This window comes from Phlebotomus papatasi, chromosome 2 (genome assembly GCF_024763615.1).
Source record: "Phlebotomus papatasi isolate M1 chromosome 2, Ppap_2.1, whole genome shotgun sequence".
In the NCBI taxonomy this organism is placed as follows: Eukaryota; Metazoa; Arthropoda; class Insecta; order Diptera; family Psychodidae; genus Phlebotomus; species Phlebotomus papatasi.
This window is the reverse complement of record NC_077223.1, coordinates 83,797,420-83,939,848: the sequence shown is the minus strand read 5'-3', so window position 1 is coordinate 83,939,848 and position 142,429 is coordinate 83,797,420. Positions and strand designations below refer to the sequence as shown.

Here is a 142,429-nt window from a genome sequence, read left to right as displayed (position 1 = left end):
GTTCTATCATTAGGTCTGGGACTTCCCTTATTTAATATGGTATGCGTTTGCATCGCAACCAATAAATGAATAAAGACCCTGCTGCAATAGTCGATAAGACAGACTAAATGTAGGAAGGGAAATCTTCATTTACAGCAAGATACGCAAAGCATAGGACGAGTTATCGTCCATTACCCACAGCGTCCTCAAGGGCTGCTGTCTTGGGAACAGAACTCTGCGATTGTAAATCATTCTCCTAGATCTTTCGTCCGATGCATCATAGAGAACGCAACTTACCCTGCTACATGTGTTTCGAATATAGTCTCAGTGTACTTAAGACCCTTTGACAAAGCATATTCTGGTTTATTTGAATTTGAATTGAATTAAATTTTATTTCTCATGTTCGGACGTCTTTGCAAGCCATTGTGAGGAGACCTCGACCTCTGGACAGACCTAGGACAAGGTGGCTGAATCAAATTCAGGATCTTGCCTTGGAGCGCCTTCGGATCAAACCCGAACATCTTCCTGAAGTAGCGGAGTTATGATATCATAGGTCCGCGACAATAATAGGGATAAGCGGTTGAAAATAATGACGTTTGGACATCTACCGGCGTCTTTGCATTGGTACCAGCCTCCAGGACAAATGATGACAAAGATTCCTTTTTTTTATATTGATTAATAGCGAAACAGGCGTTGACGACGACTGAATCCTTTTAGAGTGCAGCAGTGGTTCGACATCGAAGACTTGATGGTATGTGAACGACGTGATTTGATGACGGTACTGTCATCGTCTCCTTCGGGTTTCGGGTCATGATATCATAGGTCCGCGACCACAAAAGGGCTAAGCGGTTGAAAATAATGATGTTTGGACGTCTACCGGCGTCTTTGCATTGGTACCAGCCTCCAGGACAAACGATGACAAAGATTCCTTTTTGTTATAATGATTAATAGCGAAACAGGCGTTGACGACGACTGAATCCTTTTAGCGTACAGCAGTGGATCGACATTGAAGACTTGATGGTATGTGAACGACGTGATTTGATGACGATACTGATACCGTCTCCTTCGGATTTCGGGTTGAGCTTTAGATTCCGTCGTTGTGCGTCCCTTCTCGAACCATAATCTTCTCTGCCGTAGTACTGTGTCCAAATTAGGATCTTCTCGGCTGTCTTGAGCCAGTTCCCACCCTGATGATTTCAAGCTGCCTAACGAGGTAAAACACCTTCATGTTCATCTTCTTCAACTTGTTCAAAGAAGGTTCATCGATTGAGAGGACGATCGTGCGTCCCTTCTCATCAGCATCAACTTGAAGAATATTCCATCTATCACTTTCCACGTCGTTCTGCTTTCGGATCCTTGCGAGAATCGATGATGGAGAAGTTTTATCTGCAGCCGGTATCCATATCGAACATGTGGCAGTTTTTGGCACATTGTCACCATATACCGCTATGATACTGACACCCTGAACAAGTTTCTTTCTGGCAACTATTCCCATGAGCCACTGTACAGATGCCTCTTCTGTACAGTCAACCACAACCATTCCATGACGGACATCCCAGTTCCTGAATTGAATTTTGGGTCCATTTACGGGAATTTTGTCTATCTCCTCGGAAACAGCTAATTCAAGTGCATTCATCTGGTCCTTAGAGAGCAGATAGAAGGGATGATCTCTGTGAATGAGAGACACCCTGCATGTTGACAAAGGCTCACTATCCCGAACACTGACTTTTCTGTTCTCCGATGGCATAGCGTTGTTCCTCTTTCTTGGCTCCGTTTTCAACAACGGCATTTGCTTTGGCCTCGTCGCGAGAACCCGCGCTGAAGCCGCTTCATAGTTCATACCGCTGTCCAATAGACGACGCAAATATTTCCTTTGCGATGTAGTGAACTTTCTCACTCGAGGAGATTGCTCCTGTTCGTCACCCTGCAGAGAAACTATTTCTCTCTCGGTTCGTGTCATGTTCATCCTATTCATGACGGGTGCTTCGTTGGGAAGCGTCCTGCCGCTTCCCATCGGAGCAGTAATCGTTGATTGATGAGAAGGACCCGAATGAGCCGTATGGTTCTCAGACAATTGCCTTAGCATATACTCATGATGATCCATAGGAGTAAATTCCCTGGGATCCTGCGTAACCCCAGATGTAGATCCGTAACGATCATACGGATCAATTGACCGGCGCCTCTCGGGCTCTGGAGAATGCGAATGGCTGTGTCTACCATACACAGGAGGCTCAGGAGTAATACTGCGTGACTCACCGCGAGGAAATTCGTAAATTGGTTCAACGATGGCCAATTTACCATAGAAGGTGATTCTGGGATTGGCGTGTTTTGCCTCTTGGGCATCCTCAAAAGTCCTGTTGGACATAAATATTAAACTTGTTGTAAACATTTAACCGTTCGAGGTGGTGTTCTAAAGTGTAATTTGCAAAGAGGAAAATTATGGATTCTTTGGAATAGCTTGGTTCATTTTGTAAGTATGAATTGCAAAACGTAAAAAAAATCAACTCAAAGCTACAGGAAGGAAAAGAGCCTTGTAATATGGATAAAGATTGTATAACAGCTCAAATGTGTACTGAGTGTTATTTTCTGCTTTTAGAAACATGGGAAACATAGTTGTTTTTCATCGTTTCTCTTTCAGGCGTAATAAAAATTACGATTTTACTACGTTTTTGGGACTCTTATAGGTGCGTTTCTTGTTTTCCAAAAACAGTTTCTTTATTTCTTAAGTGAGATCTCGCGTTACGAGAAATATTTTCGTGTTTCTAGAAGCATTTCTGCATTTATAGAAACGTTTTGGTGTTCTTTGGGTGTTATTCTGGATTTCCATAAACGTTTTATTGTATCTGAAAACGGTATTGTTATTTTTCTAGAAATATGTTTCCGCATTTATGAAATAAAGAAAAACTTTTCCATGTTTCTTGTACTTTTTACATTTCCACAAGCATTTCCGTATTTCATGAATGCGATTCCGTGGGCCTAGAAACGTTTTTTTCACCACGAAAAAATTTCTTTCTGGGAAATAGAAATATTATAGCTTTTCTGGACATAAATGTCCACGCTCAGAAAACGTTTCCAACGTTTCTGGGGGTCAAGAATATTTTTTTGGATTTCTAGAAAATTTTTAGTATTCTTAAAAGATAGTTCAACAATTTTAGGAAGATTTCTCGTGTTTTTTCTACGCGATTTCTCGACTTCTGAAACGTTATTGATTTCTAAGCAAGGCTTTCACATTTATAAGAATATTTCCTTTTTTGTTGGATACCTTTTCGCTATTCCTGAAATAGTTCCCGGTAAATTATTTGTGCTACTACAATCTCTGTAATAAAGTTACATATTGTCAAAGAATAAGTGTGGTATGGAACCGTAAAAAATTTATGCATAATTTTTTCTTATATAAATTCTTCCTCAGGAATTACGACCATGGAATATTTTTTAAATTTTTAAATAAATGTTTATAAAAGTTTTATTGCCCCGCCTACCAATAAGTAAGACACGCCCCCTACTAAGCTGTTTTGGAAAAAAAATAATAAGAAGGGGTTTGTTGGTAGATCGGTACTGAACGACGGGTAATAAAGTCATAATAGAGGGTACCAAGAGAGTAGCACCGGTGTAGGTACTTTGCACTCTCTTCTCTCTCGTCGATATTTCGATCAAGGAAAGTTTTACGGTTAACAAATATCACAGAACCATACTGAAACCAGTCATAACGTATGGTCTGGAAACAGTACCGCTGACCCACACAGAAGAAAGCTGCTGATCTTTGAGAGACGTGTCCTACGACTAATCTACAGGTCTTTCCATGAGGAAATTACAGTAGATTCTCTCAAATTCGGGCATTTGGGACCGAAATGTCATCCGAAATAGAGAGAAATTCGGGCATCAAACTATTTGAAATACAACGATTTTTTGTTCATTTGCGCACTCATATTATGTTTAGTTACTCGTATTTATTGTGAATTACATTAAATCTTAATAATGCAAAACCACATCAAAACTACGACAAACCGTATAAAATTTGGACATATTTGCTTAATTCGATAATCATAGTCAAACTTGAAAAACGTCAACAAACTTTTTTTTTCAAATTTAACTGCTGCCCAAATTAAAAAGTAGCCCGATCTTAAAAGAGCCCGAATTAGCGAGAGTCTACTGTGTCTACAGAGGAATTCCGAACAAGGACGAACCACGAACTGGTTGTAAGACTGTTAAATGAAAAAAGAGGTCGCGAATTGGTTTTAGATGAATTACGCAACCACACTTGGTCTCACTGTGCTGTTCCTGAATAACCCTCCACTACACTACCGGTGCAGTTCTATGGTGAGGCCGACATTGTGGTCTCAATCTGGGCGAGAAGATTGAGCTAACTCGGTCACGTTTGCCATATGCCAGAGGAGAGAATGTGCAGGAAACTATATGAGCGAAACCCGTAAGGGACGAGGAGGAAGGACCGTCAATGCACGAGATGGAAAACAGAGTGGACGATGTTCTCGAAACCCTGGGGGTGCTGTGACGCTGGCTTTAGATTGTTTGGAATGGAGAGGTGTTGTGCAGGAGGCCTGTAGACTGTAGAGGAATTCTGTAACAGTTATAACAATGTCATATGACAAATTTAGAGTTTTTTATGTGGTAAATTCGGCAAGATTATTCGAAAATGTGGCTCATATTAATCATTCAGCAGAGGTGTTCAAGAACCTTCTTCTTTTGTTTTACGTTTTGGCTGTCGGTCACAATTAGGTCCATATAGCCATTTCGTTCGCTCACTTTAATTTAATTTTTTTTTTCATTTATCACTTTATTTTACTTTTTTAACGTTCACTGTTTTTTTTTTAAAATTATTATATGCTCACTTTTTGTTTATTTATTAATGAATTAAAATATGTCTTCTTTATGTCTTTTGATTTACTTTTCCATGAAGTTTTTATGCTCATTTTTTCTTTTTTTATCCCATTATATCATTTACTGGTCTCTGACTAAATGCTTTGCACTGATTCCAAGCTCCGCGTTAATCTATTTTCACCGTCATATTCCCTATTTTGTTCTGGAATGTTCTAGACCAGATGGTTCGAGAGAAGGCGCCAACATCAGTTCCAGTCTTGGTGGAAACACTTCAGGATATGTGGGCAGAGTTTCTTCAGACATTTTGGAGAAATTGATCAACAGGATGCCCCGAATTTGTGAGGCGCTTATCAAAGCTAAAGGAAAATTCTTCGAGGAAAACTGAATTTGATGATTTTATTCATGTTTATTTAAATAAAATAATGAAGTAAAAGAAATGAAATTGCAACAATAATAAGAAGAAATTTGAAAAATAATAAAAAATATATGAAAAAGTAGAATTTGGGCTGAAAATTTCAATATTCAAAGAAGAAACCCCTTTCAGAACACATCACACCGGAAACCGACCACAATCCGTACCAAAAATATTCCCTCGGTATTATTTTCAGTTTTCCTGCCTCTTAATAATATTTACTAATAGTATTTAGCTTATATTAAATGATTATTAAAAGATTAGATCAGTTTTAGAATGTGGGGCTACTTTTGCATTTTTTTCCAAAAAGCTAATTTTTGACTGATCCTCAAATTATAAATTTTGTAGCTCATGTATTTTCTCAAATCTTGTTTAAAACTATTCTTAGGTTTATATATGAAACTATTTCAGTCAATAGAACTGGATATTACAGCGTTTTCCCGGTCCAAATCACGTGTATTTAAGCTTACGAAGGGTGTATTTAATGTTTTGGTCGTTAGTGTATAGCCAGCTTCAGAATTTAAACACGAAGATTTGTCATATGACATTGTCATATAGTTGCAGAATTCCCCTGCCCTATAGGACAGATCTCTTAAAGAGGACGTAAGTGGCCACTTATGTAATACGGGCTTCAGACCTAAGACAGCCAAATGGCTTAACTGCTCTAATTTTTTATCAATCACGATGTTTTGGAAAAATTTCACTTAGAATTAGATTATTAAAGTTACCTTAGATTCTCAAAAAGCAATGTAATTGGTCGTTATTTAGGATTTTGAGACCTTCAGGAACTGGGCTAAACCTCTAGTTTAAAGACCGCTTAAGGTTGGTTGGTATAGGATTACGGAGTAAAAAATAAACCTAAATAAGTTAAATTTTTGGCTAACCTGAAGCAGACGTAGGCCACCCTATCCTCCAGGTTGGGCGAAATTCTGATGGTAACGTCCCTAAACTTCTTGTACTCCCTGTACAAGGTTTCCTTGATGAACTCCTCCGATGCCTTGGGATGCAGGTTACTCACGCAGAGCACCTTGAACGAATACCTCTCGGGCGGTATCTCCCTTGTCCTGGTGTACTCATCTCGATGGGGAGAGATGTACCGAGGCCTGGGACTCGGAGATCTTGCCATGCGACGCATTACGCGCTCAGGCGTCATTCTCTCATCCCTCTCATGCGAACCATCATCGTAGCGTCCCGTGCTGGTGCGTCTCTTTGATTGTGATGGAAAATCACGAGATGAACGAGATGCACTACGTTTCATTATAGGAATCCTCACAGTAATTCCCAGTTATTCACAAAACAATAGCTTGCTCAATTAGGTGCTCTTCTGTTTTTTTCCAGGCTTGATTCTAATGATTTTTGTCTCCTCAGTTCCTCGGGTTTTCGAATGAAATTTCCAAAGGAACAAAAATGGAAAGTGGCCAGACCTACTGCAACTTCTCAGATTTCTTGCTGATGAAAGTAGATTGACTTCCTCACAAAAATCACTGCTAGAACAATTACCTGTTTCACAAGTTCACCACTCACTGAAATGATAATTTATTCTCCGAACCCAAATAAATATTTTTTGCTTATCTTCATGGAATTTTGGCATCCAAAAAGCCTTTTTGAAAAATTTTCAGCACAGATGTTTTTTTTCTTGGAGAGAAAGGCAGTGACGTCACTGACATCTGCTACTTCTTGTACTAAAAGCATGCTGTGAGTTTTTCCCCTCGCCGGCTGTCATATTTTGGCGCGTTTTATTCATAACCTCCTCCCCGGGTGCAACATATTGAGTGCCTTTGTTGTAAAAAAATTGCAGTTTTGAGGTAATATCGAGGAGGAATCATGAAGTGTACTATCCCAGAGATATCCTGGCACAATCGTGATCCCGTTCTTAGTGTGGATATTCAGCCACAGGTTGGGAAAAAGGCAGATTTCTACAGGCTAGCATCAGGAGGAACGGATTCGCATGTTTTGGTAAGATTGTCTGGGATTTTGAGGATTTTAGGAATATTTCACTGTCCTGTGGTGTTTCCTGGTAGATTTGGCATATGCATTTGGAGGAAGATGGTCGAGTATCTTTGGAGATTGTGGCAGATCTCACTAGACATCAGAGAGCTGTGAATGCAGTGAGATGGTCACCATCGGGAAAATACCTGGCCAGTGCTGATGATGAGAGTGCGATATTCATATGGAAACAGAGGGAGGAAAATGAGACAATCAATGTACTCGGTAAGAATTTTCTAAGTGTCCCAGAAGACAAGAAAATAACAATAATCCTCTGCAGATGTTGGCAATGATCAGGATAAGGAGATTTGGTTGACTTTCAAGATCCTCAGGGGACATTTGGAGGATGTATATGATTTGGCATGGTCTCCAAATGATCTTCAGCTAATCAGTGGATCTGTGGACAATACAGCTATCGTGTGGGACGTTCAGAAGGGTAAGACCTTGTCAATTCTCAGTGATCACAAGGGATTTGTACAGGGAGTTGCATGGGATCCTGCCAACAAATATCTGGCTACCTTGAGTACAGATCGGTATTTTCGCGTCTTTGACGTCCATACGAGGAAAGTAATGAGTAGAAATGGGAAGTGTCAGCTTCCAGTGCCTCCAGAATCTCCAATGCACGGAAAAGTTGTTAGACTCTTTCACGATGATACCCTCCAGACTTTCTTCCGGAGGCTCACTTTTAGCCCCGATGGAGAGTTGATTGTGGCCCCAGCGGGTGTTAGTGAAGGCGATGAATCCCGGAAAGCCACAAATACCACTTATATCTACACCAGATATTCCCTGAAGCAGCCTGCTGTTGTCCTTCCCTCCCGGGAGCATCACACAGTCGCTGTGAAGTTCTGCCCGGTTCTATTTGAGCTCAAGTCACATGCGGAGGACCTACAACCCGTGATTCCTCTGCCCTATCGGATGGTCTTTGCCGTAGCCACGAAGAATTCCGTCTTTTTCTACGACACTCAGCAGACTCTTCCCTTTGGCATCATCTCAAACATCCACTACACAAGACTCACAGATCTAACCTGGTCCAGCGATGGCAGACTCCTTGTGGTCTCCAGCACAGATGGATTTTGCTCCCTGATAACCTTCAGTGAGGGAGAACTTGGCCAGATCTACGATGACACTCAAATCAAGGAAAAACTCATGGAGAAATGGGAACAGAGCAAAAAATCCGGAAGGCCCAAAAAAGCCAAGAAGGAAGGTCATGTTGAGAGTATTCCGACTCCAGAAATCTCCCCCAAACGCCCGGAAACTTCTCCTCCAAAGGCGACACCGGAAAAGATTCTAGATCCGGAACTTGCTGAAAAAATCATCAAAAGCGATGAGAATTTCTCACCAGAGAAAAAGGAAAAGCCCCTAACTCCAATTGCCGTCCGGAGGCATCCTCGGATTGCCACAGAAACTCCCTCACCTTCCCGGAAACAACCCAATCCCATCGCCATTAGACGCCATCCGCGATCCCAGGAGACTGCAGCTCCTGGCACTCTTGCTCCAGGAGCAGTGACTGAGGAGGCTGTGGATGCATGGCCAGTGGAAACCAAGCCCTCTGAGGAACTCTACCGGGAGCCCCGGGCTAATGATCCAACGCAGGAATGCACGGAAAATATCAATCTCGTGATTGACGATGAATCTGAGCAACCTTCTAAGGAAGACAAAGACGCAGAACCCATGGAAGTGGACCAACCAACGACTCCAAGTGCCCCCATCACCCCCAAAACTCCCCGCCGGGTCAACTTCATCACAATCTCCACGCCAAAATCCAAGAAGAAGCTCCTGTAAATGTAATTATTTCTGTCTTTTATTTTTTGCTCAAATAAAGTCTTCAGAGGATCAGTTGTTCTTCTCAAAGTACTTCTTCTTCTCCAGCGGATTTGGCACAATTGTATCTCCGCCTGGTTTCCAGCCAGCCGGGCAGACTTCCCCATGGGAATCTGTATACTGGAAGGCTTGGACCAGGCGCAGTGTTTCGTCCACTGAACGTCCTACTGGCAAGTCATTCATGGTGATTTGGCGCAAAACGCCTCGGTGGTCAATGATAAAGAGTCCCCGGAGAGTGTGACCCAAATCCTCAAGGTAGACACCGTAATCCTTGGAGATCTTGTGAGAGAGATCGCTGAGCAGAGGAATCTGAATCTTTCCCAGTCCTCCCTCCTTCCGCGGTGTATTTATCCAGGCCAGATGCGTAAAGTGGGAGTCAACACTGCATGCAATCACTTCTGTGTTGATTTTCTTGAATTCATCCACACGATCCGAAAAGGCAAGGATTTCAGTTGGGCAAACAAAAGTGCTTGAGAAAAGAGATAAGCAAAAAGCTTGTATAGTAAGTGTGATTCTTAATAAAAAACCAACAGAGAATATGAGCTGAGATTTCATTCAATTTAACGAGTACATTTAAATCCAAAATTTTGCTAATTAAATTTAATCTTTATGGCTCCGGCACACCTTTTAGATCAGGAAAATTTCATGAAGTCGAAATTCGAATCACTTTCTTTCTCACACGTTTTTCATGTCCATCTCATTCTTTCGCACTCTTCTTCTTCTATTATATATCACAACAAATTCAATTTAGCTCGATCGAATTTAAAGTGCGAAAAAATGAGATAGATATAATGCAAAACGTGTGAGAAAGAAAAGAACGTGAATTTTGATTTCATGAAATTTTCTTGAACTAAAAGTTGTGATGGAGCTATTATGGCCCCGGCACACCTTTTAGATCAGGAAAATTTCATGAACTCGAAATTCGCATGTTTTGCATATGACTATCTCGCTCTTTAGCATACCAAATTCGATTGAGCTAAATTGAATTTGGAGTGATATTTCAGAGAAGAAGAAGAGTGCGAGAGAATGAGCCTTTACACCGCCGCATTAGATTAAGATTGAACTGTCTCAAAATCGGATTTTGGGAGAATTCAGTCTCAATCTAATGCGGCAGTGTAAATGGCGTTAATGAAATCGTTATTGCTGATCTAGATTGAGACTAAATTGTCCCAAAATCCGACTTTGGGACAATTTAATCTCAATCCAATGCTACGGTGTAACTGGCCTCAATGAGATAGACATATGCAAATTTTGTGAGTAAGAAAGGGATCCGAATTTCGACTTTATGAAATTTTCCTGATCTAAAAGGTGTGCCGGAGTCATTATTAAGCTAGAATTTAATATCTTTTTGAAAAAAAATAGAATCTAAATAAAATTCAAAATCCTTGTATTGGCCCCTCTTCCTCAAAGGGACCAAAATTGTAAAAATTTACTGAGGAGAATTTTTAGGGTTCCATTTCGATTCGAATGTATTTGCAGATTATGTTTAAAATCTCACATTGCAAACTAAAACCTTCAATTAGTGCAGAAAAAATAAAATTTGAAATTCTAGTTAAATTTCATGGACTATTTGGTTATTTTATAAAAAGAAAACCGCCTAACCAAACCACGATTAATAACCTCAAAAATGTGACAGCATTCAGCAATTTATTATTTTTTAAGAATGAAATTCATGAACATATTTTCCTATAACTCTAAATAATTCTGGCTGGAATGTCATCGTTATTATTCTTGAAAATTTTTTAAAGTTGAATTACATTCTGAAATTTCTTTGGAGGTTAGATCATGCATAACCTAAAATGTCGCTATGTTTAAGATATATTGAATAAATAAATAATTAGTAAAAAAAAATAGTTTTATACTCAATAATATTCTGTTTCTAATTTTAATATACAGTAAAATACAAATCATTTAAATAAAAATAAAAATATTTTATCACCTTTCCTCAACCCCTTTCAAAGTCATAAAAAACCATTCAATTGAAGAATATTTTCTTTTAAACATAAACTTTCCGTGCTTTTTTTCAGTTGAAAGTTAATTTAAGCCATTTCCTTTAATAAAATGTCATATAGGATTCTCATAAGGTTTAAATTGTATCAGAAAAGCATTATTACGAATTATTATTTTTTAAATACAATATATCGCATTGAGCAAACTGTTTTCGGCTGAAATGGATTAAATTGCATCGACGCAATTTATTACCGCGATTATAGAAAATATATTATATTTTCTAATATGTATTTAGTTTCAGAGATTAGAATAAATTAAAGGGCAAATTTGGTATAGGGGGAGTCATCACATATGGACGTTATATACTTATGGACACCTTGCAAAAATCTTAAGTTTTTACTTAAAACAGATTTTGAAAATCAGAAAATTGTGCTTTAGGTAAGAACTTAAGATTTTTACACTCTATCCATAAGTACGCACGTCCATAAGGGATGAATCCACTCTATACACAATTTTTTCTTAAGAAATAAATAATCTTTGCTGGGGCAGAATCACATTGACAGTAAAATGGTCACCGTATTTCGTTAATTCACGCATTTTCATTGCAATTCTTACGTAAATTCGCAATTACCGTATTACCTTATCTCATACTCGGTGGCACTAGGTGAAAATAATATAAGAAAATTGAAGTAACAAAACGAAAATACGATAAACGGTGAGCAAAAAAACTGTAGAATTAATTTCTCGTATACACAGTTTTCTTGCTCACCGTTTATCGCATTTTCGTTTTATTTCTTCAATTTTCTTATAATATTTCCGCCTAGTGCCACCGAGTATGAGATAAGGTAATACGGTAATTGAGAATTTGCGTAATTGCAATAAAAATGCATTAATTAACGAAATACGCTGAGACTGACGCTACCGGTGAGCATTTTACTGTCAATGTGATTCTGCCCTTTAACGTATAAGGTTAAAAAATGTGAGAATGAGAACTACTTCTTTTCAAAGCAGAATAAATTTTATAGAAGTTTAGCTTTTAGAATCCACAACTGTTGTGCAAGCTTTCAGCAATTTGGGCATCTTGGCAAAGAGAAGGAATTATCTTAAAATGCTTAAGATAATACACTGTTCTTTAATGATTTAGAGCTTTCAGTAATTTGGCTTTTCAGCGTCAGGTCTTGGCACACGCCACCTCTTTTGGCAAAATAATTGCTTCTTGAGCGTAACTCAGGGAAAATTCCATGCGATCTGGCTACAGTGCGCCTTTAGTCACAAGAATCCAGAAAATAATTTTCCTATGCCTCGATAGAAAGTCTACTTGGCAGTGGAAGCTTATTTTACTTAATAATAGCAAAATTATTATTCATGAAAGATTTTTATATTATAATTATAGTTTTTAAAGATCACAAAAATAATCGATTTTAAATATAGAATCTATTACACTCATAGTCCCGGCATTAAGTCCTTCCGGATTATGCACCTGACGGAATTATGCACATACAATTATGCAAGTTTGCCTATACCCTTGGGGAGTCAATTTGAAAATTTAAAAACATTTTGCTATTTTTTCAGAATAAAACTTTAATTTCTTTTATTAAGGTTATTTTTGTTTTAATATTCTATCTATTTATTGAAGAACTCTTGCCAAAAAGTACTGTTTGTTAATGCAGTTCAATTAAACAGTTGAATCTTTTTGTTTAAACTACTTTTATTCCGCGCGAAATTCGTTCTACGGCCGATTTATTCAAAAGAAAGCCCCTGCGGGTATGCAAATGTTCTCGTCGCATAATTTCGAGCGTTTTTTCGACCCCGAAAATGTGCATAATGCCGGGATCTAGTGTAATTAACAAACGTTAATTTGTAATATAGGGGGCAAGCAATATCTACTCTTAAATCTAATATACTTAGGAGGTGACCTGCTTATGCAATCGACTGGTGTGGGCTCCAGACTGTCGCGAGCTCTCCGCACTATGTCCTATCACTTGTACGACTCGAGACGAACTCACGTCCGTACTCACTGAGATCGTACGATCTACTAAACTATTACAGTCGTCTCCACCATCACCAGAGGCGCTGGCCTAGAAAGGAGACATTGCGTCTCGAATATTTAGGGTTGCCTCAGCAGAGCATTTATTGCTATAAGGCGGGAAATTTAAGCTCTACATCTCGGCCGTCCTGACCTTACCAATGTCCTCATTGGAGTACTTGACTAATCCGAAGATTCAGGGTTGTCTTGAGGAAAGGTAACAGTCCTTGACTTACCGAATTCCTAACACTTTTCATGATCCTCTTAGTTAAATCTCATCTAATCCTTTCTACAAATCTAGGGAATTCTTTATTTGCTCGCTTCTTTTGTCACCAAGACAATATTTCGGATGTATGCTACCAAAAGCAATTCCGAATACATCTTCTCATAATTGTCACAAAGACTTAGGAATTAGACTATCAAAAGTCATTCCTTCTACTGCATCAGGTAATGCTGTCTTCTAGTGGTATCCTTATCAACTGCTGTTATTATTCCTCGTATAGTCAATCCATTTCTTTTTGTCGTCGTCGGAGCCGTTCTCTTCAAATTGTCACTTAGACTGACTTAGACTGTCACAAAGACTAATTTGTCACAAAGACTCAACAAATGATTTTCCATTTAAATTGTATGCAAATGATCCCATATGTATCGGCCAGGCACCCAGGAAACAAATTCCATAGCCATAAATGTAATAGTTTCCCAGTCAACTTATGACTTTATGATTCAGTCTGCCTAAATTCCAAATGAGAAACAGACATATTATTTTGTATTCCTTTAATTCGGTTCTCAATAAATTCCATAATATTTCAAATCAAATCATCTAACAAATAGATATTTCAATCTTTCTTTGACTTCAGTTTATTATCACAAGCAATCCAAATTAATTCAACATCAACTTAATCAACATGTAATCCATCAACTAAGTTTTAACAGAATAAAGAAATTCAATCCATTGATAATTCTTCTGTAACTTCATCACGTGCTGGGTCTTCACTAAGTAACCCACTGTACTCTTCTAAATCCTTCTCGGTTACCCAGCCCTTCAACTTCTCAGCTGGATAGGTTCCTTTGAACGGTTTCTGAGTAACTTGTGTGATCGGAGTATCCACAACAATGTATCTATCTGCACCTAGGACAGTTTCCACTATATATGGTCCTCTGTAGCGTGGAAGCATTTTCCGGGAACTTCCAAATGCAGCAACATTGTGTCGAACCAACACAAGGTCGCCTTCCTTGTAAACCTTTGGAGCTAGGTGCTTCTGATTGTACTTTTCAGCTTGCTTCTGTTGTTGCTGACACATCCTGTCATATGCCTTTGTCCTCAAGTCTTCTACTGGTGTGCGTACTTCTTCGTGATCCACTATGAGTGAGTTGTACAGCTGATCACCGAATGTTGTCTTTGGAGAATATCCCAACAGCATTTTCTGGGGAGACTCGCCGGTAGTTCTATTCACCATTGAGTTCAACATCCACTGCACTTTGGCTAACTTCTTGTCCCAATCACGTCCTTCATTGTCCTCGGAAAGTGTTTTGAGTGCCTCCTTGACTCCTCTAAATATTCTCTCCACAATACCATTAGCTCTGGGTGTAGCAACAGAGACTAATGCATGCTTGATACTGTTCTCATCACAATACTTCTGGAATTCTTTTGATGTAAACGCAGCTCCATTATCACTCACCAATACTTGTGGCATTCCGAAATATTGAGCCACTTCGTCGAGAATCTTGGTAGTGATTTTTGTGGTGGGTCCAGCAACTGCTCTCAAAGTCACAAATCTGGTGAATGCATCAACCACAGCAAATACATGTTCTTTTCTTCCACTGGTCCTTGGGAAGGGTCCACAGAAGTCTATGTGCACTGTATGGAAAGGGACAGGTGCTTTCTTATGCACGTAAATATGATGATGATTTTCGTCTTTCCCAATCTTATGCACCGCACATGGAATGCAAAATTGGACAAATTTTTCCACGGCTTGTCTCATTTTTGGGAACCAATATTCTCGTTGCAGATGTTCTAAAGTCCTTTTGGGTCCAGGATGTCCCATCCCATAATGACCACTCATCAACACATGGAATCGAACTGCCTTGGGTACCATGAATCTCAATCCTTTTGATGTTCGAGCATACACTCTGCCATTCACCAACTGGAATTTATTCTGCACATCTTTCTCATCCGGTTCCTTCTTTAAAGTTCCGTCAAGGATTTGTCGAATTCGGGAAATTGTAGGATCCTTGAGTTGTAAAGCCACAACCCAATCCTCCTCCATCTGGATTAACATCACTTCCTGGTGTTCTTCTTCTGGTGGATCCTCATAAGCCATTCTGCTCAGGCAATCTACATATTTCATCTGAGATTCTTTCCGGTGTTCCATTGTGAAATCGAACTCCATTATATTCAACCACCATTTGGCAACACGTGGAACTAAATGTTGTGTATCCTGGCTCTGTTGTAAAGCTTTGCAGTCAGTTACAATCTTGAAATGTTTTCCAAGAAGATAGTACCGGAATCTGAGAAGACTTTCTTTCACCGCTAGGGTTTCCCATTCGTAGCTATGGTACTTTTGCTCCAATTTTGTGGTCTTCCTGCTGAAGTATGAGACTGGTTTCAAGTGGTTGGTATTGTCAGCCTGAAGAAGTATGCCTGCAAGTCCAAATTTTGATGCATCACAGTGTAATTCATGTCTCTTGTTGGGATCGTACAAAGCCAAAACGGGCTGCTCACATAACTTGGCCTTCAGGGTTTCAAATGCTTTTGTCTGTTCTTCCGTGAGTACCACATGATCCTTTTCTTGAGCTTTCACCTCATTTAGTGGTGCAGCAATATGTGCATAATTTGGCACAAAACGCCTGAAGTACCCTGTCAATCCCAAAAATCTCTTCACTTCCTTGGAACTTGTTGGACATTGGTCAGATATGGCTTGGGTCTTGATGTTACCTGGGGACACTCCCTCTTCCGTAATCTCATGTCCCAAGTAAGAAATTTGACTCATCATGAACTGACATTTTTCAATATTGAGTGTGAGATTATACTTCCTGAGAACAGTGAACAAATCACCCAATGTCTTGAGATGTGCCTCTTCATCAGTTGTAGAGATTAGTATGTCATCCATAAAACAGGTTACATCATTTTTGTTCAGAGACTGTAGTGCATGAGCAATCACCCTCATGAAGATTGCTGGGGAATTTGCAAGACCAAAAGGCACTCGTCGATATTGATACAGACCCTCCGGTGTTACAAAAGCTGTATATTTCCGGGATTCCTCGGCAACACTGATTTGGTGGTATCCCATGTACAAGTCCAGACAACTAAAAAGTTTCTTACCCGCCAAATCATTTAGCTTTTCCTCGATGTTTGGCATCGGGAAGTGCTCCTTCCTCACTATCGCGTTAATTTTCCGGTAGTCGATACAAATCCTTATACCTCCATTCTTCTTCCGGAGAACAACCACCATTGGGCTGGCAAACTCTGAAGTTGACGGCTCAATTATCTGATACTTGAGCAGTTCCTCAATTTTCATCCGGACTTCCTCCTTGAGAGCATATGGAATTCGATAGGGACCATACTTAATAATTTTATCGCAAATAACTTGGATCTTCATTTCCTCTATTGTGGTATGCCTCAGTTCTGATGTGTCTAAGGAAAAACACTGACGATTTTCCTTGACCAGTTCCTTTAGCCTTTCCTTTATCGAGTCACTGACACCCTCTCCCACTGAAATCATATCATCAGAAATTTCAATCGGTGTTTTATTTTCATCTTCCATCTCAACTTCCACTTCCATAACATCGACATCTTTTTTGGCACTATCGGTGATTATCAGATCATTCCAGGTACGCAATGACACCACAAAGGGATCATTGAAAAAATCACGCCCAACTATCATCTCGTGATTTTGCATCTCATCCGGGACAATATGTAAAACAACCTCTCTCTCAACCCCATCTAAATTCAGCTTAACTCGGGCGCTACCTTTTGTTTTATTTTTCACTCCCCCAAAACCCGTCAAAGAAATTGTCCCTTTTTGCCATTTTATTTTCAACCGTTTAGCTACCGATTCTTGAACAATAGTACAGTCACTTCCGAAATCCACGAAGGCTTTCACCTTCTGACCCTGTACTTCAGCCTCCTTGATCAACCCCTTTTTATTTGGCAGGGTGGGGAGTTGCTCGACCACCCTTATCTGAAAATCCTTTGGCTTTTTCGGACAATTTGCGATCAAATGTCCAGGCTGCTTACAATGATAACACTTCCGGTTGTCTCGAAATTCAGTCTTTCCGGAAAACTTCTCACTTTTGACTCTATCTCTGTCCAAATTCCCATCTGGGCTCTCCTTCCTGTCCCGTTGATATCTCCCTGCATTCTCAGACACTCGTGAACCTCCACGTGAACTTGAGGAATAGGGATGGTACCTGTCTGCCTGTTTTGAACCGCGATTGTACCCTCGTGACGATCCAGCCTTGTGACGGTCACTTTTCTCATCCTTTTTCTCTGAATTACACTTCTCTTCAGTTTCCAGTAGAGCATGGAGTAGCTTGGTCAAGGAAGGATATGCCCGGTTCCTCAAGGTAGCCCTTCGGCTCTCTGGTGAGATTCCCCCAATGATGTATTCCTTCATTGTCTGGTCGTCAAGAGAAATTTTTCTTCCCAAGGCGCACATCCGGTGAAAATACGCTATTATCGTCTCATTCTTGGACTTCTGGGATTTCCTCAGCTGTTCATGGATCCCAGGGATGCTGACTTTCACAGGGAAATTGTCGATGAAATCCCTCTTAAACATTTCCCATGTCTGTAGCTGCCCCTTGGCGGCATGATACCACACTTTCGCGGTACCCCTCAGCCTCATGGAGCTGTACAGGATTGCAGCACTGTCATTCCATCCATACATCTCCTTAGCCGTACTACAATCCTCAATCCAGAGCTCGCAATCCATGCAACTGGGATCATCCGGATCGAACCTGGGGATGATGGTGGCAATTTCTTGGGGCCCAATCCTTGGAGCACCATCGTGACTTGAGCTCTGTCCCGTGGGTGACTCTCTGGGCACTGGTGGGTCAGTACATGTCCTCCCAAGACGCGGCATTCTGCGTGACAAACACACAACACAACACCTTCTACAATCGCGTCTGAACACTTTTGTACGAGAATTGGTGAATAATTTCCTTTATTTTCCACGAAAAATAGCAACTTTTTGACAATGCAATTGCCTCAGCCTGCTTTTCGTCAACGACTAATACTTTTTTCCCCCATCAGTCGTGCCACTGTTGCAATTTCGATAATTTTCGAACAAGTTTCCCCTCCTTTCCGCTAGGGGAGATCGCGTGATATTTTATGGCACAATTTGAACCAATAGGAAATTTTCTGACGCAATTTCCAATATGATGCGCAATTACCACCTTTTTCCCGAAATATCGCCTTTCCTACGGAAATTCATCCTCTATTCACGGCGAGAATCATCCCTCAAGATCAACAATATATCCCAATTAATTATTTCTTTGCTTTTGAATAAAATTTTCCCTTATTGCGCAACATTAATTGTTTTTTTCTCTTTCTAAAATTCCAATAAAACGCAATTTTCCCCAAGTTGGGTCACTTATCTGAATTCCTGTGTACGACAGGAATTTTCCTGTTGCCCCATGATGCTTAATGCTCCCCTCACTCGCACCATTCAACCTATTGCGACCAATTTCGTCATGATGGCTACTCTGCAATCCTCACAAACTCTTTCAGGGATTCAGGGGATTCTTGCCCCATCATCCCACTTCTGAAAAAGATATAGGGGGCAAGCAATATCTACTCTTAAATCTAATATACTTAGGAGGTGACCTGCTTATGCAATCGACTGGTGTGGGCTCCAGACTGTCGCGAGCTCTCCGCACTATGTCCTATCACTTGTACGACTCGAGACGAACTCACGTCCGTACTCACTGAGATCGTACGATCTACTAAACTATTACAGTCGTCTCCACCATCACCAGAGGCGCTGGCCTAGAAAGGAGACATTGCGTCTCGAATATTTAGGGTTGCCTCAGCAGAGCATTTATTGCTATAAGGCGGGAAATTTAAGCTCTACAGTAATAACTTTTACAAGTAACTTTTTTATCTTAAAAATGTTTATTCTGTTTTCTATTCTTTTTTTTTAAGTAAAAATATTTCTAATAATTTATTGTCGCTTAATATAATGATATTAGGGCTCGTTATTCTTGAGAAAGTTACGAAACAGTCTTTGAAAAAGTACTAGCCTGATCATGTTTCTGACGATTGCAATATTCTATCTAGAATCAAAGAAATACTTACAAGTCAAGTGGATAGAAGAAGAACACCACGTATTTTCCCAAAAAGTCTGAGAGAGAAAGCTGCGTGAACTCCCCATTGACCACAGCAGTGCCCTCAAAATGAGGAGCTGGCCTGGAAACTGCCAGAATAAAAACGCCCCTTTAGCTCCCAAAAATACCCGGAAGAATTTTTATCAGTTGTGTTGAACTTACTGACTGCCTTTGTTCCATGGAGATTGTGCCCAGTGAGTGGGTATCCTTGAGGGTAGACATGTCCACCGGCAAAGGAGTAGCAGGATTCCTCCTCAGCTGTCCTAATCTGTGGCAGGACACACAAAAGTGTAACAATGGTGATAAATCTCATGGAATGCATTATCCTCGATACTGGGTCTGGTGCTGAACAGCAACAAAAAAAAACTGCCAAATATTTACATAATTATACTTTCTACGAGTTGTGCTTGAGGGGAAATGCAAATGATAAGCAGCATTTTTATCAATGAATTTTGTGTTACAACTCGGCAATTACGTGTCTAGTCCATTCATCATATTTTTTTCTATCTCGTAAAAAAAACATTCATCAATCCTCGTCACACGTGAGAATGTGCACGTTTTATTTTTGGCACGAAAAGTTTGTTTTTGAGGGAAATCTGTGGTTTTCCGAGGAAAAGTCGCGTGGTCATTTGATATGCAAATTAAGAGGGAAAAACGCCACGAAGACAAAATCTTATCAATCCTGCTTATCATTTGATTTTAATGGAGATTTTTACAGGGAATACTTGCCGGTAATGTGATACACTATTCAGGGGTCAGGGAAAATTCATGCGATGTGAAGAAAAGCCGGAATAATTGCAGCAATTGCCTTGAAAAATGATTTTTTCTCACACAAAAACCGCCTGTACTAAAAACTACAATTGTCAATTTTTGTTTACCCCCCACCACTGTACAACTGACAGCATGGTTTTCGCCGTGACTTCGGCTAGAGGCGAATTTGCTGTCAGTCGCGGCATTTGTCGCCAGTCGACGTCGAGACGCGAACATTGGTGGATTGAAAAGTGTTTCAGTGCGAATTTAATTGAGTGTGGACAGTGTCTCGTACAAGATACGAGATGGATGTGTTTGGGTTTATCCTTATCTTACTTGGGATTATCACTCAGCACCATTGTGGAGCAGGTAAAGTGGATTTTTCTGTGAAAATTCCGTGAAAACTCCTTCGTGGCCAAGCCCCAACTGCCACAGACAAAAAAACCTCGAATATGGCGTTTATGTGTCACAATTTTCTCCATATTTTTGCATAAAATCCTTCCTTTTGCCCACCGTAAGCTCCCCTTGGGGCCAATGAACACCACCTTGGGGTGGAAATGTCCTGAATCAGTGAGAAAAAGTCTCCATGGGCGTGTACCAAACAAGTTGAAACAAAATACAACAGTCTCTAACCCATACCACCAACATTTTCACTGTATGCGGCAAATCATGAGTCAGTCACCGATACTCTTGTGGCCAGGGAACCTCTCAAGTCACTTGAGAAGGTGGTCAATAGCACTCATCATGAGAAACCCATCGAGACAAGTGATCTGATTTACAAGGATCCCACTCACATTCTTTCTTTGACTCTTCCACTCTAAGGAAGTTTCCTCATCCTCCTGACCCCGGTGCGCATTTGTCATCGGGAGACGCATTAAACAAGCCCCGGCAAGACATTTAAATCTTCACACGTTGTCGCCAGAGAGATGAAAAAGAAGTCACAATTTATCACAAAAGCCAAGACTCCACACTAAGCGGATTATTTATGCGCAAAGCGAAAAAAAAGGTTCAGGCATCTTTTCTTCCCGTGAGACTTCCGGAGAGGCACAAAAAGTGCCCTCATCCGAATTGCAAGGAATACCATTTGCCAAGAGAAAATGGCTTTATTAATTCATAGGGAGTTTTCAGTTGATAAAAAAAATGTGCATCATGCCACGGTTTTTGTGTTCAATGGGATGCATGGGATGGGTTTCAAAGGGTTTTACCACGGAGATAAGTGTTCTGTATCCTGCAGAAATTTTACACTGGTGTGGATATTTATAGGGCCAATCAGTGAGATAAAAATAAATCAATTTTGATAAATTGACCAACTGGCCTAGATATAGAAAAAAGGTCTCAGTTTAGTGTCCTAAAAAATAATTTTCAGAAGTAAAATACTCAACTAGCAATTAGCTGCCCTATAGAACCAATTATTTTTAAATGATCTCATAATGATCTTCTAAACAGCTGACAGCGGAATTATAGGATAGATATATAAAAGTCTCATAAGAAACGTAATACAATTCTACGAAACCCTTTTTGTAAGATAATATTTCTCAAGAAAATATGTTGTATAATATTTTACTTACAACAAGCTCAAAGTATGTGTTAATAAGAACAAAAGACTTAAGAACTATTTTCTTATAACTACTTTCAAGGTGTGCTATAAGTTCTTCTTATAGACATTTTTTCAGTACAATCCTTTTCACGTGAAAATATTAGTAGTTTTTTAATGAAAATCAAAGTAGTCCCATTTTATCGATTTCTTCAATATTTTCTAGAGACTTCTGTCATTTGATTGCAATTATTACTTCCTAATTTATAAATAAAACCAGAAAACAGGTTAATTACGCTGTGAGTTTTCTATTAGGATAGAAGAGCGCAATGAGTACAATATGGGAGAATACTAAAAAGTGCTATAAGATTCTTATATTTGCTCTGCAAAGATTCTTATAGAAGAATCTTAGACTATCAGTACACTAACACTTTTTTCCACGTGAAAAGTATGATGATTACCTCACACAAAATAAAATTAATCCACTTCCATCAATTTGAATCACTATTTTCTTATTTTTTTTGTTCTTCAGTGGCACTTGCACCTTTTTAGTTTATAAAAAAAGAAGAATACGAAGAATGTAAGGGTATTCTTTGAGAAGATGCTGTAAAACTTAGTAATTCCTATTTTTCTTGATACTGCACTCATAATCACTATATCACACCACAATTTTCCCTTAAAATATTAGCACAATACAGTAAATCTATTCTTGTATTGAATAAATTTGTGTGAAAAATTTGCAATCCAAAGGTTGCACGCAAAATGTCAACAACTTCCCCTGATTTCCCCTAAAATATGACTTGAATCTATTAAAGACTTGTAGCATGCTCATAACAGTCTTAAGAATTTACAAATAAGCGTAAAATTCAGTCGAGACGAAGTTTGGAGGCATTTCTTCATATACCGATTGGATATTAATAAATAGAAAGAAGACGCGTTAGCGGATTACTTACATTACAGGGACAAAATGGATTTTCGTGTGTTAGCGGCATAGCTACAGCGATCATTTTTGTATCTCTGCAATGGCGGTAATGGTGAACTAATAAATTCCTAAACATGATAAATTACAAAAAAAAAATTATAATTACATAAAATGAATTACATATAAACATGTATGAAAGCGAAAAAAGATTTGTGATTCTTTTAATTATTCTTATTATGGTCTTATAGCAGGTTCATATTCGTTTAGAATATTGAATTTAGAGTATTGTATAAGCATTTTCTCAGAAAATATATAGGTGTTTTATAAGATTGTCTGATATAACTCTTCAGTTTCCTTTCATAGTAATGCTTATAGAGTTATTTAAGCCTCTTAATGGTGCGCCACTTTTATATATAAAGGTCTCAACGACTATTTTAGGTAGTCTACAAGCGTTATTTAAGTAAATCATTCTTTGAGACTTTCTGATAAGCCATGATTCGGGAAATCTATAAGATTATATTGAGAAAAAATTGTTTCTTGGGTATCATCCCATTTCAGATGTTTGGTACTGTTATATTTTTTCCACTTGAAATTGGATTAGACGAATTTAAATTTGTTAGGATCTTCATAAGATGAAGAAGAAGAGTGCCAAAAAAATAGGAAGGCCATATAAAAAACGCCTGAGAAAAAAGGTATGGGAATTTTGATTTCATGAAATTGCCCTAATCTAAAAAAAAATTAGTCAGCGCGGTTGACATTACTTATCTAATGGGATTTTTATTGTACATTTTAAGAAAAATACTACTCAATCTGTTGCAGACAAAAAATGCTGTGGTTTTCCATTAATCTGTGCAAAATAAAAGCCACTGATAAGACTAAATCTTCCCATTCATAAGTAGATCTTGAAAAATTCGAAAATCTATTTGAAAAGCCAAAAAAGAGACTTTCTTAGGAAATGCGTGCAACTCGAGGTTCTTGCAAATTCGAAAGAGTGCAAATCCGATTGTCAGAAATGCACAAAAATACCTGAAAAACTTTAAAGTCGATTAGCTCGGAAAATATGAGATAGATACCTCAAACTTGACATCCATTTAGAGCCTTCTTTAGGCTTAAGATATATGCCGAGTTTCAATTAAAAATGAAGAAAATTGTAAGAGAAATGCACAAAAATATCTGAAACATTTTAACCCTTTAAGGACGATTAGAACACCGGTGTCCCATAAAGAAAATAAATTTTCCTGATTACCTAAAGTTATTTTTTTCTTGTAATAATAATAATAGTAATGGTGGCACAACGTTCCATAAAGGAACTAGGCCTTCCCACAAGGGGGAGTTCGGGACATCCATTATTATTTTTTCTTATACAGGAATGAGGTTGTCAGTCCCATGCCCCGTGGAATCAAGCGCAGTGAAGCTCACTGGATGCAATTCGAACACCTTTAACGCCAGAAAAATTCCTGGTGACCTAAAGGGGATTTGAACCCGGGACACTAGCATCATAGAGCTAGTGCTCTACCACTTGACCCATTAAGTGCCCTTATGTTTATACGTAATTGCAAAGTACAAGATTGAATGAATCTAGGATATTTTTTTGCAAGTCTTCAGCTATTTGCTATATAAGAAATATTTAAGCTTAAAAATGACGAATTTTTAATTCTCATATTGAAAAATTATTTTAATTATTTTTTATATTTCCATTTTGTTTTAAACAAAACCGTTCCGAAAAAACAAATTACAATACTCATTCATAATATTTTTCATTACATTGAAAATTATTATTCATTGCTATATAGTCAGAAAAATCTTTTAAATTATTTTTGTCCCTATCGCTCGTAGAGGTAAAAAATGCACCGAATCAGACTCTGTTGGATTTTCCAAAGTCTGATATAAGACGTTTCATTGATTTTGTTTATCGGTTAAATTTTTATCGTTGATTTTCGGTTCGTAAAAAGTGTCTCGTCGTTAAAGGGCTAAAGCCGAATATATCCGATTCGGGAAATTCCGGAGTCCGCGAAAATCCGCGAGAAAGACTGCGGTCCGAGAAAATCCGCGAAAAATTCCGCGGTCCACGAAAATCCGTAGAGAAATCCGAAAAAGTTAAAATAACAATTCAGAAATGTTTATTTTACCCTGCAGTATTGATCCGAAATCGATGTAAATTTTATGCTTTTTAGGTGTATTAGGGGTTAAAGTTACCCTTTTTAATGTTAATTTTACCCTTAAAAAAGAGTAAAATTAACAATAAAAAATGTTGATATATTTTTACACCCAAAAAATGTTAAAGTTATGAGGAAAAAAAGTTAATCGAACCCCCATTTTTTTCTCAGTGTAAAAATCATTCCTAATAACGGTTTTTCAAGGTCAAAGCTTATAATTGCTCTAAAAAGAGTGCATTTTTCAACCGAATGGTATCATATTTTGGGCTTTTTCGAAAGGTCTTAGAATTCCTGACAAGCATGAACCGATTCCTAAAGGTTTTAAACGGGTTTATAAACGATAACTAATTTTTTCCGAAATTCTTAAGGTATTTTGGGCAAAGTTTTGCGTGATTCAATCGGTTCAATAAATCGATTGTGAACCGGTAAACGGTAAATGATTCGAAAGTACTTTTGAAGTATAGCTTTTAAGTCACGAGTTCGAGCAATCGCAAAACTAGGATACTTTGCCGCTACTTTTAGAAGATTTCCAAAGCATAATAACAGAGATACAATATTCAATTAGGCCTAATTCCTGTTCAAATGATTAATATTCACAAACACAGTTTATTTCTCTGTGTTAATTGGTTTAAAAATCTTCAAAATTCTCTCAGTCAGAGAATTCTCCTCTGAAAATTGCACACAAAACTGCAGTGAAAAGCGACAATGCAGCAGTATAAAAGTAAAATATAGAATGAAGAGTCATCACGAAAAGAACAAAAAAACCATTGGGAACTTTCCGGTCAAAGAGAAGGAGTCATCTAAATTTAAGATTCCGAGAATTAAACTTTCAACTGCGAACACTTACCTTCTTGTTGGTATTTGGTGCGGTTTGTCCCATCTCAGTGCTTGAAACTTTGATGATTTTGAAGCTTATCATTCAGGAGGGAAAATTGTCTATGTCTTCTATATAAATAGGCCAACACACAAGTTGATTTTAGCTGCGTGAAGAGGGACAAAAAGAGACTTAAGCCGAGATAATTAACGTTTTCCACTCAAAAATATTCAACTGTCTGCCTAGCCATCTCAAATGCGCTAGTGATTTCTTGCTATGTGGGGGCGTTTTTTTTTTCTTGCTAGAAATTATTCACTTGCTATTTTTCCTGGTGTTTTGGGGGAGAGTGCTCTAAATATAAGTGGAGAGAGACTTCAAACAAATCTCTTCTCATAATTGCTTATTGTTTGTCTTTTGTGGGTTGAAAGGAATTTGATGAGAATGTAAACTTTTGCCAAGAATCGATTAAATTTTCAATGCATTTTTGGGAGATTTGGAGGATTTTCTCAAGGTTTTCATTGCATTTTGGATTTTTGTATAGGATGTAGGATGTTATTAATGATTATTTCCTATTTTTTTGCAGAATACTACGAGAATGATTACTACTCAGAATACGAATGCAATTATCCATTGCTTGAGCATGCTGCTCTATCAGCAACATCAGCTCTGAGGGAACGTGGTCCCAATAATGCTCGTCTCGACGGTAAGTTTAACCTATCTTCACCTTCCCATTTTACGTCTATCATCACAGTAAATCATCCAAAAAAAAGAGCATGAGAGTGTGTTTCTGGCGTGAAATTAGGAGAGAGAGAGTGAGATAATTAGACGTAGGTGTGATATGGCAAAAAAAATTCCTAATGTTTATTTTGGCTCTTCTGCAACAAATACACAAAATTCTTCATTTTGACAAAGTGTTAAGCGGATGCAGATGTTTTTTTGCAGAAAATTCTTCTCATCGAAAAAGGCTCATTAAATGGTCTTTTGAAGCAAAGAGAAAAGGAAACAGGGGGTGCAATTTTTCAGCTTTCAATCGCTATTGACCTTTTTTTTTGTTCCTACCCTTGTTTTTTATCATCACTAAAAGGAAAGGGGTTTATTTTAATGCTCTCCTGGTGAACCACAAAATTTTCACTGCAAAACGAGGGGGAGAAAGTGTGTATAAATGTGTGTGGTTGAGGAAATGGATCAAACAATTTTTTCAGCTGTTTGTTTTATCACGGAAATTGTGGGTTTTCCTTATTTAAGAAGGTTTACTTGAATCTGGATAAAAGAATCAACATTTGAATTTATTGGGAATGCATGAGGTAGATTAGGGTTTCAAAAGATGATATATTTCACACATTTAATTGCTATATTTCGAAATGTTTGAAATTATTTCAGGGGAGATTTTATGGATTGTAAATTAACAAATAAGCGTTGGGTGGGGCAGTTTCACGCATGCATGACTATTAAATATTTATTTTCAGGACAATAAATAAATATCTAGTAATTGTGGCATTTATGATCAGAGAGCCTACACAAAAAAAAATATTTTGTAAAATTTTTCGTGAATGTTTGGAAATTCGTACTGGAAACTTACGAAATGATCATAAACCGTATAACCCACCAAAAAAAAAGTTCTTAAAAGCTAGGGTGGAGTAAGTACTTTTGGCCACTTTAAGCTTTCATATGCTTGTAATTTTTATAATCTTTATTTAAATAAAATGAAATTTTATACAAAGATACATTAAAGCAGTTTCTTCCTAATAATCCAAGAGGATTTCCAATTTTTTTTGGATATTTTAGTAAAAAATTCATTTTATGCAACTATGCATGTTTCAGTACTTTTGGCCATTTTGTATGCACTTTTGGCCACTTGTTTTCAATAAAATTTAATAAAATAACAGAAGAAGTAGCTCTCGAAAACTTTCACAAATACACAGCGCAAGTCCTATTCTTATTTAACACCAATTTTATGTGATTATTAGAGTATTTTAAACGGCTTTTTGCACGTTTTCTATTTGATGTAAAAATCAGTCAAAAGAGTCAAAAGTCACGATTGTTTTTACTGAAATCCGCGAGGTGCGCCACGTGTAAAATGTATGGGAAAATGAATTGCCAAAAGTACTTATACAGCCGAATAAAGTAAGCTCTTTTAGCCACATCCGATTTTCGTTTAATTTATTAGAAAATTTTATTAAGGATGATATCACAATAAAATTTCGTTAATTACAAAATGGACTTTTATTGAATAATATAAAATATTTTCATCAAAAATATGATATAATGCAAAGCAATTTCTCTTAACATTAACAAGTTTCTTAAGAATCCCATGTTTTTTTAGTGATTGTTTACCTTGTCGAGAATTTCTTTCAATAACTTCGAATTAATCAAGTCGATACAAAATTAAATATGGTTTTCTGATTCGTTAGATTAGAGGTCACGAAATAAGACTCATTTTCCTGTTCTAAATAAACTCATAATTGCCTTACAATGTGATTTTACTTTAGATGGCTAAAAGTGCTTACATGACCAAAAGGGCTGACTCTACCCTAGTACTTTTTTCACAAAAATTGCACGTAACATGATCATTTAACGGGCATTTTTTTGTTCTTTTACAAAAATTTGATCGTAAATCTCCGGAGACCCACAAAAACGTTTGTAAAATATTGTCATTTGTTCGTAAATCTTTACCATACAAACAAAGTTTGAACAAATGAATGATCATGTTACGAAGAAAGTTTGTGAAAATGTACAAACTTTTACGAACTTTTTAGTGGATCTACGAGCATTTCGTAAGTTCTTAGAAGAAATTCACAAACTTTTACGAACAATGTTACGAAATACTTTTCCTGTGCAAACAAAAGGTGAAATAAATCTGGGATACTTTTTTTTGCTTAAAATTCTATTTATCGGAAAATTGGGGGGAATATATTCATTAAGAGGGGTGACAAAGCGTCCTAGGCTTTGCGAAGTGCTCGAACTCGTGACTTATATGCTATTTCTCAAAAATACTTTTGTATTATTTACCGTTTACCGGTTCTCAACTGTTTTAAATCGATTCATAAATCAATCAAAATATTGCCCAAAATAGTTATAATAATAATAAAATGGATTTTCGGACAAAAATTACTTATCTGTTCATAACCAGTAAATAACCGGTTCACAACCGATTTGAACCAATTTATAAATCACTCAAAACATTGCCCGAAATACCTTAGGAGTAGAGAAGAGCCTGCATGTTTGAGACGGGGTGGATTGTTCTTTGATTATTTAAATAAATATAATAAAAAATACTAATTGAATTATTTAAGTAAAGTCTATACTAATGAGTATACTAAACTATGCAAAAAGCCAAAACATAAAAGAATGCGTCAAACATACCGGCTGTCCCCTAATAAAATTAGTTAACGGTTATGAACCGGTTCGTAACCAATTGAAATTAGTCCAGGTTTGTTAAGAATTCCAAGACCTTTCCAATGAGGCTAAACATAATACCATTTGGTTGAGAAATACGTTCTCTAGAGTCTTTTTAACCATTGACTTTGAGAACCCTTGAAAAGCGGACTTTCTTCTCAAATTACAGGTACCGTAAAAATTCGTATACTGCCTTACATAATATCAATAAACTTTAAAATTATAATTTATAGTAGATTTCATAGTATTATACTTTATATGAATTTGTGTCAAGTTTCACTTTAATCTGAACTTGCATCTCTAAACATTACTTAGTAAATTTTTCAAAATGTAAAATTTTGAACTTCGTGGATTGATTAAGTTCTTTGATGAAAAAGTTTATTGGCAATAAAAATTCATTCCATAATGGTAAATGACAGAGAAGAGACTTCTCCTTCAAAATCAAATGTTTACAATTGGTCACTTGAGTTGTAAGATAATCTACAAACCTTTGAGTTTATCCATGCAATAACTGTCAAAAAATGTAAATATATGGACAATCAAATCACTGAAAACCCGTCAAATCATTATTCTACCTGCCGATTTTACTCTGAGGTTTTTTGAATTGTAACGGTATATTCCAGTGTATTCAGAGAAAATCTGTAGATTTTCGGCAGAATTTCTGCAGAAAATCTACAGATTTTCGGTAGAATTTCTGCCGAGAAAATCGGCATAGTGTCCATTACTTCACAAAAATATTGTTGATTTATGTAGAAACTGTAGGAGTTATAAAGAAAATGGTATGCTCTGCTTAACAAGCATTACCGATTAAACATTTTAAATAAGTAAAAAGATGCGAGCAAAAATACTAATTTTTTAAAAATCGCCCATGGAATGATACAAAAACACGAAATTTAGGTCGATACTCAGCTTAAAGTTTTCATTTCACTTTTCTCTACTTGTAACACGGCGTCGCAGAATTCTTTATTTTATATAAACACCGTGATATCACAAAAAATAACTCTATTGAATTTTGCAAACTTCAGTGAAAAATTTTTCCATCTCTTCTGACACATCTTGTCTGGAAAGTCTGGAATGTAGAAAAAATCTACAGAAAATCGGCAGAATATCGACAGAAATTCGTCAGAGATTCGTCAGAAAATCTGCCGAAATATTCTGACGAATTTTGTCCCAAGCCCAAATAAAATTCGTAAGAATATCTACAGAATTATCTGCAGATATTCTGTAGAGGTGTAGATTTTCTCTACAGAAATCTTAAAGATATCTGCAGATATTATTTGACGGGAAGGCATCAAATAATCATCTTGAAGAATATGCTTAATTGGGTTCGAGAATAGCCATGTAATGCCCTGTACACACTTACGAGTTAATCCGAGAGACGGTTTAACGTAATTGTAATAAATATAATAAACAGATTGCATTACCATTAGTTTCTGACTAATCCGTCTTTCAGCTAAAACCGAGAAATGGCTTAGTTAGAGGGAAAATGGTTGGAATTTGTTAAAATCAATATTTTGATTATAATTACATTAAGCAGTCTCTCAGCTAAAGTCGTAAGTGTGTCTAGACAGACCATAACTCAGAAAGGTCATAGACATAGAGTATTTATTAATTATCAGTTGTTCAGAAAGAAATTGATAAAAATATCAAGAACAGGAACTGAGTGTGATAAAGTTTCTAAATACTGTACGAATACGAAGGGAGTAAATCAATATTTGCGTCTCTTACTATCAGAAACTTATTTTTTTCATAAATCGTATATCAGTGGAAGAATTCAGAAGTTACATAAGCATGATTTAATTTGGGGAAAAGTGCCCATACTTCGTACGTTCCCAAGCTTTGTAACTAATAACTAAAATTTACCTATGTTTCTTAATAAATGTTAATCATCGCACTCATATTTTAAAAATTACAGGAAGTTCCCAGTTTTTAAAATACATTGCAAGACTCACAGTTATTCAGAAGCATAGTGAAAAATTAGTTATTATTAAGCTTGGGATCATACGAAGCATGGGCACTTTCCTCTAAATACCTAGAAGTTATTTATGTGTGACACAAAGTATTTCTATTATTTCACTGAAAAAAAAAAACGTTTGTGCGATTAACTTTTTTTCCTCATAACTTTAACACTTTTTAGGTGTAAAAATATATCAAAATTTTTTAATTTTAATTTTACACCTTTTTAAGGGTAAAATTGACATGAAAAAGGGTAACTTTAACCCCTAATACACCTAAAAAGCATAATATTTACACCGATTTCGGATCAATACTGCAGAGTAAAATAAACATTTCCGGAATGTTATTTTAACTTTTTCGGATTTCTCTCAATGTTCAATTTTGGTTTTGGATAGAAAAAAATATTTTTATAAATTTTAAATTTCATCCAATCTTTCATACTTTTTAAATTTCATGAAATTTCCAAAGTTTAATTTGAGAGAAAACGTCAGTGCGACGTGACATGTGTCAGATGGATCTGTTTACATTTTGCTGGGCGTGTTTGTGATTCACAATAAAAGTGTTGAATTACTGTGTCTAAATAGGTGTTTTATGCTCTAATTTCTCGCGATATTGCATGCTGGAATTGCCCATGAGAAGAGTTAATGAGGAAAGTGATTGAGATGGCTGTAAAGGCGTGTGGCAATGCAAGATGGGCGTTTAAAGTATCAGAATGGAGACCATCATTTGAGGAGTTGAAATTGGCTTGCTCGTGCATTCAGGAGGAGGAGAGGCGTCGCCTGGCAAAGTTTGTCTTTCGGGATGACTTCGATGCATCAATTATTGGACGTCTGATGATGCGGAAATTTATTGCAGAGGCTACAGGAATGGATTATGACGCAATTGAGCTGGCCAGAGATGAGAGGGAGAAACCCTTCTGGAGAAATTCAAGTGGAAGTGATTGTCATGTGGATTTCAACGTGTCTCATCAGGGGGATTACTGTGTATTGGCTGGAACAGTGTCGGGGGAACGTGACAGAAAAATTGGGGTGGATGTCATGAAGATGGAGTACACAGGAGGGAAACCTTTAAATGAATTCTTTCGGCTGATGACGAGAAATTTTTCACCCAGTGAATGGGAATGTATTAGAAGCAAAAAGTCAGATGATGGTCAAATTGGTGCCTTTATGCGTCACTGGTGCCTGAAGGAGAGCTATGTGAAGAATGTTGGAGTTGGAATTACGGTTGATCTGCAGAAGATTAGCTTCTCATTAGGATCTAAGGAACTTTCTTTGGAGTCTCCCACGATGGACACAAAACTCTTTCTAAATGGAGAATTGGCAACTGATTGGAAGTTCGAGGAGTCTCTTATTGATTCTCAGCACTGTGTAGCTGTTTCCCTCCTCAACATTCCTGCAAATTATGCTCCACTTCCCTTCCAAAGGGTTTCCTATCAGCAATTGATTGACGGTGCCAAACCACTAGCGCAAATCGATGAGATTTACTGCCACAATATTCAACGGAAGGAATATAAATCCTGATGGATTTTTGCCATGAGGAGAGAAGGAAATGTATATACATACTCGGAATATTTCAACATTTTGATGGCTGTCTCACCAAAGTTCTCTTCTATAATATCTTTCTGGTGGAAAATCAACAGAAACACGAACAGCGAATATCATCACTGTGGCAACGTCTTTGATGTTGATATGCAATAAGCATAGAAATAATGTTAATGGCATCGTGTTTTCTATTAAAAATAAACATGCTCAAGTCACTTTTGCGCTCTTTCACTGGCAGATGATTTATGAAAAGGATAAGTTTCTGATGGCAAGAGTCACGAAATATTGATTTTAACTTCCTTTTATACTGCTTTTTAGATACTGATTAAAATCCCATTTGCAGATTATAAAATAACTTTTATTCTCACGATATTTGTTGGGAAAGTTTAGGAATTTTGCTTCATTTCACTGTCTGTCACAATTCTTGACATTTTTATCAATTTCTTTAATGCATGAGAATTTCCTATGACTAATATCGTCAGTTAAATCAGCATTTGTCGTAACTTCATTTTTGCGACTTGACATATTTGCCATATATTTGCCACTTTTATTATTTTGACTCAAAAGTATCGCATTCGGAGCTCATTTTTAAGAAAAATAATATTGAACTGAAAATTTCGTCTCCTGAAAAGTTGTCAAAAGGAAGTTACGACAAATGCTGATTTAACTGACGATATGTTTCAAGAGAATTAACATTTCAATGCCCAAGGCCTAAAGTTTGGATTGGTTGGATCTAGCTATAATATAATTTATATGAAATTTATGATGTCTCCAAAAATCAGAAGTGACATGATAACTTCTATTCGGTAGTATCGACTGTAGATTCTGAAAATTTAAACGACATCTGCACTTCTTGTACCTAATATATAGATGTTTTTCAACAGTCTCATTCTTTTCAGAATGTTACAATAAATGGTTCAACAATGCGTAAAAAGTCGACCATTCATTTAATATAACAGATATAGATTTATCGATACTATCGATTCGGTAGTGTCAAAAAGTTATCATTCCACCCCAGGTCTCAACGAATTTTAAAGATTTTTAAATGAAATTTTCAGAAAATATATAGTTTTTGATGTTTAAGAATTTTAGTAAAAATAAAAATTTATTAGGTTGAAAAAAAAAATAAAGAATAGGGTGAATTGTGGAAAGGGAGACACTTAGGAATAAGTTCAATTTCCAATGCATTTTTATGCCGAATAAATATTTATTATTTTAATTTAATTTGTATCATGAGATTCCTTGTGAAATATTCTAACAGAATCTTTACAGTTTTTATTAGAATGTTCATCCAATTAATTGGAATATTCAATCAAATTAGAAAACAACACATTTTGAAAAGATGGACAAAATTTTGGAAAGCGGGACAAAGACTTTTGGAAAAACGGACATAGTGATATTAATGACAAAATATGTGAAATATGTAGAAAATCAATTGTTGGTGGTTTTCTGCGTATACTTGCACATTGGATGGTTATGCTAATCCCTACCTTATGTCCGCGTAACACTTGAGGAATCCTAATTACCAAGAATTTCCTGAACGTCCAACCAAAAAGAGGTTCTGTAAATCCGCCCAAGTCCTTTTCCACTTGCTTTGGGAGTTCTGTAGAGGCTCCTATTTGTTTTTCCTTTAAGTATTTTTGCGATTTTTACTACAACCTCTGTCAGAAAAAGTGGTCTTCGGAATCTGGAAATCCTTGCAGCTTTTTCCAGGAGATTTTCTCCTTATCAAGCTACTAACTGCTGTTGCAACTATTTCTCCGGGTACTTAAGGATCTTTGTCGTCCTTGTTAACATGATTTCACTGCACAAAACCACCAAATTCATTCACAAAATCAACTTGTCCAAGATTTCATAAAACTTGTTTTGACAGCAAGACGAAATTAATTCACTTTTCTTTCCTTTTTAACTTCAATATATTTTTTATTCACCCTTTAATTCGATTTTCACTACGGACTTAATAATATTTCATAAATTATGCCGAAAAATCAAACAAAACACTTTGATATTTTCCTAGCAACTTCCATAAGAAACAGAGAAAATGACAACTACCGTGCCAAGGTTATGAATATCACGCATGCAATACATTTTGCAATCCACAAATAGCACTAGGAGACAATGAAAAAGAAATTCAAAAATTGTTTAAATTTATCAAAGATATTAATATAATTAATCAAATTTAAAAAAACGAAAATGAACCATAAAATGTACAAAAAATTGTAAATCACAATATCAATCACGGGGCAATCATCTTCCAGATGGACCCCTAAATAAATAAAAAAAAAATACATTTTGTAAATTCTTCTTGCAAGTTAACCTTTGATTGTTTTATAACGATTTTTGCATTTTTAACTTCTAAAATAGTCATAAAATTAGGTTTAATAATCTTTTTATCGAAAATTGAAATATTTAATTGATTTATTATCAAGTTTTTAAGGAGGTGTCTCACATTCCACACTGCTTTGTCCAACTTTCTCGTCCAACTGTCTCGCTTTAGGCAAATGACCCTATTGGTTTTAAATTAGCAAAAAAAAGTAAACCACCTACCTTGACAATAGAAGAGGCTGCTACGAGCACGAGTTTCAGCATGAAAGTGGTACGAGGGAGTGCCCATGCTTTGCACGGTCCCAAGCTTCATAATGACTAAATTTTTCTTATGTTTCTGAATTAATGTGACTCCGCAATATATTTTAAAAACAGCACACTGTCTCCTATTTTTTTTTTAAATATGGGTGCGATAAGTCACATTTATTGAAAAAGATAGGATAAATTTGGTCATTATGAAGCTTGGGACCGTGGAAAGCATGGGCTGGGCACGTTGACCTATTTCAGTAGATACAAATATTCACTGTCACAGATCCAAACACACCGAGATGGATTGCTGTGATTAATGGCCATGTCACATATAAGATTAATATTAAGATTAATACTTTCTGAACTGCGAGAATGCCAAAAAAAGATAGCAAGTGTTTTATCTTGCTTCTCTTTTGTGTTTCGCTCGAAAACTGACCGAATCACAGTTAGCACACATGGAAAATTGCTCGAATTGCCTATAATATGATTCAGAAAGCAATTAATACGAACAGTAATATCTTACTCATCGTATTACTCCACTAGAGTGTACTCTTTCTAACACACGTGATATTCCATTTGAAATTTTGAATACTATATACTCTCTCTCCGTCTTTTCTTAATATTAATCTTTTATGTGGCACCACGGTAAGAAAAATTAGATTAGATTAAGAAAGTTATGCAAAGAACCTGTAATTGATGACCCTAATCTCTTAAGTGTATGACAGTTTGAGATAAATCTTTACTGCCACATTTTACAAGCTAAATATTCTCGAGGATCAGGCTCAGTCTATTTGGGGCTTCTTCTATCTGAAGGCTGTGTTTAAATTTTTAAGATATATCTTGACATAAGAGATATTCCGAATCCGGGTTGCAATTTCAGCTTGGCGGTATTCCAATCCTTATTTGATCAAATTTTTAAAGGACAGAAATAAAGATGCAAAATTTGAATGCTATAAATTTCATATATTTGATATCAATTTTATTATCCAATATTTAATATTATTGACGGTAATTAAGGGACTAATTTTATTGCTTGTTAAATTTTTAATCATGATTCATGTAGTAATAAATTGTAACCTAAACACTTTTATTATTTATGTATATTACGTACATAAATTTTCAATGACCTCATGTGATATAGATTATCTCAGTAAATGCTTTAATATGGCTTAAATAAATTACATACTGCATTTTGAATCCCTTATCGAGACTGAATTATCTATTAAAATTCCAATTTATTTATATCATGAAAAATATCATTTTTACCATTGTTTTTGAGGTGTTTGACTTGTTTTGCCTATGCCATTAGTATTTACAATGAAATTTGTTGTTTTATATAAAAAATGAATACACGAGACTGTCTAGAAATTTACATAAATTCTAACAAATTTATAGGTCCTAAATGTTTTCTCTATTTACAAAAAAAAGAAACCAACATGAATAAATAACAAGCTGCTTGAAAGCGAGTGTCAAGAAGAAAAATTTAAAAACAACCATCCATGTAAAATTCAATTAATATCCATTTCACACATAATGTCATATATAAAATGGGAAAAGTGTCTCAAATTGCAATATTAATCAGGATTTTTCACACTTCATATTACGGAGAAATTGGACCTTTTTTCTGTCCTTTTCAATGCATTTATTCAGTGAATTTATGCTATTTATGAGGATATATTGCAATTTAGTCGAGCGTAACTGAAATGTCCCGCTGACAATAATTTCCGGATGAATTCTCTGTTTGAGTTTCAAATTTTTGGCTTGTTGGATCCTACACTCATATGCCATTAATGCATTGCAATTGTGGGATTTTTTGTCCTTCCCTTATGACCCTAAGCCGAAGGTATAGAAAGAGAATGGTCTCAGAGAGAGATAGAGACAGAAGAGTACACGATTGATTGTTTTTGCTGTACTGTTGAAAACTTATTGATTTTTGAAGTGAGTTCATGCTGGGGGTTTTTCTTCCATGGGGTGTGGAAAATTGTCTTTTGCCTGAGGGAATGGGCACAGGAGGGTTGAGAGTCTGGCCCTAAAGTGAGTGATTAAGGCGGAAAACGCAAGGAAGCTCACACCAAAGAAGAGTTTTTTTTTCAAGAGGAGGGTGTCAGAGGAGAAAATAAATTAGATTAAAATTGTGCAGACGTTCGTTGACACTTTGCCAAAATCATCAACATTCGTAGGGAAATTCGCTTTTTTGTTTGTTTTATTTGGAATGTTTGTGGATGATGTTGCGGAGTAGAAATGACATAAATTTTGCAGTTATTTGATGTTTTTTTTTCAGTAAAATTTCTAGATATTTACTTCTTATTTATAGTGTTTTTTTTGTCATATTAGAAATTTATTTTACCTTCTACAAGCATTTATAATGGGGTTATTACAGAAATATGCTATAAAATTTAATAAAATAATACAGCATTAGTCATATTTTTTTACCTTTTTTAACTTGATCAAAAAATTTAAACAATATATTTTAGAAGAAATATTGTTTTAAAAGGTTTAATTTAAAAGTTAGTAGGGGAAAGTACTCTCCCTTCGAACGTTCATGCCTTCGAATAATGTTAATTTTCTTTAAGTTTTCTTAAGAGCCTTAAACATTTCTATTAAATATTAGTTAGCTTATTATTAATTATTGATAATTATGTGACAATTATGTGGAAATCTCTTAAGAAAAGTAAGAGAAATTCACATTATTCGAAGGCATGAACGTTCGCAGGGAGAGTACTTTCCCCTACAGGTTTAGTACATGTCCCTGATAATACATTATAATGTTTACACCATCTGTAAGCATTGTAAATAAATTACTTTTAGAGTGTTTTCGACCTGATTGTCTTGCTTTAGCTTATCACGGCATTTTCGCCGAAGAACGCATTTGTTGGCTTGAAAAATCATCTGATGAATCTTATGCCCTAGGCAGACTTATGTACTAGACATACCTATGGCTTAAGCCGAGAGACTACTTAACGTAATTATAATCAAAATAATGATTAGACTGCATTCCCATATAGAAAGGCATATGGGCATATATAGAAAGGCATATGGGGGATACAAAGTGCGCCATAACCCTATAGGTATAACATCCCCGATTTTAAACAATTTAATCTAAGGGTAAATTTTAAATCAAAGGCTTGTAACTTTCCTTTAGAAGAAAGTTTTAAATGAAAATTAAAATTATTTTTGATATATTTGCAACACTATAAAAAACTAATCCCTTGTAAAACTAATGCAAAAGTTTAACATCTATCCGACGCACTGTGATTAATAATCAAAATCGAACTAAAATAGGATTTATGTCGATTTTTCAAGTAAGGTATAAACTCTAAAGCCTTTTTATTCTAAGAACATTTCTTTTGAGATATAATTCAAAAGCTGAAAATGCAATCTCCTCGAAGAAAAACTTTTTACATCCATGTGAACGTTTTTGTACAAATATCTATGTAAATCTGTCGCAATCATTAAAATCGGTGCAAATATGGTTCAAAAGAACTGAATTTCCTCAAAAAACAATTTGTAAATGGTTATGTAAAGATTTAAAGTTTTAGTTAAGGATTTTTTAATAAGCTTCAATTCATTAAGATCGGACTAAAACAGGACGGAGCGGAGTGTTTTCTTAGTTTTTGGCGTAATTTTTTTTGTAAAAAAATTCTTTTTCTTTGCGTTCGAAAAACATTTCTTATAGGAGAATAATCCTCCAAAATTATTTTTCTCATATACCAATTGACATAATTTATAATTTGGCCCTCTATTTTAATAAAATTTTAGCCCCGCTCTTGGTACTAGATGTGATAAGAAATGCTTGATCAGGAGTTCTTTTAGCACAATCATGTTCTAATGATTTAAGCTTATATTTTCAATTTTAAAAGGGATTGAACAATTTCAAAGTCCAGAGAACGGATGTATTACCTTTAAATGAAAGTACTTAGTACTTAATTTAGTACATGCATGTACTAAACCAAAATTCAAAAGAGGTCTACAAAAAAAATATTGACCTAGTTTGGAGGAATTACAATCAGGGTAAAAAATGTCTCATGCTGAAAAAAAAAGTTTCAATGTGATAGCACCGTAATATATTTTTATTAACTTTGAGAGCCATAAAATCAGTTGTAAAAAAGGATGTTTCATCAATAATTTTCCTCTTCACTTGCATTTTATTATAATGTTTGTTTTGTTGTGGCAAACAACAAAAAAAAAAAAGATAGTGCATCCCTATTTGAGCACTTTGCCGGCAATTTATCTCATCTATCTCACTTCAGGACACTTATAGATTGTTCAAGGGGAAAAGTGTTTTATTGTGTGTATGTGTGTGTATGGAAAATATTGAAATTGAGTGTGAGAGAAAATTGTTCAATAATAAAATTCCGAATGCGTAATAAAATATATACAGAGACGGAAGAAGAAGTGGCAGGAAAAAAACGTTGCAAAAATATGTTGAAATTTACCCAAGAGATTTAATATAATGCCTCATTGAATGGCAAGAGGGGTGTGTTACTAGTTGTAAAAATTCGAGGGTTGAATCACTGAAGAATATTCCATTTTCATGTATGATTTATTTCTCGTCATATTGCATCATTTAACATTTTCATCTTTTCTCCCCCTCCATTCATTCTTTATTCAATTAATTATTTATTGTTTGATTTTAGTCCTTTTAGCCTTCTTTTTTTAGCTTTACATAATAATTTTATTTGTATTTGGGAATTAATTTTTGAAGCTGGAACATCATGGACAGCAAGAAGTTCCGATTTCGATCAGCAATTGATTATTGATTTGGGTAATGTTAAAAATGTTACGAGAATTGCTATCCAAGGAAGACCCCACAGTACGGAGTATGTGACAGAGTTTAGTATCAGTTACGGATCAAATGGGCTCGATTATACGGATTATAAAGAAGCTGGTGGAAATACAAAGGTGAGAGAAAGAGGAGCGCAGGATATTAGCAGCTGACTTTATTCTAACACTTTCCACTAAAAAATCATCATCCCATTTTGATAGCTGACAAATTATTTGTTACTGATTGACAAAGCGATAGAGGGTGAAGTTATGCTTTTTTTTTAAATGTAGCTGGTGACTCGACAAAATGCTTTTATTTGTACGTGGAGGAGTTCATTGTATTTTCAGGGAAACATCAAACTTACAATTTATGCTCAAAATTAAAGTGTTTAAAATTAAATCAAACGAATTTATTGCAATTTTACAAGTATATCATGAAAAAATCTCATAGTTACTTATTTGCATCATAGAAATGAAAAACCGATTGGTTTTGTAGGTTAAAAAGGGGTTAGGTTGGTATTTCTTTGGTTAAAGGGACTAAATATTGGTATAATTTGTAATATTGGACCTCTTTTCATGATTATATTTAGCTAAAGTGCTATATTGAAATGTGAGGTTATGTTAAATTTAGCTCTAAAAAGTCTTAACCTAACCTACATTATAGGTTAGGTCTAACATAACCACAAAGTCCACTAGTAAAGTTATGTATTGTTCCAAATTAATTAACATTATTTTGAGCATGAACTGTATCTCCATCATCTCCCAAAGATGTTTATGTATAGAGAAAAAATCCAAAATATTTAGCGCTTAATAGAAATAACAAATAAATTACCGACTAATTTACAATTAGGACACACTTGTGACTAAACATTTTTCTCTCCCCTAATGTGTAACCATTTGTGAAGAAAATTGATTTATTTATTGCTTCTTTGTGCAATGTTGAGTGATATGCTTCTGGGTGTAAAATTAATTGAGAATGGTGTATGGTTGATGATGGAAAGAATCCTAATTCTTCATCAAAGAGTAAAATGTAATAATAATACTAACATTGATAAACTTTCTTTCCTTCTTTTGCTAACCGAACTGAACAAAAAAAAAATACCTGCAATTGATCCGTAAAATTGATCCACAACTAAAAGGTCAATCTGCATGGACACCTGTAGAAAATACTTACTATCACTTTCTCACATTTGATTTGGGTGAGAGGCGACTAATCCGTCGAGTAGCTACAGCTGGAAGAAGAAGGACACATGAATATGTTACAGAGTTTGTGGTACAATTTTCGGATGATGGGGAAAATTGGCGATCCTACGTCAATCCGAATGGGGAGGCACAGGTAAAGAAAAGGAAGATTAGAGAGAACTTGTTGAAAAGTTCTTTCTTGTCTGCATATGATAAAATTCAGTTAAACAATAATTCTGATAAAAGAAAAATTATAGAGTTTTCGTAATGTGAGGTTACAATAGACCTAACCTCAAAAATGGGTACGGAAGAAAATATTCGAGAAAGGAAAGGCTAAATTTAATAAGAAGTATATTCGTAAAATATATTTTAGATTATGAGAAAAATAATTAGAGACCTAAATGTTAGGTTTTAGTCCTTCTTATTACATTTAAGTTAAAAGAAGTCTCAAAAAACCTTCAGTTACATTGGTTCTATTTTTCTGTCAATTAAACAAATTTATGAAAAAAATGGAAGGGAGACTACGTGGTTTGGACAATTGCATTGAGGAATAAATTAGAACAAATTTAGAATATGAAAATTGCATTTTCAGGCCATAAATCATTGGGGTGTTTGGGGTTTTATGGTGCTATTTTAATAAAAAAATAAAAAGGAAAATCCTGCTCCTGAACATTTTTTTTAGTACATGACTGTTCTCATGTGCTTCTACGTTATCGACTTTTATTATATTGGCTTATATCACAAATCACAACTATTTTCCCCTGAGCTTGCCGTATTCTAAACCCGCTAACCAGTCGTTACAGGAACCAACACGAAGAAAAGTCGATTACATAGAAGAACATGACACCAGCTATGTACTAAAAAAATGTTCAGGAAAAAGATTTGCCTTTTCCCCCAATGAAAAATGAACATGTTTTTTAGCACTCTACTGTTCTCAAGTGCTTCTACACACATTTCGACTTTTTTGTGTTGGTTCCTGTCTCGACTATTTTGTGGTTTTAGAACACAGCCAAGTGTTTAGTTTTAGAACAAGTCGATAATGTAGTCGCACTTGATGTCATGTACTAAAAAACATGTTCATATTTCATTGAAAGAGCACCATTAGACCTTTTCTGGGAAGAGCGTCTACGTTTGCTCTTGCATCTGGTGCGAGTACTACACCTTGAACGCTTCCGGGAAGTGCGTCTTCTTCGCCTTCGTGTTGCTTCTCAGAGTTTATTATGTTAAGATGTTGAATATAGTGACAGTATCTCAAACGACAAAGATGATATTGATGAGATTACCGCTCTCTCCATGATGAAATTACTCACTAGTCAATTCCATTTCTGGAACCGTTTTCGCCACATTTTTCTCATTAGATCGCTCCATTTTATGCTTTATTCGTGTTTTTTCGCCTTTAGTTTTTGCACTCGAAAATTCTTAAGGTTTTTTCTCCACAGTTTTTTTGGCAAGACCATAAGACACTTCTGTATTAAATAAAATTCACGTGAAAATGATTTTTGTCAGTTGGATTGCTCATTGCATGAAAAACTTCATAACGAATTCTTTCTTATTGCCATTATAGCTTTTAAATAATTTTCCATTAGGTGAATTATCCTTTATAGACAAGACTAAAGAGTAAATTACCTCAATTTTATTTCAAATAATTGCCTATACTAGGAGAATTTAAAGGTATTATTTATTAAAAATTTGAATATTTTTTAAAGGTTATGTTCATCATAAACTCACATTTGTAAATTTTACAAGTGTGGATACATTTTTTGACTAAATAAGAGAATTATGATACTAAGGTTCAGATAAATCTCAAATAGAAAATGTGGGCAAAAGTGGTTTACGGTATTAAAAATTAGAAATGTTTTCAAGTACAATATGCTACAATTTAGGTTATGTCGTCAATTTTAGGTTATTTTGAAATTAAGTTTCCGAGCTGTTTATTATTATGCTATATTTTCCTCAATCTTGAGATAAATCTTAATGTGGTTAATTTTTAAATTAAAATTGTCATACATCTTTTTAGGATATCTATCTTTTAAACTAATCAGGACTTTTTATGCCTCGCCACATCTTTTAGCTCGGTATAATTTTATGAAGTCAAAATTCACTTCCCTTTATTTCTCAAAAGATTTGCATAAGTCTATCTTACTTCTTTCGGTCTCAAAATTGGACTGAACTAAATTTAATTTGGTCTGACATTCAAAAGAAGAAGAAGAGTGCGAAAGAGTGGAATAGACATATACAAAGCTTTTAGAAAAGGACGTGAATTTTGGCTTTATGAAATTATCCTTATCTGAAAAGTGTGCTGGAGCCATTAAATTTTTAAATGTAGAAAATTTCGATGGAAAACCGGATTAGATGATGCGTCGTTAGCCTTTAATTCAAAATCGTAAATATTTAATTTTGTCAATAGCCTCCGTCACAGCTTTTGGATGAGGAAAATTTCATGAAATCAAAATTCAGATCCATTTTTTCTCACACGTTTTGCATCTATCTATTCCACTATTTTGGACTCAAAAATGGCTTGGACTTGGACTAAATTGAATTCATTGTGATGTTCAAAAGAAGAAGAAGAGTACGAAAGAATAGGATAGACATATGCAGAACTTTTGAGAAAGAAAAGGATGGGAATTTTGATTTCATGAAATTTTTCTTATCTAAAAGATATGCCAGGAGGCATAAATATATTTAATTTGAATCTTTAAGCTTTCTTTATCTCAGAATTAAGGGACTTTCTCTGAATTTTATCGTATACAGACATGAAAAAAAACAAAACATGCAATTTGTTGTGGGTTATTTTTCTAATACCATCATGCTTTCCTATCCATCTGTCTATCTATTCTGTCTGACAATTTGTTGTCTCCTCTCAAGTGTTAAAATGTAATTTGCATAAAATGTCTTTTTCTCTCACTAAAAATAATCTCATTTGTCCATCCATCCAAATAGCTGTTCAAAGGAAATACTGACGGTGACAGTATTCGTCACAATGTCTTCGAAGTTCCCATTATTGCACAATGGGTCAGAATCAATCCTACAAGATGGAGAGATAGAATCTCATTGAGAGCTGAACTCTACGGTTGTGATTACTGTAAGTAGGACATTCTCATTGTCATTGCAATCATGCAGCAAAGATATTTTGTATAATACTCTTTCAGATCCAGAAACTCTGTCTTTCAATGGATCCAGCTTGGTAAAATTGGATCTTATGAGAGATCCAATTGTCAGCTATCGTGAATCTATTAGATTCCGTTTTAAGACATCAAATCCCATTGGTATCCTATTGTACTCGAGGGGTACTCAAGGGGATTACTTGGCTGTTCAAATTAGAGACAATCGCATGATTTTGAACATTAATCTGGGCTCAGGGCTAATGACAACACTCTCAGTAGGCAGTTTGCTAGATGACAATGTCTGGCATGATGCTGTTATCTCCAGGAATCGCAGGGATATCGTCTTTTCTGTAGATCGTGTCATGACAGAGGCCAAGATTAAAGGAGACTTTACGAGATTGGACTTGAATCGAGGGGTAAGTTTTAAACAAATTTTAGAAGGCGAAAAAACAAAATTTAATTTTCACACAAGAATTTATTCAGATTTTCAAGTCTAGAGGTAATTCTTCTTCAAATTTTCATGAGCAATTTCCGGAAGTTCCAATAAAATTAGATTAAATATCATCTAAGCCCTATCTTGTAGCTTTTACATCTCTGGGGTTTTTGGGGTCTTTTAGTCCTTTCTTCGGGAAGAATGTCTTCTTCTGCTCGTGGATCTGGTGTGAGCACGAGATCTTGAACGGCTTCAGAAGGAGCGTCTCTTTCGTCTTCGCACTGCTTCAGTGGGTTCATTTCTTTTAGATCCCGCATCTTCTAACCAGAAGATTCGGGATCTTAAAGAAATGAACGAAGGAGTCACTCCTCCCGAAGGCGTTCATTAGTGTGAGCACGAGATCTTGAATGCCTTCGGAAAGAGCGGCTCTTTCGTCTTTTTAATTCCTCCTTGATGTAATTCTTCATTAGACAATTCCTTCATGTCTTCTTTCGGAGATTCCTTTTCGGGAAATTTTTTATCCCTTTTTACCATTTTTTAAAGCGATTAATTTAGAATTTATTTGCATTGGAACTTCTAAATAATAATAATAATAATATATTTATTTATGTACTGAGCCACTAGGGCCATTTTGTACATTTTTATGTTTACATAAATTGATCTGATCAAATTTCAATTAAAGATAATGGGTATTTCGCGAAATTAAACTTAAATTTCATTATACAGATTAATTTTTTTCAGAAATTCAATAATTTTGAGTTCAGAAGCATAGTCTTCTTTTAAAATATTTCTTAAATTTAGATTTTGGAAAATACTTGACCTTACATCATCATATAAGTTACATTCTATCAATATGTGTTCAATGGAAAGTGAAACTCCACAAAATTCACAAATAGGAAAATTATCTTTTGTCATTAAAAATTTATGAGTAAGTCGACTATGGCCTATTCTAATTCTGTTTAAAATAACTTCATTTTGCCTACTATGAGAGTTCGAATAGATAAAACCAAAAGGATCAATTTTACTCTTTTTTAATTTATTACTAGGTGATATATTTGCCCACAATAGATTTCTTTTTTCCAAGATTTTTGATTTAATGTGATTTTTTTGGTCGTGAAACGTAATTGATAAGTCATCAACTAATTCTCGTGTAGCACCTTCGGCAGCAGCTCTATCGGCACGACAGTTTCCGTAGATCCCAGAGTGGCCTGGTACCCACATTAACTTTAAGTGCGGATAATTTTCCATTATAGAGTTTCTAATATCAGATACAATAGGATTTTTATTATTTAAATTTAAAATTGCTGAAAGGGTTGATTTACTATCAGTACATATCAATCTCTTCTCATTAACTGAAAGAGGAAAATGACAAACAGTTTGGATTGCTTTAGCTTCAGCGCTAAATACTGAACATTGATCTGATAACTTTAAAGAAGACACCGAACTATCAGGATGGAAAATCCCTAACCCTACACCTTGTTGGGATTTAGAACCATCCGTAAAGTAGATTGACCAAGATGAATAACGTGTATTACAAATTTCTGAAAAAATAACTTCTAACTTCTAAATAATTCTTTAAAATTCAAGTGCATGATAAGAACAAAAGAAATGATAGGAATGGCTTTAAAGAAGTGATGTAGATTTGAGATGGAGCAGAGAAAATACTCGTAAATTTTCCAACTTTCACCCTTCATGGACAACGCAAGTGAAACGATTTATGTAAAAGTATGTCAAGCTGTTTGTCCGTTTGTTCTTCCTTCTTAAATCGACCCAAAGATCATTAACACAACCTCAATATTTCCCCATCAATTGAAAAGGAAATTATTCTATTTTTGAAAGAAAATGCCCTTAGTAAATTATCTTGAGGAGTATTAGTGCTGTAAAAAATCGCTGGACCTAGAACCGTTTTTGAAGGAAATAAAAAAAAATGTTTTAAGGGGATTGGATAGGGTATTTTTCAGAAGAGTAAAGAGAAAACGAAAAACGCTCCTAGATAATATTGACTTATGGAGAATGGGAAGGGATCATCGAAAAAAGGGAAGGTGATATCTCTTACGTAGATTGTTCATAAAGTCTTGTACATCCTGAATGACTATGGAAACCCCGAATGGGCCAAAATTTGAAATGCGGTAAAATTCGTAAAGTTCGTAATCCCAAATGAACCAAAATCCCGAATGAGTCGAATTTGGGATTTCGGTTTTTTGTAACTTTGACCAATTCTGTATTTTGGCCTATTCGGGTATTTAGCTCATTCGGGATTTTGACTTTTTGAGATTCTGGCCCATTCGGAATTTAGGTTTTCAGGATTTCCACCCATTCGGGATTTCGGCTTTTTGGGATATTGACCCATTCAGGATTTTAGTTTTTCGAGATTTTGGCTTTTTTGGATTTCGATCCATTCGGGATTTCGGCTTTTTGGAATTTTGACCCATTTAGGATCTTGGCCCTTTCCAGATTTTGTTTTTTTTTTTTTTGGATTTCGACCTTATTTGGAATCTTGAATTTTCAGGATTTTGACACATTCGGGATTTCGTTTTTTTTTTTTTTTTGGATTTTGACCCAGTTAGGATTTTGGCTCATTCGGGATTTTGACCTTATTCGGAATCTTGAATTTTCAGGATTTCGACCCATTCGGGATTTCGTTTATTTTGGGATTTTGACCCATTTAGGATTTTGGCCCTTTCGGGATTTTGACCTTATTCGGAATCTTGAATTTTCAGGAGTTTGACCCTTCGGGATTTCGGTTTTTTGGGATTTTGACCAATTTAGGATTTTGGCCCTTTCGGGATTTTGACCTTATTCGGAATCTTGAATTTTCAGGAGTTTGACCCATTCGGGATTCCGGTTTTTTGGGATTTAGACCCATTTAGGACTTTGGTCCTTTCGAGATTTTGACCTTATTCGAAATCTTGAATTTTCAGGAGTTTGACCCATTCGGGATTCCGGTTTTTTGGGATTTAGACCCATTTAGGACTTTGGTCCTTTCGAGATTTTGACCTTATTCGAAATCTTGAATTTTCAGGAGTTTGACCGATTCGGGATTCCGGTTTTTTGGATTTAGACCCATTTAGGATTTTGATCTGATTCGGAATATTGAATTTTCAGGATTTTGACCCATTCGGGATTTCGGTTTTTTGGGATTTAGACCCATTTAGGACTTTGGTCCTTTCGAGATTTTGACCTTATTCGAAATCTTGAATTTTCAGGAGTTTGACCGATTCGGGATTCCGGTTTTTTGGATTTAGACCCATTTAGGATTTTGATCTGATTCGGAATATTGAATTTTCAGGATTTTGACCCATTCGGGATTTCGGTTTTTTGGAATTTTTACCCATTTAGGATTTTGGCCCTTTCGGGATTTTGACTTTTTTGGACTTTGACTCATTCGGAATTTTGACTTTTTTGCACTTTGACTCATTAATTATTTTGACTTTTTGTTGCGATTTTGATCCATTCGGAATATTAGCTTTTCAAATTTCTACCCATTCGAGATTCCGGCTTTTTGGAATTTTGATCCATTTAGGATTTTGACCTATTCGGGATTTTGACTTTCAGAACTTTGATTTTCGGTATTTTGGCTGATACCGTCACCGGAGATATCCCTTTAATTTTTACTTGCATTAACTACAATCTATTTTCATTTACATTCTTTAGTTAATATTCACTCAAGGATTGGGAGGGGGGTCATCGAAGACCGAATGTTTATATTTCTCACCGTTTCATCTCTAGTTGAAATTATTTCGGAAAATGCAGAAAATAATTCCAGAATATTTTTTGCTTCGGTACTTTCAGTTGTACATTGGAGGAGTTCCGTACCATCAGGAAGGTATGGTTGTCCATCAGAATTATACGGGTTGCATTGAGAATCTCTATTTGAATGCCAGTAACTTCATTCGAGAGCTCAAGGAAGCCATTCACTATGGTGAAGCTCTGAGATTTGATAAGATTCACACGATGTACACATGTCCAGAGCCTCCAATAATGCCCGTGACTTTCCTCACGCGGGCTTCCTATGCCAAAATGCGCGGGTATGAGGGTATGAAGCAACTCAATGTATCGTTTTGGTTCAGGACATTTGAGGAGAAGGGACTTTTGCTGTATCATGAGTTCAATTCTAAGGGATTTGTGAAGTTGTATTTGGAGGAAGGTGTGGTTAAGGTGGACTTGAAGACTGATGATTATCCGGCAATTACACTGCGTCCACACAATCAGATGTTCAATGATGGCAGGTGGCATTCACTTGTACTGACACTGTCGCAGAATAAGATGGTGTTGGATATAAATCGAAGGCCAGCAGATACGGAGAGATTGATGTCAATCCTTACGGGAGGGGTTTACTATATTGGTGGGGGGAAGACGAGAGATGGATTTATTGGGTGCATGAGGATGATATCAGTCGATGGGAATTATAGATTGCCGACAGATTGGAAGGATGAAGATTATTGTTGCAAGAATGAGGTTATATTCAATGCCTGTCAAATGACAGATCGCTGCAATCCCAATCCGTGCAAACATGATGGGATTTGCCGGCAGAATTCGATGGAATTCTTCTGCGATTGTCAGAATACGGGATATGCAGGAGCTGTATGTCATACTTCTCTGAATCCACTGAGTTGTGTGGCGTACAAGAATGTCCAGTCGGTGCATCAGAGAGCAAATATCAATATTGATGTTGATGGGAGTGGACCGCTGAAGCCATTCCCGGTCACTTGTGAATTCTATGCCGATGGACGGGTTATCACGGTGTTGAGTCACAGTCAGGAACATTCGACAACTGTTGATGGATTCCAGGAACCCGGAAGCTATCGGCAGGATATCATTTACGAGGCTGAGCTTCCGGAAATTATGGCTCTGCTCAATAGATCTCATACGTGTTGGCAGAGACTCAGCTATGCCTGCAGATCTTCCCGGCTGATGAATTCCCCGTCGGATGAGCTAAATTTCCATCCGTATGCTTGGTGGGTGTCCAGGAACAATCAGCGAATGAATTACTGGGCTGGCGGAGTTCCAGGATCCAGGAGGTGCGAATGTGGTGTCTGGGGAACGTGCTATGATCCAACAAAGTGGTGCAATTGTGATTCAAATTACTACAATTGGTTGGAGGACAGTGGAGAATTGCGAGAGAAGGAACATCTTCCAGTCAAGGCTGTTCAGTTTGGTGACACAGGAACACCACTAGATGAGAAATTCGGACGATACACCTTGGGACCATTGATGTGCGAAGGTGATGATCTCTTCAATAATGTTGTCACCTTCCGGATTACAGATGCCACAATCAATCTGCCCAGATTCGATATGGGACATTCCGGAGATATTTATCTGGAATTCCGGACAACAATTGAAAATGCTGTTCTATTCCATGCCAAAGGTCCTACGGATTACATCAAACTCAGCATAATTGGTGGAAAGAAATTGCAGTTCCAGTATCAGGCCGGAAGTGGACCATTGGGAGTCAATGTGGAGACAAGTTATCATCTAAATGACAACAATTGGCATTCCGTGAGTGTAGAGAGAAATCGCAAGGAGGCACGACTTGTGGTCGATGGAGCTCTAAAGGCTGAAGTAAGGGAGCCTCCGGGTCCTGTTCGAGCCATCTATCTCACCTCAGAGCTAGTCATTGGAGCCTCCTATGACTATCGTGATGGTTATGTAGGATGCATCAGGGCACTGTTGCTCAATGGGGAACTTGTTGATCTCAAGTACCATGCCAGAAATGGGCTGTACGGAGTATCAACGGGATGCATGGGCAGATGTGAGTCCAATCCTTGTCTCAACAATGGTACTTGCTTCGAGCGCTACGACGGCTATACCTGCGATTGTCGATGGAGTGCCTTCAAGGGACCGATTTGTGCTGATGAGATTGGCGTCAATTTGAGATCCAGCTCAATGATCAAGTACGACTTTTTGGGATCATGGAGATCGACGATTCGTGAGAGTATTCGAGTGGGATTCACAACAACCAATCCCAAGGGATTCCTCCTGGGCTTCTATTCCAACTCGTCCAAGGAATATCTCACGATTATGGTGTCGAATTCTGGTGAGTTAAATTTTATTTACATTTTTTATAATTGTAGAGCAAAAAAAGAAATTTTTTCATCGTCGCTTGGATCAGCAAATGCCGTATGAGTATTTTATCATTTTTAAAAAAAATTTTAATGGTTTTAAAATCGATAAAAAAAATTAAAATAGCTTCACAACAATTTTTGGTCATCATGAAAAATTTTAGTTATCCAACGAAATATTCTATTACGCCTATGGCACACCTTTTAAATCGGTCAAATTTCATGAATCAAAATTCGCGGTACTTTCTTTCTCAAAAGATTTACATAATTGTGTTCAATTTTTTCAAACACAAAATTGGATTGAACTTAATTCGGTGTGATGTTCAAAAGAAGAAGAAGAGTGTGAAAAATTAAGATAGACATATGCAAACCTTTTAAAAAAGAAAGGAATGTAAATTTTGACTTTATGAAATTTTCCTGATCTAAAAGGTGTGTCACAATTTCTTAATTTAAAAAAATGTGATTTTTCCTTTCTGTTAAACATTGAGAAAAAAAGAGGGTGCGATTAACATTTTTTCCTCAGAATATTAACACTTTTTAGGTGTAAAAATATATCAACATTTTTTTATGTTAATTTTACACCTTATTAAGGGTAAAATTAACATGAAAAAGGTTAACTTTAACACCTAATACACCTAAAAAGGGTAATATTTACACTGATTTCGGATCAATAATGCAGGGTAAAATTAACATTTCCGGAATGTTATTTTAACTTTTTTGGATTTCCCTCAGTGAAAATATTTTAACTGATTTTAAGCATTAAAAATATATGAGTTCTATAAAGAAATAAATACATTTATTCATACAATTTTCTAAACAGAGGGGCAATTCACGAAATATCCAGACAAAATTGACGGGACGGCGAATATGGCAGAGACATATTTGGTGCGGCGAAAAGTGAAATAACACTAAATAATGCATTTTTCAGTCCGTTTTTATTCGACGAAAAATAGACAAAACGAAATTGCCAGGATATTTATTAAGGCGCGTATTTAAAATTGGAAATATGAATCTTTGCAATAATTTGGGAATTTAAAGTATTTATAAGAGAAAATTTTCAAATACCAATATAAATGTTTATATTTTGAATCATTTTTTTCCAAAATCACTTTCTTTGACTTTCTTTTAATTAAATTCTAAACACAATTTTCAGAGATACGGTTTAAAATAACGATGATACAATTTCATTATTAGGTTAGAAAATTATTTGGCTTTTAATCAAGAAGTCTTCACATAATATTTTCTGAGAATTACAATAAATGTTGTAAGTCTGTAAAGACCAATTACCTCTCAGAAGTAGCATCGAAAAAATTGCATTTATTCTAATAATAAAGATATTATTCATTTTGTACATAAACGTGGTAAATGTTATGACAAACGCTGAAAATATCTTATTTCATTGTAGAAGTCAGCTTGGCGAAAATTTTGATCCGAAATAAATCCTATGTAAATTTTAACAACAAAAAATTCTGAAACTTATAATCCCCAATAATAATTCTTTCCCTGTACTTACCGAACACCTATTTTTTCAGAACTGAAAAAATAGGTCAAAAAAGTACCCAAACTATGCATATAGAGAGACAGCACTGTATATAAGAACCTAAGATAAAATGCCCGAGATCAACAAAAAAGCGTGTTTGCCATCTTTATTTGACGTTTCAGTCCGCCCTTTTGAATAATTTAAGAACAAAAATCTCGTCCGAAAATTTGTATCCAGGCATTCGTTTGACTTAGAACGAATAGTATATATGTTCTGAAAAGGTCTTGACATTAGCTACAACATATTAAAATTTTAGCCCAATAGGGTAAGTTTTAGGTTTTAACAGTTATTCAAAATGGTGGACAGAAACGTCAAATCAAGATGACAATCACGCTATCTTGTAAATCTGGAACATATTATCCTTATGCCCTAGACACACTTACGACTTAAGCCGAGACACGGCTTAGTGGAAAATTATGGAAATGCACTTTAACCACTATTTCTAATATAATTACGCTAAGCCGTCTCTCGGCTAATCCTCAAATCTGTTAAGGCTCTTAGATGTGAAGACCTTCCGTCTTGTTTTTTATAAGCAATTGTTGATTTTTTTTTAGTATTTATTTAAAATTTGAAAGTCATCCGCAACAACCGTATTTTAAAATTCTTAAAAGACCTCAACTAAGTTTTTTTTAAGAACTAATAAAGTCTTCTTCCAGTGAGCGTTGGAATTATTGATCAAATCCTAAGAATCAAACACAAAATTTTCCAGAGCTTTCGGCAGCCATCGTATAGTCCTCAGTATTTCCTGATTGATGTTTTTCTCTTGGATATTCGTAACTAACTTGTCATTTTTCTGCACATAATTTTTTGAAACTATTTAGGCGCGAATTATTTACTTTTTTCACAATCAATGACTTTGTTTGATTCTTAAAATTTCATTGTCAAAGTCCGAGGCTTGCCGGAAGGACAATTTATCCTAGATATGTAATTTAAATCCCGCTCAATTATCTGTTTTATAGCAGTTAAAATAATTTTAAATATGACGATTTCATTATGACACAATTGCATTAAAAATATAAATTATTAGAAAATATTTGTTATTACTTATTTTGTGTACCAAAAAACTTTTTTTTTGTCGCAGAACATACTAGTCATGTTTTTTTCTCTTAAAATCTTAGACATTTCCAAAGCACTTTAAAGAAAAGAATGTGACTGATTGTTTGTACTAAATCTCACAAATTTTATTATTTCTTTTAAGCGCAGGTCAAGTAAGTTATGAAGTTTTTCCAATGCAAAATGGAAATGGAGCAAAAATGTTTTTTAGTACATGACTGTTCTCATTTTTTTTTGCAAAATCAAACAGTCGTGACAAGAACTAAGACAGAGAACAGAACAGTCGATAATGCAGAAAAGCACTTGAAAGGAGTTATATACTAAAAAAATGTTTTTCCACTTTTCATTTTTATTGAAATAGCATCATTCATGAACTATTTTTGTTCCAAAGAAAGAGAGTAGACTTTTTTCTCGATTATTTGTCATTATTTTTTTTTCAGTTTAACCAAAGAATTTTAAAAGGATTAAACATAGTACGTATAGCATAATCTTTAATATAAAAAAATTGCTTTTCAGGACATTTGCGTGTTGTGTTTGACTTTGGATTTGAGAGGCAGGAACTCATTTATCCGGACAAACATTTCGGCCTTGGACAGTATCATGATGTGAAGTTCTCTCGAAAGAATTCTGGGGCAACTGTTGTGCTTGAGGTAAAAGTTTTACTTGGTCGCTCGGGAAAAGCCGAAACTCAATTAATTCATTTAAAATAATTCTCTCAGGTGGATAATTATGCACCTCAGGAGTATGACTTTGATATAAAGGATTCTGCAGATGCTCAGTTCAATAACATTGAGTACATGTACATTGGGAAGAATGAGTCAATGTCGGATGGATTTGTGGGTTGCGTGTCTCGGGTGGAGTTTGACGATATCTATCCACTGAAACTCCTGTTCCAGCAGAATCCACCGGAAAATGTTAAATCCCTAGGAAGTAAGTTAAATTGCATCTAATTGATTCTCTCTTCACTTTGAAATTAATGCATTTCCCCCTCTCTCTTTATTTTATCTCTTGCTCCCATTAGCACCGCTCACGGAGGACTTTTGCGGAGTTGAACCTGTGACTCATCCGCCAATTGAGATTGAAACACGTCCGCCACCGGAAATTGATCAAGATAAACTCAGACGTGCCTACAATCAAGTGGATTCAGCCATTTTAGGCAGTAAGTAACAATTTTTAATTCAATAACAATGATTCACTTTCTTGAGCAGATTTTTTGAAATTATTGAACTAGAGTACAATGGGGTAACTGGGAATCGGACCTAAATTGGAATTTTTAAAATTTAAATTTAAAATTCGTGAACTTATAAAAAAACACGGAAATATTTTTAATAGGAAAAATTATTAAGGACACTCGGAAATGATTTGACATGCAGAAATGAATTTAAGAATCACAAAAATGTTTCTAAAAGTGCTAAATTGATTCTTGAAATTCGAAAATATTTTTTAGAAATACAAATAGGGTAAGGGCTCATAATTTTAACCAGTCTGCTTATAAGCATCAATGTTCCAAGTTTGAAGTGCGACATTTTCGATACTAATTGACTTTTTTTGTTACTCTCTTTTCAAAAGGGTTGTTTAGAAACTTAGCAAGCTATTTATCGTCTTATTTTTACTAAAATTAGTTTTAATACGTTTAAAAATGAATTGATATGTAGAGGTGAATTTGACTCTTATTTTGGACAACTTGGTTATTAATTTTTACAACTTGGCTGTAAATTTGGACAGCTAATCCGCCTCAACCGGATGCCCATTGTTCTTCACTTCATGAACCAATCTTACCAAGTCCTCTTCCTGGTCATGTAAGGGAAACGTAGAATGTCACAAGAAGCCCGGAAACTTTCCATATCATTCATTAAAGTGAGTTGACTTCGATACTCCATGTACGTGCGGATTTACTCATTCCCTGGCCTTTCCGGGGGCCTTTCAAGGCATTTCTCACTACATCTCTTTCGTAGAGATGATGCTCCTTTGTTTCTCCAGGCATTTGTCCAACCTAGTCATCACAAAAGCTAAAACTTCACGAAATTTCCAGAGAAAAACACCTGTCCAAAATAAGGAGTATCACCTCACTGGTGAATGTCTTAGAAAATTTCCCATTTTTCACACGAAAAATCCAATTCACAAAGCAAATCTCACTTCAGGTCAAATGTACAAATCACCATTAATTTGAATCAACACAATATTCAATGAATATTCAATAATATCACTCAAAAAAAGCGAAGAAACTTTGAACAAATAGAACAAATATTTAGATAGAATTCATTATTCATCAAATATTGGAATAAAAATACATCATTTTAATCAATTTATTTTTAGTGTCCAATTTTATCCTCAAAGTGTCCAAAATAAGAAACTGGACAAAATTATGAGCCTTTCCCCTAAATGATTTATAATCCCCAACAAGAATTACGAGCAAATTGTTTGAATCGAGGTGAAAAATCTGCAAAATATTAACAGGGTAAAGTTAAAAAATAGCCTCACTTTTTATTAAACTGGCTACCCCCTTGTTTTAGGCAATGTTTTGAGTGATTTATAAATCGGCTCAAATCAATTGTCGACCGGTAATCGATAAGTGATTTTCATCCGAAAATCTATTCTATTTCTATTACCGTATGTGAGGGTGACTTTGACACCCCCGGTTCGTAAGTTTTTTATTTCTGGAACTTAAGGATGGTAGGGGAAAGTGCCCATGCTTGATACCATTGGAAGCTTCGTAATGACTAAATTTTTCCTATGTTTCTCTTTAAACGTGACTCCACAATGTATTTTAAAAACTGTTCAATTTCCCATAGTTTTTAAAATATGGTTGCGATGAGTCACATATATATTGTGAAACATAGAAAATTTAGTCATTACGAAGCTTCCAATGGTATCAAGCATGGGCACTTTCCCCTATTTACCTATCCAATTTATCATGGCTGATCGGTTTAGACACCATCCTTAAACTCGAGAAATAAATAAAAGCTTATACCGGCTTTAGACTGGGGGTTTAGCCCTGTTCCTGAAGGTAAAAAAAACTAAATAACAAACAATTTTGTTGATTTTTTAAAAGCTAATGGATTATTTTTATTTTTCATATCCAAACCTAAGCAATAATTCCCTCAAATTATCTTGCCGAATAAAGAATTAGAGTAATTAAGCCATATGGCTAATACGGGCTTCAGATCTGAGGGCTTAGCCATATGACTTAAATCCTCTAATTCCTTATCAGGCAAGATTTTTGAGGAAATTGTTGCTTTGGATTGAATTTTAAGGGCAAATTACCCATTATATTTTAAAAAATTAACAAAATTGTTTGTTATTGAGATTTTTGAGGCCTTTGGGAAGTTGGATAAACCTCCAGTCTGAAGCCGGTTATTATGAACGGGGTATCAAAGTCACCCACAAGGCACAAATTCGCCCGCGCTTACGGTACCTGTAAGACTATTTTGGGGGATCTTTTGAGTGCAATCGGTTGAAATCGGTTGAGAACCGGTAAACAATAAATGAAGCGAAAATAGTTTTGGGCAGCCAACGGCCGCAGCGATTCCACGGGATTTCCAGCAGCCTTTTCTGCCATGTCCGCTGATTTTACCGCTAAAAATCCGCGTGGAGTTCCCTGGATTTTACCGCTCAAAATCCGCGTAAGCTTTCAAGATGGAATTTGACGCTAAATGTCTTTCTAGTGTTCCATGGACGTTTGCGGAACTCTGTATAGGACCGTCTAATAAGAAATATCCGCGAGTTTCCATGAACTTTTCTCTGACGAATATTTCCACGGCTTTTCCACGGAAAATCCTCTTTATTTCCATGAAATTCTCCGTGGAAATTTCCATGCAACGGCCTTAGTGGCTTCCGTGGTGTAATATTACAGAATTCCACGACTTTTCCAGTGGATTTTTTTAAAAATATTTTTCTTCAAAATGATTCCTAAAATTGATTAAAAATGGCGTAGAATTTTCATAGAGAATTTCCACAAAAAAAAAACATCCACAAATAAATGGACTATAAGTGCCAATTGGCAACTTGGTACTTGGAGAGTATTCATGTATCAGACGAACACTCAGTTGTTCTACTTTTGAGTTGAAAATATTGCTAATTCATTTGAGTATGTCTAGCTCGCAAGAAGTATAGCGTTAGGGCGAAAAATAATTGCAGAATTTTCGCGTTTACGTCCATGGAGTCTTGGCCGAAAAGATATCAGAAAATATACTCGGAATGTTCAATGGAAATTTTGTTTCAATTTCCATGGAATGCTCTTAGATAATTGCAAGAAAATACTTCGGAATTTTTTTCAAGGAAATCCACGCGAAAAATAGCTGATGACTCCGCAGAATTCCAAGCGGAATATTAGCGTTTATTTCCCCGGAAACTCACGCGGAAAAATAGGAAAAAAATTCCATGGATTTTTCCGTTATTGTGAAACTTTGCGGCCGATCGGCTACAGGGGGGTATACCATCTGAGTTACGAGTTCGAGTACTTTGCAAAACCCTGGGATGCTTTGCACCCCTTTTATGTTAAAATCATTTTGTATTCCTAAACTTTTTATTTAGTCTTTTAAGTAAATTTTTAATTAAGTAGTGAGTTACAAGGAGTCTTTTCTTTATTATCTTTCAGGTGTCCTGGCCATACTTTTCCTGTTGCTGCTGATAATGGGAATCCTCATTGGGCGATATTTAGCTCGACACAAGGGCGAGTATTTGACTCAGGAAGACAAGGGAGCCGATGCTGCTCTCGATCCTGATGAGGCTGTTGTCCACTCAACAACTGGTCACCAGGTGACCAAGAGAAAGGAGTGGTTCATCTAAAAAAAAAACAAAGAAGGGCAACGACAGAGGAAAGGAAAAAGCCCGCCGTGTTCTTCATTGCAATCTCGCTTTTGCCCTTCCTCAAAGTTTTTAAAAACAAAAACCCAGCCAACAGTTTTTTTTTGCGACCAATGTTCTTCGTATTTTAAGATCTTTGAGAGCAGACTTTTGAAAGAAAAAAAGGAAAAAATATTCGATGAAACGAACAAAAGATTGTGGAGAAAGGAATGGGATGAAAGTTCTCCGATGGATTTCCATGTAAATATTTTTTTATTTTTCTCCTTTTTATTATTTTTTTTTGTTTTTGTCGAATATCTTTTTTTCTTTTCAAATTTTTTTACCGTCCATTTTTTTCCTCGTACATAGATGTGAAGTTTTGTTTTTTTTCTTAGATTTATTTCCTAAAATATTTAACAGTTTTATTTCTTAACATAAGATACACGCAATAGATGAAGAGAGATAGTGAGAAAAAAAAGAAGTATTAGTGAAAGATATAATCACATTTTTTTTTATCGAAATAGAAGAATAAAACGAAAAAGGGAAATCAGGAAATGATAGATTAGAGGACTTTAAATAGGGATTTTTTTTGTTTGAATTGAGAAAGGAAATTTGAACATTCAGTCTCTACAATTTTTACTTTGAATAATTTTTTCTATCTTTTTTTAGTGGCAAAAAATGCACTAAAAAATTGTCTTTGGGAATCTTACAATTTAAAAATGAAATCGTGTTTAAAAAATAAACGTTACATTCCAAAAAAAATAATTGCATGTTAGAAATGCTTCCAATTGTTTTCTTGCTCTTTTTTCTCTTAAAGTTCTTTTTTTCAGTGTTTTTCTTTGTCGTCTGTGAAATTTTCTTCAACAAGGATCACTTTCAAATTTCAAGTAAAAATCTTACAGCAATATTTTTGTATTTTTAGTATTTTTTTTTGTTCAAGAATGTGCTTAAAAAATTAAATATTTTGCTTAATAAAAAAAACAAGAACGTTCTTGATAGAATATTTTTGTAAAGACGAGAAAACTACTTAACTACAAAATCTGTGGTGTTATAGAACTTCATAAGAGAAGGGTGTGCCTTAATCTTGATAATTAAAAAGAAAAGAAAAAAGATTTGTAAAATAAATCTTGTCTTTACTGGAAGTGATTCTTGGATTTAATTAGGAATTTTCAAATGAACTAAATAGCAATGTTGGAAGTATTTTTTCATCGTTTTTTAATGTATTCTCAAAGAACATTTTCCTTAAAAAGAGAAAATGCATGAGAATTATGAATTAAATAAAAAATTTCAATTATTAATAACTTCAAAAAAAAATTGTCTGTCGCGCATTTCTAGAATTTTCAGAAAGTCCTTATCATTTTTTATCCTAGGCAAACAAATTCCCAAAAAGAAATTCGCACAAAAAATGGGAATAAAATTTATTAACAAAGAGAATTGAGAAATATTTTTTGTGCAAAAAAAAATCCAATTTATAAAAGAATAGTGTTCGTCAAAAATAAGACACTTTAATTAGTTTTTTTTGTCTTGTAGTTTAAGAAATACAGAGAAATCTCAATTTTTGTACAAAAAAAAATTAAATAGAAACTATGAAGAAAAAATAAAAAAAATATGTAAAAGAATTTCGATGTTTTGATGTCTGATAATCCTGGATGGAAAACCTTTAGCTATTACAAAAATTTCTTTAAACCATTTTCATTCTCGCTAAAAGATAAAAAAATGGTATAACATTCAAAAAGGCTTTTCTTCCCTGTTTTCCTTGAATTGTTTTTTTCGACTGCTTTTGATCTCTTTTACAATCACTAAATGACTAAAAAATTGAATTTGGTGAAAAATATCGTTGTCACAGAGTGGCTGGAAAAACAAATGAGATTGACTAGAAAAAGCTTCTCTACGTCGCTCTTTTGTTGTTTCTTATCTTGTGGGTGGGTGGAAGAAGAATTAATTAACAATTTATTGTCTAAATATGTTGCTCTACTTGGTAATACTATCAATATTTGGGTATGTTATCATCTAATCCTACGTCACAATTAACTTATTTTCCTTTTCACTTTTGATATGGAATTACGTGGAAAAAGTTCTACATGCACAGAAATGCAGACACTCAGGCTGCTTCTTCGCGAACAGAGTTGCAAAGGACCTAGATTAAGATACAATAAATTTAAATGTGCGAAAATAGGCCTTTTTTAGTTTAGCCAAGACACAACCCATAAAAAAGTGGGTCCAAGCAAAACAGCCAAGAGGCTTTCTTGCCGAAAAATGGAAAGGCTGTAACATTATTGGAAAATATTTTTATCAATGGATGAACAAAATGTAGAAATTCTTGTCAAAAAAGCTTCGCAAAACCCTAGAAAAATAAAGAAATTGTTTCGAGAAACCTAAAAATTGCCTCACGAAACCCGAGAAACTTAAAGATTGCATCGAAATACCCAAAAATTTGCATCGTGGAGCCTTTTATGGTCCCTACATACTAGGAGTAATTTCTTTAAAAAATGCCTTTTTAAAGAAAATTTCCCTTTCCTTGTAGGCAGAAACGTCAATTTTTTTTTTCAAAAAGGCAATTTTTGACGAAAATTGTTTCTAGTGTGTAGACAACATTAAAATTAAATCACGAAACCCGAGATATCCAAAAATTTCGTTCTGAATCTCGAAAAACTCAAAATTGCTTCAATAAACCCAAAAAATTGCACTACGAAACTTTAGAAACTAAATAATGGCATATTTAAACCCGAGGAACCCAAAACTTCCCTCGAGAAACATAAAATTTGCATTGTTAAACCTGCGAATATTAAAAATTGCATTGAAAAGTTTAAAACTTGCTTCGAGTAACATAAAAGTTCTTTCGTCAATCCCGAGAAGCTTAAAAATTGCATCCCGAAATACGAGAAATACAAAAATTGCATTGTGTAATTTCAGAAACTTAAAGATTTCTTCGAGAAAGGTAAAAAAGTAATTAATTCGTGAATACCGAAAAAATAAAAAAATAAATGCTTCGAGGAACACAAAAATTGTTTCGTTAATCTCGAGAAACTTTAGAATTACATTGCCAAACATAAAAACTGCATCGCAAAAACAGGCAAACTTAAAAAATTTGTTTGAGCAACTCAAAAAGTGGCATCGTAAAACTTATGAAACTAGTAAATTGCTTTGCGAAACTTTAAAATTACATCGTTAAACCCAAGAAACCCAAAAAAATCTTTCGGGAAACTTAAAATTGCATTACAAATCCCGCGAAAATTAAAATTGCATTGAGAAACTTAAAAATTGCATAGTGTATCTCAAGAAACCTGAATATTGCATCCAGAAATCAAAGAAATCCATCGTGAAATCCTAAAAACCCTAAAAATTACATGACGAAACCTAAGAAACTTGAAAAAATTGTATCCCGAAACAAGAAACCCAAAAATTGCATGATCAGTAGCCGAATTTTACAATATCAAATATCAGAATGAGATTTTCAAATGTGGGAATCCTATTCTCAAACTTACACTACTCACATTGATTTGAGAACGTTTTGTTCGAAAAATCGCATGCAACTTGCACAGTAAGATGCTCAATCATATTGCAAATAAAAAAGTATCATTTTAGATGTTTTTCAACATATTTGTTTTTAGTAAATGAAAATTTTGAGTTCACTCAATTATCAAACTCAAACTTTTTTGCTCAAACTCACACAATTTTACTCACATTCAATTGAAACTCAACTCACATTGGAGACGCTCAGAGCAAAAGTGGTCTCCATTGTATGCATTTCCCTATTAAAACGGTCCATTTTTGCTCTGAGTATCTCATTGTGCAAGTTGCATGCGATTATACGAACAAAACGTTCTCAAATCAATGTGAGTAGTGTGAGTTTGGGAATAGGATTCTCACATTTGATATTGTAAAATTCGGCTACAGACTAGAGAAATACAAAAATTGCATCACGAAATTCGAGTTCGATAATCTAAAAAATGACTACGAGAAACTTAAAAATTGCTTTGTGAATCCCGAGAGACTTCAAAAGCTTCAAACTGACTTCAAGAAATCTAAATATTAGACCGCAAAACTCGAGAAACATAAAAATTGCATTGAGATATTAACCGCTTCGCAATTTCCAAGAAACCAAAAAATTGCATCGCGAAACCCGAAATAATTCAAAAATTGCTTGGAAAAAGTTTTAAAAATAATGCATCGCGAAACCCGAAAAACCTAGAAATTGCATCATGAATCCTGAGAAACTTAAAAAATGCTTCGAGACACCCAAAACATTGCATCCCGAAACTAGAAAATCCCAAAAATTGCATTGTGAAACCTGAGAAACGCAAAAATTGCATCAAGAAACCTAAAAATTGCTTCGGTAACCCTGGCCTGGCAAACCCATAGTGAAACCAGAGGGAACCTCAAATCCTTGTTAATCAAAATCTGATTGAGTCACACCTTGATTTTCGTTTAATTGATCAGCGAAAGTCAAATGCAATAAGAGCAATTTGAATAATTAGATAACGGACGTGGTGGAGGAAAAGACTGAAGATCGTATTGTCTCTTCAAAATAATTCTTTTAAATGTAATCGTGGCGCTCTTTACGAATTATCTTTTGCATAATGTGTCCCATCAATCTAAACTAAAGTTAATACATTTTGCATAAGAGCTTTGGTTAAGTTGATAATTCACAAAAAAATCTTTTTAATTTTGAGGTGACGATTGACGATCCAAATTGGTGTGTCGATCATTTCAGTGTTTCACTTAAGTTAATTAAAATGGACACCATGAATTTATCATGTGAGATAATTAATTAAATCATTTCTCAAAACTATTTTATCTTATCAATTCATATAACGCTTTTTCCCCGATTTTACTCTTTAAACTTGCTTCTAAATAAGGGTATTTTGAAAATACAATCCACAATTCTTCAAGAATTCAATAAAAACAATTCTTCGAATTTTAGGTGTTCGAAAAATTCGAACTTTGCTCACTGACCTTTAGAAGAATATTTTTGTACGCCGGAAAGTCGCCAATATCACAGAGTAAAGCTGGAGTGAGATATTAATTTCGAAAAGACTGTTTCGAAGTCTTTTCGAAAAGACTATTTAGTGTCTTCTATACGGAGGGATTTCAAAATGCACCCCAGTGTGCTATGCACCGGTGAGTCTCGGGAAATTTCCCCTAGTGGTTCATGTCTGAGATAAATTTTGTCCACCCTCTGTTGTAAATTCTCCAAGTGTGCTCTAACTAAAATAGATAGTCTGAAAGGCTTTCTATTTTCTTTCGAAACGTTTCAAACATCAATCACATAGTGTTTTACAATCAAAGAATTTGTTAAAGAGTGGTAAAATTGATATTTATGTCTGGTGACGAACACATTATAAGGAAGGGGAGATGAGGCACCCATCCTCTATATCAAAACCGTCTTACCGCAGGATTTTATACCAATATTGTTGCTAAATTAAGAAAATATCCTAAGTTTTTATTTTTCTATAAATCAACTTTATTCTATTTAACAATTTCTTTATTTCTATTTAATGATGTCTTGTTAACAATTCGACCATATTAAGAAGATTAAACGTATTAAACGATACATTCAGAATATAATAGGTGTCCCTATTTCACCTGCTTTTTGACTTGATAATTTGAAAATAGATTACGAGGAAAACATCTCTTGAAAAACAAAAAAAAAAAATTTTAAATCGTCTAAAACGTCAAAATATTTGAACATAAACAAATGGATCTTTCGAAGAGGGAGATTTTAAGCGCCAAAAGATAGACAAAGATGCACCGTTCTAAGGCTCAGTAGGGGATTTTTGTGTCCAAATGGCGATTTCGAAATAAAATCCCCCCGTTTAGATGCTCCTTTTGGGACTAATTTTTATGGTGTATGTCTTGACTTTATATCAAAATATTTGCTTAAAATGCGCACATACAATTTTTCGGTCACTGTTTCCTTTTTCAACTATCGGCTTTTAATTTTTTATTACTTTGCTGTTACTTTGCATAATTTTTTTAAATTAAAGCATCATTAAAAATCCGTGAACTGTATTTAAATATCTGATCGGTTATGTATCTAGAAATTAGTTCTAAAAGAACTTTATTAGCTTAATACTCACTCTGTCCCAAATTCAATATAAATACTTGCGTAAAAATCTTCAGTTCTCTAATAAATCTTCTTTAAAAAAGATTTCTATCAATATTTGATAAGTTTCTCTAATATGCATTTAATTAATCTTAATTATTCTAAGAAAAATGTCAGAAAATTCAGTTCGCTGACTATATAAATGCCCTTTTATTAATTCTAATGAATGGGTCTTTAATTTAAAAAAAAAATCAGCATTTAGCATTTACCCTTTCCAACTCTGTTGCTCAAAAAAGAGCCCAAGTGATCTGGGAGCGAAAAATGAAACTGAAAAAAGTGATATGTGGATGAGAATTGAGATAGGCCTGGACTACAGGAAGGAACAAATAATAAAAAGTGTTGCCACTATGAATAACATCGCCATGATGTCCTTCTGGAACTGATGATCTCGATACAGTGGTCTCGTGCAGAAGCCCTCCCGCCGGGCCTTCCGCAGCAGAAACAGCGGAATGAGCAGATGCAGTAGATCTGGAATCATGAAACCCAGATCCCGAACAACCTACCCGGTAAACAAAATTTTCAATCTGGGAGAAACATTCGTAAGTAATAGAGGTGAGAGGAGTCTTACCTGATGCGGATACCCTTCTCCTCGGAGGACATTTGATATGAATTGATCGAAACCACTGGCTGCAATGTGAAGCAGGGCAATTCCTACAATGCACAGAGCCTTTCTTGTTGTCACGAGATTATTGGTGTTGGCCAGGTGGAGAACAGCCGTGGTAGAGATAAGTTCAGTCAGCTGAAAATTTAAAAGGTTTTTTGGATGCAGAACTGATTTTTTTTAAACTTTTTAATACATTTCGAAAATATTTCCAAGTGGTTCGTTCCTGTGATAAAGTCTCTCTGCTAATTGTTATAATCCCTCAAGTGTGTCTGGGATAAAATAGAAATTCGTGTAGGCTTCTTTCTATTTTCTTTTGAAATAGAATACGAAGGAGAGTTTCATTACTAGAAATTTAAAAGGAAATTTTGGAACTATAGCATTTTATATCAAGTTTTCTATTCATTTATAACAAAATTTCTAGGATTCTTCGATCATTATCTTTTCTAATTTTCGAGACTATAGAGAAACTGATGTCCAAAATTTAAGATTTTTTACTGAATACGACACAAATCGAACCAATTATACCAATTTTCCAAGAGGCAAATATGAAATAAGACTCATTGGAGCAGAGGTGTGCAAGAACAGTTTGAAACCGAACAAATGTCAAATGAAACTTGTACATCAATGATCAAAACGCTACCTGATTAAGCTTATTTTGACGTTTATTCGGTTTAAAACGGTTCTTGCATACCCCTGCATTGGAGGATTTTATATTCGAAAAGGAGATTTCGAACATTCGATATTCCTAGAAAGACTTTTCAGAGGAGATTTTCAGCTCCGAAAAGTATGCATAAATAACCTGAGATAGAATTCGAGGGAAGTTTATTATTTCGAAAGAGGGATTTCGAAATACTCCTGTGTAAAGATGTCCAAATTCGAATCACTTGCATGAAACATGTTCATAGAAAATTTTAATTAATTAACTTATTCCCAATAAAGCGAGATATCAAAACGGCAGCAAGCTAAATTAAACAAAATATCGATTAATTATAATAATAGCAATACCGTAAAGAAGAGCTGATGATTCCACTGACTGTAGAAGTCATCGTTGTAATAGTTGACATAGGCCCACCAGGCGTAGTAATGCGAGAAAATGGACGAGATGAATAGAATAAACATCGAACATCTCACGCTCCTTTTCATCAACAATTTAGTGAGATATTTTGTGCATTCATAGAGTGAAATAATGGCCACAACCGTAAGAATCCATATCTTGAGCGTATTTGGAGTAGCATTGAAGTACAAGTGCTTGTAGGAAGCGATTCCGGATTCGTAAGTTCCTGAAAACATAGCATCCCAAAGATTTTTTTAAATTATTTTGTTCGAGTTTTCCCAATGATATTATCAATTCTACCTTTGAAGACAGTGTCCCAGCAAGAGCACGAGCAGAATCTCCTGTCCACGTAGCGCGAGTAACTCTGCCAGAAGTAGTAGAGGATGGCAATGTGAGCTGGAGGCAGGAGTGCTGGTCCCAATCCTCCGCACGCCGCCGGAAGCCATCGAAAGGTCAGTTCGACCATTTCGGGCTTCAATGCTACAAAATATCAATGAAATTTATTTGCATTGGAACTTCTCCAGCAATATTAGTTGCATCTACTCCAAAGGGGTTGCAACACTCTCTTGGGGTGAAACCCATAATTCTTCCCAAATTGCCTCTGCCTTCCTGAATAATTTTGCCAATACATTGGATTGCCCTTCTTATACCTATCTCTTCTAAAATGAAAATAATGGGAAGTTGAGGGAATATGTACGAGTTTCATACGTTCATACATATATTCTTTAAAAAATATATTAAATCTGTAAAGGTTATTACGAAGGAAAATGAGTTTCTACTGGCCAGAAATTTTGTCCTAAATCAAGTATAATGTTCTGCTACATTTAGATTTTCGTGAATATTCTTTATTTTCAGATGGATTTTATAAACTGCTATAAAAGCCAATTTCTGATTGAATCACAGAAAGAAAATTATTGACTAAAGCATTAGGGGGACTGTGACGGAATTACCCAACAAATGAAATTTTTCTTTGCCTATAATTTTGGAAAACTTCTGTAAATCAGATTGATAAATATTTCAATGGATAGGAAAGGAGTTAATTACTCTGAATAAATAAAAATTTGCTCAAAGTTAAGGGGTAATTTATATTGAGAAACCATTGTTAACTGTTCGAGAAACGCTTCACGAAACTGGAGGAACCCAATTTTTGCATCGCGAAACTCGAGAAACGCCGTATATGCACAGCGAAACCCGACAAAACCAATTTTTGCATCTCGAAACCCGAGAAATCTAGTATTTGCACCGCGCAATCAGAGAAATTCAGTGTTTGCATCGCGGAATCCGAGAAACCCAGTTTTTGCATCGCGAATCCCGACAAACCCAATTTTCGCATAGACAACCCCAGTATTTGCATCGAGAAACGCAATTTTTACATCGCGAAACCCGAGAAACCCAGTCTTTGCATCGCAGAATCCGAGAAACCCAGTCTTTACATCGTGAATCCCGAAAAGTCCAATTTTTGCATCAAGAAACGCAATTTTTGCACAGCGAAACCCGAAAAGCCCAGTGCGTTTGCATCGCGGAATCCGAGAAACTCAGTTTTTGCATCGCGAATCCTGAAAACCCCAATTTTTGCATCGAGAAATGCAACTTTTGCATCGAGAAACCCAGTTTTTGTATCATGAAACGCAATTTTTACATCACGAAACCCGAGAAACCCAGTCTTTACATCGCGAATCCCGAAAAATCCAATTTTTGCACCGAGAAACGCAATTTTTGCATAGCGAAACCTGAAAAGCCCAATGTTTGCATCGCGAAATCCGAGAAACCCAGTTTTTGCATCGCGAATTCCGAAAAACCCAATTTTTGCATAGAGAAACCAAGTTTTTGCATCGAGAAACGCAATTTTCACATCGCGAAACCCGAGAAACCCATGTTTTTGCATCGCGGAATCCGAGAAATTCAATTTTTGCATCGAGAAACCAAGTTTTTGCATTGCGAAACCCCAGAAACCCAATTTTTGAATCCCTGCAAAACCTGATACACCCAGTTTGGCTGATAACTTAAAGCCCTAAATAGACTGGGGCTAATCCTCGAGAAAATTTAGAACGTGAAAATTGGATGTAAAAGATCAGCATAAACATTATAGATTGTGTGAGAGTTTATGGATCAGGGATACGAGATTTTTTTCATTAATTTCCTTTACCTAATTTTTTATTGCCAAATTTTTTGAGCTAAATATTCACAAGGATTATATTGAGTCTATTTGGGACTTTTATTGAATACTAAAGGTGTGGCAAAGCATCCCAAGTCCCAAGGCTTTTCGAAATGCTAGAACTCGTTATTTCGATGCTGTACCTCAACAATGCTTTGGCGTCATTTACCATTTATTAACTCATAAATCATAACCGATTTGAACCGATTTGGATATCACTCAAAAGATCGCCCGCAATAGGTTAAGATTAATGCGTTTGATTTGCAGACATCAATCATTCAATTCAATATCGGTTCATAACCGATTGGAATCGGTTCAGAAATTCCAAGACCTTCCTAATAAGCCCAAACAAGACAAATTCGGTTGAGAAATACGGTCTCTGGAGCCCTTTTAACATTCGATCGCGAATCGTTATCAGGAATGACTTAACAGTATTTTCGTATGTGAATGAAATGTCCGTCTGAGTAATATCTGAAACCTCTGGATCATATCTAAAAATGAAAAAAAAATCGCACGACGTGTTTTCAACCGATCAAAAAAAACATGGTTTTGGAAATTGGGAGGGGGGTTCCCCGAAGATCCCAAGTCTCTGTCTCTAACTGTTTGGCTTTCTAAGCCTAAGAACGACCCTGAACACTTTATACTTTTTATATTTCCAGTTTTTTTTTAAGCAAAACCGTTTTTAAAAAGGAAACTACAATACTCAAACATAATATTTTTTTTAGAGTGAAAATTATCAGTCATTTGTATCGCCAGAAAAAATACTTGAATTTTTGGGCTATTTTTGTCCCTATCGTTCATAGAGACAAAAAATACACTAAATTAGACTCTGTTTGTTTTTCGAAGGTTAGATGTAAGACCTAGATGTAAGGTTAGATGTCTCGTCGTTAAAGGGTTAAATATTATATTATTCTGTCAATCTAAAAAGAGTTTTTACAAGAGAAATTGAGAAATAAAATTCAAATGGAGCTTAAAACCTCAATGTTGCTTTATTTGTTTTATATTCTTATTTTAATTTTTTGTGTGGTCCTATGTTTTCTGAATGTTTAAATTATGTAAAAATTGATTTCTTTTTTCGTTTATTATTTAATTTGTTTGTTAGAAATTTGTTTTGAGTGCATCCACTCTTATTTCTAAATTATTTCAAAAACTATTTTTAATATTAAGTATCCTTCACTTTGATCTGGATTATGATTGAACTGTTTAGAGCTTTTACTTGAAACATTAGTGAAGTGGCTTTTATATTGCCTCAAAGAACATTCTTAAAATCCAGAGAGATGATACGCGAATAACGACGCCAATTGAGAAAATTGAATTGATTGCCAATTAGTGAGGTGCGAAAACAGGCAGCAGTTAATTCTCTAATATGAATTTGTACAGCAGATTATTGGCACAGAAATCGCCATGCGGTTGAGGCTGATTTTCTGGCATTAGAATGTGAAGTTCATGAAAGTGAAACTCTTTCGTCATTTATGTCCCACTCGCGCCTTTCCTCAAGTTTAAATATAAATTGCAACAGTTGCAAATGACACGCAAAGATGCAAATAAGTGCATTCCGTCGCGACGCTGCAAGAGCGGCAAAAGGACAAGAGAAGAGAGAGAGAGTATGGAAAATTCAAGGAGAACATTTTCATTTCGATACACTGTAATTTTCCCAGGCGCCTTCACTCCTAACTAAACCACACTCTTCGCGCGAGTGACTCTCAAGTGTGGGGCGGATCGCAAGTGGGTGGGGAATTTTCTAATAGCACAGAGTGTGAAATATATTTCCTTTTAGTAGAATGAGAAAGAATTTCTTACAATGATCAACGAAATTTTGTAGGTATACCCTGAATGAAATGAAATAATTCACTTCATTTTCTAAACACTGAGAGAAATCCGAAAAAGTTAAAATAACATTCCGGAAATGTTAATTTCACCCTGCAGTATTGATCCGAAATCGGTGTAAATAATACCCTTTTTAGGTGTATTAGGGGTTAAAGTTATCCTTTTTTCATGTTAATTTTACCCATTTTACCCTTAAAGAGGTGTAAAATTAACATTAAAAAATGTTGATATATTTTTACATCTAAAAAGTGTTAATGTTATGAGGAAAAAATGTTAATCGCACCCTCTTTTTTTTCTCAGTGAATGGAAATGTTTTTGGTTTTTCTTTAAGGTCATATTGTATTTCTAATTAATTATTATCAGAAAATTTTTATTTAATTGAAGAATGAGTTACTGTGTTATCACACTTGCACATTAAAATTTTAATATGATTCACAATAATTGTCGCTGGTGAGAGTCCAAATGTGTAATTTGTGTGTTTGAATAATTTTATATTCAAAATTTGATCTATTTGTTGATAAAAAGGTAGACTTGGCCCCCAAAATTTGATATAAATTGATTTATAGCATTAATGCGAAAAATTAATGCAATTTTCTCTTTAATATTTTAATGTAAAAAATATTTAAGCTTTAGGTAAATTTAAACTTATTTTTGCAGGCCAAGTCCACTTCTTTATCAATAAATAGAAAAACCCCAAATATTAAGTGACTCAAAGACACAAATAACATATTTGGACGCTCACAAGCGACAATTAATGTGAATCACATTAAAATTTTAATGTGCAAGTGTGATAACGCCGTAAAGGAAAGTTTCTATGGAGGATGGTATTCTCTACTATCTTTTGAGGCAGTAGAATTTAAAGACACGATTTGTAGAAAATACCATCCAAATTTTTCTCGGTGAATATAGCAAATATAATCAAATATAGTCAAGGGGTAACTCATTCCCATTTTCACTAACAAGGTTATCTGGTTTCTTGAGTTTCGCGATCCAAAAAGTAAGTATTCTCGGGTTTTACGATGCAATTTTTATAATTCTCGGGTTTTGCAATGTAAAGAGTGGATTACTCGGGTTTCGCGATGCAATTTTTAGGTTTTCCCGTGTTTCGTTATTTCCGGGTGGGGTTCGCGATGCAAAAATTGTGTTTTTCGGGTTTCGCGAAGTGTTACTCGGACGACAATTGACAAGGGTTTCTCAATATGAATTACGATTACCCTTTGAACATAGTTAATTAATTAATTATAATTAATTAATTCAAACGTTGGCATTATGCAGGTTTATATTTAGAATTTGAAAAACAAAATATAAATAAAATTAATTTTCTCTTTTTCTCCACCTGTAAATTTTATCGTTATCAAATAACTATTCAGATGGAAGTTAAGCTACTTCTCCATTTAAGTTTTATTTGTTTAAAAGTTTTTTGCCGAATACAAATTTTACATTTTAAATATAATCGACAGCAGGGTTTTGTTGTTAAATAAATAAATAACTTATAATAGATTTGAATAATCTTGAAATTTATGCTAATTGTTGAAAACTATAAGGTTCTGTTAGACGTAAATTTTTGAGATAATTTGGATTTAAAGTGTTTATAGGGTTTAAAGTGGATCATTAACACTTAACTAAGTGCTTAAATCAATATAAGTACAAGAAGTACCAGGCGGAATAAATGTTTGTTTCCTATTTCTTATTTTCATCACTTTCCTCAGTATTTTTTTTCTTTTGTGGAAGCAATTCACATGTTAGCAACACCATAAGTTCACTGAATTTTTACTAACTTTGAACCATAAAGTGAAAGCCCTAGATATGATTTTTCCTTTTTCCGACACTTTTACGACTGTATGAATATTTGCTGACACCCCTATTTGTTCTAGAATACGCACCCCACTTTTGAGGCTTCCTCATAAACGCTTCAGAATCACGAGCGTGTCATGCAAAATCCTTTGCCACTTTCACCAATTTTATTCACTCAATTTATTGCTCGAACTCTATAGAAATAATCTTTAGATTTTGAATTTAAATCCGATTTTTTTATTTTAAAATACAGTGAAGATTTGTTAAATTTTTTCTTTAATTTTCTGAAGAATAGTTGGAATAAATACAAAATTATGGATATTTAATTGTATTGCATTGTTCGATGGGCCACTGTACCTTGCGGCCCTCGCTGTCTTAGCGTTGGTGACTAACCTTCAGAGTGAAAACGATGAAAAACCCCCTCAATAAAATGCAAATTTATTTTGCATTTTAAAATTTTAAGTATTAAACTTAAACTCTTCAATTTTAAGTTGCAGAAAGATGGCGAAAATACCCTAGGTATAATGCTTATTGGATTACCTTATAAGCCAAACGATATGTGTTAATAACTTGAAGTCTTTAAGTAATCCCCTAATAAATCAGACTTGTGGAACCTTTAATTAAAAAAAAATGTTGCCAAAGCGTCCCAGGCTTTGCGAAATGCTCGAACTTGTAACTTTGATGTTCTACCTCAAAAGTGCTTTTCTGCAATTTACCGTTTACCGGTTAACAGCCGATTAAAAACCGACCCTTAAATCACTCATCAAAACATCATCCAATATATTTAAAGAATATAATGCAATTGAATTTCGGATAAAACTTGCTTATTTGATATACCAGTTGTAGGTGCAATTCTAATGGAAAATTAACATATTTTTTTAGCACTTTACTGTTCTCAAGACCTTCTGCATTATCGACTTTACATATTCGTTACTGACATGACTGTGTTTCCCAGTTATCACCTCATCGTGTTCTGAATCCACCGAACAGTTGTAACAGAAACCTACAGAATGAAAAGTCGATAATGCAGAAAAAACATTTAGGGTAAAGTGGTACAAGTTGGACAGTGATCCAAGTTGGACAGTGATCCAAGTTGGACAATGGTACAATTTAGACAGGGATTTTTTTCTTGATAAATTTAGTACCTCATTTTATTTGTATATTTTTAATGCTTTAGTTTTATATTTTGGTTCCTTGTGCTTAAAAACAAATTTTGTACTGTATTTATTGAGAAAAAAGCCATGTCCAACTTGTAACACTAATTCCAAATTATATCACTTTACCCTATGTACTAAAAAAAACATTTTTTTTTTCATTGCAATAGCACCATTAGTCCTCAGCTGTTTTTGGCGATATTTTGAGTAATTTATTAAACGGTTCAAATCAGTTGTGAACCGGTAATTGGTAAATGATTCGTAAATACTTTTGAGGTACCAGCGTCTTAGTCACGAATTCGAGAATTTCACAAAGCGTGGGACGCCTTTGCCACCCTCTTTGAACACAATTTTCGTGAGTCTTTCTTTTCTTTGAGTTAGAGTCTTTGGAAGTCACTTTTTTACGGGTTAATCTTCGTAATATTAACATGAACTTTACCTTGTTCTATCCTTATGCTTCCCTTAAAAAATCATTATATTATTGGAATGGTTTAATATTTCTTTTTTTTCTCTTTTTTATTATTATAAAATACTTAATTTTTCCTTAAACAAAAGGGTTCTAAAACATGCAATTATCATGTGAAACCTTTACAACTGCGTTGGTATTATATAGGGTAAATTAAGCTAATTCAAAACCTGCTCTAAATGGAAATTTTTCGCTACTCCAAATGGAAACGTCATTATTTTCATGATAAATATAGTACTAAATTATTATATTTATATATTTTCTATACCTCAGTTTCATTATTTAGTTAATTTTGCTCCAATTAAATCGAAAATCCATTCATACTCACAAATTTTAATTTGGTAATTTCTTAGAAAAATTAAAAGTGTAGGGGAAAGTCGCCTGCCTTTAAATGCAGCAGCCTTCAAATGTTGCGATTTTTTCGTTGTTCTCAAAAGCATAAATTATATTCTATTAACTATTAGGTAGATATCCATCATCCCCACAAATCATCAAAAAATGGAGAGCCTAGCTCCTATTTCCTAGATGCTAGATCAAAAAAAATGAAAATGAGCTCTAAACTGTAATTTTGATGTTCCACAAATCATGTGATTTTTCATAGTAAAAATCATTTTACAAATAAATCTTCCATTGTGACACATAGAAGGTTAATCAGGCTTAATATTTTTGTTAATACATTTTGGTTCAGATGACACAATTTTTGTGAGTGGCAAAAATTTGAAAATATCACCCTGCAGCAGCCTTTGAATGCTAATGTCGTGTGCCTTTAAATCCTATCTTTCCATACATCAAAACATGTGAAATCGAACTCCTACTTTTCTCTGACGAACGTCATACAAATACTTATAACCTGCTATCTTGCTCCGGCCGGGATGTTTCAAGTTGACAATTGTCAACTTCAATGGCTTTTTCTTCCAAATTTTCAAGTGCAAAACAGTTCTTCAGAAAAATGTGAAGAAAAGTTATTGTTTAATGTCTTTTGACTGCAGTGATGATTTTAGTCAGTGCGTTAGGCTTCAACCTATTCATTTATAGCCCATTTAGTTTTATTGATTCAATATTCTCAGTGAAAAAAAAACATTTAAAGGCAGCTGCCTCGCGTTTGAAGGCAGACTATGCCAGCTGCCTTCATACAAATCGACATCACTTTTTTAATTTCCTCAGAAGGAAAAACTGAGGACTTGCAAGTGCTAAATGAGGTAATCATATACGCCGAATGAACAAGAGAATTTTTTGGTGTAGTAGAAAATAAAATCCATTTTGTGGATTCTTCAGAAAAAATCTTAAATTTGGAACTCCATTTTTCGTTTGAAGGCAGACGACTTTCCCCTACCTTTTCATTTTCACCATAGAATTTTTCATAGATCGACCATGTTTTCCAATGAAAAACACAATAAGTTGACTCTTGTTTATTCATTTTGTTTAACATTTATGTCATATTTCTGGCTAATTTTAGTTAAATTAAGTGCTAATCTTTATTGTTAATGGTACGTGAAGTTTTCAAATGAAATAATTACCTATTTCGTGAACAAAAAGAGTTTTTCTGAAGTATATGCAAATGCTTCAATAGGAAACACCGGAAATATATTTTTTGGAGACATTTTCTTATTGTTTTGGATGGGAAAGGAGAAAAGACCAGGAATAATAACAAATCATGCACTGAGGAGCAATCTTAACAAGGTTTTGGAAGCCTTTCGTCGCGGTTTCACTTACACTGTTTGTCTCCAATTAGAAACTTTCCCTTGTCTCCATTTGGATTAATTTGCTTCCAATAGAAGCATTGTACGCTCGCGTATTTTTCTTGTATTTAAGAAGTTTTCAAATTATATCTAAATAATTTTCACTATACAGTCACATTCTAGAAGAGTCAAGGAGCAAATTTATGTAATTCTCTTGAGAATAAAATATGAACTTAGTGTTGAATCATCTGTCGAAGTTAAAGTGTCTGGAAATGGTTTTGAATTAGGACATTTACCCTATAACTTAAATTTCTATAAAAATTTTAATTATATGATCTAGGTTTTTAGTTTTTATTTATAAATTTGTTAGATGCTTCAGGGAATCTGTAAGGGCGGAGCCCTTAAGGCAAAGTTCCTTGGCCACTATAGATTTCTTCACAATCCTCAGCGTTTCTCCTAATGATCTATTACCTATGACGATCCAACATGAATTAACTCTCAATGCTAATCCTCTTTATGATACCAGTCCCAAAGAAGTAACTAGTCTAACACTATAGGAACGCTCTTAAGAGAAATCGGTGCCGCTCTGAGAAACATCTGTGATGTGAATTCAAATACCGACGGGGAGTTTAATCGTTGTGAGAAGCTAAGTATTTAACAAGTTAACTGAGATTTTTTAAAGGTTATATCAAGGTCAAATTTTTAAAGATTTAGTGGATGTATTTCCTAATCAATAGGAGCAAGTTTGGATTCATTGTAAAGATTTGTCAATCTCGCCAAGCCAATAAGGAACTGATAAGTTAAACAAACTGATAAAATGATTTTCGTTAAACTATAAGGTCGAGCTTTCCCCGAAAGCTCAGCTCTTTGCCGCCTTTTTAGTAAAGTTGAATAAATTATTTGACGTGATGAATTGACTCTCTAGAGACCACACAGTTGGATTGAGAACTTTCCGGCCGTGTGCAGAAATCTCATGGAAGCCATCAAAATCGTTTCTTTTCACGCAATGGTAAAATTGAATTGGCATTTCCGCCTCTAACTCTCCAGCTAATACCCTCCCATCAAGTGGTACTTTTTCCACCCTGCAATATCTGAACTGAGAACGTGAATCATTGTCGATGGCCGGGAATTTGGAGCAAATTGATTGGGATTCCGAGGATAGATTCCATTGGGTATTTGGATGAGGTGGAGAGAGAGGCATGTGCTGAATAGGCCAAAAAGCACACATAATAGTTGAATAATTTTGTAAATTGAAATGCGTTAAAAATAGAATATGAATGTTTGTGTTGAATTAAAACAGTGTTTATGCGTTTGCTGGTCGCTTTTTGAGGTGAGCAAACCATCCATTCTGTTCTACCCAAGTGCGAGATATCATGGGGAATCCTCGTGGAGAGACCACACAAGAAGACTCTTCAGGCACCCACCCTGCGTGGAAATTGACAGTTTTTCTCACCCATAAAGTCGGGGAAAATTGCATGTGAAGCCTTCGGAAGTCTCTCTTGACTCCTTGAAATTCGATAAAAGTTTGACTGATGGCTTTGTGTGATTAGAGAGTTGAGAAATTCAGATAAAAGATTGATTTTCCATGGGGCGTGTTTTTTGTGACTTTAGCGCTAAAGGCGGCAGTTTGACAAAGCAAAGATATTCTCAAAAGCTTGAAATGTTTATGAAAACTTCAAAAATATCAACTCCGTTTAAACAATAATTTTTTACCTTGACCTATTTTGCTTTTTTTTGCGAAACTGATAAATATTTTCAAAGCAATAAACTCGATGATAAAAAAAAACATAGTGCTATGATTTTTCCTAGTCGTAAATTGCCGAAGTTTTTCACAATAATTATTTTGATAAAACTGTGGTACTTATTGACATTGATAAGAATGAAATATATTGGTTTATTCGTTTGTTATCAACAAAAACAGCACTTGTAACATGAAAAATCACTTGGCAAATATTTATTACGGGGTATATTCCCGGTATTGAGATATCTCTTGCCTTTTTCGCAAAGCTAAGGGAAATCAAGATTATTCAATTCAAGACATTTATTAGAGAGATACAAGCATACCAAGGCGTACGTGACTGTTTTTTAGGTATTAAAATTGCTAATTGCTAGATGAAGACTGTTGCAAAATTTATTTTAAAAATCATTTTCATCCCGAGGTTCATTCTCCTGTTTACAGTACGATTTCTATATAGTGTCAGTGCGTTTGATCATTCATAGGTTTCATAGCTCTGCCTTTTTTAAAGTTTTTAGTCATTGTAGTTATATTACACGCGTTAAAATAATGCTTGGGATTCTTTCAACAAAATCACTTTTGAAAATTGACATTTAGGGGAATGCTTTCAGGTTTTGCACATGCTCTGGCTTCGAACATGATTAAGGATGTTCGAACCCAGAGTGTGTGCGAAACCTGAAAGCTTTCCCTTATGTATTTTTTTAATTGATCTTTAAAGTTTTTATGGCTTAAATTGGAGTCATACTGCAGTTTGAGTTTTGAAATAATTTTTTGAAAATTATTAAAATAAATTAAAAATAAAAATTTTAAAAATTTATGATTAAAAATAATTAAAATTTGTTCTTTTCTTTACAAACTTAAAAAAGAGACAAAATATACTAATCGTTTGTAACCAAAAGGGATGATTCATGCAATCTTAGAGAGATGGTTCGGGTTCTTGCCTCCTCAAAAAATATATAGAATCCCCTAGTTCCCCGTAGATTCCCGAAAAAATATATGGGTTCCCCGGGTTCTCTGAAAACTATAATGGGTTGAACGGGTGTTATGAAAAATAATGGGGTATCCAGAGAGTTCCCATAACAAAATGTGTGGGTTCCTTTCCTATACGAAATAATATAGGTTCCTCGTGCTCTCACTTGAGTTCCCCGTGGGTTCCCCGAGTTTCCCATAGCTTCCCTGGCTCGAGTTCCCTTAAATGAATTAACCCCTTGTTTGCAACGAAAAAGAAATAAATCTGAACATATTTAAGCCCAAGTCAAAATCAATAAATGATTTTTAAGAAATAATAATTAAACAATTAATTTATTATTTATTATTATTATTATTTAAATATCAAGAAAATATCGATAAACATCACGTCTAGTTTCTGAGCTAGCTCAAGATGAAAATCTTTAAGAAATGAGTAGAAATATTTTATAAAACTTATTTTATCTGAAACTACATCGTAGAACCTTGGTGCAAAAGGACTATTTTTGCAGAGGAGGATTTGAGATGGATTTTCCTAGAACAAACCGCATCCCTATATCTCTATTTTCCTGTAATTTTTTAGACTTTCATCTTATAATATTCTTAGTTTGAATATTTCTTAAGTGTATGAAAAGGACTGCATGTAGGGACTTCTACCTCTTCTATTTTTTTCTTTTAAAAAAAAATCGATTATGTTATTTTTTTAGGTCTGAAGAATTTGATTAAAAAATTCTTGATAATGGTTAGTTTTCCGATTACCAAGCTGTTTAGCTGTCCGGAAATTGTTTTATAACCTGCACTTAAAACATATTTTTCAGATTTTCATCTTAAATCATTTTTAAAATTAATATTTTTTTTATTATTTTTGTCATTTTCATTTTACATTATTATTTCCTTTTAGATATCTAGCTTGTTTCACTTATTTTTTTTAGGTCCGATTTCTTTTCTTTTTTTCTAGTAAAGTTAAATGAAGTTTTATATAAATAATATTTTAAGTTCATTTAGATTTAGTGAATGAGTCAATGAGGCCATTTACACCGCCGCATTGGATTGAGATTTAATTGTCCCAAAATCGGTTTTTGGGACAATTCAGTCAGAATCTAATACGACAGTCTGGACCTCAATGAAATCTTTTAGATTACAGCCTTAGATTAAGACTTAATTATCCTAAATCCGGTTTTAGAACAGTTCAATCCCAATCTAATGCGGCGGTATAAATAGCCTCAATGAAACGTATAAATCATACGGTATGATGACTATGTGAAAAAAGTCAATAATGGCTCGGGCACACCTTTTAGATCAAGAAAATTTCATGGAGTCGGATTTCGGATCCCTTTCTTTTTCACATGTTTTGCATATGTCTATCTCATTCTCTCGCACTCTTCTTCTTCTCTTAAACATCACTCCAAATTCAATTTAGCTCAATCGAATTTGGTATGCGAAAGAATGAGATAGTCATATGCAAAATATGTGAGAAAGAAAGGGTTTCGAATTTCGAGTTCATGAAATTTTCCTGATCTAAAAGGTGTGTCGGAGCCATAGTGAATGAAATTTAATGTTTTTCTTTATGTCTCTAGCACACATTTTAGATCAGTAAAATTACATGAAATCAAAATTCGCGTGCATTTCTTTCTCAGAATTTTTGCATGAGTTCATTAAATTTCTTCATTCGGATACAAAATTGAATCTCTCAAGTTCGAACGACGCAACGTTTGGATTCAAAATGTCAAATTGTGGGGTTAAGATTCGTATTCTGGGTGAATGAAAATCATATTATAAAATAAAATAATATAATATAATACATAATTATAGTATAAAGTGAAATGCTAGTACGTTACCACTAAGACTTGAGAGACAGTACGGGAATTTGATTCAAAGTACAATTTAATCTCACATAAATTTCGTTTTTGAAAAAAAAATTCTTCGAATTTGGGAGGTGAGAAATATAAAAACTACCCACCGAGCGTTCGAATTTAGAAGACTCTACCATGAAGTCTTCTAAATCAAAATTGAAAAAATTGAAAAAAATCAAAAAATTATCTAAAGTGGTCTTCAGACTAGAGGTTTAGCCCCGTTCCCGAATGTCTCAAAATCCTAAATAACAACCAATTTTATTGGGTTTTCAAAATCGAATAAGAAAATTTGCCCTTAATAATCCAATTTTAAGCTAAATTTTTCCAAAAATCTTGACTGATAAGCAATTAGATGGCTAGGCCTTAGGGCCCAAATAGACTCAGGCTGATCCTCGAGAATATTTAGCATACAAAATCTGGCAGTAAAGGATCCGGTAAAGGAATTTGATGCAAAGAAGTTCTAATTGATGATCCTAAGACCACAGTGTATGACAGTTTGGGATAAATCTTTACTGTCAAATTTTGCAGGCTAAATATTCTTAAGGGTCAGCCTGAGTCTATTTAGGCCTTTAGATCTGAACCTCGTATAAGATGAATAATCATCATGAATTAAGAAACTGAATCCCAGTACCACAAAAGCCGACATTGTAAAAAATCTCAACTAAAATAATAAGGACTCGTATCCAAAAAATTCTAATTTGGTCTCTTAAAATTATATAATTTATTATGTAATTTAATGTTTTTTCCTAGAAAGAATATTCTTCTGATTTTCTTGCACAATCTTTTATCGCATTATGCAAATCTTATGATTAATTCATCCCATGTTAAAGTAATGAATTTAAAATTTGATGCAGCTTATTTTCATGGTATTCCTGACATAAATATTCCATCCCCAAAATCTTCCCCCAATCAAATACAGACTTTTTCTTTTCTTTTTATGAAGTAATTTTAAATAGTCGGTCTATAATAAAAAAGGAATATCCTAATCTCCAATCTAGTGCCGGCAATTACGTCAACTCACGCCTTGGGAAAATGTTTGATGAAAAAGGGAGGGTATGAAGCGAAGAAAAATATGCTTCCGAAGGGATGAGAGACTCCATCAACAAAATATCACCCCCATATAGCTACTTCTTTTACTATTTTACTAGCTTTTGGCATGTCTTTCACTGAAACTTCCCTCCAGCTCAATGACCAAAAAAAAAAATGTAAACGAACTCTTCAAAATTCAAGACGGGATATAAATCATACAATAATTTCTCACTTAATTTTTGTAACCGCGATAAAAAATATTGCTGTTTTTCGCCATATTTTCACCTTCTTTTCCGCAGAAGTGACTGATAATCAATTTTTGTGGGAAAAGTATTGATGTATATGGTTGAAATTGAAGAATGTTGGATGTCGAAATATTTGATGAAATATTGGAAAATTGAACTCACCACCCTCGCGATGTGACTTTGGTGTTGTCTGTGAATTTTCCAGGCACCCCAGACTTCACTGAATCTCCCTCATCTTGGCAACTGTTTTTCCTCCAATTCACTCACATCTTTCCCGAATTTACTGGAAAAATCACAAATAGAACTTTCTTAGGCAATTTTCTAGCCACTTTGGACACTTTTCCAGGATCTATATGGGGTGTTTTTTTCTTATTTCTTCACACTACCCCCAAGAGGCACACTCCCAGGAAAGGTCTGGAGGAAAATTGCGGAAAGGCGCGTGGATGCACCAGAGAAAGCGTCCGGTGAGTAACTGTCTGCAAATCGCTGAAGCACTTTTCCTCCCGCGTATCATCTCTCACTTTTGGCGCTCATTCTCTCCGTCTCTCTCAGAGAGACACGTGCGCATCGCAATTTGGGAGAAAATGGAAAAATTCATGTTGATTTTCACCATTTTCCCTCTCCCATTCGATACCTCTCATGACAACATTTCTCGTGAGAGAGGTTTTATGTTGAATTACAAATTCCGAAATTCGGTGCAGAGAGAGATACCTAGAATTTTGAATGAAGAGAGAATTGCGCTATCCGCGCTATCACAAACGAATCTTTGAGCCAAGGGGTTAATAACATAATTATAAATGTTTAAATAAAAAAAACTGAAAATCACAGAGGACAATTTTATATAGAAAACTATATAGAAAACTGAATAGAAAACTAGAGTAACTGTAGGGGAGACTGGGGCAAAAAGTCACAAAACGGATATTTTATTTTTTTACAAGCTATACTCGATCGCTTCAAAAATTTCTAATTAGCCCAGTTTTATAGGAAATTTTCCGCTCTACAACATTGTGAAAGTAATATTTCTCTATTTTGTAAGGAAATACGTTTATCGAGCCAATTTCTAAAAGGTAATTTTGTGATCATTCTCAAAAATGCTGGGGCAAATAGTACCAGACATGGGGTATTACCATATTTTGATTCGCTTCATTACGGGCTTCCGTAAATTTGAAAAAATACCTAGAGAACATATTTTCATAGATAATTTATTCATCTACACCTATGTAAAACACCGTTTTCTCTGCGAGAAAAGTGAGAAAACGAGAAAAACGCTTTTCAAGCTATTTTAGAAAAAACACACAAAAGACTGCAAATCGTTTGACCAATGCAAACAACAAGCGGCGAGATATGATAATGACGTTTCTTTTCGCCGTGAGACATCAGAAATTGCTTCGCTTTTTTGTTACTTTTTGCTCTATACCTGTTGTTACTTTTTACCCCAAGTGGCCATTTTTAATAAAAGGATTTCTGGAGAAAAGAACTTTTGTGAAATCCTCATATAGATAGCGGATTCGTATTCAAAAAATCCAAATTATTTAGAAAATATTCACCAGTGCATCAATTTTGGAAAATAAGTAGGCAATAATTGATATCTTCTGCAAGGAAAATATTTCAAAAATAGGGCTAAAAATTTCGATATTTTTTTATTTTTTAAATTCCTTGTTCGAATTCTAAGAAACTTACGACATTGAAGAAGGTCTATGGAGGCTATATATAGAAAAAAATTTGAGCCGCTATCTTTTTTACCTTGGAAGATATTGAATTTTGAATTTTTCGATTTGTGACTTTTTGCCCCAGTCTCCCCTACTAATAAAATTATTATGAGAAAAATGTTTTAAGATTATGAAAACCATTTTAAATAAATTTGATAATAATCACCCGATCAACTAGTTTTCATTAGTAATGATGTCTAAACATTTCTAAGAGTGGATTCTTAATACATTTTAAAATGAGTAAAATTAATAAACATAGCTTTGAGCAATATCGCCGGCTCCAAAGAAGGCTATTGTAAATTGTAAGTCTACTTATAATAGTACAAAAAGACGGTATCATTGAATGCAGAAACCTTAGATCTACATTCCCACGAAATTTTATGTTAATTAAAAAAATCCCGCAAAAGTTACAAGAAAGAAACTGAAAATCAGCGGGCTATATTATCGAGTTTTTTGCTCACAATTTTACTGTAAATAACTTAAAAGTAGCGTTAACCAGAAGATATTCTATGCGTATCATAAAATAGTTTCAGAAACTGAAAATATACTAATTGCAGTGAAATTAATAAAAATAAATTTTAGCAGTCAAACTTTAAACCTCTCTCCTGTAAAGTTTACATTTTAGAGATTAAATATTACTTATGATTAAAAGTTAAGGTAAATATTTTTGATTTCGATTCAGTTTGAGCTTTCCATCTTAATCCGTCCATTCCCAATGATTTTTTGAAGAAATGAATGCGCGTGAAATGCTTACAACAAATCAAAAAAGATCCTGTGCTTGCTGAGCATCCTGTGCATTGATGACTCTGTTTAACCTACTCTGAAGAGCCTTTTTCATGCATTTTTTTTTCTTCAAAAAAATAATGTGAATGAACCGTAAAAGATAGAAAGGTCGAACTAAAATGAAAGAATATTTTAATACACTAATCTTTAATTATATTACTCAGTCCACGGTGTAATGAAATAAGAAGGTGTGCTCACAACATAACGGTTGGATTATTCAGGTAAAAATTATGAAAATAACGGAAATTTTTGATAAGTTAATAAAAGCTTCAGATTTCGATTCAATATGGTTCATTCTCCTTTGAAAGCCAATATCTATCCAAAATTATATTTCTTTATCTTAACTTTGTGATTTTTAGTTGTAAAATCGCACAACTTTTAAAAAAACTTACCTGAAAATTGATGCACCGAATTTTTGTAATATTGTTCACAAAAACTAACAGATACACACCATAATTCTAAATATTCACATTAGAAGAGATTCGAGATTTTTTTAAACTATTAGTTACAACTTAATTCATAGCTTAAAATCTAAAAATCACTTCATTCTGTCTAAAAACACAAAATCAAAACAAAGAAATGCCGGATATTATTTGACACTTCGGAGATGTGAGTCGAAATTCTCTCTGATGCGGGCGGCGGCTCTGAAAAATATTGGTGACAACCGGCTGGCTAAACTTAATAAAATGTTTTCTTCTGTATGTTTTTATTAAATTTTACTTAAAAATTATATATAGTAGAGTCTTCCAAATTCGAACGCTCGGTGGGTATTTTTGACTTTTCTCACCTTCAAAATTCGAACGATGTTTTCAAAACTAAGAGCCTTGACAGACATGAGGATTAGCCGAGAGACGGCTTAGCGTAATTATATTAGAAATTATGGTTAAACTATATTTCCATCATTTTCCACTAAGTCGTCTCTCGGCTTAAGTCGTAAGTGTGTCTAGAGCATAACGGAATTTATGTGAGATTAAATTGTACTTTGAATCAAATACCCGTACTTTCTCACAAATCTTCGTTGTGGTGAACTTCCTCTTCATTTTATTAGAATTTTTAAAAAATTCAGGAAGCAGCACAGAAAAATTATTTTCTATCATACACAACACTATTTTTTTTAACGTAACCCCACAAGTGACATTTTGAATTTAACCATCATTCGAATTTGAGAGATTCTATTGTATACTTTAATTGTATATTTCACTCAAAATAATATATTGCAACTGGCAAAAATTAAAATATTTCCACCCAAGAAATTTGAGTTATTTTGAGAAGAAACGGGTATTCATTTTATCTGCAACCATATCTGATATTATTTGTATAAATTAGAGAGTAGAAAAAAAATTGCTGTTGACTTTATTGCAGATTGACAATATCGGCGGGGGTTAACTCTATTGGAGTCACACCGTATTTCATTTGAAATGTTTTTAAAACTTTTTTATTGAATAATCCGGCGTATCATTGTTTTGTTGTTTTGCCACCGGTCGTCAAAAGCGTTTCAGCACACAAAACCTCAAACTCAAACAGCAAAATGTCGTTAGAATAGAATCTGAATTTATAACAAGAGAGAGATACAAGATATATTGTTGTCACTCGCTATATTTACGCCTCGTACACCTTCTTATTCGTTACACCTTGAAAAACGACGCCGACGGCTCAGAATATAAAACGAATAAGTCGCGAATGGACAGCTTAACAGGAGAACGATTTCAAAGATTTCAAGCTGAGATTTATCATGCTGAATATAGTATTTTTAAGGTTTGAATAATATTCAAAGGGGAGGTAAAGGCTGTCAAGGAGTACTCGAAAAGTGGAAAAAATGACTTATTCAACTTATTCGATTTACATTCTGACAAGTCCAAATGATCTTCTAACAAGTTTTGGCACTCCACAAAAAGGTAAATTTTGTCGCACCCTGTTATTATTGGAGTTATTGAACTCGTAAAAAATTCAATTTATATATTAGAATAATCTGTTACTATTATTTATTCGAGAGGACATAATCACAGCGAACAGACTGGGATTTTCTACATGGTCATTGCTTTTTTACACCTGGAAAAAATATTCAAAAAATTGCGGCACCAAACAAATTTTTCACGAATTTGATGTTTTTTCCGTTCTCTGAGACAATATTCCTTAAAAAGAAAATGATTTATTAGTAAAATTTGCCAAATCTAAATACCTCGAATTAAGAGCAAAAAGCAATTGACCGCTCAATTGCTCTTTGCTCTTTTCTCAAAGTATTTATAATCGGAAAATTTTACTAATATATCATTTTATTTTTAAAGAATATTGTCTCATAAGGCGTAAAAAATATCAAATTAGTCCAAAAATTGGTTTGGTGCCGCAATTTTTCGATTATTTTTTCCACATGTAAAAAAGCAATAAAGGCGTAAAAAAGCAATTACCATGTAGAAAAGTCCAGTCTGTTCGGTGTGAATATTGTCAACTTCATCAACAAAATGACAGATGTCTGCTTCGCTATCCGGATGGATTTTTTGAATTTGTTTAACGTTTAACATCTCGAAAATATAATACAAGATTTTTTTAAGAATCAGAATGAAAGTTTAAAAATAAGTTTAAAAAGACATAATTAGATAATTCTATGCTACTGTACTTCATTTATTAAACAAAAATATCACAGGATAATTAATTTTCCTCCGAAAACTAAAAAAAAAGTAACCGCCGAGAACTCGTCCGGATTAGGATCCGGATTAGAGAGCGGGCACTGTACCTTTTTTATATCGCTCCTTGGAAATTACAAAAGGCCAACTCACTTTTTGGCGATTTTGAGGTTTTAATGCGCTCAGACAGAGAATTTAATAAAATTTCAGATGATATGTGTCAATAAATTTCGTCATTAGAAAAGTTTTTCAAAATTTTACTCTTTATGATTGTTTGCGTGTTTTTGTTTGAAGTCAAGGGGCACAAAATAGATTTATCGTTCAAATTTTTGTGAAACAAGGGACTAACTCAAGCAAGTTGATCCCGTGTCATTCTAATTTCATGAAAATTTGCGCATCATTTAGAATGACAAAGAGCTAACTCATAAAAAAAACATATTTTGAAAGGTAAAAATATGTATGTTTCGATGTTTATAATAATGCTCATACAAATAGAAAAGAATTAAATTGTTTTTATTAACATACTTAATTGATATAATTATTTATACAAAGTTGAATCTTTCATGCTGTCTCCTGAAAAATGGCTCAGATTGAGTTGGCCCCTTGTAATTTCCAAGGTGCGATATGATCCCTTGTTCCTCAAATATTTTACCAATATATAATTAAAAAATTCTAAATAAATCATAAAGGAAGTCTTTAGGTTTCGCACATAGGTACTCTGGCCTCAAACAATTCATATTTTTTCCATAATTCTAATAAATCTGGCCTATGGCAATTAGCTTGTCTTAACTCTTTAAGGACGAGAGGGTCAAAAATTGAGAGTCAGAAAAAAATCACTTTTTCTGACTTTTTAGAGCAAAATATGACTTTAGAAGGCCGTAGGAAAACTTTCATTTTTGGGTCACCGGTGACCCAACCGTCTTTAAAGGGTTAAGTTACACATTTTCTGGAAAAAATGGGTCAGATGTATTACAAAAAAAAATCCGGGAAAAATATAAAGTGTTCGAAGCCAGAATATGTGCGAAAACCGAAAGCCTTCCACTACATCTGATTTTTTTTAATTCTTACCTCTAATCTTTCGTTGCAGCACTCCTTTTTCCCAATCAAATTTCGTCCATTTTTTTTTTAGTGATTTTTCATACACCTGAACACATCGATGCACATTACACTGACACATTTAACATTTTTTTCACATTATCAGCCCAGTTATTCATGAATATTGCACGAAACACCATGTGGGAAAATTCATTGGCAGAATCATGAATCTCCTGAGAAATCTCTTAAGGCACAATTTCCAGTTCTCCTTGCAATTACTTCACTGAAGCGTCTCTTCTTGTTGATGCTCCTCCGAAATTGTGAATTCCCTGACGATGCGCCTTGTTGTGGCACCACGCGTAAAAGATGTGACATACTGCAGATTTTTCTTCTTGCCAAAACTCATGAACATCCGCTGAATCTCTTGGCGAAATCTTGGATGAGTCAGGGCATAGACGTAGGGATTTAGACAAGCTGCTGTCTTGCAGAAGAATGCTGGCAGCATTGATCCAAATGGAGTTAGAAGAGAGCGATACTTTGAAATTCCCAGGAGAGCTACTATGGCATAAGGAGTCCATGCTATGAACCACAGAGCTATGATGCCAAATACCACAGCGGCCAGTTTGAGTTCAGTTTTGTTGCGATCCTTGGAACACTGAAGGCGATTTGTAAATGCAACTGCACGAAGAATTTGCATATAGCAATAAGCAATGGTGCAGAATGGGACACACCTGAGAAAAAAATGATCTAAAGGCTCACGAGAAATTGAAATGAAGTATTTTATTTTAGAAATAAAATCCCAAAAGTCAAAATCCCGAAAGCCAAAATCCCGGAAGCCAGAATCCCGAAAGTCAAAATCCCAGAAGCCAAAATCCCGGAAGCCAGAATCCCGAAAGTCAAAATCCCGAAAGCCAAAATCCCGGAAACCAGAATCATGAAAGTCAAAATCCCAGAAGACAAAATCCCGGAAGCCAGAATCCCGAAAGTCAAAATCCCGGAAGCCAAAATCCCGGAAACCAGAATCATCAAAGTCAAAATCCCAGAAGCCAAAATCCCGGAAGCCAGAATCCCGAAAGTTAAAATCCCGGAAGCTAAAATCCCGGAAGCCAGAATTATGACAGTCAAAATCACGAAGGCTAAAAACCGGAAAAGCCAAAATCCCGAAAACCACAATTCTGAAAGCTCCAAATTCTGAAAGCTCCGGGAAACTCTGAAGGCTTCTCGGGCGCCAAAATCCCGAAAAAGCCAAAAACTGGAAAAGCCAAAACCCGAAAGTCAAAATGCTCATTGGATCAAAATCCCAAAATCCAAAATCCCAAAAAGCCAAAATCCCGAAAACTAAACTTTTCTAATTTTTAAACTAAATTAAGTATTTGAACTTACCATGCGCATACAAAGTATACCACTAGGAAAATCTTGGCTCGCGGTGTTGGATTCAAGTAGTCAAAGCTGCAGCAGGTGATATACCCCTCAGGAACATACCGACCTAAACCAATGTCTAAAAGGGGAATTCCAGAGAAGAAAAGTGCATAGAGCCACACAAATACAATAGCAATCCGTAAATGAGCTACTGAACGCTGGCTACTCAATGGATAAACAATTACGTGGTATCTCTCAATGGCTATAGCTGTGAGTGTTCCAATTGATACAGTACCAGTTAAACCGCCAATAAATCCATACAACCGGCAGGCTGGCAGAAGGGAAAAATTAGTATACATGACCCCCCGGCTGTTATTCACAAACATACCAAGTGCTCCAAGGGCTGGTCCATGGTGGAAACTGTTGTAAATCACGACTGGAATTTTGGCCATCATGCCTAAATCACTGAGTGCCAGATTAATTACAAAGATGTTCGAAGGAGTCCTCAGGCTGCGACACCTTTGGGAAATAATTAAATTTTTCCTCCTGACAATGAAAATGAACTGCAATTTGCACAAATGGTGCAAAAAGATAAAATGAAATTGGGACAAAATGTGTTTCAATTCAGACTATTTTTGAGTTCTTGCGAGTCCTCATCCATCAAGAATTCGATGAAAATTAATATTCTTCATGAGACATCGAAGATTTATAGCTTATGTGACCGAAAGTTTTAAAAAGTTCCTATCAGTGCTTTATAGTTAATCGAATGTGGGGAAACTTTCCCGAACAAGCAACTTAATCAACCCTCAAGAAATTCCTGTGTACAAGATATCAAGGAAAGAAAGTTCCAAGGATCTAGAAAAGAACATCCTTATAATAGAAGAATTACGTAGAAGACATGTGAATAATGCGAAAAAAGGCAACAAAAGATTGTCATCTAAATTTGCTATAAATGTTATTCTTTGAACAAATATTTACTTATTTGTTCTAGACTTCCAGTTCAGGAGACGCTCCCGGGAAATAAATCTAGAGGACACTCATATACGACTATACTGGCGGATATTGCTCTAAAATTCTTGGGGTTAGTGCAGAAAAATACTTATGTCAATATTCTGGCTAAAATATCTCTCGTATCCTCATATATAAAATTCTTTCGTATCTATGAATTATGCTTGATACTAAAAAAATGTCCTAATGGTATTTCTCTTAAGATTTAAGAATTCAAAGACAGAATATTAAATGTTGTTTGGTATTTTTGCGATGACTTACCGACAGAACATGTAAATCACAAGAGAGTTTCCAGTTATTCCAAGGATCATCATGCAAATGTAAGCCAATCCCATGGCGAAATGTTCCTGGGCTGTTGGAGGCTGAGCCCTGAGCCAGAACAAACTCACTGCACTAAGAAGGTCAGGATCAATTTTTCCACGAAATTCCATTGCAATGCTGAAATTTCTGCGAAAAGATTAAGGCTTAGGGTAAATTAAGCTAATTCAAAACCTGCTCTAAATGGAAATTTTTCGCTACTCCAAATGGAAACGTCATTGTTTTCATGATAAATACAGTACTAAATTATTATATTTATATATTTTCTATACCACAGTTACATTTATGTCATATTTCTGGATAATGTTAGTTAAATTAAGTGCTAATCTTTATTGTTAACGGTACGTGAAGTTTTCAAATGAAATAATAACTTATTTCGTGAACAAAAAGGCTTTTCTGAAGTGTCTGCAAATGCTTCAATAGGAAACACCGGAAATATGATTTTTTTTGCAGAGATTTTCTTATTGTTTTAGATGGGAAAGGAGAAAAGACCAGGAATAATAACAAATCCTGCACTCAGAAGCAACTCTACAAGGTTTTGGAAGCCTTTCTTCGCGGTTTCACTTACACTGTTTGTCTCCAATTAGAAACTTTTCCCATATCTCCATTTGGATTAATATTTTTCCAATAGAAGTATTTTAAGCTCGCGTATTTTTCTTGTATTTAAGAAGTTTACAAATTATATCTAAAGAATTTTCACTAAACAGTCACATTCTAGAAGAGACAAGGAGCAAACTTATGCAATTCTCTTCAGAAATAATATGAACTTAATATGTGTTAAATCTTCTGTCAAAGTTAAAGCGTCTGGAGATGGTTTTGAAATAGGACATTTACCCTAATGTTGCAGCGATTGCATTTAATCTCTCATTTCCCTGCATAAACATACAAAATATCAATTTTAACATTCTCTGTTATCTATTACTTGTATAATATAGGAAAAGGAAAGATAATTCAACAGCTAAAATTTTTCTAAATTGCTTCTTATTATCACCATAACATCAAAAAAAAAATATAATGTATGTGCTTCAGGATTAGATCTCCAAAAAAGTCAATGTCATTTATATTAATCTTGAATGATCATAATTATCTCTCTCTCAATTTAATTCTATATATAACGTTTCGAAATCACTTTTTTATACAGCCAAAGTAAATGTATAATGCATTTTCTTCAGGTGTTCAAAAAATAGATAGTAGGTTCAGATGTTTGCACTGGATTCCACTTTAGTTCATGTAACATTTTAGAAGCAAGTTTTCTTTGTACTAAATATACAATACGGCACAATACATTACAATACTACTCCAATGAAGAGAGGAAATCTTTCTCCTGAACTTTATTTTAGTACACGACTGTTCTCAATTGTTGCTGCATAACCGACTTTTCTTTATTATTAATGTCTCGACTATTTTCTCCAGTCCTTGTCATGTTCCAAAACTACCAAAGACCCGTGACAAGAACCAACATTGAAAAAAGACGGTTACGTTATAAAAACATGAAAACAATCATGTATTAAAAAAATTATCGGGATAAGGATTTCCACTTATCATTTTTCATTGAAATATCACTATTATTCAAAGATGAATTACTTAATAATAATAATACTACAGTGAAAACATATAGTTTTAAAAAAATGTAGAACAGATGAAATTGAAGCACTTGAACTCTACACCGAAATTTCCATGGCAATCACTAATTTGAGAGAAATTTGTTATAACAAAACTATATTACACAATAAGGTAATATTTGCAACGCATTTCAACTTATGAACTTTACATGCAAATAGTTGAACACAAAGTGCTCAGATGAGGTTTCTAATTCCCCACAATTATGTACAGAAGATGAAAGGGAGAAATGCGACTGTGGTTATACCGTGGTATAACTCTTTGACGCTGAATAATTTTAATATTGTGAAGTGTTTTCTTGATATTCCAATAAATAAAAAATGTGTTTTAATGTAGAATATTCTGCAAAGCGTACAAATTTTGAGAACAGGCCTTCTTGTAAACGAGGGTTTTTGAAATGCACCCCACTGTGCTATGCACCTGTAATGTCGGTAAGTTTTCCCCTTTGTGGTTTATTTCCACAATGAATTCCATCCATTGTTTGTATAACACTTCCAATTGTGTCTTGACTAAAATAGAAAATATGTCAGACTTTCTATTTTATTTCGAAAACTTTCTAAATTGAAAATCTAGTAAACCTAATAAATAGAAAATCTTCGAAAGTCTAAAGTTAAAATTCACATATTCACCACTCTATCGCTTTATGTTCTTTTACTTCGAATTTTCGTAGTTCTTGGGCATCAATCAATAAATTATTATATATTATTATAATTTATTATTATTATTGATAATAATTATTATTATTTTTGTGTAGTTTTGTGGAATTTTAGGATGGCAGAACGTTTGAACATCAATTTCATTACAAAGAATGTCCTCATCATGAACTTTTGTAATAACTCGTCTGTTTAAATTTTCGAATTTGCAACGAATTTTTGAATTTCTCTCCGGTTAAGAACTCTTTCAACGGAGAGAATTCTCAAATCAGGAAAATTATTATTCTGAACGTAAGAATAGTGTCCGCATCTTTTTTCTTAACCACAAAAGAAGAAAATTACACTTCATGTTCTTCAGTAAAACATTGATTTTGTGATTATAAGATGTTCGAAAAACGAATATATTACTCACTCAACTATTAAGAGAGATTCTTTTGATCACCAAAAAGGTAGGCAAATCAAACAGAAGTGAAGTTCAGTGGAATTTTTTATATCGAAAGGGAAATTTCGAATCAAAATACCCTCGCTTAAGTGCTACATAACTTCCAAGATAATTTTGAAAATTTTATAGACATGGTTTAGAACAGTATCACAAACTGTTTTAAATCTATTTTGACTGTTGTGGACCGGAAAATAAGAAAATGTATAATTGTACTCTTCCTATGAAAAATGAATATGTTTTTTTTTAGAACTTTACTGTTCTCAAGTGCTTCTGCATTATCGAATTTTCTTTTAATTTGTTCCAGTCTTAACTGTTTTTCAGTCGAAACAGTCGTAACAGGAACCCACACAAAGAAAAGTCGATACTGCAGAAGCAATTATGAACAGTAAAGTGCCAAAAAAACATGCTCATTTTTCATTGGAATAGCACCATAATGCAAACAAAATAAAAGGGCAATTGAATAGTAAAACCAAGTAAAATAAGTCTGTGTATTATTTTATCGAAGCACTTTGATTTATTTTATTTATACTATAGAAAATATCTCACCTCCACAAACTTTCTTTTACAGAAGTTAGATTCACATTGTCTTCATCATTTTCTATGACAAAGAATGATTTCAATGCTTCCATTTATAAATGCTTAATCACTCAAATGAAAAGTGGAGAAAATAATCTGAAAAACAAGCAGAGGATATTACAAAATATCAATGAAACTAGAGTATTCCCTCAGGCTTTAAGTGACAATAGACATTTTAATTAAAATTTTTATACAATACTCGAGAAAAATCTCAGGAATGAAATGAATGTATTTTTTTTTCAAAACCAATAAATTTCTTCCTTATGCAGATTTTATTATATTGAAATAACAAATTGAGGATAATGAAAAATATGAAACTTTTTGTAGTTATAGAAAAGCCTTCGAATTTTATCTCATACAAAGCGTTTAAATTTAAATTATTTCAAGGAATCTTTGCGAATAAATTTATGGAGTATCCTCCAGAGGATTTCTTTATTTACTGGGAACTTTATTGAGATGTTGTGGTGAAATGTTCCATGAACTTGAGAATAAATGAATAAAATTTTCCTTCACTTAATGAGCGTCACTTGACCAGGAAAATCGGATTAAGAAAATCACGTAGTTCATTTTGCGATAGCAGCGAAAACATTTAGCACAGATTTTAATTTTAATTAATAAGCTTTTCTGAACATAAAATAGTATTATCAAAGAACACTTCAGTTGAATCATCCAAAACACAAATAAAAGTGAGAAAGTTCAGGTAACGCACGAAAAACTGAGCAAAACATCTTGTCAGGATGAAAGACAAAATATGACTGAGATGTTCTTTGCTGCAGTAAGCATCAATTTGAGGAGAAAATATATTTTCCTCGACTTTTCTCCAGAGATACTTCGTTGTGTGGAAAGTGAGAGTTCCCTTGAATTTAATTTATATCGCAAAAGTTTTCATGACACAAGGAAACACTTCCGGGAAGTGATTTTCAATCATCTTAATACATTGTACTTGTTTTAGGAGGGACAATTAAATTTTGTGGTTTTATTGATTGGGAAAATTGTTTGTTGGCCCCCTTGAGGATTTATTTCTATTACAATTACAAATACCTCTCCAACAAAAGCAACAAAATAAATTGGGATTTAGCTGGTCAACAAATTTATTTATTACTTTTTAATTAAATCTCATTTGTTCTTATAGAGAGGCTTATTTTTAAGTATGATGTTCTGGAGCATTATGTTTCATAATTACCAAAACAAACTAAATTTACTTATATAATGAAAAACCTTCCCCTCTTGGTAAAAATGAGACTTTACTTCTGAAATTGGGTACTAGACTAATTGCGTTCCAGGATAAGCTCGATGGATTGATAAATATTAAGTACTGAAACAATAAAATTTAATAAAAAAGTTTACAAAGTATTCCAATTCAGCAGAATACCGCAATTCCTGATATAATGCAATATTCTAAAAATTACTTTAGAGATTTGTTTTTTTTTCTTAAATTTCATTTCATTTCATTTCATTTATAAATAAAGTAGAAAATATACAATTGAATTCAAGACAAATAATTCAGTTCATAAAAGTTTTATTACCGGCTTAAAACTGATTGAATCTTATGAAAAAACAGATCCTTTCTCACGAGTTTGAGCTTACCAGGAAGTTTCTATCCTCTTCGTGAAAATAAATTGAAATTGAAAATTGAAAATATAATTCAAGGCTATTTGCTGTGTATGCAGTGGTATGCCAGAAGCCAGACTAAATAAACTATAAAATCATACATATAAGAAAATGAAATTGTAAAGATTCTCAGTTAATAATCTCATATTAGGTGAGATTCTTAACAATCTCACCTACTATAATCCTAACAAAATTTCATGTCGTCCGATCGACCTCAAACTTGGCCAAAATGTGTTTCAGCACTTCCTAATCACGAATATATATGTGGCTATTTTACGTTCCCGGCCGGCCGGCCGGCCGCTCTTTGGAGCTTAATAGCTCCTAAACTAAAAAAGATATCGACTTGCGGTTTTCGGCAAAGGTTATATATCGGGTGAAAATTGCAACTTGGTGCATTGACCCCCCACCCCCCACCCCTCCTTCCGCCATTTTGAAGACCCCCCATTTTTTGTTTTCTCAATAGCTCCGCCCCTATGGCATCGAGCGGGCTCAAATTTTAGTATGTTATAGCTGGGCCTTAGAGCTTTCCATCAATACCAAACTTAAGGTCCCCCGACCACCCTGACCCGAGCTATAAGGGTCCAAAAAAAATTTCTTAAAATGGCCATAACTCCGGTTCTAATTGTCAGAATTTAAAAAGTGAGGGCTTTTTGGAAAGCTCTTGTGAAATGCCACTTCCCCTTTTAACATCGCAAGTTCATAAAACCACCGCTAGGGGCGCTATTATTAAAAAGAAAATTTTTAAATCTTATAAGTTAAATAACTCAAAAATTCCATTGTGCATCGGGCTGAAATTTTAGTATGTTGTAGCCGTTGATTATACCTATCAAACAAAAAAAACCTTAAGTCGATCCATAACCCGTGACCCGAGCTATAAGGGGTCAAAGTTCGAACATTGACCGGCCTCTATCTCCGGTTCTAACTAACATAGCGACCTAAATTTTACCTTTTTGGTTTCGTCTCAATGAGCACTTTCAGATGGAAGTTCAAAAAGTCACCACAGGTGGCGCTGTGATAGCATCAAAATTCATCGAAATTCAAAGTCACTTTTCTCAAAAACGGCATTGTGCAAGTTAATGAAATTTTAGTATGTTGTAGTCCAGTCTAGGACGTTTCCAAAATGGTGCGTATGTGCGCTGTGGTTTCAATAGAACCGGAGATATGAGGGGTCAAAGTTCACGAAATTCAAAAAATCATATCTCCGGTTATATGTGACCGATTTTGATGAATGAGGGCTTAAACGAAAGATCTCACCAAATGCTACAACTTTCTAGAATATTTGAACTTCGTGGGACCAACACCAGGGTCGCCACAGTCGAAAAACCAATTTCAATATCACATAACCTCAATTATCTCGACTGTCGCTGAACCGATTTTGATGATTACTTCAACATAATTGTAGAGCACATTTGTCTCTACATTTCGTCCATACATCATTTTCCACTCAGACTACGCTATCACTCCGATTTTGCCGTTTAAGTGTGAAAAAATTGATTTTTCCAATAATAACGCTTTGAAATCACTCAGATGCCAATTTGACTGCCTCTACTCCACAAAGACACTTAAAATATGGTTTTAAATGGAAAGTCCCACAAAAGAAAACAATTCTTTGATTTAGTTGAAGTTCAACAAATGACTACTTGGGGCACTCTGAATGAAAAAAAAAGTTAAGAAACAAAAAACCTCGCTTATCTTGGCTTCTGAGTAATCGATGAGATCATGTTCTATAAGAAAATTATAGAGTACATTCTGGTCTACATTTCACCCATATATCACTTTTGTGCCAGTTCATCCAAATCCTTGATATTTTGGTTTAAATACAAAATTTGTATAATTTCACGAATTTGATTCAAGATAACTGAATGGCGTCTCCCAACTTCAGCTCCAAATCGAATTTGCATGCACTCCGAGTTAGCTCACGTTAAGAATCTCACCTACATAAGCCGGTTAGGATTATCTGTCCCTTTTCGAGATATTGAAGACCTCATGTCACAATCTTTAACCGTTTGGCTTGTAGATCTGCTAATGGCAAAACGGGCAACCATACAACAGCACGTCCTTTTCGAAAAATATATCTGATTCGCATTTATGCCAAATATGAGTTCTAGGGAGTGAAAAATGTAAATTTTGAAGTGTCCAAAAATCAACTGATCTATAATCCTGGGTACTCTTTTCAGCCAGAAACCGGATAATTCTAAAATCGAAATCAAAAGCTAAAAAAGGAAATTTTGATTTCCTAATGATCCTGTACACTGACTCTTGTAAGTTTCTGATTGAATTTCGAAGTGCTTCGAGTGTCAACTTGTGTCTTAACTGAAGTCAAAGTGGGAAATTCGGTCTAATTTTTCGTTCTTCAATTTGACTTTATTTTGCCAACGTTTCGATCCTGGTTGGGATCTTCTTCAGGGCATTAAAGTGCTTGGGAGAACCAATGTCAGGGAAAAGACACAAAAATGTACTATTTTTTACTTTCATAGGACACTTCGACAAGTCACCTCTCATCACCAGATGAAGACTGAATCAACTTGTGTTAGTCTTTACTTTCCATTGCGAGGAAAATCAAAACAACAAGGATTGTTGTAAGTGTACCAAATTTCGGCCAGCTTGCAATTTCGGTCATTTCTTTTGTTCCTCAAATTTCCAGGAATTTTTAGTTTTTGCGTACTCTAGAGATTATACAATGCGAAAAAGCGAAAAATAAAAGTCGCTTCAAAGAACGAGAAGATGTGAAAAAGATCTTGGAAGAAATCCGGAAGAGCAAGGAACTATGAGAATTAAGGTGGCCGAAATAGTGCTCAAAATCATGTCTATATTTTTTATTCTTTTCAAAACATATTAACATTAAACCTACCGACCGTTTTTGTCTTGGAAAAGAGCAAAAAATTAAAATTTAAACACTGAAAAATATTTTACATTACATGCACATTTTAAGAAATTCATAAAGTTTGATAGTGACATTGTACCATTTAAATATGTGTTAATTTTAAACCGGTCAATTTGACCGGTTCACAATGTTCCAAAAAACACACCTTAAAAAGAAGTAACGAAATATTTTAATTTTGTATTAAAAATATTACATTTCTAACACTTAGGAAATTCCACGCAACTATGCCGTAATTTGGTACACTTACCCTATAATTTTACTTACTGACCCATTATAATTTCCCTAATTATAACTTTATTTGAAAATTCGTAATTCAGTTTAGATTTTTCGAACATCAATGACATTTTATGGAAATAGAAAGCCTATTTTACTTTTTAGCCGAGACACTTTTGAAGAATCAAACTTCAACTTTGAGCACACTGATCCTCTTTTTGTTTTGGTGTTCGAGTAGATTACCAAAAATTAGATTTGGCGCCACTTGCGATGATCGGACGAACTTATAAAGAGTTCCAAAGATCAGTTTCGAAAACCAAAGAAAAGACATTTTTATCTCTCATTTCGTCCACATCAGGGGTGAGCAAGAACCGTTTGAAACCGAATAAATGTCAAAATAAGTTTGACAAAATAAATTTTGACCATTGACGGACAATTTTAATTTGACATTTGTTCTGTTTTAAGAGATTCTTGTTCACTTCTGGTCCACATGGGAGCCTAAGTGTTTTTTTTCGAATTTCGACGTGTCTGGGGTGTCAAAATATTTTTGCTCTTTTGAGAAGAAAATCAAAGCAACAAGATTTTTAATTAACAGCCTTCTTTAGTGTGATATTTCAAATTTTTTTCTTCCTTGTGCGAAAATTTATTTTGAAATTTCGAAATTAAGTGTGAATTCTTCGTGCGAATGAAATTCCATTCACCTTTTATTTAAGACACTATTGGAAAATAAAATTCCAGAATTCGAAGAATTAACTTTCGTTTCTCTTAAACAATGTAATCAATTTTTTTAGGTATTAATTCATAAAATTTTCATATTGGGCGTAATAAGTAAGCCCAATTTTCTTATTCACAGGTGGAGGGGAATTCTGTAACGTTCTGGCAGTGCCATATGACAAATTGGGTTCGAATCTTAGCAGAGCTTTTTCGAAAATGCGATTATGTAGCCATGATATTGCCATTTCAGTTCACGTGGCATTGTCAGAAGTCACATATTTGAGATTTCTGGCAATTCAAATGACAATGAATTTTGTTAAACAAATCAACCAAGATGTACTGTATTTTCAAAAAATCATCAAGTAAAGGGATTTCATTTTCGGCATTTTCTAACTCATATGATATGACAAAAAAAGCTCGAATGGCATTGTCAGGTTTCGAACTCACGCGTGACAGTGCCACGAAAATTACAGAATTCCCCTACTGGACTCTGGTTCTCCATTAGTGTCTTGGATAAAATTATCGTTGATATTCGAAACCTTGAAATTCAATTTCGAATTTTCGAACTAAATTTCTGTACAAAGTTGGGAAAATTTATAAAATATCATCACATTAAGGAGCTCTTAAAAGAATTACTTAATCTTTATGAGGGGAATTATATAATGTAATAAGAATATTAAAAGCGTAGTTGCTTTTTGTTTTTTAGGTGTGATTCTTTCACACCCAAGACACTTCTAGATTCGAATTGGAAGTACTTCAGCTACCTACGGACAAGATGAAAAGGAAAAATGTCGTTCCTCCAGCTTTCGAAAACGATCTTCGAATTTTTAAACTCGAGCTGTAAAAAGCAAATGTTTCGCTTGCAATGAATTGTTGGTATTCTAAGCAATTTAATTAAATGATTGCAAGTAAGTTTTAAAGTTTCTTGTTTTACAAATTGATGGTTAAGGTTAAATGTTATAAGAAGCTTTATTTTTATTCGCTGTGATATTTTTAGGCGACTAATTTTACCTATAAGCTGACTGAGGCCTTAGATGTTTTAATTAGCCGTCCAATTAATTCAAAGTAAGTTTATTATGTTTCTAGGGCTTTTTCTCCAATCTCTTGTAATGGATATTTGGCAGAATTTATTTTATTCTCTCCTCAATCAAGATTTTCTAAGTTATCATCAGCTTATGACCTTTTGACATCTCTTCCCAATTGATTTGTGTTTTACTCATATAATGCCATTTCATTTAGAAATTTAGATTTGTTTTCCTATGCTTTTGATTTGTGAGACACAATTAATACAAAATTAAGACAATTAAAAAATTCACCCTCATTATTCTAAGTAAATATTAATTGGGCAGAATTTTCATGCGGGCCATTCAAGAGCGCTTTAATATAGGGATCAATCTCAGTGAACATTGTGTGGGAATGGGGACAAATTGGTGAGTGAAATTAAATTTGTTGCAGTTTTTAATTTCGCCAAGTACGATAGCAAATTATCCCAAGTGGAAAAATGATCAAGAATAACCAGAAAATGACTGAAATATAGACTAATAGTGCTACTTGGGGCGTCAGTTATTGGAGACACTCACCCTAGAGATCGATACTAAATGCACTGTTACAGCTGTGTTGAATGTGGAAGTCCGTTGGAGATCTCACATGAGACATCGCTGGTTTACTCTGGGGACTTCGTGAGCTGCTTTGGGTGTATAAAAGCACTGGTCAGATGAGTCAACTTCTCAGTTGAAGTTCTCACGGAAGCAGATGACATTCCCGTGCCGGTGCTATTTCCCTCCAAAAGTTTCTGTACTGTGGACGAAGAACACCTTTTGGCAAATTTTTTTTTGAGAGATCTTAGTGCCTTAAATCCATGCTTATAAATTTACTTTAATTTCTTTGAATGGTCTTTTTTGTGGTTTTACAGTGAAAAATGAAAAATTTCTGTGCAAATTGCTGGACCAATAGTGCTTCAATAAAAATTTTTGCAATACTTCTGGGTAAGTGAATAAACTAAAAAAAAATATTTCAAGCTAAAAAAAACTTAAAAATCCAAATGGATAATTTGCATAGGTAAATGAAAGAATAAGAAAATTGTTTTGTGATAAGATGGTTTTCCTATTTCTCATAGAATTCACTGAAAGAAGAAATTGTGTGAAGGAAATGCAATAACGAATGAGAATGAAAAGAAATTTGCTTTCTGAACAAACATAAGATTTCGTTTGTGGTTTAATATTGTCGCATTCCATTAAAGTTTAAAGTGAAAAGATTTTATGTGGAAAAATCAATATAAAAACTGTCACTATTAAAAATGTAAATCCAATTGCACGCGCAAGGATTTGCATTGATAACAGAAGAGCAATTGAAAGCTATTGTTCTATTTCTCTAAAAAAATATTGAGCTAATGAACTATATTTTAGTGTCAATAGTTTGCAATCAAGTTGAAAAATTAAATCATAATATTTAGTTCATGCAAGTTTTATAAATAAAGATATGAATAGTTTTTTGATAAGAGAATTGGTAAAAATGATAGACTACAAATTTGATACGGAACACAATGGGCTAAGTGATAGAACGCTCGCCCTATGATCCATGATTTGGTTTTGAAATTCGAATCCACCTTAGAGGTTCCCAAAAATGTTTCTGGCATAAAGAATGTTCGAATCACATCAGTTAGTTTCACAGCGCTTGATTCGAAAATTAACTAATTAGCCCATTCATAAATAAGCAAAAAAAATTTGTCTGGAAATTTTGCTTGTGAGAAAGTCTAGCTTAGCTCTTATCCCACTTGCCGGTTTTTGATAATCTATTCCTCGGCTGATCACGGGCGGGAAAGAACTTTTAGTTATATTTATTCCTTGAACGACATAAAGAAAAAAGCACAACAGAGATAGAAACACATTTTGGTACATTTACATTGCTTCGCGCAAAGTTATTTTATATTGTTTAAGCACTAAGTAATGGACGAAATTTTGATATCACGTCGATTTTGATAATATTTTTCATCATTATCTTTTCTAATTTGAAGTCTGAATGACAAATGATTTTCACAAGTAATTACACAACATAAATAAATGATGTTTGAAATTAATTATTGTAAAGAATTTAAATTCAATTACCGTTATATGCTAAACACACTTACGACTTAAGCTCCAAGACTACTAACTTCATTGCGGAAACTGGCTTAAGTCGCGATATAGCTTCCGCCTCATAAATAATTGTAGGGTAAGTGTGCCAAATTCCGGCCAGTTTGTATTTCCGGCCACCTTTTTTGTTCTTTGAATTTCCATAAATTTTCACCTTTTACATTATACAATGCAAAGGAATAGCAAAAAATGTAGCTTTGACAAACGAGAAGACGTGAAAAAGACATTGGAAGAATTCACGAAGGGCAAGGAACTATGAGAATGAAGGTGGCCGAAATAGGGCACCAAAGCTATGTTTACATTTTTATTCATTTTAAAATGTATTAAAAATGATTTTAGAGTAAATAAAGATGATAAATTGTCTAGAAGGTTCCAAGCAACGCTCCTTAAGAAGAAATGAAAAATCAATTTGTAATAAAAATATTACATTTCAAACTTGAGACTTTTTCGCTTACATGCAACTATGCCGAAATTTGGCACACTTACCCTAATTGACAATAAGTATTGTACGTGAACTGATGTAAAAATTTTCAAATAGTTTCTGTATCAATAGAGAACACGTAGATTGCAATAAAAATAAAGAAACCCTCAAAATTTATTTTGTGAATCGAAGTAAATCTTAAGCTCCGTCAAGAAGTTATTTTTCCATGAACGAGCTTAATCGTCTCTGAACTTTAGTTGGAAGTATCTCCAGAGCATTAAAACGTGTGTTTCATGAGGGGTTCCCCGCGATCCACCATTAGAACATTTGGTTTTCTTTTGATAATAATCGTCTATTAATTTCTAGTACATTGACTGAATGGGTTGAATAATATTCTCAAGGATAAATGACGTAGGTAATGCCCTATACACAATTACGGCTTAAACAGAGATGATTTAACTAAATTCCTATTAGTTTCCCACTAACTAACCCATTTTTTCAGCTGAAGCGGAGACGGATTAGTCAGAAACTGTTGGAAATGTAATCGGATCATTATTTTGATTATAATTCCGTTAAGCCGTCTCTCGGCTTAAGTCGTAAGTGTATTTAGGGCATAACAGTCTCACGTATTTATGACATATTTATTATCACATAAAAGTAAACTAGCTCGATTCATTACGTCGGAATAAGGTAAATATTAAGTAATGGCAATTAATCCTATGACATTAATCCTATAAAATTTATAATACCTTAAAAATATCTAAAATATTAGAATATAAAATAGTATTTTAAAGATTGTATTAAATTGTAAATTTGTTTTATAAATTTAATCACAAAAATCAAGTTCTCGCAATTTAGTTTAGTATACAAAAAAAAACAAGAAAATCATCATTAATAATTTTATTTTTAAAAAATAAGCTTTTCTGTTTTGTGTTCGATGATTGTTTTACTTTAGAAAATTTTTAGAATAGTTTGAGTCCAGGTAAAGAAATCTGTATCTGGTGTAAATTTTGTACTAAACTGATTGAAATTGTGTAAAGTGAGATTGGCGATTTGTTCTAAATCGTCGTGTAAAATTTAAGATAATTTGTTTCTTTATTCAGAATAAGTCTTTTTTAAACACTATTAGATTATAATTTTTTTCTTATCTTCAACAGTATTTAATGAAAAATAGCAAGTATTTTTGTCATAAATTGGTTTAGTACACATGTGTTCTAAATATTTAAATATTATACCGTGAAATAGATATTTTAAATTCTTTTATAGTAATAGCATAATTATGCTACTCTCAGAACTACAGTAGACTTTATAAATTTATCGTAATACTTATACACACTTTATGGACATATCTATTAGCTTTATTAATATTTAAATACTCAAAAATGTTATAAAATTCACATAACAATGACGTCTTTTTCTTCGCAACATGCTTAGAGCATTTTTCAAAGAGTGAAACACATTATAATGTTGCGTTGCGTAGTCACTGGAAATTTTCTTCATTAGAAGATGCCATTCTGTGGTTTCCAAGAAACCATCACAAAGATAAATGATTGAAAAGAAAACCCGGAAAGTTCCAGTTTTTCTCTCTCATCGGAAGGTCCAAAAATCCAAACCAAATACCTTAGTCATCGACAAAAAGTATTTTTGGTGCCGTTGCGGCCTCAGTCAATTCCAAAATTAGGGGCACATGCTACAAATACATATTTATTGGCATTTTGTGAACAAAATTCATTAACATCTATTGTGCAATTTTAACACCAAACTGTCTGTATGAGAATATACTAAAAATACCTGATTGAAAAATTCCCTAATTTGCAAAATAAGGTGAAAATTTACTGTAAAAATTAACTAAATTTAGAATCTTATGCCAGTTGAAACTAGAACATTTTATTCCTGGAAAGTCAATAATTGCACTCTGATTATTGGTTTTGACTCTTTACACATGGGATTAATTTTTTATGTGACACCGGACTCCTCCCTCGTGATCAATTTTCCATTTTATCATGCATTGCAATTATCCTTTAATTAATTAAACCTTCTAAAGCATACCTTTTATTACCACGCTCAATTTATATAATATTATGAGTACAAATTACAATTAACTGTTAATTTCAAATAAACGAAACGTTTTCAACTATTGAAAGCAACAATTCAGAATTAGAAACTAATATGAATCACGACTAATAAACATTATATTTTTTTTGTTTTGGTTCAATTTGATTAATGAAAAAATAAATTATCTGCACTTCAACAAGAAAAATGTGAACTAGGTACTATTTATGACAGAGGTGTCTATCAATTGATCTTGTTTATTTCAGATAAATTGGACAGATAAAATTAATTATAATTTGAATGCTTAGAACAATAAAATTACTAAAACGTCACTTACCATTATATTTTCATAAAAAAACGAAATTTTATAATTTTATTACATAGAATTAGGATTATACTATTGAAAAATACAGAAAATAATTTTTAAATGATATTTCACAATCAATAGTTTTTAGTTATTGGTTTTTCCATTTCTTTTTAATTAAACTGAAGTGCATATTAAAAAAAAAACGAATGCTCTTATTGCATTAAGAATACAAAGTTCAAAAAGTTCTACACTTGTTAAATGAGTTAAATGGTCCTCAGCCTAGAGTTTCAGCTCAGTATCTAGAGATTGCTTATTTTTATATAACAAGTCATGTAAAGGATTTTCGACATTTGTAGATCAATTGCCTTTAATAAACTATCCTAGTAAAAATTAGACCAAAAATTCAGTCTGTTTAGAAATTAGAACAGTTAAACCAGATTAACTTAAGATGTGAAGTTCGTATTACGTGCATTGAAACCACTAAGGGAAATTTTTAATACAATTGATAAAAAATTATCCAATGGAAAGTAAGGTATTACACCAGTAGAGGAATTCTGTAACGACATGACAATGTCATATGACAAATTTTCGTAGTAAATTCGGGAGCAGGATAACATTAAAGCTCAATGAACATCGAATGAACATTGCAAGAAGTTCTATAAATCTTTTTCTCTTTGTAACTGATTTGAATTGAATTTTTGAATTTGTCGTATGACTTTGTCATACTGTTACACAATTCTCCTACAGGACGGGTAACCATAAAATTCGTATATTGGTGAATCTTAAAATAACATCTTCTCTTGAAGGATTATCTCCTGTTTTTCAAAGGCAAAAAACTAAGATTTTTTTCAAAAAAGAATCGTTAAAAAAAATTATTATAACTATCTTAATTTAGATAAGCCTTTAGAAACGGTTCTTTGACTAATTCTGCTCTTTGATTCATTTTTACACCGATTTTGACAATTTTGGATCTGAGTAGCTTTTCTTAGTGTAAACTGCGTGTAAAATTGATAATGATCCAAGAAAATGTTCTTAGACGAAAGAAAATCCTTAAATTTTCCCACAAAAAACTGGCATAAATGCCTATTTTGATCCGATTTTGATGAATTTATTTGGTTTGGATAGCCCATAAACTGTTTTCATAAGTTTTTCAAAATCAAAAGTAACTTCAATTTTCCCTTGAAATTTTATGTAAATTTTCTATTAGTTTTCTCTGTCGAAAATTCACCATTACAGGGAAGTAGGGCATTTTTAAATGGAGGAAGCTTTTCTATAGGGCTTTCTACTTTTTAAATTTAGCCTTATCATAAAGTAGGGTAAAGTGGTACAAGTTGGACAGTGGTACAAGTTGGACAATGGTACAATTTGGACAGCGCTTTTTGACTTGATAAATTTAGTACTTTATTTTTACTTATATATTTTTAATGCTTTAGTTTTATAATTTGGTTCCTTCTACTTAAAAACAAATTTTGTACTGTATTTATCAAGAAAAAAGCCATGTCCAACTTTTACCGGCGAATTGTCCAACTTGTAACACTAATTCCAAATTATATCACTTTACCCTAATGAAGGTAAAATGTACTAATGGTACTAATACACGTGCGACTTTTTTCGGAAAGAGGGAGTATTGAGGTCTAGTTCTATTTAAAAATAGGAGAAAAAGGGCCTATTTCAAAGGTGCCCCAATTCAAAAATACTCCACTTTCGCCTTATTTCCATCTATTTCCACAACAAATTCCTTAAATTTTTTTCCAAATGCGGTTTCTTGATGGGGAAATTAATCTAAATCTTATATAATGAACCTAAACATGTTTCGTAAGGTGAAAGCTTGCTAAAGCCAACCAGGAAGATTTTTCTAAAAAGTTTATTATTAAGAGAAAATATAGAAAGTTAGATAGATTTTCTAAAAGCTCTTCTAAAGCAACATTGTTTTTCTTTTTAAAGAACAGTTGATTAAAAACTTCCACAAAATCCTCCAAAAAAATGTTTAAAGTTTTTTAAGATTTTGTGCTGGTTCTTTAAAAAAAACTCAGCATAAATCCATTTTAATTTTAAATTGAATGATTTTGAGTTATTTGAAAACCTCATAAGACTCTAACAAAATTTCTTTCAAATGACAATTCTACCAGGTGAGGTTAAATTCGCTCTCTTTTTCTCGCTTAATCAAACCATGTAAGAAGAGCGGACCCTATTGATAATTATTTAAATAAATAAAACAAATAAAAATAAATATCGTCCTTTGTTGTCCATAACATTCTTATGCTCAATGTACAATTATTTTTGTTTTGTAAGCATGCTTTTGACATTTTACTGAGAATGAATAAAGCATAATTTTAGTCATCTCGCTCACTATCATATACATTTCCAAAAATATATTTACAAAACAAAGGCTATAGTACGCTAGGACATTAATGCCCAACACACAATAACTTTTGTTTAGTAAACATGTTTTTGACATTTCAATGAGAGTGAGTGAGATCTAGATCTAGTCATCTCGCTCATTCTCATGGGAAATTTTGAAAACATGTTTACAAAAAAAAGTTTTTGTGCTCTGGTCATAAGAATATTCATGATAAGGGTTAAACACGATGTTTTAAAAACATAAAACTTTTACTTTCGTTCCCTATTATTTATTAAACCAGAAATTTCTATATGAATAATTTGCCTAATAAACAATTAATAAAAAATGAACTAAACTTTCTCAAATATAAATAAATAAACAACAACAAATGGCTTTGAAAGAGCCATGTTGAGATTTTTGCTCTTGAACCTGAAATTGTCCTCTATTGCAGTTTTCACATGAATTAATTATTACACCGATAGAGTGGGTTTAACCCTTTTGAGAATGTCTCCTGACCTGACCCAACACATTCAGTCAGTGTGATCAATAGCATGATAATACAGATGGTAATTAGGTCATTTTCCTTTGCATGTCACTCAGCAGTGAAAATAATAGAAATTATTTGCAACACGCTTTTTATTGTTCTTCATTTCTCTCGTCGAAAGGGGCAAAATGTAAAATGATCCTTTCCATAACATTTGATAGCAATGATAGTGATACAATGTTTTTGTACCAATTAGTAAAGTTTAATCATCGATTCTTCATGGAAAATTCCATCCTTTTTCGATAAGTACTCGACAATAAATTAGCATTATCATTTCCAAATCATTCATTATTATTATGTTGGTTCTCGTGGTAAAGGACATCGATAACTATGAATTGTTCATTAAACGACCAGCAATTTCTGTCTCGATTTATTTACAAAACTGTAATTTGTTGATTTTCTTCTCATTTCCACTCGGGAAAACGATAAGGAGTTCTGGGTGAAAAGTCAACAAGTTTTCCAATGATGGTGAGAAATGGTCGGAAACTAAATAATTTAGCAACTGTCACGGACATAAGTAGACATTTGCTTCACATGTTAATTGCATCAGGATCGATGGAAATAGTACAGGAAATAAATACCAATTGCTGAACAATAAAAAAAACAATAATAAATTATGTTCTTTTTTCCTCATTTTTCAGTTGCTGGAAAAATTCAGTGTCAAGACTTCGGATATGATGGTGATAAAGGTAATTAAGTGATATTTTTTTATCATTCCCCTGTGACAATTATAAAAAAACGTCTCGTTCCACAAATGTTGCTAACTAAATGATAGATTTAAATTTCAGATAGTAAACACATTATGCATTTCTCTCACACTCATTGATGTTACATATTTTATGGGAATATATTTGTTTCTGGTGATAATATCAAATACTTCAGAATTGAATACGAAAAATGTTATGACGATGATTGAGACTTTAAGTGTTAAATACAATGTAAATGGCAATTTCACGCGTTAATAAGTTTAATCAATATGCAAGTATGTCATTAAGGTTTAACACCCTGTGGCTTATAAAAAATATGGTTACGAAAATGTTTTATTTTTGTTTCAAATATTATTATTACTAAAATAAAAAAAATGTGAAAAACTAAAATAAATATTTCATAAAAAACATACTTAAGGTGTCTACACATTGAGCACAATTTTCGTCAAAAATTGCTTTTTTGAAGGAAATTGGCTGCAGTGCTGTAGGCAGAAACGTCAAAATTCTGTCAAAATGCAATTTTTGACAAAAATTGCTCCCAATGTGTAGAGGCCTTTAAAGACACATAAATATTTTCTTTTTAAATCATCACAGAGAAAAAAAATACCCTAGAATCAATACTTTTTTGGGATACTTTTGGTATTAAAAGGGCTCCAATACCTCGTGGTATTAAATTCTAGGGTATTTTGGGATTAAATTCAAGAAAATCTCTGTCATTGATTTAATACCATAAATTCATTAATTTTCAATCGCAATGAGTATTGATTCTATCCTATTTTGGTATTGATTCTATCCCATTCTGGTATTGATTCTATCCCATTTTGGTATTGATTCTATCCCACTGTGGGATTGATTTTTATCCCACTATGGGATTGATTCTATCCCATTTTGGGATTGATTCTATCCCACTCTGGGATTGATTCTATCCCACTCTGGGATTGATTCTATCCCATTTTGGGATTGATTCTATCCCATTCTGGGATTGATTCTATCCCATTTTGGGATTGATTCTATCCCATTCTGGGATTGATTCTATCCCATTTTGGGATTGATTCTATCCCACTCTGGGATTGATTCTATCCCATTTTGGGATTGATTCTATCCCACTCTGGGATTGATTTTAGGGTATTTAGGTATTGATTTTATCCCATTCACGTATTGATTAAAAAAATATTCCTTGGAATCAATACCTCGTTAGAATTGATTTTAGTGTATTGTGGTATTAATTTTATCCCATCTTGGTATTGATTTTAGGGTGCCTTTATCCCATTTTCCGTATTGATTTCAGGATATTTTTATTCCAGTTTTCGTATTGATTTTAGGGTATTTTCATCCTATTTTTCGTATTGATTTTCATCCCCCTTTGGTATTGATTTTAGAGTACTCCAGTATTGATTTTTTTTATCCCATTTTGGTATTAATTCCATTCCAGTGTAGTATTGATTTTCGCAAAGTCCATTGAAGAATCCATATTTTTTTGCATCGGCCGAGATTCGATCTCACAACTTTGCAGCAAATCTTCACTTGAGAGTCGACGCCTTAGCCAGTTGCGCCACGGGGCTCCTTGAATTTCCTTTATTACAGCACAATGAGTTTCTAATTTCATCCCATTGTGGGATTAATTTCATACAATTTCAGTATTGAGTTTAGGGTACTCCAGTATTGATTCTATCCCACTCTGGGATTGATTCTATCCCATTTTGGGATTGATTCTATCCCACTCTGGGATTGATTCTATCCCATTTTGGGATTGATTCTATCCCATTTTGGGATTGATTCTATCCCATTTTGGGATTGATTCTATCCCATTTTGGGATTGATTCTATCCCATTTTGGGATTGATTCTATCCCACACTGGGATTGATTCTATCCCACTCTGGGATTGATTCTATCCCATTTTGGGATTGATTCTATCCCATTTTGGGATTGATTCTATCCCACTCTGGGATTGATTCTATCCCATTTTGGGATTAATTCTATCCCACTCTGGGAGAGTACTCCAGTATTGATTTTTTTTTATCCCATTCTATTTGGTATTAATTCCATTCCAGTGTAGTATTGATTTTCGCAAAGTCCATTGAAGAATCCATATTTTTTTTGCATCGGCCGAGATTCGATCTCACAACTTTGCAGCAAATCTTCACATTTTGGGATTGAGAGTCGACGCCTTAGCCAGTTGCGCCACATTTTGGGGCTCCTTGAATTTCCTGGGATTATTACAGCACAATGAGATTTTCTAATTTCATCCCATTGTGGGGATTAATTTCATACAATTTCAGTATTGAGATTTTAGGGTACTCCCCAGTATTGATTCTATCCCACTCTGGGATTGATTCTATCCCATTTTGGGATTGATTCTATCCCACTCTGGGATTGATTCTATCCCCCATTCTATCCCACTTTGGGATTGATTCTATCCCATTTTGGGATTGATTCTATCCCATTTTGGGATTGATTCTATCCCATTTTGGGATTGATTCTATCCCATTTTGGGATTGATTCTATCCCACACTGGGATTGATTCTATCCCATCGGGAATAAGAATGTATTAATAATATAAAACTGATACCATAATCGTAGAATCTATACCTCAGTGGGATAAAATCAATAACCTATTGTCATTTTGGAATCGGTTTGGGTAGAAGGATGGTAATGACGTGTCTTGTACGAGTGTTCTGTATTTAAAGCGAAATATGAAGGTGTGCTGTCTTGTGCCTGGTTATTAGTGCAAAAGGGCTGCAGTGGATACAGTGTACACACACGTGTTGTGTAACCTCAAAGAGGATGCTAATTTTTAGCATAAAAGAGGATTTTGTCCACTGCATCTCTACGAATCCGTCAAGGCAATTAATGTGACAAAAAAGTTCCTAAAATTTTAACATTTGGAGAGTAAAGATGACATTTCTCACTCCTCAAATTTCAACAATATTTCCAAAAACATAACGGAATTCATGTGAAATTTACTTTTCTTAAATTAAGATAAAAAACTTTAGAGAATATATCAATTTAATTTATTGTGAAAAACCTTTCTTCACATAACCTCAAATTTTACAGTTTGAACTCAACCGTCGTTCAAATTCGTGTAGTTCAAATTTGATGAACTCGACTGTACCAGTATCTGTGAAACTTTTCACAATAAGACACTGCAAGTGACTAGATTGCCTAATTCTTGGCTATTTGGGGATTAGTGGAAGACATTCTTTTTCTTCCTCTGAGCTCGGTATTTCTTGTATAACACAACAAAGACCCATGTCGAAAGCCGAGCACTGGGCTCTGAAGAAGGCATGGACATGAACACTTCATGCGGTGAAGGGGAGGTTTGGCAGTGGGACACTTAGGAAGGCTAAATTAAATACCGAAATGGGATAGAATGAATCCCAGAGTGGTATAGAATCAATCCCAGAATGGGATAGAATCAATCCCAAAATGGGATAGAATCAATCCCAGAGTGGGATAGAATCAATCCTATAGTGGGATAGAATCAATCTCAAAATGGGATAGAATCAATCCCAGAATGGGATAGAATCAATCCCAAAATGGGATAGAATCAATCCCAGAGTAGGATAGAATCAATCCCAAAATGGGATAGAATCAATCCCAGAGTGGGATATAATCAATCCCAGAATGGGATAGAATCAATCCCAAAATGGGATAGAATCAATCCCAGAGTAGGATAGAATCAATCCCAAAATGGGATAGAATCAATCCCAAAATGGGATAGAATCAATCCCAGAGTGGGATAGAATCAATCCCAGTGTGGGATATAATCAATCCCAAAATGGGATAGAATCAATCCCAAAATGGGATAGAATCAATCCCATAGTGGGATAGAATCAATCCCAAAATGGGATAGAATCAATCCCAGAGTGGGATAGAATCAATCCCAGAGTGGGATAGAATCAATACCAAAATGGGATAGAATCAATCCCAAAATGGGATAGAATCAATCCCAGAGTAGGATAGAATCAATACCAAAATGGGATAGAATCAATCCCAGAGTGGGATAGAATCAATCCCAGAATGGGATAGAATCAATCCCAAAATGGGAGAGAATCAATCCCAGAGTAGGATAGAATCAATCCCAAAATGGGATAGAATCAATCCCAAAATGGGATAGAATCAATCCCAGAGTGGGATAGAATCAATCCCAGTGTGGGATATAATCAATCCCAGAATGGGATAGAATCAATCCCAAAATGGGATAGAATCAATCCCAGAGTAGGATAGAATCAATCCCAAAATGGGATAGAATCAATCCCAAAATGGGATAGAATCAATCCCAGAGTGGGATAGAATCAATCCCAGTGTGGATATAATCAATCCCAGAATGGGATAGAATCAATCCCAAAATGGGATAGAATCAATCCCATAGTGGGATAGAATCAATCCCAAAATGGGATAGAATCAATCCCAGTGTGGGATAGAATCAATCCCACAATGGGATAGAATCAATCCCAAAATGGATAGAATCAATCCCAGAGTGGGATAGAATCAATCCCAGAGTGGGATAGAATCAATCCCAAAATGGGATAGAATCAATCCCAAAATGGGATAGAATCAATCCCAGAGTGGGGATAGAATCAATCCCAAAGTGGGATAGAATCAATCCCAAAATGGGATAGAATCAATCCCAGAGTGGGATAGAATCAATCCCAAAATGGGATAGAATCAATCCCAGAGTGGGATAGAATCAATCCCAGAGTGGGATAGAATCAATACCAAAATGGGATAGAATCAATACCAAAATAGGATAGAATCAATACCAGAATGGGATAGAATTTATACTGTTTCCTAATAAATAATGACTTTCAAAAATCAATGCTGCAATGGGATTAAATTAATCCCACTATTTCTAAAATTCAATCTGAAATTGAGATAGAAACAATACCATTTCCTCCTCAAAAAATTAATTTCATAAATTTAATACCAATATGTCCTAAAAGTAATCCCAATATTTCTTAACTTTGTTCCAGAAACTAAAATCAATCCCAATATGCACCTATTTTCAAGAAAATTTGGGATAATTTTGGTATTGAAATGGTGGGATTAAAATCAATACCATGGGTATTGAATCTGGATACTTGAAAAATTTTCTCTGTGATGAAATTTTTTAAATTTTGCGAATTACCTTATAATAGTTTAAAAATATTTAAAGTACATCATGAATATTTTAGCTATTGCATCATGACATAGGCTAAATCGATAGCGATATCATCATATATCTTAAGGGGTTACGTAGATCTTATAATTTTAAAGATTTTCCTAAAATTTAATATTGTTTAATTATTACAATTTTATATACTTAAAAGTATGCACTTAAACAAATTTACTTTGTTAAAACCTTTGATTCTGAGGATTTTTTTCATTTTTAGTCTTTGAGGCACATACATATAACCCCTTAAGTCCTATAAATATCTATAGAAAGTACGATTCCTTAAAATCTTATCGACTAATTTATAAATATTTAAAGAAAATTCATGAACTTAATTAAAGATGATTGTGTTTTCGAATAATGATTTTTATGAATGTTGTGGAAATATCTATAGTTCAATTCGTGTGCTCTTTTATTTTTTTAAATTATTTTTATTTAATTTATGCATAACTTTACGCACATTTTCTCTGAAGTCCGTCTAAAAAAAATGTCACGATCTCTTAATGCCCATGGGATTTCTTTATAACTCATAGATATTATGAAGTTCATTTTTTCAAATATTTAATGTTTATCAATTGATACCAAAGCGTCACTTCGAGTGTAATGCCCAACGTAGAATAACTTTTGTTTTGTAACCATATTTTCGACATTTCAATGAGAGTGAGTGAGATCTAGATATAATCATCTCTCTCACTCTCATAGGAAATTTTGAAAGCATATTTGAAAACAACAGTTATTGTGCGCTGAGCATAATGTGCTATTTCAATGAAAAATGAACATGTCTTTTAGCAATTTATTGTTCTCATATGCATCTGCGTTACCGACTTTTCTTTGTATTTGTTTTTGTATCATGTTTTTCAGTTCTCGCCATGTTCTAAATCCAGCAAACAGTCGTGACAGGAACCAATGTAAAAATAAGTAAATTATGTCAAAGCACTAATAACAGTAAAGTACTGAAAACATGTTTATTTTTTACTGAGCATCATAACCTTCCTATGAATTTAGTGGAGGGACGAGCAGGAACTAGATTGCTGTGTTTCTTAAGCATTTCGGATCACAATTAAAGCTCTTTGATAAACTTTTAATGTAATTGGTAACAGAGTGATCCAAAGGCAAATAAAAAATCAATTATATGAAAACCACACCCAATTGGTGAATTATGGTGCAATATGCCAATGAAAATAAAACAAAAAAACATCTTTCTTCAGAACACTTTTTTTAGTACATGACTGTTCTCAAGTGTATCTACATAATCGACTTCCTGTCATGACTGTTTGATGGTTTTCAAAACGTGACGAGGACTGAGGAAAGCGGTCGAGACAGGAAACAACACAAAGAAAAGTCGATAATGATGAAGCCATTAAGAACAGTCTTGTGCTAAACAAATGTTCAAGAGAAATCTTTCTCCATAAAATTTTTTTAGCACAAAACAGTTCTCAATTGGTTCTGCATAATCGACTTCTCTTTTTTGTCGATTCCTGTTACAATTTTTTATGGTTTTGGAACACGACGAGAATTGGGGAAAACAGTTGTGGCAAGAACCAACACAAAGAAAGTCAATTACGCAGTAACACATGAGAACAGTCATGTACTAAAAATATGTTTTTCATTTTTCATTGGAATAGCACCATTAGCCCGATTTCAAAGATGTTATTTTTTATTCGCTTTCTTTCTGGTCGTCTAAAGTAAAGTTCTGGACAAAGCCATAAGTTTAGGAAAGGAAAGTATTTCTGGAGGAGTGGTTTATTTTTTGGGGCGTATCTTAAAGATCTTATCTTTGGATCTTTAGATCTCACTAACGAAATATTGATGAATGAATTGTGCATTTGAACTATAGTTGACCAAGCGTGACCTAAAACTGTTCTTGGACGGAGTTAATCTTAAAGTTCTAATGCTTTTACCTAAAGCATTATTAAGCAAAGCCAAAAATGATTTTTGTGAATATTTTACAACTATGTTTAAAAAAAGTTTTTATGATTCACAGACAACAAATTAACTCGGCTTTGGCACAATATCATAATTATCAGTCACATGTTCTAAAAGTTAGAGTACTTTATAGTTGACTGAATTCCAAATTCATTAGTTGTGTATAAAAATCCCAATCTAAAAGAGAATAAACTTAGCAATATATGAAAGGAAAGCTCAATGATCCTTATGTGAAACCAATTTCAGGACCTACCCATTGGGGTGAACAGTACAACACTTGCTACGGGAAGCATCAGAGTCCAATTAACATTGATTCCTTGGACGTTGTGCCGGTCAATTTGCCACCACTCGAGTTTATTGGCTTTGACGAGAAACCAGCTAAATCCGAAATCACCAACAATGGACACACAGGTAAATATTTCATCAACATTCTCGCCACACGTGAAAATCCACTTTTTTTAATGGCTCTCGAGGGGAAAGTGCAAAAAAGGCGGTATATGCTTAAGCATTATGACGGGGAAGAATGTGAGAAGGACAAAATATTTACATCAATTTGACCCTTTGGATCAACACCTGTACATTTCCGTGGGTATCGTGGGAAAATGTTTAAATATTATTTTGTATTTTGCTGTGATAATTTCAGCACTTTTCCTATTTCCGCTGATATTTCTTGGGCAAATGGAATTGAAAATTGATGCTTAATTTGGTGTATGTTTTTCCTCAGGAAATAATATTGGGTGTAAACGGTGTAAATGACACAAAAATGCTCGTGATTATTTTTTTTAAACACTGTGGTGTCATTATTAGCGGAATTCTAAATGATCATGGTCTTTCCTATAGTTCCTAAATTTTTCTGCTGGAGCAATTTAATGGATGTCTCAAAAAAAAATTCCGGAATAGAGTAGATTCTTTTTGAACACTTTGGTTTGAACTATAGAACAAACAGAGCTGTACTGAAAAACTTCAATATGGACATAAATTTCTCTAGTTTGTAGAGCCCATAATCGTATACAAAAATTTAGAGGATTTGAACAAGGAAGATAGAAAATAAAAAAATACACAAATTTTAAAATTTTGAGTCCTTTTTTTTAAATATAGTAAAGTGGGGTAACTGGATCGTTTTCCGAAGAGTGCTTCTTAAACACTTGATTTTGGACTGATGAAATTCTTTTTTATTTCTTATAAATCCATAGAATTATTCACTGTTTCATTCAGAAACATAATATAAAAAAATATTTAAAAAATATTAAAGAAAATTTATAAAATAATGATAATACTGAAATAAGTCAGCATGCTCTAACTAGGTCGCCTTTTCGCTAATTCACTTTTAATTAAACCTTTGGATTTAAAATACTTTTTTCACAAGAAAAAAAACAATAAATGTTTTCAATCAACCAGCTGTCATTAGCGAAAATATCACTGCTAGAAAATTTTTAGTGAAGAACCCAGCTATCACAAGATTGAAATGAGTCGATTACACTCAATTATTTAATGGATAAAAATATGATTTTTGCTTTTTCTTAAACTTGAATAGTTATATTATGTTGCTGTAAGGATGGTAGTGACTATATTACGGAAATAAAAATAAAAATATGAGCCGTACTCACTATGGCGCTGTTATCTTGTAATATCGTTATCTCGTTATTTCGTTATGTTCTCGTAATGTATTTTATAAATGAAAAATTATAACAAGATAACAGATTACGGAGATTACGAGATAACAACGCCATAGTGAGTACGGCTATTATTTTAAGTGGATTAGTCATAAACGATCCAGATAGCGAAGCGCCCGGATTAGCACACTTGACTGTATTTTCTTTACAGGAACTATTAATATAATCAACTTAATTAATATATATTTTTTGTTAAGAAAGAAGAAAATGGACTTCGACAAAGTTGTAGAAGAATTAATTTGCTAAATTAATTTATTTACAATTTATGCCGTGTCAAATTAATTTTTAGAAAATAGATCAAAAAGCTAAAAAGAAAGAGATCTTTTGCAAACTTTTAGAGCAGTAAATTTTCTATAAAAAGTGTTATTCTTTATATCAGTTTTAATTCATTATTTTTTTAAGATAAAATCTTGAACTTTTTATGTAGTTATTTTAAAATTTGGCGCAATAATAGCCCTATAATGATAATAAAATCAATTAGCGTTTCGTGAAAATTGAAAGATTTATAAATTTTGCATTTTTTGATAAGCTGAGTTAAAAATTATGTTTAGATGTTCTTTTTTACGATTATAGCAGATTGAACAGTAATTAAAGCAAAAATGATCGGTCACTGAGAAAATAAAGAGGGTGCGATTAACTTTTTTTCCTCAGAATTTTAACACTTTTTAGGTGTAAAAATATATCAATATTTTTTAATGTTAAATTTACACCTTTTTAAGGGTAAAATTAACATGAGAAAGGGTAACTTTAACCCTTAATACACCTAAAGAGGGTAATATTTACACCGATTTTGGATCAATACTGCAGTGTAAAATTAACATTTCCGGAATGTTATTTTATGAAATTTGATTAAGTTTTAATTTCTTAAAAATAATGAATAATCTTGGCAAACGGAAATGAGAAGTCTTGTCACTTTGAATTTAATTTTCTAATAACAATTTTGTATCATTTACTGATCAATTTGTTTTTTATACTGGCTATCTAGCCCAAGTACAATTAAACAATTAATTAATTTTACATAAATGCAAGGATTTAGCGAAAGGACATAGGGAGAAACCGTTGCCCCCACATCGCTATTCAAAGAATAAAAAAATATAAAACCAAAAATAATTCAAGAACATTAAGATTTAGCTCAACATAAGAACAAAAGACCCTTTCATTCAAGGCACTTTTGTCTTCAAATGTTTTTTTGTTAAACCCTTCGAGCCAGAAATTTCAAAATCATTTAATTTGGATTTAAATCAATTTATGGTGATTAGTTTGAAAATCAAATCTTTTAAAATGTTTAAATTTTAAATTTCAAAGGGAAATTATTGACCACGTTTTTTTCAAAGGAAGAGTTTTTAGGGAATCTCTATCTAGGGCTTTCCACCCCAGGCCCCAAAATAATCAAAATATGGTTAGCATTGAATTTTTCAAAGAGGCTTTAAAAAGTTTTTGAGATTCGTAAAAAGCGTTTTCCATTCCATTTTTGATCAATTTATCTTCATTTTCCTTATAGAAAACCCTTCTTGGTGGCTTTAGCGAGCCTTCAGCTTACAAAATCCGCCAAAAATACAGGATTTAAATTAAATTTTTAAATAAAATAAAAGAATATAAAAGAACATTTTTTTATTTACCGGAATTTTCATCCAAATAAAGGTTTTAGACGTTTTAGATTTATTTGCAGAAATATTCTCGTCTTTACAAATAATTTAATATAATAAAAAACAACGTGGGAAATGGATTTATGGTGATTAAAAAAAACTTGTAGAAACCTTCACTGAGGGAAATCCGAAAAAGTTACAATAACATTCCGGAAATGTTAATTTTGCCCTGCATTATTGATCCGAAATCGGTGTAAATATTATGCTTTTTAGGTGTATTGGGGGTCAAAGTTACCCTTTTTCATGTTAATTTTACACTTAAAAAGATGTAAAATTAACATTAAAAAATGTTGATATATTTTTACACCTAAAAAGTGTTAAAGTTACGAGGAAAAAAAGTTAATCGTACTCCCTTATTCTTCTCAGTGTTTATAACACTGAGAAAAAAGGGGCGCGATTGATTAACTTTAAATTAAATTAAAAAAAGTTAATCGCACTCCTTTATTTTTCTCAGTGTTTATAACACTGAGAAAAAGGGGGTGCGATTAACTTTTTTTCTTCGTAACTTTAACACTTTTTAGGTGTAAAAATATATTAACATTTTTTAATGTTAAATTTACACCTTTTTAAGTATAAAATTAACATGAAAAAGGGTAACTTTAACACATAATACACCTAAAAAGCATAATATTTACACCGATTTCGGATCAATAATGCAGGGTAAATTTAACATTTCCGGAATGTTATTTTAACTTTTTCGGATTTTTCTCAGTGAAGGCAGTTTCAGAAAAAAAACTAAAATTACTTTTAGTTATTATACTCAGATTTATAAGAATGTTTTTGTATTCCTTCTCTGAATCCGTCAAAATCGTTACAGAATTTATATAAAAAACAGAATTTCCTCGGAAAAAAGGTTTATGAGTGGATTTTAATTTTTTTTAAATAAGCCTTAATTCATATAAATTGGACATTTTTGCAGATTTTCGAGAAAGCTCTCATACTTCGCATTCGAAAAACGGTTTTGGGGATAATCTTGCAATTTGGCTTCCCTCTTGCTAAATTCCTGGCTACGCACATGGCATTTACACAAAAACCCATCGTTTTTGTCTAAAAACTTTACATTTTAATCATCGTACAAACGTTTTAATCACGTTCAACTTCATAAAAAATCACAATAAGTTTTATAAATTACATGTTTCACCAATACAATTTTATTAAACTTGATATAAAAATAAGACATGTATGACAGCCTGTATTATTATTTTCACATTATAGCTCCTTTTCTTATTCATCAAGTAATTTCTTTAATGTTTTTTTTTTCTTCAAAGATCTAGAAATCCGAAAACCTAAGTTTGTTCTTTTAGTTCTTTTCTATTCTTTTTTTTGTGACGTTATTTCAATATTTTCTAGAGTCTAGACGTATAGTTTTTGTGATAGAAGTTCTGCTCCGACGTATTTTTTGCAGGAAATGTAATAATAGGAAAGGATTTAAAGAACATTAAATATATTAAGAAGTCTAATAAGATAATTTTATGGTTTTTCCAAAATAAACATCTCAACGACACCTCTTTAAAATTAAATGAAGAGAATCAATTGCAAATAGCTGGTCATCCTCAGAAAGTGTTGGTTAGTAAATAAAAAGAGTGTTGCCGGACAAAAACTTGATGATCGCGAGACCAACTGGGCAAAAAAAAAGTTTTTGGAATGCAAATGAGCACAGATGATCATGTGATTCGCTCGAGCTGCCAATTTCCAGCACAAAATATCTCTTTTTACTGGCTCTTTTCTGCGACGGCAAAACAAATAATCAAACATGATTGATCGCATTATATTAAAAAAGATTATTATGGTCGTAAATAAAGTTAGAAGAATAAAAAAAGAGTCTCATCATGTGATCATCTTAATGAGATATCTTTTGCGTGATCACTTTTTTTTAGCAATTTGTACTACGCTAAAATCGTTCTAGAAGATACTTCCTCCTTTCCTCATTGCGTGGGACATTGAGATGGGAATTATTTTGATCTCTTGACCCTCAACTTGCATTTGGAATTCAATTGCATTTGGTGATATATTATTTTAAATTCACTCCAATTAGATGTCCAAGAAATTTATCTGCTTCAATTTTGAATTCTACTGGTTGCAATTTATTGGGAAAATATTGGATGCCTCTATAAACGCGTGACATTAAGTGCCAAACATAATTTAAGAGAAAAAGCTTAAATTGACCTGCGGGATTTGAAGCTACATTAAACATGCTAATTGATTCGTGGCTTCAGATTGTCTTTCATGCGATCAAATTGAAGCCTTCAATGTTACAATGCATTTCTCAAGAAGCGCAGATAATTGGTCAGATATTGAATCAGAGCAATTTCCACGGCTTGAACTTGGGCAAAGAAAAATCCCTGAGTTAAAGAACCATAAATAGATCTTTGGTTATATATTGATCTTCCACATGCGACACTTGCAGTTAAAGATCAGCCAAACATTAAATAAATACAAGGGGTTAAAATCTGATTTGAAATGTGATAAATAATGCATAAATCCTGAAAAAACTGACAAATCCTTTAACGAACATAATTTATTGGTCGGTCATTCCTCTAAAAATTTAAATTCATTTTCAAAAGTTGACGTTGTTGGCAGAGAATGCATGATAATTTGCGATTATTAAGTCAAATTGATGTCAAAAATACAGAATATAATTCTTAATAGTAAAACATGGCAAGTCAAAAAGTTACTTCGAGAGAAATGTGAGAAAATTATTTTTTTTTATAACTCCGATACATCTTTTAGATTTGGAAAATTTCATTAAATGAAAATTCACATCCTTTTCTATCCCAAACAATTGCATATATCTGTCCCACTCTTTTAAACTCTTTTTCTTCGTTTGAATATCACAACAAAAGCAATTTAGTTCAATTCAATTTTGACTGCGAAAGAATGGGAGAGGCATATGTAAAACTTTTAAGAAAGAAAAAGGGAAGTGAATTTTGATTTTTATGAAATTTTCCCAACCTAAAAAAAGCACCAGAGGAATTAAGGATAAGAATGAATATTTTGACATTTCCAATAATCATTTTTATTACAAAAAATAGTTTTGATCTTACTTTTATTAGGAGATTTTTTTTAAATTTTAATTCAAAGAGCATTACGAAGGTTGATAAAATCTCTTTAATAAGTATTTATTTTATTTTAATCTTGGTTTTAATTCGGTTATATTTTTTAATTAAGAGGAAAAATAGACTACTAATCTCAATGAATAAAAAACGAGTCAGGTAATAAACCTCGGGTGAAAATTTGAAAAAAACTAAACCAATTCTAGCTGTTTTACAAGTAAAGGACAATGGACAAAACGGTCCAACCTTTCGCCACGAATGAGACCTATACCATCGAATAGGTATTGGCAATGTTAACAACTTTTGTTCCGGAACCAACCCCAAAAATATGTAGGAAAAGCACTAGAGCATAAAACATATGAATAGGAGTTGTGATGATTTCTTTTGCAAAACTCTTTTTGTACAATAACGGTTAATCGTATATTGGTCGTTTCTACGAATAATTTGTAAGGACTCAAAGAAAATTTTCCTGGAACAAATCATATCTTTTCTCTTCACTTTCCCTGCAATTTCCCTGATATTTCTTATACATCTTTTACGATCCTTTAAACTTATAAAAAAGGATTGTATCCAGACAAATGTCTCTTATGCAGTAATACAAATAGTAAATAGTAATAATATTCTTCTTGCAAAAAAATTAAAACTTTTAAAGATCTCAGGGTTCAAAAGGATACCGTTATTTAAATACTTTGAGCAATAAATTCAGAGAAAAAATTGTTTTAATTAATTATACTGAGAACCTTTTGCTAAAATTCTTTAGTAACGGTACCCTTACAACCCTATGAACTTCAGCAATCCTTCCCAGCTCCTTTTTTTAAGGAGAATATTTCTCTAAAGACGACAAAGGGATGCAATCGAGGAAATACGTTTAACGGAATTAAAGAATATTCTAGGATATTTGAGGAAAATCTGGATACAAGATAGATAGGGATACGGTTTCTTTTGGGAAAATGTTCCTTGAGTTCAGTTCTCTTTTAGGAAACGTTCTTTGGTGCCAACAACTTACGATATGCCGTTATTTAAAAAAAAAAACAATTTTCATAAAAATAGTTCTACCAATTTCTTAAGAACCATTACTTTAAGACATCTGAAAAAGTTGACATGATGGACCATAAGTTTCTTCTGTTGAAGATACACCAAGGACTCCGAAAATACCTGTAATTTGCCATTAAACGAAAAAAGTTTTAGTTTTGTTTTGTTGCCCTGTAATGCTCGATCTCTCTAAAACATGATTAGTTTGTATGGGAACTACCAGATGGAGTAGTCAGAGAGAAAATCTGAAAATATTTATTTAAAGCTTAAGTCATATATCGACTTTGATCCGAATTTCATTATGATCGGTTAAGCCGTTTTCAAGTAATAAATTGTCAAAGTTGTGAATTTTCCGAAGGATATCGTTAATTTCCCAAGGACTGACAGTCGTTTTTGACTATGGTCTCGGTATATTTTAAGTCATACACCAACACCTACAAAATAGGCCTAGTCCCATCTCTGGCGAAGGGTGGGACTAGCTCCCATACATTTCTGCTCATTCTCCTTTATAGATATTCTCACAAATCCTACTAATTCACCACAAAAATAAGTAAATGAGAAAATTTATTAGGTAAAATTCTTAGTCATACCTATATCGTAATTTGTAATGAGTTTCTGAAGTATGAGCAACACAAATTACAGCTATTTTAAAATAAATATCGCGAAATCTTCATAAAATAAGAAACAAATCACCGTAAGTGATTTAAAACTAGATATAACACTGCAATAACATGCAAATGGTATGCTTTCAGGTCGCGATATATAATGAAAATTTTTATTTAATTCTATGATATACTGCATAAAATTTTAAAAACTATGAAGAAGAGCAAAGATAATAATTGAAAAATATTAAGCCATTGATGGTTTATCAGCCAATATATTTCTCTTAATACAGAAGTGTTTAGCCCCTTGGAAAAGAACCACTAATACCCGGAACTTTGAAGTATTCTCATAATTTTCCCTTGAAATATTTATTGTGTTTTTTGCGTAACTATTACCATTTCAGTTGGAAGATATACTTTAAAAGAAAAATTTCTTCTAGTGATGCTGGAGGTCGATTGTGATCCTCAGCCAGCGATAACTGGTGGCCCCCTGAATGGTTTGTATGAATTCATGCAGCTCCATTTTCACTGGGGAGAAAACGATACAATTGGCAGTGAGGATCTCCTCGATAATCACAGCTTTGCAATGGAACTCCATGTTGTCATGTACAAAAGCTTCTATCGCAGCTCCCGAGAAGCTCTTGATCATTCAGATGGACTCGCGGTGCTTGCATTCTTCATCGAAGTCTCCCCAACGGATAATCCCGCTTTTGATGATTTTACAAGGTCCCTTGAAAAAGTGACATCTCCACATACAACTACCTCTTTTGATAAGCTCCAGAGCCTCAGGCAGCTCATCGGCGAGGATCTAACGCAATATTACACCTACAATGGATCACTCACAACGCCTCCGTGCAGTGAGGTTGTTGTGTGGATCGATTTCAAGGAACCCATTACCCTTTCTCATAATCAGGTATTTAAATTTTAACAGAAGTTTATCAATCTTGGGAATAGTCTATGGTTGGAGAAGATTGAAATTCATTTTGATGTTGGAAAAATAGTTTGTTTTATTTCAAAATTATCTTTAAGTCCAGAATACGACAATGTCCTTGAATTACAGTAGACTCTTCGATATCCAGCACCTCGATATCCGGGTGACAGCTGCCAAACACTGGCGGTTGATATATTCAAAATTATTTTCACTAAACATGAAGTTTGTCCATAGTGAATTAAAGTATTATTAGCATTGTATCAAGTTTTTAATACATAATTGTGATAAAAAATGAAACATAAGCACACCATGAAGAAAATTATCTTTTTCTTTGTCAGACAGAAAATAAATTCACACTGCACAAAATAGAAAAACCGTTGATCATTCAAAAAACCTAAATGTCATTTTGTCCCCCAGTCAGCCGGATATCGAAGAGTCTACTGTATTCCTAATAACGGTTTTTAAAGGTCAAAGATTAATGAGCTCTAAAGAGAATATTTTCCAATGGATTGGAGCAAGTTTGAATTCTTTGAAAAATTCTTTAAATTCCTGACAGGGATCCTGGTAAAAATAACAAAAGCAATAATCCGGAAAGTCAAATTTCCGAACCTTAGAATACTGAAAGGGCCTAAATTCCGATTAGTCAAAATCCTCATGGAACCTAAATCCCAAATTGTATATACATAGTGATATATAAATAAAAGAGAAATTCAAAATTGTTAAATGCCTAAAACATGTGAAATATTCTTGACAAAAAGACAATTTAAGAAATTATCAAACATCTTAGCATTTTCGGTTTAATTTAAAAAGTACATGATTTAAATTTTAAGGGGTTTTGACGCATTCGAGATTTTGATTCTTTAGGTAATTTGACCGTTTTGTGATTTTAACTTTTTGGGAATAAGACTCATTCGAAATTTCGACACTTTAGGGATATTAGCCCTTCTGGGATCCATTCTAGATTTTGACCTTTTTGGAATTTTGACCTTTCTAGGATTACGACCTTTTCGAGATCCATTCGGGATGTTAAGCTAATTTCGACCCGTTCAAAATTTTGATTCACGGGATTTTAATCTATTCGGGATTTTGATCTATTTGAGATTTTACAACTTCTTTTGCAATATCGACCCACTTGGAATTTTGACGCTTTCGGGATTTTTAGATTTCGATTTTTCGGGATTTCAACAAATTCGGCACTTCGATCCTCTCTGGATTTTGATTCATTTGAGATTTTTGGGATATCGACCCATTTTAATTTTAAACCTATTTGGAACTTTGACTTATCTGTATTAACGATCCATTCGGAATTTCAATCCTTTTGGGATTTTGACCTTGTTAAGATTTTGGCTTTTCGGGATTGTGACCTATTTGGAATTTCGACTTCTAGAGAATAAATTCGAAATTTCGACCTATTCTTAATTTGGACCCTTTCGAGGTTTTGACCTTTTTGGAATTTTGACTCTTTTGGGATTTTGCCATTTTGGGACTTCAACCCATTCGAGGTTTCGAACCATTCTGGATTCTGTATTTTCGGGATTTTGGCTTTTTGGCTTTATAGCGTTCAGGAATATGGCTTTCTGAATTTAGGCTTTCGTGATTTTAGCTCCCACCGTCCTGACAGATCTGAATATGACTCAACTAGCAATGAGCCCAGGGGCCTCTCGACGTTTCATTTTTCCATACGCTTTTGCATAGAGGCACTGAAGACTATTGGCAAGTTTTTTCCTAAAGAGAATTGACTTATCCGTCTTATATATTTCGAAATTATGCATTAAAAGCTATCTAAAAATACATATTTCATAAAGTTTGCCGAAATAATAACAAGATCTACGAGGAAATTTGTATAAGTCACGGTGCAATATCTTCAAAATTTTTACAAAGAAAAGTGAAAAATAGCTTTACTTTTTATTAGGCTTGATGGGTCTATATTTTGAATGAAAATTAGCCCATGTTCTGCCATTTATGGTCCTCTTGATTATCGATTAGTCGATCATCGTAACTGATCAGCGCCCTTTTGTCGATTACGGTGACTAATCGGTGCCGATTAGCAGATTTGCCACTCACGGTTCACTCGCAAAAGTGGTCTTCAGACTACAGGTTTAGCCCAGTTTTCGAAGGTCTCAAAATCCTAAATAGCAATATTTTTTTTGGTTTTTGAAAGTCTTACAGATCATTCACTCTCAATATGTAATCCTAAATCAAAATTTTACCAAAAACCTTAACTAATAACCAGTCAGAGAAGTTAAGCCATCTGGCTAAGGCTCAGACCTGAAACCCGTATAACCCTACTTCCTCACTCCTTTAAAGAACCGATATTTCCCGGAGCGAAACTTGTACGAGCTAAAAGCGTGCTTAAAGAGTTTATACCTGAACAATACTTTGCCATTTTTATATCAAATTTTATAGATTGAATCCAACCCCATATGCATTGTCTTTTAATTTCTTATTAAAGTATTAATATAGACATTGAAATTGCCTGGTGAAGCAATAAATGCAGTTTGCAACTCGACAATGCAATTATTATGACAAACGAGACATTTTATCTAACAAATCAGCTTAACTTGCAACTCTAATGGTTGAGTAACGCAATTGACTTTAGATATTATCAACTTTCTGTGGCAATTTCTTTGCACATTTCAATCAATCCCGAGTTTTTCATTTATATTTGACCAAGAAATTTGCCCTATTTCTCACATATGGCTAAATTAATCTCCGTGACGTTGCAGATAGAGAAATTTCGCGCTCTTGAGGACACTGAAGGCGCTAAAATGACTCACAATTTCCGTCCAATCCAACCACTCGGCGATCGTGTTGTACTCTTCAATACTGGCGAAATTGAAGGAAATGACCTCAACAGAAAAAAGTGGGCACCTTACGACGTGGTACAGGCTCATGAGGACCGGACAACGGTCAAAGTGGACCAAGATGACTTGGAGGCAAATATTCCTGATAGAGAATACCCTGAGCCTAACAATGATCTTGCCGGAGTTACGGAAAGTCCCAAGAGGGGCTTCAAACGGTTATTCCGAAAGAATTCTGCATGGAAACATCACGCCAATTCGTGCCTTATTGTTGCCATTTACCTTCTAGTGCTCTGCAACTCAACGCGCGTGTAAAATTTTAATGTGTGAATTGTGTCGTAAAATCGTAAGATTTTTTTTTACTCAGATACTATTTAAAATAAATTTAAGGAGGAAAAACATGGTCTATTTTTGGCACAAGTTGATGTCTGTACTGAAAAAGTTATTGGTTAATTTTATGTAGATCTAAATTATTTTACAAATACAAGTAGATTCATAAAAACACATTTATTTGCATAGTTTATTAGCAAAAATACAGCAGGAAATTGTCATTCCGTATTGAAATTAAATTTATAGGAATCATATCCTCAATTCTGAGACAAAAGAAGCTTAAATTTTTAATTTATTTAACAGAATCTTTTAAGATTTAAGAGATGAAGTGAAATTTATTAGCGTAACTTATGAAAATTTTCGTTGGTTATTGTTTGTGCATTTAGAGAAGATAATTTTACCTAATATCGAATAAAACCTAATTTTATTCGATATTTCATTTATAGTATTGACACGATCAATCGAGTAAAAGTGATAAATTTATAAAATTTATCAATTAATTATTAGGATATCGTAAGTGATCATAGCTATCTTTGCTCATATCTCTAAAAATATCTTAACATTTCAATGTTTCTTTTCTAAAATGAAAAAAAAATCTGGGGTGCCATAATAACATCTATTCGATAATATCTCCTGTAGATTTTGAAAAATTAAATTGATAGCTGTATCTTGCGGTACTTAATATAAATTAATTATCAGCAGTAACTTTCTTTTAAGAACGATATAATATCAATTGTCGAATATCATTTAAAAATGCATCATTCACTTAATCTAATAGATACAGAATTATCGATACTATCGATTCGATATTGTCGAGAAGTTATCATCCCCTCCCCCCCTGATTTATTAAGCGACATTTATTCGCTCAAGATTGCTCTAAAAATGTAAAATGAAAGATAGAATACACATTTTTTAGTAAAATTTTGCAAAATCGATAGGGTAAGTGTGCCAAATTCCGGCCAGCTTGCAATTCCGGCCAGCTTGCAATTCCGGCCAGCTTGCAATTCCGGCCACATTTTTTCTTTCTCGAATTTTCATGAATTTCTGGTTTTTACATACTCTAGAGATTATACAGTGCAAAACAATAACAAAAAATGCAGCTTCCACAAACGAGATGACGTGAAGAACACATATGAAGAATTCCCGAAGGGCAAAGAACTATGAGAATGACGGTGGCCGAAATAGGACACCAAAGCTATGTCAACATTTTTATTTATTTTAAAATGTATTAAGAATGATTTTAGAGTAAATAAAGACGATAAACTGTCTACAAGGTTCCAAGCAACACTCCTTAAGAAGAAGTAATAAAAATATTCAATTTGTATTAATAATATTGCATTTAAATTTGGCACACTTACCCTAGAGATCTCCGAAATTTTACGATTTTCGCTGTAGAATGACTATCTTTTTAAAACAGGAAATTTTAAACATTTTTACATTTTTATTCAAATTTACACAATAATTCAGAAAACATTTATTTTCTTGTCTTTCTTTTAGAAAAATAGTTTTTTTTCTGTCAAAAATGACATTGAGTAAGCTCCGCCCATAAATTACAATCACACCTATTCCGTAGGCAATGACCATTTCAAGTAAAAGTTATTGAATTTTTAATTTCTAACGAGTCATTATATCTATCAAAGTACTTCCACAACTAAACAAATAATGTTCAAGGAAAAATGTAAATGTAAATGAAAAATAAGCCACACCTTCTGCAAGAATGCAATGACTCCAAAAACGTCAAACACTGAAATTTTACAGTGATTTGCATAAACAGTGAGTAACATGCGTTAAAGTGTGTAATTTTTTGTCTTTTATTTATTTTTAGTTTTAGAGTTATATTTATTAATTGATAAAAGATATGGTATAAGAATATTTGCGGGGCTTTCTATCAATAAATCAGTCAAACTCTTTAAATTAAAAGACAATAAAAACACAAAAACAATCAAATAAGGTTGTTGAAAATGGCTATAAAGCCGTCTACGCACTAGGAGCATTTTAAAGGATGCTTTTTTAAAGAAAATTTCTCCAATCATTAGGCAGAAACGTCAAAATTTTTTAAAAGGACAATTTTTGACAAAAATTGCGTAGATGCCAAGGAGAAATTGAGTTTGAAAATTAAACTCTATTAAAAAATGAAGAAATGTAGAGATACCGCGTCTTTTTAATTGTTGTTTCCACTCAAACCCCTAAATCAATCTGTCATTTTGAAAGAGGATTTTCAGAAGGCGTGGCTTAATATTTCACGGATTATAAGCGTATTAAATAGTGATAATTCAAAAATCTCAAAATGAGCTGAACATAGCTCTTTAAGTGGGACTTATATTATTTTTTAGCGATCTTTACTTAGGTCAAGTATTAAAATTATTCTATTCAAAAACGAAAAAAAAACAAACAAAACAGCTAAAATACGAAAAACCTTTGAAAACTGGAATCTATGCAAAGTGAAGTTGTTAAAAATTTGCAATTACTTTTCTGTTTATTTATTAAATCATCTTCAAAACAATATAAAATTGCATTAAATTACTAAATTATTGGAATATTAGGAATATTACTAGGTTGTCAAAATCTTCGAACTTCCAAATCAGCTTTGTTCGAAATCAAAATTTTGCCAGAATGAAAAATTTGATCTTATATATAAAATATTTAAGTGTCAATGGATGTTTTCATAGGGTAGAGGAGCTTTAAAAACCGTTCAAAAGCTTAGCTGGCTTAGCTAATCAGAAAAGGTAATTGAATTATTATAATATGTTGTAAGACTAAATATATTATATATTTAAGTTTAAGGTATCGAAAATACGAGTAGTAAAAAGTAACATTTGGTTAAAAGTTAAAAGAGAGCAGCATTTTATTAAAAGCGGTAAAAAAGTAATACGAGCAGTAAAAATAATCAATTTGGTCAGCAAAAAAAATAAGAAAGCAATAGAAATATACAAGTTGATCAGAGAAAAAACTGGTCTCTTGTGAACTCCGAGAAGTTAAAATTATAGTGGATCATCAAAGAATTAAAAAAATGAGCAGAACAATATAAAATTTTGTTAGCAAAAAATTCGAAATGATAAGTAAAAAATAAAATTTTATTAGAAAAAAATCTAAATGAGCAATAAAGATAATCATTGATCTGTAAAGAATTAAAAAATAAAAAGTAGAAATTCGAGTTGATCAGTTGAAAAAAATAAAGCAATCAGCAAGAAAATAAAAGTGAGCAGTAAAAAATAAAAATTGGTCAGCGAGAAAAAATAATTAAAAATTAGCAGTACAAATATTCGAGTTGGACAGTGAAAAATTAAAAAGTGATCTGCTTTTATTTGGCTGATCACTTTTCAATTTTTCACAGATCAACTCGAATATTTCTACTGCTCACTTTTAATTTTTGGTGAAATGTCTCAAGTCTTATTTTTTACTGCTATTTTTTAAATTAATTACTGATCACTTTTTAAGTTGTCACTGGGCAAGTTTTAAATTTTACACGAAAAAATTTAACTTTTAGAATCATTTGCTGATCAAATTCAATTTTTGCTAAAGTCGAAATTCGAATAAAGTCGAAATTCGAATCTCTTTCTTTCTCTAAAGATTTGTATAAGTCTGTTCTACTCTTTCGGTCTCAAAATTGTACTGAACTAAATTAAATGTGGTGTGATATTCAAAAGAAGAAGAAGAAGAGTAGGAAAGAATAAGATAGACTTATGCAAACAATTTGAGATGGAAAAGGATGTGAATTTTGATTTCATGAAATTTTCTTGATCTAAAAGGTGTGCCGCAGCCATTACTGCTCATTTACTTTTTGCCATTACTTAATTATAAATATGAAGAATTCTATATTAAAAATTAAAAATATTCGCTGGAACGATTTATTAAAATTATTACTTTTTTTTCTAAATTTGTAAGAAAGTTCTAATTCTAGATTTTTTTTGTAAACTCTTGAAAGAAAAATTCATGCTAAAAAATGTTTTCGCAAAAATATTATTGCGTTTGAAGTAAACTTAATTTTCTGTTTTTCATTTTTTTTTTTAAAATGAAATTTCCCCTTTATGACCAGCGCACAATAACTTTTATTTGTAAACATGTTTTCAAAATTTTCTATAAGAGTGAGTGAGATGACTAGATCTAAAACTCACTTACTCTCATTAAAATGTCAAAAACATGTTTACAAACAAAAGTTATTGTGCGTTGAACATTATGCCCAACGCACAATAATTTTTGTTTAGTAAACATGTTTTCAAAATTTCCCATAAGAATGAGCGAGATGACTAGATCTAGATCTCATTCACTCTCATTAAAATGTCAAAAACATGTTTACTAAACAAAAGTTATTGTGCGTTAGGCATTATAGTCCACAAAAATAAAATTCTGAAACATAAATTGCAAAGTAAAACATTTAAAATATTTTTTTTTATTTTGCAAAGCTTATTTATTCCCTTTGCACTTTGTCCCGTAAATTCAATTTTGCAAATTCAAAAATAAAAACTTAAATGCTTCTTTGAGACTTTGAGACTTGAAAATGAAACACTTTTGTCTCGTAAAATGTAAATCTTAGCCTTAAAAATCGAGTTTAAAATTTAAGCCAATTAATCTCAGAATTGAGGAGCGTTCCGATTGATGGAAAATTAAAATAAAAGAAAATAAAGTCTGTCTCAGGTATTTAAAAAAAATATAATAATTTTATTGCAGTCTTCTAGAGCTTTTCTTAAGATTAAGAATTCAAAAATTATTTTTTCTTTAAATTATTCACAATGAAGCCCAGTACATAGAAAAAAATGATTTTCCCTTTCTTCTTTGTCTCTCTCAGACGCATTATTCTTGCTTCTTTTTTTAATCGGCATCAATTGCATCTTATTTATGATGAAGTGCAAGTGCTAAATTGGAAATGTGACTGGATGTGTCAACAATTTAGCCTCAACAATAGCTTCCCGGGAATGAAAAGACTTCTCACGTTTTTCAAACATCGTCTTATCAAATCTCGCATCAGTCCCATTGATTTCTACACCGAATCGCCTCAGATCTCTCTCTGTCTGACTCCTGTCACCGTATCTGAGTATTCTCTGCAGCCAGGTCAGAGGTACTGTTAGCTGTTTGCTGTGAAAACCTACGGCAAATGTCGCCAAGAGTTTCCCACGGATTTCCGGAATCGTTTCCGCTGCAGCAATGCAACAAATTGTCGGCAATTCGCTCCATATTGTCAGGATGCGATAGTAGTTGTTTCTCCAGCAAAATAGGGACATTTTCAGGGAAGTCAGGAAGATTCCTGACGAACTTGCAAGCCCCGGAAGGGACAGTGCTCGAGCTAGAGCAGCCTGATTTCCTAGATTCATCAGTAAGTATATTGATTCAATTACCTGGCGATTTGGACGATCTGGAAGTTCGTCGTAGCACTTCAGGGCTGTTTGGATGCATTCCATTGTGTGCTGCCTGCAGATCTTTGGGTCGAAGTTTTCAAGGGATTCCTCGCATAACTTGTATCTGCTGACCACCATGAAGTAGATCATGGGTTCTATGAGAATCAGAGTGTCTCTAGGACTGAGATTTTGCTGCACAATCTCTTGCCGGACAGCCCTGAGACGGTCAAAGATGAAATCATAGACAAAATGGAAGGCTTTCCTCTCATCCGGGAAGATCCTGCGAAGAAATCATCAGAATTAGCTACATTTTCTTGTATCAATGGAAATCTTTGTGGCTTACTCAGTTAAGAGGTAGGCTACGGTCATTCTCAGTGCCCCAAAAGTCCTCAAATCCCGAGCTGTGGTCTCTTTTCCTGCAGCTGATCTGGCAAATGCCTTCACCATTCGCCCTTTTTCAACCCTCCCGGTTTTGGGGTTTTTCTCATAGAAATGCACAAGCATTTCCCGGATTCTCCTGAAATCAGATACCTGGTGAGTTTGTCTTGGGATTTGGAGAATGATTGTGGGTGTACTTACAGTTTTACCTCATTTTCTGGGCACATTTTATCACAAATTCCCTCAACAAAACAATCCATTTTTGTTTTTGTGATTTTCGAACGAAATGTCGAACGGCGGAAGTGAGAGCCGAAACGGCCTGCTGGGGACTTAGTTAAAACAAATTTTGAGGAATTCAGTAAAATTTAATGCAATTTGACGCAAAAATGGAAATATTTAAGGGTTTTGTGATATTATTTCTTGGAATTCAAGCAAATTTTGGCTTATTGTGGGAATATTATTTTCAACTTCAACCGCCGCACAGTGGGGCAGAGTACCCAAAAACCTGGCATAAAATAATGGTATTTCTGCTTTCTGAATGATTCTTCTAGACTAGAATGATTTTTCTTAACCCATTCAGTCACTGTACCAGAAATACTTGAGATAGAATGTTCATATTTTGGGATTAGTATCCTACAGATTAGTAGATGAATTTTTTGAAAAGAAAATTTTTTACCTATTATGGGGGCGCGGGGAGCCTCTGTCAAACACACGTCTTAACGGTCACTGAATTTAAATTCTGTGTATTAATTCATTACAAACTCTATTGATTTAGACAGAGTAACTATCCAAGAACACCAATTGGCAACTAGAATTCAAATCAGGAAAGAAGAAGGAGGCCAATTTTAACAAATTCGACAGGATGTCGTATTTTCCGTCCGCCATTTTGAGCAAAAATTTTGCATGACCTTCCGCGAAGCAAGAAAATAATAACAAAATGTATTTTCATTTCTGTCGGACTATTTTTCTCGAGTAATTGAATAACTAACGTTACTAAAAATCCATTCCCGACAGCAATTCGGATAAAAATTGCCTAGAAATAAATCATCAAAAATCACTCAATTTGTGTATGATGTATAATACCATGGTAAGAAATGGGTTAACCCTTTAAGGACGATTGGGTCACCCGTGACCCATAGAGAAAATAATTTTTCCTGACTGTCTGAAGTTATTTCTTTCTAATGTTTGTACATAATCACGAAGTAGAAAGATGTAGGAATCTAGGATATTTTTTGCAAATCTCCAGCTATTTGCTATATAAAAAATATTTGAGCTCAAAAATAACGAATTTTCAAATTTTCACGTTAGTGCTTGAATTTTAATATTTTTAATATTTCCAATTTTTTTTTAAGCAAAAACCTTTTGGGACAAGAAACTATAATAACTATACATAATATTTCTCAACAAAGTAAAAATTATAGTTTATTGGCATTTTCAAGAAAGCTTCATAATTTTCATGGGTCATATATGAATATGACCCAATCGTCCCTAAAGGTAAAAAAATACCGAATCTGTCTCTAATGGATGGATGGACTGTTTCATGTTTTTGTTTATGTGTGCGCTAAATAGTTAATTATTCGTTTAATATTGTGTGATATAACAATTAGCTGAGATTTCCCAGTGCAATACTGACTGAAGAAGGTAATATTTTGATAATTTATAAGATACTTCTGCGTATATGTTGTAAATTCATAACTTTTTAGTCTTGTAGATGACTTCAAAAATGTAAAAAAAAATTCATGATCAATGAACCCGAAATCATCCACATATTATGCCCGGAAGATAGCGATGATGCCGACAATTTTGTCCTGAACGAAAGTGATATAATATATTTGGAACAAGACGTGGATGAAGTGGACTTTGAAGTCTTCATCGAGAACGCATCAACTCCGGAAGAACTCCCGGATCCACAGAAATGTGCAACTGTACGTCTAAAATTCCCAGAGACAAGCAACATTGCACCTACCCATTACCATCAAACATGTTTCGAAGAAAACTGAGGTGCACATGGTGCTATCAAAAAAAAAGGATTATAAGACCAATTGTATTTGTGAGGCATGCGACATTTATCTCTATGTTACCTTACCAGTTTGCGAAACTTGTTTCGATGAATATCATAAAAATTAAAAATGAAGTAAACAATAATACTTTTTTTTCATAAAAATTATTGTCTTTGTGTACCTGTCTTCAAGACTCTTTGAGACCAAAAATTGAATGAATTTTTTTAAAATTAATTTTTGGTCGTTTTAAGTTTTACTCGTACTCTAAATTTTTTTTTTATTATTACAAATATATTCAAGTTATTTATCCTTCAAAAATAACAGAGCAAACGAGTAAACCAGTCGCCTGGAAAATTTTGTGTTTTTTTTTTACCTTTATGGCCTCTACACATTATTGGGAGCAATTTCTGTCAAAAATTGCTTTTTTGAAGGAAATACCCGAGGAAATACCTTGCAGCGTTGTAAGGGGAAACGTCAAATTTCTGTCAAAAACGCAATTTTTGACGAAAATTGCTCCCAATGTGTAGAGGTCTTTAAAGACGATTGGGTCATATATGACCCATAGTTTTCCAGGACTTCTAGGGATAGGAAAATTTTTTTCTAACCATAAATCTGTTATTTAGGCTAAAATATCGAGGGATTTTTGATTTCATTGAATTTTGTTCAGCGGAAAGCTTCTCGTCCTTAACTCTTTCGTCTCTTTTGGGACTCTGAGTACCCAAAGCAGCATATGAATATTCAGTGAAAAACAATGTTTTTTAATTATTCAGAACTGATAAAAATCCGATTCTTGTGGATGATTACAAACTATAAGGATGTCCAAATGTAAGATATTTTTTGTAAGACTTCAATTAATTCCTGAACTTAGATATTTTTGATTAAAAAATGGTGAAATTGGCTTGCAGCATATGCTGCGGTCCGGAAAGAGTTAAAGGGTTAATGCCTCGAAAAGGATAACGTTATCGGATTTGCCACTTTAACACTTTTTGCCTTGAAAAAAAGTGCTAAGGTTAGAAAAGATCATAAAACTGCAAAAGCAAGATTTTTACAAAACAAAATTCGAAGGTCTTCATACTAAAAAATAAATATTTTACTTCTAATACTAAGATAAAAATTTCAACAAATAAGTGTTAATTCCGTTCAATTTTAAGAAAATAAATCATTCTAGTCATTCAGAATGCAAAAATACCATAAAATATTTTTTTGCCAGCTTTTTGGGTATCTGCCCCACTGTGGGCCGCGGCTTTGAGATTTCAAATTGATTTTCGAAAACACCCAGCGCCAACGTGGCAGACTGTGTAAATAAAAATTGACAAAGGCTGTCAGTTTTTCTGAGTGAGACAAAAACACCCTGTTTGGACGACGACCAGCTGGTTGAAAATGAATTTTGTTAGTTTTCTTGGAATATCAATAAATTTATCAATCGTAACCATTTGTGTTTATTGTGAACATACAGGTGAGTTAACAAACTACAAAATTCCACAGTCAATTGGTCTGAATTGAGAGTAATTGTGTGCTTTTGTTGGTAGTTAAAAATTGCAGCACCTCGGACTTGGACAACAGCGATTGTCCAATTAACTCGAGATGTTTACAGACACTTGTGGACTCATCCCGAGGCACTTGCCTGTGTTCAGAGACGGACAATTACCAGTTCAATGCCATGTATGAAAGTGATGCGGACTACTGTGTCCCAAGGCCAGTGGAAATGGCCAAAGCCGACACTGTCCAGGTTATACTTCAGCGTCCACCCAGTACACATCACATTGTCGGGGGCATTCTCATCCCCATTTTCGTGGTGCTGATTATTCTGGGAGTAGTATACGGGACAGTGCGCTATCGTGTAGCCCAGAGAATCAGAGAGGCTGTTGTATCGCGTTTTTTCGTTCGACATCGACCATCGTACCAGGACGTGATGATGGGGACAGATTTTGACGATCCACCCCTCATTTAATGGGCCCCCTCTGGCCAGGGGGGCGCCATTTCAATCCCACAAGCCCCCTCTCATCAACAGCTCCCCTAAAAGGAGACAATTGCAGTGCCATTTGAATTTTTGGAGGCACCTTGAAAACAGCCTCTCCGGAAGGCTTTCACTTTGGCCAAAAAAAAAAAGAACGAATTCCCCCATTTTATCATCTATCGAAGAAACCCTTATTAACAATATTTACAATAGCGGTAAGTGAATCAGCGTAAAACAATTCATACTAAAAACAGAGAAAAAATGGATTTCCCGGCTAAGAAGAAATCCCTCCTGAAAATCCATTTTTTCCTGGGCAAAAAAAAACGTAAAGTTAAGTGTACCAAGTCACTGGCACATCCCTGCCAGCATTTCCTTTATTAATATCTCAGTCAAGAATTTTTCCAGTTAGCCAGAGAGTATCAATAAATGAAAAACTGCCTACATATCACACAATACCAAAAACCCAATTAAATGGAAAAATAATGCAGCACACTCATTCCAATCTAAATGGAAATTCCAAAGTGAAATTCAATTATCTACGGCGAGTTTATTTTTATTTTATGTACAAGAGAGAACGAAATTGCTTCGTTCGCATGAAATGATTATTTTCCTGGGCTATATTTTCTCAATCAAAAACCTTTTTTTCGGGCTGTACTAGACATAGACGAGGCTGGCGTATCTAAGAAAAAAAAACACCTTATCAACTGCAAATTTATAACCATATCTCGATGCAAGATATCAAGAAAGCAACAAATATTGTCCCTGTTGACGCCAAAGATTTACTCTTTTTTTTTGTATTATGCCACTTGAAACACTTTTTGAGATAAAAAAAATAACACTTTCGGAACATCACATCACACACCCCTGTGAATTTATCTGAAAAATATTTTGTATTTTAATTTCCGACTGATATTTGTAAATATATTCTGTGATACCACAAAATAAACGTTTAATTCAATGAATTTTTCGAGTTTTTATTCAAGAATTTCCAGAGAAAAAGCTTTTGAAGACATCTAGGAAGTTGGTCTAGGTAGATATTTCCTAAAATCTTCCTAAAAGACCCTTAAAATATTATTTATTAAAAAATTGAAAAAAATGAGATTTGTTGAAGGTCCAAAAAATTGATGAATAAACCGTTAAAAATTCAAATTAGTATGTCGATGTCGGGTGGTCGTTTTCGAAGATGCTTATGCTGCATACGTGAAATTGCGTAAATCTTTATTTACTTTTCTGTTCTTCAAATAAAGGAGTGTTCATTTTCAAAAACATCTTTCCCAACCCATGGATACAGCATAAATTTCCATTAAACAGCATTTTACTCGAAATTGCGTCCTATGTACATTATATTCAGCATATGATTATTAACCCTTTAGCTCCGATTGAAAGTCAAGACGCTTAGCCAAGACACACATCGAGAAATAAAAAATATAAGAACAATTAAAATTAAAGAGTATTATCATTAAAAGCAATAAACTTATTTAGTTTCTGTTCATTTACTTATAACTTTAGTTTTAATCTTTTTGATATTTAACAGCGAGATTAATTTTTCTTTCTTAATGTTTTGGAATTTATATTTTACTAAACACGGACTCGCATGGTACGACGAGCAGAAATTGGTGGGAGAAATTACCATAGGGCAAAGCGCGCTACCATCGGACGACTCAAGCTTGGGACAATTCATTTTTTCCCTATTCTCCTTGTGGATTTCACCCATGGCTCTTTTACTGAAAATTTAAGGCATTGGACTAGATATTAAAATATAATATTATACTGGGCCAAATTTATTAAAAATATATTGAAAAAAAAGGATTACTCGAAGCTGCAATCGTCCGAATGTAGCCCGTTTCCCCTAATAATATTTTCCTTGTATTTTTCGAATATACTCTGCAACTTAAGAAAATGCAATACAAGAACAAATACGATTCTGAACAGTCATTCTTGTTTTTAGTTGTAAGGTAAAAAACATATTGAGCTATTTTTGCAGATAAACAGCTACGTAGCTTATGACCTCTATACACAACACACTAGAGCAATTTATGTCCATATTGAAGCAAGTTCTCTACACTTGTGTAGGAAAAACTCTTCAATATGGACATAAATGGCTCCTAGTGTGTAGACACCATTTATCTCTACAACATTGATTCCAACATGTTCGTAACTTTTTAAAATTTTTATAACCGAAGAAAATCACGTTAAATAGTTGTGTGCAATTAAAAAAATGCATACGCGCAGAAGATTTCTCTGGAATGTGTTACAGAAACGTTATAATATATGTAAAATATTTTGGGAGCCACTTTATCTGTCAATTTTCGCCTCAGCTATTCATAAGTAAATATTTTTATATTATATATTTTATATGGTAGGCAAACATACATTAATTGTGTGTGCATAATCCCTTCTGGGCAAAAGTCCCGAAATGCATAATCCCGGGATCACCTGTAACGTCTTGAACAGTGATTAATAAATTGGCATAAAGAGATTCCGACTCTGACCAAACCTACTTCCACTAACCTTAAGCTTCGAAATGTACTTTATTGGACTTCTGGAAATCAAAAGATAAAAAAAATAACACGATAGCTCTCACTTTCAAAAAATATTTCTGTTGTAAGAAGATATACCCAACTCAATCATTACAACAGGATATTGTTAAGTGATGAATTGTATTTACTTTAGATTGAATAAAATAGAATTCATTCTTTAATGTCCAAGTCTCCAAGTTACACAAATAGAACATACATTAGGGAATTGTGCAGGTTTGCCTATCATTGGAAGCATTGTGAAATCATTTTTCAAATACGCCTTATAATGCATACTATTTCTGTGTGACACGGGAAATTTGAAAATACTTTATGGTTATTTATCAGAAAATATTTATTTTCCTTTATTAAGATAATATTTTTCGATATTCTAACAATTTATTGGAGAACTCAGGGCAAAAAGTATTATATTTATAATGCATTTCCTTTGAGAAGTTGAACTTTTTCACGGTCGACAATATTTGTATATATTACGGCGTTTCTATAAACTTAATCAAGAGAAATATCCTGTGAGTATGCAATTTTTTTATGAAAGCGTAATGCTATTTTGCGCTGCTTTTTTTCGTTTCTAAAAACGCGCATAACCCCGGGACACCTATGTATATTATTAAAGTTTTTAACATTTAAATAATGTACGAATAGATAAAATTAGTGAGCAGCGAAAAAGTAGAACGTAGCGACAGGGAGCTTATTTACAATTTCATAATTTCGTCGGTTGCCTCAGCAACTGTGCTAACTGCATTTTGACAACTTTTCAGGAGACCATTTTTTTACTTTAATCACATTTTAATAAAAATCAACCCCCGAATGAGTTATTTTATATTACAAATATCGAAAGACCATCAAGTAATCTGTCTATTAATGCAAAGAAATTGGAAAATAGTAGATTTTGCACACTAAAAATTAAGCATTTCCTAAAAGAATACACAATATGCAATTGTGCTAACTAACATCGTTGTTCAAAAGTCTATCTGCAATGTATGGAATTTTTGCAGATAGCACAATTGTTTATCACAGTCAAAACCTAACAAGGAAAGAATTTTCTTTTTTTTTATTATTCTATTGACTCCGTGTAGACCAACATTTTATTGTCATTTAAAATTTACTCCAAAATTTATTTTTCGAGTGTGTTTTCTTTTTATCAACACTATTTTGCTCTCATGGATCTCTGCAAAGTCTACAAACGGTTCCTCCTAAAAGTGTTACGTTAATCTGAAAGTGAAATATTTAGGAAATAAACGATCTCTGATATATAAAGAAGAAAGGGGATACTTTCACAAAGCTTAAGGATCACATGAGAATAACCATGGAAAAAGGAAATTGGCACCAGATATGTGATAGGAATTTATAAAATTGTTCTGGCCATATTGAAAAAAAATATGGCAATTAAAAATTCTAAATGATTATATTAAAAGAATACTTGATTATGAGATATCAATTTTATTTCTGACTTTTCATTTTGTTTATTTTATCCATTTTCAATTTCTGCACGTAGTATCATCATTTTTTTTCTTTTGAAAATTCATACACACAGAAAAATGAAAAATTCTTAAACAGAAACACCCAGGAATTTAATTTCAAATCCCATTCAATGAATGCCAATGCCCTAATTCTAAATCCTTGATCATTTAGTTTTAGTTGCAATTTGCAAATCTGTAGACATTTTTCATTTTCCAGCTAATGCTGAACATAAGTTCCCGGTGTCTAAGAGCTAGGGATTCTAGCCCATTTCTCTCACTCAGAGCTTCTAAACTTAAACGTCTCGCGGATTCACGTCCAATTTAAGTTCTCAGGTTCTCAAATAAGTTAAGTTCCCAGGTCCTAGTTCATAAATTTAGAGTCAAAATTTTTCTGTGTGTATGAAAATTTTATTTTCCTTCTTCGTTAGCTGTTATTATATTACATTCCAGCTTTCCTGTACTTTATGCGTCGATTTTGGACCCATGATTCTGGACGAGATCTCTTTTTTACACGCTATGTCAAGATTTTATAAAATAAAAATACTGAAAAAGATCAGAAACAACAGAATGTGATTAGAAATTTAAAAAAAAAACGCCTGTTTTATTGAAAATTTAATAATAAAAAATCATATTCATATTCTTACCTTCGGTTAATAAAACATCTGCTGTGAAAATTTCTGCTCCAGGGTGACTATTCAGAGAATTTTGTGATCTATCGTTTGAAATATGTGGCTCATTTTTGACTTCAGGCTGGTCAGATGAACCCTGTTTACTCGTGAACATCTCTTGCGAATTATCGACTACATGAATGAGAGTATGAGGAGATGAATCTGGTTCATCCTGATTATTATTATTATTAATCGTATCGGGATATGTTTATTACAATTCAGCCAGGTTATCGTATACCCCGTGTTGGAAGAATCTGCCGATCGTAGATCGCCCAAGAACGCCTTCCCCGCAATGTAGATACTTCTTCCATTCCTTCTTGTATTCTTTTGGACGTGGATCAGCTGCTTTATGATTTTTCTTCCTGCGTAACATTTTTCCTGTTTTTTTTTCTCACAAAATCCTAATTTAGTAAGTAAATTAATAAGCATTTTTACAAAGAAACAAATGAAACGAAGACTTACAATTCCGAAATCACTAATTTGCTTTCACCTGCACAACAATCGCGAAAAACTCAATCACAAATCGCAAACGTTTACCTTGGAGAGTCGTGATGGATAGAAATGACAAACTGCAAATAGAACAGTTGCTGACAAAAAAAATTGCGCCTTTTTTCAGTGTATTTTTATGCTAACTGCAGAAAAATTGGTAGATAGCGCAGTTGCAGAGAAATTTTTGTGACTATAGTACAGTTAGAACATTTTCACGGAAAAATATCTCTGTATAGAGAAAATTCCAAACTTTTTAAATAACGTAGTTTAATAGAGAAAATTCAGTAATATCAGAATATGCAAAAACCTGAAAATCGCAAAAATGCAGTTAGCACAGTTGCTGAGGCAACCGACGATTTACTAACTGTTTAAATCTGAGATTATTCAGGAACGTTCACGTAAGAATTGGGAACAGAGGTTTGAAAAAATAGAGTAGAACCGTAAAAAATTCTCAACATATCGCTCCTTGGAAATTACAAGGGGCCAACTAATTTTCGGTCATTTTTCAGGAGACAACTAGATTTGAGATTTGAGTAAATGAGTATCTCAATTTAATGACTGAACAAAAACAATTTATTTCTTTTCTATTATTATGAGCACTAATATAAACATCGAAACTTTCATATTTTTACCTTTCAAAATATGTTTTTTAATGAGTTAGCTCCTTGTCGTTCTAAATGATGTGCAAATTTTGCTGAAATTAGAATGACAAGGGATCAACTTGCTTGAGTTAATCCCCTGTTTCACAAAAATTTGAACGATGAATATATGTTGTGCCCCTTTACTTCAAACAAAATTATTCAAGTAATCAAAAAGCTAAAAAGTTGAAAAACTTTTCTAATAAC

The 142,429-nt window shown here is 33.8% G+C and overlaps 10 protein-coding genes across 13 annotated transcripts; 5 read left to right on the top strand and 5 right to left on the bottom strand.

Moving 5' to 3' along the window:
* Nucleotides 1-321: 321 nt before the first annotated feature.
* LOC129804762 (uncharacterized) lies at nucleotides 322-6,896 on the bottom strand. Its single transcript, XM_055852354.1, has 2 exons — nucleotides 6,112-6,896; nucleotides 322-2,333 (listed from the first exon to the last, which is right to left on the bottom strand). Exons 1-2 carry the CDS (start codon nucleotides 6,483-6,485, stop codon nucleotides 1,130-1,132), a joined length of 1,578 nt encoding a protein of 525 aa, XP_055708329.1. The 5' UTR covers nucleotides 6,486-6,896; the 3' UTR covers nucleotides 322-1,129.
* Nucleotides 6,897-6,953: 57 nt separating this feature from the next.
* LOC129804758 (chromatin assembly factor 1 subunit B) lies at nucleotides 6,954-9,049 on the top strand. The gene is made up of 3 exons (XM_055852350.1): nucleotides 6,954-7,183; nucleotides 7,249-7,438; nucleotides 7,494-9,049. The coding sequence occupies exons 1-3, from the start codon at nucleotides 7,052-7,054 to the stop codon at nucleotides 8,993-8,995; spliced, it is 1,824 nt and encodes a 607-aa protein (XP_055708325.1). The 5' UTR covers nucleotides 6,954-7,051; the 3' UTR covers nucleotides 8,996-9,049.
* Nucleotides 8,997-20,227, bottom strand: LOC129804783 (peroxiredoxin). Of its 2 annotated transcripts, XM_055852382.1 has the most exons (4): nucleotides 20,064-20,227; nucleotides 19,497-19,700; nucleotides 19,306-19,423; nucleotides 8,997-9,503 (listed from the first exon to the last, which is right to left on the bottom strand). In XM_055852382.1, exons 2-4 carry the CDS (start codon nucleotides 19,654-19,656, stop codon nucleotides 9,047-9,049), a joined length of 735 nt encoding a protein of 244 aa, XP_055708357.1. In that variant the 5' UTR covers nucleotides 19,657-19,700; nucleotides 20,064-20,227; the 3' UTR covers nucleotides 8,997-9,046. The 2 variants fall into 2 exon arrangements, with proteins under 2 accessions (XP_055708357.1, XP_055708356.1); XM_055852381.1 differs by lacking the exon at nucleotides 20,064-20,227 and having other exon boundaries at nucleotides 19,497-19,710.
* Nucleotides 20,228-20,280: 53 nt separating this feature from the next.
* LOC129804743 (neurexin-4) lies at nucleotides 20,281-59,519 on the top strand. Of its 2 annotated transcripts, none has more exons than XM_055852309.1 (10): nucleotides 20,281-20,453; nucleotides 26,094-26,213; nucleotides 40,881-41,077; nucleotides 43,864-44,005; nucleotides 44,073-44,443; nucleotides 48,253-50,497; nucleotides 53,632-53,765; nucleotides 53,835-54,045; nucleotides 54,137-54,274; nucleotides 57,713-59,519. In XM_055852309.1, the coding sequence occupies exons 1-10, from the start codon at nucleotides 20,390-20,392 to the stop codon at nucleotides 57,901-57,903; spliced, it is 3,813 nt and encodes a 1,270-aa protein (XP_055708284.1). In that variant the 5' UTR covers nucleotides 20,281-20,389; the 3' UTR covers nucleotides 57,904-59,519. The 2 variants fall into 2 exon arrangements, with proteins under 2 accessions (XP_055708284.1, XP_055708283.1); XM_055852308.1 differs by lacking the exon at nucleotides 40,881-41,077 and adding an exon at nucleotides 39,683-39,879.
* Nucleotides 31,349-32,619, top strand: LOC129804776 (L-aminoadipate-semialdehyde dehydrogenase-phosphopantetheinyl transferase). Its single transcript, XM_055852374.1, has one exon. The coding sequence runs from the start codon at nucleotides 31,507-31,509 to the stop codon at nucleotides 32,380-32,382; it is 876 nt and encodes a 291-aa protein (XP_055708349.1). The 5' UTR covers nucleotides 31,349-31,506; the 3' UTR covers nucleotides 32,383-32,619.
* Nucleotides 59,520-63,789: 4,270 nt separating the features above from the next.
* Nucleotides 63,790-83,475, bottom strand: LOC129804778 (uncharacterized). The gene is made up of 6 exons (XM_055852377.1): nucleotides 83,452-83,475; nucleotides 80,730-80,850; nucleotides 65,965-66,144; nucleotides 65,616-65,890; nucleotides 64,575-64,745; nucleotides 63,790-64,505 (listed from the first exon to the last, which is right to left on the bottom strand). The coding sequence occupies exons 3-6, from the start codon at nucleotides 66,128-66,130 to the stop codon at nucleotides 64,317-64,319; spliced, it is 801 nt and encodes a 266-aa protein (XP_055708352.1). The 5' UTR covers nucleotides 66,131-66,144; nucleotides 80,730-80,850; nucleotides 83,452-83,475; the 3' UTR covers nucleotides 63,790-64,316.
* Nucleotides 83,476-86,807: 3,332 nt separating this feature from the next.
* LOC129801063 (opsin, ultraviolet-sensitive) lies at nucleotides 86,808-89,513 on the bottom strand. Its single transcript, XM_055845821.1, has 4 exons — nucleotides 89,344-89,513; nucleotides 88,463-88,593; nucleotides 88,099-88,405; nucleotides 86,808-87,446 (listed from the first exon to the last, which is right to left on the bottom strand). Exons 1-4 carry the CDS (start codon nucleotides 89,511-89,513, stop codon nucleotides 86,996-86,998), a joined length of 1,059 nt encoding a protein of 352 aa, XP_055701796.1. The 3' UTR covers nucleotides 86,808-86,995.
* Nucleotides 89,514-99,521: 10,008 nt separating this feature from the next.
* Nucleotides 99,522-126,831, top strand: LOC129804772 (carbonic anhydrase 7). Its single transcript, XM_055852369.1, has 5 exons — nucleotides 99,522-100,098; nucleotides 107,551-107,598; nucleotides 114,941-115,105; nucleotides 123,141-123,613; nucleotides 126,358-126,831. Exons 1-5 carry the CDS (start codon nucleotides 100,032-100,034, stop codon nucleotides 126,745-126,747), a joined length of 1,143 nt encoding a protein of 380 aa, XP_055708344.1. The 5' UTR covers nucleotides 99,522-100,031; the 3' UTR covers nucleotides 126,748-126,831.
* A 4,556-nt stretch (nucleotides 126,832-131,387) lies between these two features.
* Nucleotides 131,388-132,760, bottom strand: LOC129804774 (germinal-center associated nuclear protein). The gene is made up of 3 exons (XM_055852372.1): nucleotides 132,675-132,760; nucleotides 132,439-132,612; nucleotides 131,388-132,375 (listed from the first exon to the last, which is right to left on the bottom strand). Exons 1-3 carry the CDS (start codon nucleotides 132,731-132,733, stop codon nucleotides 131,616-131,618), a joined length of 993 nt encoding a protein of 330 aa, XP_055708347.1. The 5' UTR covers nucleotides 132,734-132,760; the 3' UTR covers nucleotides 131,388-131,615.
* A 3,032-nt stretch (nucleotides 132,761-135,792) lies between these two features.
* Nucleotides 135,793-137,392, top strand: LOC129804794 (uncharacterized). Of its 2 annotated transcripts, XR_008752020.1 has the most exons (3): nucleotides 135,793-135,929; nucleotides 136,003-136,645; nucleotides 136,836-137,392. XR_008752020.1 is itself a non-coding variant. In XM_055852400.1 (2 exons), exons 1-2 carry the CDS (start codon nucleotides 135,854-135,856, stop codon nucleotides 136,422-136,424), a joined length of 498 nt encoding a protein of 165 aa, XP_055708375.1. In that variant the 5' UTR covers nucleotides 135,793-135,853; the 3' UTR covers nucleotides 136,425-137,392. The 2 variants fall into 2 exon arrangements, 1 of the variants encoding a protein (XP_055708375.1); XM_055852400.1 differs by having other exon boundaries at nucleotides 136,003-137,392.
* Nucleotides 137,393-142,429: the final 5,037 nt, after the last annotated feature.

What these genes read in the sequence shown, in the direction of transcription:
- LOC129801063 (XM_055845821.1), bottom strand. Translation starts at nt 89,513, where the DNA reads ATGGAATTTCGTGGAAAAATTGATCCTGACCTTCTTAGTGCAGTGAGT. An exon ending in GTGATTTACATGTTCTGTCG is followed by an intron (nt 88,594 to 89,343) that starts GTAAGTCATCGC and finishes TATTTCCCAAAG; the next exon opens with GTGTCGCAGCCTGAGGACTC. An exon ending in GTATACTTTGTATGCGCATG is followed by an intron (nt 87,447 to 88,098) that starts GTAAGTTCAAAT and finishes TTTTTTTCTCAG; the next exon opens with GTGTGTCCCATTCTGCACCA.
- LOC129804778 (XM_055852377.1), bottom strand. Translation starts at nt 66,130, where the DNA reads ATGGTCGAACTGACCTTTCGATGGCTTCCGGCGGCGTGCGGAGGATTG. An exon ending in CTGGGACACTGTCTTCAAAG is followed by an intron (nt 65,891 to 65,964) that starts GTAGAATTGATA and finishes CTATGTTTTCAG; the next exon opens with GAACTTACGAATCCGGAATC. An exon ending in GAGAAGGGTATCCGCATCAG is followed by an intron (nt 64,506 to 64,574) that starts GTAAGACTCCTC and finishes TTTACCGGGTAG; the next exon opens with GTTGTTCGGGATCTGGGTTT.
- LOC129804772 (XM_055852369.1), top strand. Translation starts at nt 100,032, where the DNA reads ATGAAAAATTTCTGTGCAAATTGCTGGACCAATAGTGCTTCAATAAAA. An exon ending in CGGATATGATGGTGATAAAG is followed by an intron (nt 107,599 to 114,940) that starts GTAATTAAGTGA and finishes AACCAATTTCAG; the next exon opens with GACCTACCCATTGGGGTGAA. An exon ending in CACCAACAATGGACACACAG is followed by an intron (nt 115,106 to 123,140) that starts GTAAATATTTCA and finishes AATTTCTTCTAG; the next exon opens with TGATGCTGGAGGTCGATTGT.
- LOC129804758 (XM_055852350.1), top strand. Translation starts at nt 7,052, where the DNA reads ATGAAGTGTACTATCCCAGAGATATCCTGGCACAATCGTGATCCCGTT. An exon ending in GAACGGATTCGCATGTTTTG is followed by an intron (nt 7,184 to 7,248) that starts GTAAGATTGTCT and finishes GTTTCCTGGTAG; the next exon opens with ATTTGGCATATGCATTTGGA. An exon ending in TGAGACAATCAATGTACTCG is followed by an intron (nt 7,439 to 7,493) that starts GTAAGAATTTTC and finishes AATCCTCTGCAG; the next exon opens with ATGTTGGCAATGATCAGGAT.
- LOC129804794 (XM_055852400.1), top strand. Translation starts at nt 135,854, where the DNA reads ATGAATTTTGTTAGTTTTCTTGGAATATCAATAAATTTATCAATCGTA. An exon ending in TGTTTATTGTGAACATACAG is followed by an intron (nt 135,930 to 136,002) that starts GTGAGTTAACAA and finishes TTTTGTTGGTAG; the next exon opens with TTAAAAATTGCAGCACCTCG.
- LOC129804743 (XM_055852309.1), top strand. Translation starts at nt 20,390, where the DNA reads ATGGATGTGTTTGGGTTTATCCTTATCTTACTTGGGATTATCACTCAG. An exon ending in CAATAATGCTCGTCTCGACG is followed by an intron (nt 26,214 to 40,880) that starts GTAAGTTTAACC and finishes CACAACTAAAAG; the next exon opens with GTCAATCTGCATGGACACCT. An exon ending in GGGCAACTGTTGTGCTTGAG is followed by an intron (nt 53,766 to 53,834) that starts GTAAAAGTTTTA and finishes TAATTCTCTCAG; the next exon opens with GTGGATAATTATGCACCTCA.
- LOC129804774 (XM_055852372.1), bottom strand. Translation starts at nt 132,733, where the DNA reads ATGGATTGTTTTGTTGAGGGAATTTGTGATAAAATGTGCCCAGAAAAT. An exon ending in CCAGAAAATGAGGTAAAACT is followed by an intron (nt 132,613 to 132,674) that starts GTAAGTACACCC and finishes ATCTGATTTCAG; the next exon opens with GAGAATCCGGGAAATGCTTG. An exon ending in GTAGCCTACCTCTTAACTGA is followed by an intron (nt 132,376 to 132,438) that starts GTAAGCCACAAA and finishes ATTTCTTCGCAG; the next exon opens with GATCTTCCCGGATGAGAGGA.
- LOC129804762 (XM_055852354.1), bottom strand. Translation starts at nt 6,485, where the DNA reads ATGAAACGTAGTGCATCTCGTTCATCTCGTGATTTTCCATCACAATCA. An exon ending in GTGGCCTACGTCTGCTTCAG is followed by an intron (nt 2,334 to 6,111) that starts GTTAGCCAAAAA and finishes TATGTCCAACAG; the next exon opens with GACTTTTGAGGATGCCCAAG.
- LOC129804783 (XM_055852382.1), bottom strand. Translation starts at nt 19,656, where the DNA reads ATGCATTCCATGAGATTTATCACCATTGTTACACTTTTGTGTGTCCTG. An exon ending in CCATGGAACAAAGGCAGTCA is followed by an intron (nt 19,424 to 19,496) that starts GTAAGTTCAACA and finishes TTATTCTGGCAG; the next exon opens with TTTCCAGGCCAGCTCCTCAT. An exon ending in TTCTTCTATCCACTTGACTT is followed by an intron (nt 9,504 to 19,305) that starts GTAAGTATTTCT and finishes TCTTTTCTCAAG; the next exon opens with CACTTTTGTTTGCCCAACTG.
- LOC129804776 (XM_055852374.1), top strand. Translation starts at nt 31,507, where the DNA reads ATGAGGAAAGTGATTGAGATGGCTGTAAAGGCGTGTGGCAATGCAAGA.